Source organism: Octopus bimaculoides, chromosome 14 (assembly GCF_046866305.1).
Source record: "Octopus bimaculoides isolate indiv1 chromosome 14, ASM4686630v1, whole genome shotgun sequence".
NCBI lineage: Eukaryota > Metazoa > Mollusca > Cephalopoda > Octopoda > Octopodidae > Octopus > Octopus bimaculoides.
In genome coordinates this window covers 59,397,557-59,541,735 of record NC_142941.1, presented here as the reverse complement: position 1 = coordinate 59,541,735, position 144,179 = coordinate 59,397,557, and the positions used below count along the sequence as shown (strand labels likewise).

Below are 144,179 nucleotides of genomic sequence, written 5' to 3'. Positions count from 1 at the left end.
AATGGGACTGTTGTTGCTTTATGTCTTAAATTACCATTTAAAATGTGTATCCTTTATAATCCATCTTTAACACCATTCGTTTTGTGTTTGAGTGTCGTGCTTAACTATGGCAAGTGATAGTGTAATTGAAATTTTAATGGAACTAGTTCAAGTGTTGCTCTTCAAATGTGCTTTACTTTGAAGTTAAATGAAATACTTAATTAAAAGGTTTAGCATAATGAAACAGGCTGAAGAGTGTTTTGCTTTCAGAAATTTTAGTAATGGAATGAATTTAAAGCCATAGCTATATCCTTTAACATAAAGGACAATATGAAGATCTAAACATCTAAACACATATAAATCATGGGATGCACATACACATGCATGCACACACAGATGCACGTACACACACACACACAATGTTATAATAAAAACCACAAATCCTGTGAAATATAGCTATCCATATATATGGGAGTGTGAATTTAAATGCACATGTTCACCCCCCCCCCCCCCACACACACACACACACGTTAGGTTGTCTGGAAAGTTCTGAGCATGTTTTACTATGCAAAAACGGATGTAAATAATTGACCTTTCAATAAATTTTATTCGATGAAATAATTTCCATTATTATTAATGACCTTTGCCCATCTATCAGGCAATTTAAATATTCCACCAGAATAAAATTTGACTGGTTTTGAAGAAAATTTTTTTTATCTAGATGCATTTTGACTCCATCTAAATCATTAAATGTGTTTCCTTGCCATGAGTCCTGTAGAGACAAAGACAGGTGGTAGTTGGATGGTGTAATATCAGGAGAATATGATGGATGGTGTAAGAGATCCGGGCCAAGCTCATGTAATATTGTTAGTGAGTGCTGTAAGCTCACACAACATAAATACAAAAGGAGTCATGACAATGTGGCCGGATATGTCCACTGGCTGTTGTGCAGTAAAGTGAACCTCCAGAGAGCCAAACAATGGTATGAACACAAGACAGAGGGAGTAATGGAAACCAAACATTACAAAATACTCTGGGATTTTAATATGCAGTGCAACCAAGTCATAGAGACAAGACAACCAGGTATTGTGCTCATCCATAATGATGAAAAAGAAGTGAAGATAATAGATGTTGCAATACCAGGTGATTTGAGGGTGAAATGTAAGGAAACAGGAAAGATAAAGAAATACCAGCCACAGCAGGACGAGATAAGAAAGTTAGGGGGCATGAGGAAAGTAATGATGATACCAGTGGTAATTGGAGCATTAGGAGCAGTTTCCAGGGGCTTTGAAAAACATATCAAGAATAGTGGAGCTGCTGTCAGGCTTGAGGTGATCCAGAAGACAGCATTGTTGGGTACAGCTTGCATTCTAAGGAGAGTAATGTCTCTTTGAGTCACAGAAGAAGGCACTACTTGAAACCTTTGGTGATTTGTTATTGCCTGCTTTCAAGTAAAGAATAACCAGTAATTAAGAACTATCTGAGAGTCTTTCAGAATAACAACAACGACAACAACAATAATAATAATAATATTGTTTACATTAAAATATTTGCAGTAAATTCATAATCTGATTCACAGGGTTATTTCTCATTGCAAATACTGAAGCAAGGCGCAACATCTCAATGTATTGGACATTTCCAGTCAGCGCTAAGTGACTAACCCATTATCTTGCAGAGATACAAAAGCAGTAACACAAACAGAAAAAATAATATCAGAAAAATAGATAAAAGCACTTCAGCAGGCACCCTCTAGTGTAATTGGTGATGTAGTCTTCTAGTAAGGAATAAATAGCCTTCACGCTACAGAGAACATGTGACAATTTTCATAAAGTCGCTCATATACCCAGCATGCTAACAGTTCTGCTAGCAAATTGCTTAGCAGCATTTCATCAGTCCTTATGTTCTGAGTTCAAATTCTGCCGAGGTCAATTTTGCCTTTCATCTTTTCAGGGTTGATAAACTTGCTTCCCAAATATATGGTCTCAGGTTCAATCCCACTGTACAGTAAATGTCTTCTTCTGTAGCCCTGGGCCAACCAAAGCCTTGTGAGTGGATTTAATATACAGAAACTGAAAGAAGCCCGTCAATACACACACACACACATATACATGATATGCATGTTTGTGTGCACTCTTGTCTTAACATAACATGTTGGTTGTAAATAAGCACCACCGGCATACAAGTGATGCTATTTATTTCCAATCTTCCAAGGAAAACATGTCTGATCATAGAAAACATTCTCTTGCTTGGAGACAGGGGAGGATTGGTGACAGGTAGGGCACCAAGTAATAGAAAATCTGCAACAGATTCAATCTGGTCTATGCAAGCATGAAAAACTGGATTTTAAACGACGACGATGGTGATAATTGCTTATTTCAATTTAATTTTTCCAATAAGCACAAGAAATTTCAGACATGTTTTTGTTTGCTTTATTCTAACTTCTTCAACCAAGCTAGCCCTCATTGTAATAAAGAAATAATAATGAATGAGTAGGTAAATAAATATACACAATTGCACAATTGTTGATACAAATATATAGAATTATTTAGAGATTCCAAAACTTGAGAATAGTATCGAAGTTCAGAACTTGGAAACTGTCTCCCGTATTTGCAAAGTGAAAAAATAGAAGATGCTGGAGGTATTAGACATTAACTGATTTTCTTATTTGCTCGACATTTATTAAATATGCTAACATTAACTGGCTTATTGTTTTTTAACACTAAATATATATATATAGATTCAACTACTTCTGCGTTGAAAACTAGAAAGATTTGAACCAAAATAACGCAATAAATCAGAATAATAACTAATAAAATAGTGAAAACAAAATAAGACAAGCCAGCTGGTGGGATTATAAAAATAGAAGAAAATCATTGAGTAAGGGAAAGCTAAAAATAGCAAAAAGAAATCACTACTCAAGCGAAATAAATTAACATGCAGTGGAGACAATAGTTTAATGTTTGGTGAGAAAAATAGCTTAGACGCAGTGTTTCTCAACCATTTAAAATCTATGGACCCCTTTGATATTTATTTTACTCGGACGGGCATTCATATGTTTAAAAAATTATATTATATTTTTGTAGTTAAATATTATTAGGAATTGTATTGAAAAATTGTTGAAATATTTTGTTTATTGTAGAAGTATAATAAATTTATTGCAGATAAATATTAGCTAGAAAATCTTATATGGACCCCTTAGGATCATGTGGACCCCCCGTTAAGAACCGTTCGGTTAGAATAATAATAGTTAAGGAGAGCGTTCGGTCAAAAAGAAAAAAAGAAAAAGTACAGAACGTTTGACTGAAGTAATAGTTTGGACCATTCAGTCAAGTGTACACCTCAGAGCTTTCACTTTCGTCAGAATAATAGTTTATAGTTAGTTGCTAAATAACAAAGAAAATCTATTATTGAATAAGGAAGCATGAAGTAAAAATAAGAGAAGAAAACTTTATAAGAGAAAGTAAACTGATTATCACGTGACCAAAACAAAAATGGTGTCATAGGAATGTTTTTGTGAGTTGAGCTAGCTTCGGTGTTAGGTTTATTTAGTTTTTTTATAACATATTGTTATTAACATTATTATTATTTCGCCAAGAAAAAGTGTATATGCACGTAGAATATTAGTGCTACGTGAGAAGTAAGAAAACCAAGAGGATAGGTAGAAAAGTACGGGTTGTCGTCAGTCGCACTAACTCTTTCTGTCAAGTCGATCTGCGACTTTACTGAACACAGACACAATGGAAGGTGGGGAAACAGAAGCGTACAAATCACTCGAAGCAAAAATTGTTTTACTCGGATCGCAAGGTAAGTAAATATTGTTTGGTATTTATATGTGTGTATATCTCTTTCTCTTTCTCTTTCTACACACACACTTTTATAAGCACAGGCATACACACACACGCAAACATTCCACTTGCTACTTTCATCTATCTCGCATGGGGTACTTTGATAACTTTGATAAATCGAACAAATTTATATCGGTCGTTGTCACTTTTATTTATAAATTTATTTTGCTTTTGCCAGAAAGGATTAGTGCTCTAAAAAAATCGTTTTTTTTTGACAGAAGACGATGAAGATGACGAGAACAATAAAGAATGTCTGTGTCTAGAAAAAAAAAAACTTGTATTGATTGTCTTTCTTTATATTTGTGTACAAAGTTTCTTTTCGTTGTTCAATACCACAATCGCATATTAACGAGAGAACCTCTACGTTTCACTCGAATCATTAGCCAAATCTACCTCCTAATCATACCCCACCATATTAAAAAAAAGCGTACACGTAATTTTAGATATCCCCAAAGGTGAGATGGTCACGGCTGGAATGCCTTCGATTGTAAACTCAATCAGAGCTGATGTTGAGTTAAACAACAATATAACCATTTCTCTAGAACTTCATTATTTATATAAACATTTGGTTTACTATTTTTCACATAGTAATGCTATCTTTGACAATCAAGTAAATACGTAACTATTGATTTATCTGTGTGTGTGTGTGTGTTTGGTGTTACAAACGTGAGCAAGAACTCTTGTATATATAAAGCAGAGAATATGTAAATGGTTATTTGCTAAAAATACTATAATGGTGTACTCGGGGGCTTACAGATTCGTTCCAAAGCACTTCTCAAACTTTGATATATGTATGTTGTGTGTGTGATTTATATCGGCTGATCCACTTTTATTGCGGAGTTTCTTGACGTTTAGCCAGGTAGAAACGGACTCGAGGATGACAGAGAAAGAGATCGGTCCAAATAAATTATACTCTCTCTCTCTCTCCCATGATATTAAGGCAAGTAATGGGTATGTGTGTGTTTGGAGAGAGAGAGACAGATAGACAGAGAGAACGCGCGCACGCTCATTTCATTGACTGAGATGAAATCAATTAAAGAAAGTTAACTAATACTAGCGAATTGTTTTGAAAACAAAACACGATGTCAAGTATTAGTATTAAAGTAATTACACATTATCAACTTCTTTTCCATTTTGGCATGAGTTGGATGAGGCATTTATGTTCATATTCTCTAAGAATGACTGGCTTCTTAGATGGGACAGGAAATGCATATACTGTTGACGTTCCGATATTTCATTTCATTTCAAAGTTTCAGCTCAGAGCTGCGGCCATGCTGATGCACCACCGTATATATATATATATTATACACACACACACACACACACACACACACACACACACACACACACACAGCTACCCGGCGTTGCTCGGGGCTAAAATGGCATAGTTTTTTTTATTGTTTTATTTGTTTCGGTCATTTGACTGTGGCCATGCCGGAGCACCAACTTTAGTTGAAGAAATCGACCCCAGGATTTATTCTTTGTAAGCCAAGTACTTATTCTATCGGTGTATTTTGCAAAACGGGTAAGTTACGGGGACGTAAATACAGCAACATCGGTTGTCAAGCGATGCTGAGGATTCAAACACAGACCCATACACACACACACACACACACACAAATATACACATATATACGACAGTCTTCTTTCAGTTTCCGTGTACGAAATTCACTCACAAGGCTCTGGTGGGCCTGAGGCTATAGTATATATATATATATATATATGTGTGTGTGTGAAACATGGACCTTGTACAGCAGACAGGAAAGGTGCCTTGGCATTTTCCATCTCAGATGCCTCTGCAAGATCTTAGGCTTAACATGGCACGACAAGGTCACCAATGTTGAAGTGCTGGTGCAGGCAAATCTTCAAAACATGACAGCTATCTTGTATATGCGAAGACTGAGGTGGCTGGGGGAAGTCAAAAGAATGGATGACCATCGAATCCCAAAGTAACTGTTGTATGGAGAACTGACCCAGGGCAAGAGACTAAGAGGAAGACCAAAACTGAGGTATAAGAACACTTGCAAAACTAGTTTGTCCAAGTGCGAGGTGGATGTCGGCACCTGGGAAGAGAGGGCTGAAGACAGAACAACATGGGGGACTGTGGTGAAGGAAGGAACTGCTTCGCTAGAGAGCAGCTACAGAAACAAACAAGTTGAGAAGTGTCAGCAGCGGAAGGAAAACAACAGAAATGCAGAGTGCCAAGCCATCCTCTTGGTATGCAAGTATTGTGACAGAAGCCGCAAGAAAAGGAGCCCCTACATCGGTTTATCGATTTTGATGAAACTTGACACGTGAGTAGAACTCATGTCTGGAAACCTTGTGATGTACTTAGATTGTTGAAAAAAATCAATAATAGGGCCCCTAGAAGGGATCCTTATATCTACTACATATAACTAATATTTTTGGTGGTCGTGGTGGTCACCAAGGAGGAGGCAGCAGCTGCTGTGGTGGCAGTGGTGGTGTATTCGATCTGCACACAAATTGTCTTTCCAGCTTTCAGATGTACAAGTGAGTCTATGACCCAAAGATATCTTCATTTGCAAAAATGCAAAGAGCAATGCATGTTGCTGTTTATATGTATCATAGCAGTGATGTGTGGAAACAGTCAAAATATCAAAACTATAAATACATTAAATTTACTAAGCAAAAATATTTGGAAGAATGCTCAAATTACTAAAATTATTATTAAAAATAGAAATTAACTACAATTAATGAGCGGTTGTAATATTTACATGGATAAATATCTTACAATTAAGTGTTTTTGTTTCTTGCAAATGCTTCCATCATGGGAAAAGGTTAGTAGAAGTTGAAGGAATAGGTGTTTTAGTAAGCGGTATGACAAGTCGTTTGTGGATATAAACAGGGTAACAGTCAATCATTACTTTTGACACAAATTTCATATTTTCAGAACAGAAGCATAAATAAATGTGTGTGTGTGTGGCTGTCAAGATTGTAGAAGATATAGTACAAATACAAATAGAGAACAGAATGGTCTCTTTGTACATCTTTCCTCTTCTTTTGTTTCTCTATAAGGGCCTATAAAATTCAGTGACCTTAATACAAAAAGGTCTCTTGCAACTATGATCAGCCTGCTGAGTTTGTGAAAGAGTTTACAGCTTTTCTCAAATGACATATCTTCAAATTTCACTTGAAAGAATTTTTATGTTATTTCAGTAGTGCTCTAGTAGAATAATTACTGACCATAAAAGACATTAATAGGAATGCATTTGTTTTACATCCATTTGCTATCTCATTTATAATATCAGTGTACCACTGATTTGGCAGCATGATAGGATGTCTATAGTGGATATCATGTCCTTTCACTTGATCTTACAGACTTTGAAGATGAAAACTGTCCTATTGTTCTTAGTGTCTGTAACACAAGGTCCATAACTGTGCACGATACAATAGCATAGTTAGTACCATTACTTTATATTTTTGTATTTTCATTGACAGGAAATATCTAAGTCATTTCAAAGCCAATTGGTCAGTCTGCCAAAACAACACTTGTTTTACTAATCTTCAAGGAGACTGAACATACCACTCTACAAGTAGATAAAATCCTCCACCTATTTTAGTACACTTTTGTTGGCAGTGATTTCTGGATTACTCAGGAAGCAACTAGATCTGAGTTCAGTCCTCTTCATGCCGATTGTAACACCAAAGTTCCTTGCGGCAACCTGTGATTCTTTGAATATCTTCAAGTTTATGGACAAGAGTAGTCATCTGCAAAGAACAGCTTACAAGCATTTCTGATATTTTTTATTTAAGCGCGAATTGTTGCCATCAGTTTGAAATTGAACGTTGCAGTTAATTGTTGTATCTTTGAAACTTGTGTCAAGCATAGCTGAGAAGTAAATGCTGAACAATGTTGTATCCTTGCCCCAACATTGCTTGACACCATTTGTATGAATGAGAATTCAACTATGGTTCCATTTCCAGTAATACTTGCTCATGTCCCATGGTGAAAAGATCCAATGATATCCACAAAATCAGGAGGACAGTCATTCTTGGTGGAAACTTTCCTCAACCCCTCATAATGACACTATCAAATGCCTTAGTAAGATCAATGAAAACCATGAAGAGATCAAGGCTTCACTATCTTACATATTTCTAAAGTTGGCAAAGACTGAAAACCATATCAGTTGTACTTCGTCTGGCACAAAAGCCTCACTAACTTTCTGAGATGGGGACTTGTTTGAAAAATGTTCATTGAGATACTTCTGGAGCATCTTGGCAATAACTTAAGACTTCATTTAGATCAAGGGTGGGGAACCCCCTGCCGCGGGCACAATTGCGTCCATGAGCCCATTTTATTGTACCCGCAGGCTGGTATACTTGTCTGTACAAAATATAGTCAATTTTTCAATTATAAAATTTATACAATACTCGTATGCCTCTTTGCAACATCGGTCACATTTCCACTATGACTTAAAACAGTTAGACTCAAACAGAAAATTGTCCAGCAATTGCCATTTCCATGAAAATTTTGTTTTCACTATAAAACACATATATTTCTCCCCAATGATGTGGTCCCTGTAGTTCACTACCTTGCAATTTAGTACATTTCATGCCCTTGATCTGCATGCTGCAAAACATGTGCAAACCTCTGCTTTCTGCTTTTTTTAATTTTTATTACTAAGTATATCTAACATTTGACTGTTCTAGTTATCTGATATTTCCTCCTTTCTTCAAGTCTTTTCAGACTGACTCATAGATTTGTGACTATATATGGTACTATACCACCATCATGACACCTATCTGACCGAAACCCTGTAGCAGTCACATATCTGGTGCGTAGGTTGTCTGCTGGGAGATTCAGATCAAATATGTGTCTGCTATATCAAACATGTTCCAAAGAAACCGGATTATATAAATAATATGTGTGTGTGTGTGTGTTAATTCTTATGGCTTTTGTTTACTGTTTTGGGGAAGAGAGAAGTAATCTGGTTTGTCTGGCATTGGTTTGATACAGTGCCATTTTGATATTTAAATAGCTAACAGGATGTTATTCAGCTATATGTATATGCCATAACAAACAGGTCTCCCTTCTTCCATTTGTTTCATACTTTGAAGAAGTATTTGACCCAACATTTATCAAAATTAAATAAGGAAAAGCATTTAAATTTTTCTCTGTGTATATGATTAGTATATGAATGTATTTGAAGTTATTTTCAGACTCCTATTATAATCACTAGCATGCATCTGAATGACATTGTGTTTGATTTGTAACTATGCATGTGTGGATATATTTCTTTACGTACATGGTCAGTATTTGATTATATTTTGCACTACTGGCTATTGTCTTTCTCTTACTGTTGTCAGTATGCCAATATGTTTTGGGACTACTAATTATTAGTTCAACATATGTGAGCAGTATTACAATGTAATTATCATAGCCACTAATATCTGAAAAATATTGTATGTCTATGTAACTATATGCTTGTGGTTGTATCTCTGTTGCATGTATGTAAATATGCAGCTATATATATGTATGTATGCATGCATATATATATATATATATATATATATATATATATATATGTATGTATATATAGATGCAGGTGTGGCCGTGTGGTAAGAAGCTTGCTTCCCAACCACATGGTTGTGGATTCAGTTCTATTGTGTAGAACCTTAGACAAATACCTTCTACTGTGGTCTCGGGCCAGCCAAAACCTTGAGTGAATTTGGTAGATGGAAACTGAAAGAAGCTTGTCATGTGTTTGTGTCTTTGTGTCCGTGTTTGTACCCCCCCCCCCCCCCAATCACCGCTAGACAATTGGTGTTGGTGTGTTTACATCCCCATAACTTAGTGGTTCAGCAAAAGAGACCGATGGAATAAGTACCACGTTCTAAAAAATAAGTGTTGGGGGTTGATTCATTCAACTAAAAAATTCTTCAAGGGTGGTGCTTCAGCATGGCCACAATCTAATGATTGAAACAAATAAAAGATGTGTGTGTGTTTATGTGCATATAGATGTGTATGTATATGTGTGCGTGAAAAGGGGAAACATTCTATGTTTGTCAGTTTTGCAGAAAGTAAAGATGTTGAAGAAAACTCAGCAGCAAGTTTTTTGCAGCTGAAGAGTTTGACCTTAAGAAACAGAAGGACAAACTGTCGAAAATCTATGCTGCAAATGATTAACAAATGTAAATACAAAATAGAAAATCATAACATAGAGTAAAAATTGAAGATCATGATTGTGTGTTGTAAGAATCCATTTATCAGTATCAATGGGAACATATATTGTTTAAGGGACTACTGATCATGAAGCCAGTTAAATATTGAAGGTAATCATGTATATTGACAAGGCTTCTTATACAAATTTAAGTCAAAGCATAGTTATAAATATTTAAAGAGTTGTGGTGATATGATATCTACTGATTGATTGTAGAGCAACTGAGAAATTTATTAATGTATTGGCAAACATCATCACTGATAAAAATTTTAATACCAGATGAAGTATACAATGGTGACAAAACATCATTGTTCTGGTGTTATTGTGGCAGGAAAGCATTCACTACAGCTGATACACACATGCATGCACACATTTATATATGTGTGTGTGTGTCTATATATAACGTGGATTGTTTGTATGTCTGCTTTGCATTCAGAAGCTACAAAACTAACACCTACCAGACCATGTATAGTATTTATTATCTTACAAGGAAGATTTGTGTAATGTTTATTTTGAGAAATAGCAGCCAAATCGCTCTCAAACCACACCTGATCTTCAGTGAATAAAGATGGGAAAAGGAAGGACATAGAATTGGAGTTGTATCAGCAATTAGCTAAAACAGATGAAGTTGCAAAAGAGTAAATAAAAATAGATTCAAAAATACATTTCTCTTGATATCAGATTCTGTTTTTCTTCCTACTTTGATCTCTCTTTAATTTTTTCTCTCTTTCTATCATTCTCTCTCTCTCTTCTCTCTTAGTCTCTCTTCCCTCTCTGTCTCACTCTCTCTGGTATAGTAGAATAGAGAGATATAATGAACAAGAACCACATACAAAGAGACAGACATAATTAGAGCGACAGCAGGGAAAATGGTTTTGTTTAGATTTTTATCACTATCTTCTATGGCAGCTTCTGTAAACAATCATTGGGTTTCAACATTTTTTAAGTTCTAGAAATAGTAGCCAAATCCTAATGGTCAATATGTGTTCATAGGTTTGTACAAAGCAATGTTATCTCAGCCTGATGGAAATGGCTGATGAATCTCATTGAAATCTCAGGTATGGCTGTGTGGTAAGCAGTTTGCTTCCCAACCACATGATTCTCAGTTCAGTCCCACTGCTGGGCAAGTGTCTTCTACTATAGCCTCAGGAGTGGATTTGGTAAATGGAAACTGAAAGAAACCTGTCGTGTATATATATGTATGTATGTACTAGACCAGTTGTTCCCAAACTTTTTAGAGACATGACCTACTATTTATGACACCAGTTTATGGCGACTCACTTAACTCTACTGGGTAAAAACATTAATGAAAGAAACAAATTTACTCATATCCCATTCCCAAGAAGTAAAATAGGACACATTACAGCATGTTTCCAAAGATCAAGTATTATCCCTATAAGAGAGAGAGAGAGAGAGAGATATTTTAATTACCAATTATTTTTCTACTTTCAGCTGTAGGAAAAACCAGTCTTATCATTCGTTATGTTGGCGGCATATTCAGCAAGCACGTCAGTCCAACGATAGGGGCCTCATTTTTCACACATAAGTTGTAAGTTATTTTTTGGATTCTCTACTTTTTCACATTTGTTAATGTTTACATTGGTGTTGTTATTTTCTTTTACTTCTTTTCTTACTTTAGTATTGTGGTGTGTGATTAATATTGTAAGAACCAAGTTTTACAAATGAAATGACAATTGTAATATATATATATATATAATTAATTACTAAAAATCAATACCACACTTTCTAATTCATTGTTAATTCATAGAGAGGAAGTTCAGCAAAAACAGCATTTACAGCTGATCAGACAATGAAATGTTGGCTTTCCTGTGTTGCTTACCATCAGCTCTTGTCCTGTGATGCATTTTTTAATGACTTAGTCAGAGGAAGAAAGGAAACACTCTGTGACCTTTTGAAGGACATTTCAGACTGGTGGTGGGAAAAGTGGGGAAGAAACCATGCGATAGGCATTGCTGATTTGTTGAGGATTTCACTTAGCAATCACATGGTTTCGGTTTCAGTCCCACTGCATGGCACCTTGAACAAGTGTCTTCTACTATAGCTCTGGGCCAACCAATACTTTGCCTTGTGAGTGAATTTGATAGACAGAAACTGTGTGGAAGCTTGTCATGTATAAGTGTGTGTTTGTGTCTGTCCAACCTCCTTGTATTGCTTGACTGTTTGGTGTTGGTTTGTTTATGTCCCTGTAACATATAGGTTCAGCAAAAGAGACCAATAGAATAAGTACCACACTTTACAGAATAAATACTGAAATAATTTGAAATTCTTCTTTGGTAATTGATACCTGCCTTGTAGTGATCTGATTCAAAAAGGTTCACTGTCTTATTGTTATGCTGTATTGCTTCTTAAATAGTTTATAGAAATGGCTTCTTGCTTAATGACTTGCCAGATTCCTTTTTTTTTTTCTGCAAAGGGAGTCACTTTTCTTGATATCATCTTATATAGACATATACCACACACACCATAGCTCATCTTCTCTACCTTTGGCACATTGAAGGCAAATCAAGCGCTTTAAGTCTAGCCACACATGTATGCAAGCATTGATCCTGTTTCAGCCTACATCTTTGCAAGGATTACCACATTGTGCAGTTTAGTGAGAAAATTAAGTTTGATTGCAATCTAAACAGAGATAAGGATTCACAGATACAAGTGTGTGCAGATAAACAACTGAATGCTATGTATCCTCAGATGAGAGAGAAATTTTCCTCTGGCCAGAATATAATTCAATCCTTCACTGGCTTCAGTCGTTGGACAAACTTGAAAACTAGTGTTGATTTTATGGACTTCTTTTTTTTTACCTAAAGTCACTGCTTCACTCACATAACACCATCAACTAAACAAATAAAAGGGTTCTGTTATCCTGAGCCAAACAGGTTCTGAACCTTTGTTAAAGTCATCATTTGTCTTTTTTTATATTTCATGTTATATTTTATTCTAATTCCAACAATTTTTTGCTGTATTTTTCTTTGCATTTTTCTTTTATTATTTTTTATTAATTAATTTACTAATTAGTTAATTTTAATTATGCATTTTGTAGGACTCTGGACAAATATAGAATTAAGCTACAAGTTTGGGATACTGCCGGACAGGAACGATTTCGCTCCATGGTAAAATTTTCTTATCCTTATCAATGCATGTGTGTATTGAGTCCTCTTTTCATGTATATCCCTTCCTCACTTCACCACAACACTATACAATTTCAGCTAAATGTACTACGTTCTTTAGCTGTTTAGCGAGTTTTTAGCCCACTAATTTAATATAATGTTCGGTCATCCTTCTTTAGCTGTAGGAATTAATCCAGTGAGGAACAACAGCAACTCGTATGAGTTTTCGAAGACTTCATGTACATGGAGTGTTTATTCCGATCCGGAATGAGAGCATTTTGCACAGCTTGTATATTAACATTCAACAGAACAGAATGGAAGTTGAATAAGAAAAGGCTTTTGCCATGCCGCCTTCCATGAATGGTATAGAGGATTTAACAAAATTCAAATCAACGCAGAGTTGTCCCGTAGCAGGAACAGAGATGTATAAGACGTAGTTAGCTGCAGGCCACGTGGGAGAGGAGAAGAGGATGTTACTTGGCTGTGCGCGTCTTTTTAATGTCTGTCTAAAGAGTGCCATCTAGTTGTTAACGATGTGACAGGGGAGATAACTCTAGATGACTCTCATTAAAACCTGACGACACTGGATTCAAATAAGGTTGCCTACAGCTGCAACCTGCTCCCTCAAAGTATGGGATCTTGTGCATCATCATTATCGTTTAACATCCATTATCCATGCTGGCATGAGTTGGACGGTTTGACCAGAGCTGGCAAGCTAGGGAGCTGCACAAGATTCCAATCTTCCAGTAGATAGATATTCTGGATAGGATGCAGGGATGGCTCCAGACTGGAGATGCAATGTAAGTAAGGTAGTTTGATTGGCATGCCTCGAAAAACATGTAAAAATTATAATAATTCATACAGTTGCTCCTCTTCTCTCTCATCCATATATCATCCCAGTCTCTGTTTCACTTATTTTACGCACCCCTCAATCTATCTACCAACTTTGATTGTGTATCTGCCTATCTGTTTGTCCATCTAACCACCAACCGACTAACCAACTTATTCTCTCCACCCACCAATACCACTCAGCTGGTTTACCAAGCTTTCTATTCATAGAAATAAACTTAGAGTTGACTCATGCTGAACTTAGCTCAAATATTTTCTCCCTTTCCTTCTTTTCTCAAGCAGAGTACCTTAAATTAAACCTTTAATTGCCCTCTTCTTTCACTTGAATCTAAACCATAAGCTAATACTTGCTGTCTCTTGAATTTTTGTTTTTACTAACAACACTTCAACTGATCCTTTTGCAAACTTTTACACAGATTCCTTTAAAACCCTAAAGCTGACTCCTTCCAAGTTACTCTTTGTTTGAACTTTACAGTAACTCCTTTTTTTTTTATCCTGGATTGAACCCCGTGTGTTTAATTTCAAATTAGCTCCTTCCTTGTCTTGGACAGTAAGTTGATTTTTTGTGTTGAACATGAAGACCTGAAGCTAATCTCTTGTATTGAAACTCTTCTTCCACAGGCCCCTATGTATTATAGAAAGGCTAATGCTGCATTACTGATGTATGATATCACATGTAAAGATAGCTATTATGAAATCAAGGACTGGGTCAAAGGTAAGACACAAACCTTTTATAATTTGTGTGTGAGTAGGTGTTTAATTTTAGATTTTAGTTAATTTTGTAAAATTGCATTTTTATCCCTTTGCATTTTAAATTGAAACCTGCCAGTGTTGAATTTGCTTTCATCCATCTTTGTGGGGTGAAGTGAGTTGAGGTTTGGTAAGATAAAAGATTGAACTACCAGTGTTAGATATACTATGTCTGAAAACAAATAAAAAAAGATAAGAGGGGTCCTGACTATAATATGGTTGGTCATAAGCCTGCTTGATCAGAGCTGATCTGTAGCTAAACAACCTGGATAAAAATATGTGCCAACAAAGGAACTGCTATGCAGATGCATGACATATGGGAAATAGCAACCAAATCTCCCTCAGATCACACCATATTATCTTTATGAAGGAAAGACACATTAAGTAATGTTGTTCTTGGTATACAAAGTTTAGAAAGATGGGGTGGTCTGCTGAATAAGGGATGAACTGAGGCTAAAGAGTAAGAATAACCAAAGACTTTTGATAGAAAACATTGTTCCAAAAATGTATATTAAATGTCTAAATTTGTGCAAAGTGGAGAAATGATTTAATGAGATTAATAACAAACAAAGAATAAAGGAATTATAGAAAAAAAACATCTATACAGCTATGTATTAATGGTTTATATTTGATTGTAACTCTTGACTTTTTTTTTTACCTTTTATTTTCAGAGTTGAATAAAAATGTTGATACACCTATAGGTAAGTACTAAGCGTATCGTTGACGCATTCCTTTTATGCTTTTTTGTATAATGTTTTGTTGGAGTATTTAAGATATTGGCAGGCTTATATTGTTAGAAGTTCAGGTATTGACATGTTCATTGATATTCCATTCAGGTGGATTTATTTTAGGTGTAACATACAAAGGGGAGCATTTTGAAATACCTTGCTGGAAAGTGTGGAGTTACAGTGAATGAATGGTTAAGGTGTGTTGATATTGTAATTCCTTTCATTGGACATTACATGGGGATGCATCACAGGTGCTATCCATGGCAAGAAAACATCTTAAGACATGAGTAGAATATCTTATTACATGTGAATTCACCTGTGACATGGGGATTGCTTAGTAGTCCCACAGGTACAACTTGTATGATAAAGACACGCTACATAGTATTGGGAATACCCTGTACCGTTGGAATCCTTATTGCATAAAAATCCATATTTAAACATGCTAATTTCCTTACTTTTCTTCTTCTACCTCTATATATTTCCTTATTACTTTTTCATTCTTCTTCTCCTTGCAGTGCTGTGCCTTCTTGGGAACAAACAGGATCTGGAACACCAAAGAAGAGTATCCTCGGCGGAAGCCCAACAATATGCCAAATCCATTGGAGCATACTTCTTTGAGACATCAGCATTATTTAATACAGGTACACTTGAAGACCTTGTTCAACATTAATATCCAAACTTTTTTACCACTTTTACTGCAGTATCTGTTACATACGCATACAAATAGCAAAGTCCCTAAAGTAATATTTAAGGAAGCCTAAATAGATAAATGGAGGGAAACCCCCTTCTAGTAGTGAGGTCTTAGCTGGGGAGCCCACTAAACCACTACCCTGTTTCTCTTGTGTGATCAGTAAGCTGTATCAGGCCACAGCAGAACAGCAGCTAATTCGCATAGTTGGGGACATCATGGATCTGTTATATGCCCAGTATGTCAGGTAAACCCACAAAACATACGCTGTCTAAACCCATGGTTCTCAACCTTTTTAATATCCAGGCCAGATCTAAAACCTGGATTTTTTTAGGTGCTACACCAAAAAAAGTAAAGCACAAGTCAATTAAAGAAAAATTTATTATATTTTTAGAGGGGAGACCATCGAGGGCTGCCAGTAGGATGCTTGAGGGCCACGTGTGGCCACATGAGGGCCACTTGGGAGCTGCCGTTGGACTTAGCCCACATGGTTGATAATAATTATATGATTGTATTAGTTATTATGTATTTAGTTCTTTAGGAGATTTTTCGGTGAATTAAACAACTGCTAGTTTTTTAAATATTTTTTGTCATTTGTTTAATGCTCTTTTTTTTTTTTTTGTATAGGTATTGATGAAACATTTTTGAAATTAGCTCAAGGCCTCATCGAATTAAGTGAAAAACCAAACTCTGGACTAAAAGTTCATAGTTCTCCCTCTTTTGAAGGATATGAAACAAACAACACAGTGCAATTGGACAAATCAAAACCCGATGATGAGACTAATTGCGCCTGCTGAACTTAAACAATTACCAATTATTACAGTAAATATAATCGAGTCGAGATTGACAGGTGGTAATTGACTAACATATTGACATAGACTAGACACAAATTTGAAGGCAAACGAAACATAAAATACATTGACAAAAAAGATCCTTTTGATGCTGAATCTAACTATACCAAACAATTGTATAGAGGCTTCCTTGGAGTTAATGAAAGAACTGTAAAGTAATCACCAACCTACAGGCAATACCCTACAAGCCTCACAAAGCAAGAACACACTGGATGATGAAGTTCAATGTACACTATACCTGTATAAAAGATGGGCTGATCACATCTGGAATATCTTTAATCACAGGTCTGCTTGATCAGGGTTAAACAACATATGCTAGCATATGCCCCATTAACAAATCATCTGCCTTCACTTTTTTCCTTTTTTTTTTATTACCAAAATGACTCTTTCCAACAAATTGTTGATTGTCACAAATAACTTTGTATCCCTGTGACTATATATTTTAATATGCTGTCAATTTTCCAAGACTAACATATATATATATAAATAATACAAAATGGGACATATATATATATATATATACATACATAGAAGTAATTAATCTCCATGCTGATCAGGCACTTTTGATGTGGTGCAGGGAATATAAATAAACAGACACCCAAACATAAAATACACTCACATACACACATTTGCAGTATCATTACTGTTATACACTTAATTCCATCCACTGCCCTCTCTCACTCACAAAATACATTCACACATGTATATACCTCTGTATTCCTATACACAAATACATATATGCATGCATACAAATACACACATGCATACCCATACATACATTTAAACCTGTAGTTTCCTCCTATCATCTATTTTATTACCTTATTGCTTTTCTATTTAAGTAGAATCTACTGAGCCACTCTATATTTGCGATATGGTAGTATGTGATAGGAACTACTAAGGACAATAATATAGGAACTTAGTTAACCCATATTCATGCCAAAATATCAGTAGATTATACATGTAACGTTTTTGTGTGTCTGTGTGTGTGAGTAAAGAGAAACAAAGGAAGGTTTTTAATTATTATATATTTTATACATATAATTGGTTTCACAAACAGAAGAAAGTTGACTATTTTCTTTTTAGCTGAGAAGCTCCAAGAGATTCTGGAGTTTTATGCCAATGCACTTATCAAAGTTTGATAAGCACATTAGTGTGAAACTCTAGAGGGACCTGGAACCTGTTGGCTACTAGTGGTTAGGGTGTTTGGTTTACAGTTGTAATGTTGTGGGTTCAACCTCTGGATCATGTGGTACTTTGTGTCCTTGTGAGTGGTACTTCATTTCATGTTGCTCCAGTCTACACAGCTGAAAGTGAGTACCAGCCTTGTGCTGGTGCAGTTCCCTCTCTCTCTCTAGTTGTCACATCCTGGGTATGCCCCTGGATGATAGAGAGGGAGAGTTGAGGGGGTATCTATGTGAGCTTGTAAAGAATTTAAAACAATTGGTGGAAGCATGGTACAAACTATTCTATATTTTTAGAATGAGGAATTATGTGCATTACTTACAATGGACAGATAGGAGTCCTCATCTTGTTTGTTAACACAATGTTTCAGCTGATGTACTCTCCAGCCTTCATCAAGTGTTGTGGTGGACCTATCTGCCCATTGTAAATAATGGGCATGGTACATGCTACCAAGCCCTACTCATATATGGGTGACACTTGGCTCTTCATATATATATATATATATATATATATATATATACATGCATACATATACTATATTTTTGTAAGGAAAATATTTGACACAGACATGGCTGTGTGGTAAGAATTTTGCTTCCCAACCACGTGGTTCCAGGTTCAGTCCCACTGTGACACCTCCTACAAGTGTCTTCTTCAGCCAAAGCCTTGTGAATAGATTTGGTTGGCAGAAACTGAAAGAAGCCTGTCATGTGTGTGTGTAGGTGTGTCTGTATTTGTCCCTCACCACTGCTTCGTTACCAGTGTTGGTGTGTTTACATCCCCATAACTAAGCAGTTCGGAAAAAGATACTGATAGTATAAGTACCAGACTTAAAGAAAATAAGCTCATCTAAAAACTCTTTAAGGTGATGCCCCCAAAATGACCTCAGTCTAACGACCGACTGTGTAACCATGATTGGACTTGATCATAATATAATTAAAAGTTGTAAGAGAGCAGTATCCATGAAGTTGGATAAGTTAAGAGGTATATACTGAATATCATACTCAAATTTTTAATTTATTGAAATTCACCGCTGCAACAGACAAGGGAGATAAATTTATTTGGTGGCAACTGTTAAGAGCTCTAAAGCAAGGGGACATAATTTCATGAACTCCAATTCTCCGTTGGAATTGTTTGATGAAGAGAGATAACTAAAACATAGTGTTTCACTTTGACCTCAACTGCATAGTATAGCCTTAATTCTGCTACCAAATCACTTGTAGACAATTTTGTATATACAAAAAGAATCTAGTATATTTTTGTTCAAGGGGGATTTCCATAATTAAAAACTAAAACGAACAAATTCAAAGGAGACAGTGGCATGGATTAGGATAATTAACTTAAAATGGTGATACACTGAATGCTATATTCATCAAATTCTTAATTTCTTGAAATTTTCCTTAAAGACTAAGAAAGAAAACTAAAAACTAGCAGAAATTGTTAGTAACTCTGAAGAAGGAGGGGAGATAATTTCAAGACTATATTTCTGACTCATTTAACATGCTTGGGAAGTCTAAGCTCTCTATAGTGGTTGTGATTGAATCAGCCTTTAAGCCAAGGATTACTTCCCTTTTGTTCCTTATGAAACAAAGAACTTGGGTTGGTAGAAGTGGCTAAAATCCCTTGAACCGAGCTTCAGTTCAATTACTAAAACCAATATAAAAGAGTTTAACTTCAGCTGCAAACTTCATTAAGCTTTTATTCCCATGAGTTAGCTTCAATTGCTTTATTTTAGGGGTCAGAGTGAATGTTTAAATTCATGCTAGCAAAGCTCAGTGTGGTTAACTCAAGTGAGTGAATGTTTAAATGCAGTTCATAAAATTTAATAAGTAAAAGTAAAACAACTACCTAAATATAACTTTAGATTAATAATTCTAACTTCAAATCCACTGCAAGCATTTTGCTGTTTTGTAGGGCTGTACACATGATTCCTAGAACCACAGTTTTCCTACATTAATCTATGGTAGACAGGTTTCCTTTCCTTGAAGACAGTTATCTTACTCATCTCCTTCACATCACAAAACCAAGACCAAAATACTGGTCCTCAAAAATTCTGCTGAAATTTTTACATTTAATTGGCCCAAATACAAACCAACAAGGAAACCTTTAAGTAGTCATTCAATCTGCTAGAAATATCAACTAAATTTCCCTTGAATCACATCCTACCATCTTTAATTAAAGGTGGATACAGTGGATTACTAACTTTATAGGGACATTTATCAATCAACCCTCATGATATTTAGCAGTCATATTCCACTATTAGATAACCAAAATACTTTGTCAACGAGCCAGTCCAGCTGGTTATAAAATAGGTACTGCATGTTAGAATGGCTGGGTCCCACTGATGTAAGCAGTGGCAATAATGTTATATTACCTTTGAATATTATTTTCTTCGGTTCATAGTGCTACAGTGTTCATGTGGTGGTGCATACTGTTAGTCCTAAGGACATGGTTCAAACTTCAGCTCTGCTTCAGAATAGGGACAAAGTGAATAGTCCCTGCTGCCATTTTCTCCCTATTTGCACACAACTCTGTATATTCACTGCTTATTGTGTCACTTTCTCCTATTATGACAAATCCTGTACATTATATAATCAGAAATCAAGGACTGAATTACTTTAGGAATCCATAAATCTTCTACATTCTGAAAATTGCCAAATTCTTTACAAAAAAAAAATTTTTTTTTTTTTTGCATAACTGAAGAAAAAACTTCATTTATGGGGTTTTTTTAAAAGGAAAAAAGAAAGAACAAATATATATATATTGTTTCTATTTTGTCATTTTGTTATTTTTATTTTATCAAAATGGCTGTGAAGTATTGACCTACTAAGTTCAAACTCATTATCTGAATGTCTGAGATGCTAGACTAACAGCCTTAACATCTGATATTTAAATCTACACATTTCAAATAGTTTGATCTTGATCAAGATTAGGTGTCTTATTCTTGGATGTGCACATGGTCTGAAACAAGATTAAAATAAGGATCCTTTATTAGTACCATTACTTTAGAAATAAAGTTTCTTGGATCAAATCCAAACCAGTCCTATGTTTTCTATACCCATATCAAGGAATAAAATAAAAGATAATGATTTGAGGGCTAATCAACCAAGGTGCAGAGTAGCTGTAAGATTTGTTTAAACAGTCAAAAGTATGGCTTTATGGTAAGAAGCTGTGTTACCTTTGGCAAGTGTCTTCTGCTATGGCCTTGAGTTGACCAAAGCCTTTTAAGTGGATTCAGTTGAAACCAATAATAGAGCTATCCTGCAATATGAAGGCTTATGGCCTAGTGGTCAGGATCTTGTACTCAAGATCATAAGATTGTGGTTTTGATTACCGGATTAGATGGCGTGTTGCATTCTTCATTTCATAATGCTCCAGTCCACTTAGCTGGCACAACTGAACCCCACAAATAGCTGGGGAGTTGACCCTACAATGGATCAATATCCCATTCAGCAGAGTGTTGTAATCCCAGTCACTTATATGCCAAGGAAATTGGGTAAAAGCTCCAGCTTTCTGAGTCCTTAGTCTCATGACAGACCTAAATTTATCTTGCAATGCCACTACTGAAATAAAAACCGATACACCCAAGGAAGACACTAATAATAATGGTTTCAAATTTTGGCGCAGGGCCAGCAAGTTCAAAGGGGGTGGGTAAGTCAATTACATTGACTCCAGTGCTGAACTGGTATTTATTTTATCGATCCTCAAAGAACAAAAGGCAAAGTCAACCTCGACAGAATTTGAACTCCGAATTTAAAGATTGATGAAATGCCACAAAGCATTTTGCCTGGCGTACTAACGATTCTGCCAGCCTGCTGCCTTGAAGACTAATAATCCTTTCTATTATAGGTTCAATAGCTGAAATTTGTGGGGAGGGGAACATCAACTCCAGTGTTTCACTGGTACTTAATTTATCGACCCCCGGAAGAATTTAAACTCAGAACATAGCAATAGGTGAAACATCACTAAGCATTTTGCCTGGCATGCTAACAATTCTACCAGCTCACTGCCTTACCTTGAAGACTAATAATAATGACAATTTTTAGCATTCATACAGGATTACAAATTTGGTGGGAAAGTAGCTAGTAATTCAAACCAGTACTCAGAGAATTAACCTCAACAGGATTTTAATTTAGAATATAAAACCATTGCCCATAAATTTTAACAAAAAGTCTTATGTGGACCTATAAGGGCCATACAGACCCCAGTTGAGATCTACTGTCATAGATGAATTGTTCACCTTGTAGATAATGGAGTGCATAACCAAACCAACAGAGGTGCCATTCGAGCAAGTCTCAAACAGCTACGTTTGATAGGAGTTGATGTTTAGCTTGAACTTTTGCTTCTTCAGCCTCAAATAAATAGTGACATCACAGTAAAACTCAAATTATCTGTTAACAAGTCAGCAATGTGGTATATTAAGACTGAATATTGGTTACAAATTTTGGCACAAAGCCATCAATTTCGAGGAAGTGAGTCAATTACATTGACCCCAGTGCTCAACTGGGATTCATTTTAGCGACCCCAAAAGGATGAAAGGCAAAGTTGACCCAGGTGGAAGAACATAAAGGCAGATAAAATACCACCAAGCATTTTGCCCAGCAGGCTAAAAACTCTGCCAGCTCCCCACCTTGTTAATACTGAATTAATACACATTTAAACAGAATCTTTTTATAATAAATTGCGAGCGAGTTCGTTGCCAGTCCGCCGAACTGGCTCCTGTGCAGGTGGCACATAAAATACACCATTTTGAGCGTAGCTGTTGCCAGTACCTCCTGACTGGCCTTCGTGCTGGTGGCATGTAAAAGCACCCACTACACTCTCAGAGTGGTTGGCGTTAGGAAGGGCATCCAGCTGTAGAAACTCTGCCAAATCAGATTGGAGCCTGGTGTAGCCATCTGGTTCACCAGTCCTCAGTCAAATCGTCCAACCCATGCTAGCATGGAAAGCAGACCTTAAACGATGATGATGATGCAATAAAGTGTATATAGAGAAAACATTTATAATCAAAACTTACATTAGCCACTGAGAGATGGCTAACTGCAGAACTGTTTTACCTCTAACAAAGGTTGTTTAGTTTAGACAGTTGGCTTATCTCATTTGCAATATCAGTATGTTCTGGCAGTAAAAGGAAAAGATACTTCTTTAACCTTCAAAGTCTAACTGTAGTTTAATATGGAATAATTCTTTTCTGATATGGGCACAAAGCCTGAAAACTTGTGGGAGTACATTGACCTCAGTATTCAATAGCTACTATTTTATTGATCCCGAAACAAGGAAACAAAGTCAAACTGGGTAGAATTTGAACTTGGAACATGAAGACATGCTACCAATTCTGTCACCTCACTGCCTTGAAAACATGGAATAATAAAATCAAAAGATCCAGTCATTGGTAATGTGAAAAAGCTAGCAATAAAGATCAAGTAGAGAGCATAAGTTTCCTACACTGTCTGGCATGTCATTTAATGAGTTTATGATTTTTCAAACAAGCAAACAAAAACATGTTAGTTTTACAGTGGAGAAACTTTATTTTTTAAAAACATACATTTTATCATGAAATGGTGATGTAGGTGCATGTGTTTTTTAATGCCTGTATATATATATATATATATATATATAATGTACACATATATATATTGATATGCACATATATATGTATACACATACATATTGATATGCATATGCATGTATATATATACATACATAGACACACACATATATATATATACTTACATGTACATACGCACACATGTATATATACTTACATGTACATACACACACATATATATATATATATATATACATATACATATATATATACACACACATACATATACATACACACACATACTTACATATACATACATATAGATACATATACATATATATATATATATATATATATTCATCATCATCATCATCGTTTAACGTCCGCTTTCCATGCTAGCATGGGTTGGACGATTTGACTGAGGACTGGTGAAACCGGATGGCAACACCAGGCTCCAATCTAATATATATATAGATATACATATAGATATACATACTTACATATGCATACATATATAGTCAATCCAAACATGAACAAGCAAGAAAAAACAACAACGCGAGGACGTGGAATAAGTACAGTGTTATTGGACGCTCAGGAAAGGAATATACATACATCTACATACATAAACATACACATACATATATACATGAGAGAGGTTGAGCTTGAAATATATTATATATATATATATATTATATTATAGATAATTATACATGTATTAGGGTAAGGCCCTAAGTGCAGCTATCATGACTGTATCGTGTTAGCTGGACGTTTGTCTGTGAAGAAGCTATGCAGAACTATGATCTGGCCAATTCCAACAACAATCACTGCCACTGTCTCACATATTGACCAAAAAAATACTCTCTCATTCAGGAACTCAGCAAAAGCTCGCCCACTGGACTCCCGCAGCTTGAAGTGAGTCTGATAGTCAGCAATGGTGTTCAGCTGTGCATGTGTATTCACTGAAGTCTGCTCCATCTGAAGATAGAGAAGAAGAAAAAAACGAAAATTATATTTTAGTCTTCAATAAAACAAGTGTTAATGGCATTATTTCAAAGTGTTTAGAAGACACTTAAAATCAGATTTAAAAATGTATATACAAAACTGTGAGTGCAAATGTCTCAATGTGTGTGTGTGTGTGTGTGTGTGTGTGTGTGTGTGTGTGTGTGTGTGTGTGTGTGTGTCACTTAGGTAAAGTGATGCTAATTATTTGGCATTAGTAGTAAACCTATATTAGCTTCAGAATAAAGTGTTGGTTGAGTACAAAGTGTAATATGACAAAGGAACAGGAAATTATGCAATGAATTTCATCAACTTACAACTGTTCTCTGCTAGAAGATGCAGTGCACTCACAAATGAGTTATTTGGGAAGGCATTTACTAGCATTTCATTTTAGAAGCTCTGAGGAAGCTATAAGTTAGTGCACATGCATTCAGCGATGCATCTTGTAGCAGAAACAGCTTTAGGCTAATGAAGTTCATTGCCTAAATTCTTGCTTTGTCATTTAATTTCATATACAATTAGCCGAAAGTGATGAAGACCATTAGAGTGACTTTTGCCATTTATCAAACCAGAGCTCCCTTATTGCATGCCACTTACCAAACTGTGGCTACCTCATTGTCTCATGGCAGTACTATAACCTTTAATAAGCGTCATGCACAAAACTCACAAATCCTTTCTCACTTTCTGCCAAGTAAAAAGATTGACACACATACTCAGTTTACTGAGTTCTGTTTCTGCTGTTCTACCACTCAATATAAGAACATTCTTAAATCAAAAATGAAGGAGACCAGAAATTCAAAGAGTTATATTTTACAGATTCAATGTTTTAGTAAAGACAATCTGTTAGTTGACATGCAATTATATCATGTCACTAGCTATTCAACCTACAAGAAATAGCAACCGATGTTAATTTCCTTTCCTTTTCAGATGGCAGGACATGATTTTGAAGGAGATTTGGCTGTTATTTCTAATAGGTCTAGTGACTGCATAGAGACTCCCTCCCAATCATAACACTTTAAAACACTGTTTTGTTATCTTAAAAATACTGGTTGAACAGTTTTTTTTTTGTTTGTTTTTTTTTGTTACAGTGTACAAAGTTTATAAACACATGGCAAGAAGTCAGACAAATTTAGCAGAGAATTTCATTCAAATTTCTCCAGAATGCAACCCAAAATCTCAATTTTCAGTCATATGATCTCCATTTTAAATTTTGTAGAGGGAAATTTTGCTGCTTCATCGATCTTGCATATCATAGTACAGAATTTAAAGTTAATAAGTTTACTAGAGACTTAGTCACTATATGCAGCAAGTCAAGCAACTACATAACAACTGAAAAGAAACTGATGTTACACTTGGACAAGTCCACCTTGCATGCTTCTCCTTTGCTATAGTCATTCATACCAGCAAGCTAACAAGGGAGATTATGTAGTTACTTGACATGCTAGAAATAACAGCCGAATTTCTTCCAATCAAACCATTTCAAAAAAAGTAGTCACTAACCAATATAGTCCTAGATATACAAAAAAGATTGGCTGATCATAGCTGGAACGCCTTTGGTCATAGGTCTGCTCAACTAGGGCTGACTCAGGGTTAAACATTAATAGCAGTTATTCAAGACTGGACAACAGAAGGAATGCAATACACTCCGACTCATAAACTGCATTCTACACAACAAAATGACTGCATGTTGTATATAATATGGATGCCCTCAACCAGATACAAGTACCATAGGCTATTCCTAGTTATTTGAACAAGTACCTAGGTACCATAAACCTGCTTGAGCAAGGCTGACCTGCATTTCATAGCAACAACTAGAGAAGCTCCTTCACTGATTCATGTGATCCTCCATTTAGTCCCTTTTGATACCAAACTACCAGAGACTGGCTTTGGTTCTATGATACAATCTTCCTATTTTAAAGCGATTTCAGTTAAAACCTCCCATCAAAATTTCGTGTTGATTTTATGTTCCAAACATCAGCTTAATAACGACAAAGTTATTTTACTAAATACTCCATTATTTTCAAAATCAATTGAAACTAATGCAGTGCATTTCAACAGAAATATAATAACAAGAGGGTTACATATACTAAAGAGTTTGATGGTGGAGAAGATTTGGTGGTAACATTGAGCAGGCTGATTTCACAGAAGCTCTCTTGCTGGCTTATGTAAGATCACCTATTTTAAAGACAGTATTGTGTTTAAGGAAAAATTTGGCTGAGACACTGAGCAAGTCAAACTACAACATAGCTCCCTTGTCTGGTTTTTCTTTTATTTTTACTTATTTAGACTGTGGGCACCACCTCAAAGAATTTTAGTTGAACAAATCAATGCCAGTACTAATTTTGTTAAGCCTCGTAGTTATTCTATTAGTCTCTAGGCTTAACAAAATAAGTTTATTGACCCTTCTGATACTTGAAGTTGTCTTCAATCTTATAATACAAAATTGTCTGAATTAAAATCATTTCCATTTAAAATAGAATCTCCCATTGTTATATAAAGTTATGTTCCAAACACCACTTTAATAATGAAAATATTATTTTATCATACCAAAGCCTTTCAAATTCTTGATTATATTCAAAATTAATTTAAACAATTAAGCACAGTAATTTAGTAAAAAATAAAGTCATGAAAAAACTTCAAAGAATTTCTGAAGTGGTATTTTGTTGGCATTAGAAAGGGCATCCAGCCATAGAAACCAAGTCAAAACAGACTGGAGCCTGGTGCAACTCTACAGCTTGCCTGTCCCAGTGAAACTGTCTGACCCATGCCAGCATGGAAAATGGATGCCAAATGATGATGATGCATTTGAATAAATATTTTGTATCTGTTTAATTAAATAAATACAATCTTTAAGACAATTTTATCATTAACGTTTCATTCTAAAATAAATTTAAATAAATACCACTGAAAATAAGATAAGCAAGCAAATAGGGGTAAGCAGAGGAAGGGAGTGTTTTTTAATGCTTTTTTTTTTTTTTTTCGTTAGAAAGCAAGCTGAAACAATTAGAATATATTAAAAGCAGAAAATAAGAGTCATGCTTGATTTTGTTGCTCAATAATCAACTTTTCTTTCTGATACTAATGCATAATTCATCCACAGCAGAGGAATAAAAAAAAAATGATGTTAAAGCCAATCTCTGAAAATTTTGAACTCATTACAGAAAAGTATGATACTAAATGCTATAATCTATTTAATCTAATATTCTACTGGTTCAGTCATGTACACCTTTAATCCTTTCGATACCAACCTGGCTGAAACCGCCTCTGTAGTACAAATGTCTTGTTTTCATAAGTTCTGAATAAAAACCTTCCACCAAACCTTAGTTGCAATTTATGTTCCTAACACCAGCTTAATGATAACTATGTTATTTTACTAAATTCTTAGTTATATTTAAAATTAATTGAAATACGGAGCATCTCAAAATAAATATGGTAACAAAAGGGTTAAGTAACATTAACAATAATGTTGATTTCTCACATTTGAGACAGGGCCATAAATTTCTAGAGAAAGACCTAGCTAACTGAATCAAATTTAGTACATATATGTCAACTGCAATGATGACTGGACAGTTTTCATTACCAGTTATTGCAAGAAGAGTTCATCAGTTTGAGGAAAGGGAAAATGATAGGAGTGTTAAAATTTTTCATAAACATCTTACCAACAGCCCTTGTCCAGCATGACCCCAGTTCTTTACTATACCTTGTTAGTAGAATGAGTTACAAATTTCCAAAAAGCATCACATATGAGAATAAAGAAATTTTAAAAAGACATTTATTGTTCCTACAGTTTAGCCCCTGGCCACATGGTAAGGCTTGACCCAGCAGACCTATAATTAAAGGCATTCAAGCCATGTTTTACTCAGACATACTGTATCTAGAACTACATTATCCAACATGGTCTTTCTTTATCCAAACAACAGGCTGTTGTTTGAGGAAGATTTGACTGCTATTTCTGGCAGGACAAGTAGCTACATAAGCACTCCTTTGTTGGCTCTTGAAAATTACACTATGAGTTATGTGTATGTATGTGTGGAGAGATCAGAGGTTTACTCTTCAGGTTTCAGTATTCTCTGGAAAGTGTAACATGGCTATTTTCCAAAAATCAATACAATTAACCACCTGCTGATAGATGCATTTTATCAAAGCACATAGAAACCTAAAGCAATATTGGTTTATCACATTTTGTTTTTTATTCTTTGATTTTTCTATTTTCCATTTTATTGTTTTCTTCTTTAGTTCCAGATCAGTTCCAATAGAGAAGATAGGTTTTTTAAGAAAGCAATTCCAACTATGACCAACCCCTCATCTTCTTTAAGATATGATACAATATGTCCTTTTCTGTTTGAAAATGTGATTTGCAGAATTAAGATTTGGTTGTTATGTCTAGTAGAGGTTCCATCTCAATTTTGCTTTCATATGTGAGATCCATTATTAGTTGTTTTTGGCCCTTTTATTTATTTATTTACAGATAGATATTCTCCAACTGTGAAAAAGGAAGAAAGTATATCTTATCAGTCAAGAAAACCAAACCATTGTGACAAGTCCCCTTCCCAAATAAAATCTGAGATTAAAACTGCAAGCTAATGAAAAGAAGAAAATACAATCCCTACTGCTTTCAGAAGTGAACTGTAGCTCTCCACCAGTTAATGACAATATAGCGCTTAAGTGGTGTGCATGAGGTTAGTAACCTAATTTAAAACAGCAATAACTGTTTTGTTACTATACTGATTTTGACTACTTTTGTTCTAATTACTCTCTTTTACTTGTTTCAGTCATTTGACTGTGGCCATGCTGGAGCACCACCTTTAGTTGAGCAAATCGACTCCAGAGCTTATTCTTTGTAAGCCTAGTACTTATTCTATCGCTCACTTTTGCCAAACTGCTAAGTTACGGGGACATAAACACACCAGCATCGGTTGTCAAGCAATGTTGGGGGAACAAACACACACACAAACATACACACACACACACACACATTATATATATATATATATATATATATATATATATATATATGACGGGATTCTTTCAGTTTCCGTCTACCAAATCCACTCACAAGGCTTTGGTTAGCCCAAGGCTATACTAGAAGACACTTGCCCAAGGTGCCACACAGTGGAACTGAACCCGCAACCATGAGGTTGGTAAGCAAGTTACTTAGCACACAGCTACTATTTTGGAAAGAATAAATTCATTAGAATAACTTTCATTACTAGGTGATTGGAATATAGATTAACATGAATATAAAGTAAAATTTAGAATATATATTTACAGCTTTTAATTTAAATCCATTTTAAAAGAATTTGTATCACAGAACAAAAGGGTTAAATTCAGTTCTCCACAGAAAAAAAAAAAAATCCCAAAGTACATGGAAATGTGAAAATTTTGAAAAATAGCCAAAGAATATTTATTCTTGTCAATATATCCAGTTTTTCAAGATTTTTATTAACTTACCCATTGTCTTTGGAATTAGACTTGAAGAACATTCTTACAAGAGTACAAAGTCACAAATTTGCTGAAGAGGCTATACTTAAATATGATAGTGACAGTCAGTATATGATACTTTCACCCATAACACCCATTTAAGCAATCCCTACTACCCTAGGCTGAGAGAGAAGGCCAGTTTCACTCACTTCGGAAACCACTGTTTTATAGCACTTTTCTCAGACACCACATGCCTAATTTATTACAGTTCAAATTTTACCTCAATGAATAAGTAAAATAAAAATTCATATTTTGATGATAAAAAAAAAAAAAAACACTAACACTTTCACCAAAAGAGAAACATTTCATTTATTGATTTCTGGACAAAAACAATCAAAATATTTTTTAAATCTTGAAAAATTACAAAAAAAAAATTTCTTAGATTATAAAAAAAATGTTTACAAAATTTACAATGAATTCAAAGAAAATCTTAAAATATGAACAATGCACTAGTCTGCTTATTTAAAAAAAAAAATTACAGATTATTTCCAATTAAAATAATCAAACTAAATGGTAATTTCAGTACAAATTTTTTTTTTTTTAAAGATGTTCTAGTATGAAATATCAAATTGATAAAAACAACATTTTATAAACCAAAAGAGAATCATGTTTGAAAAAAATTTAAACTAAAGCCATATCAAACACAAAATGAAAAATACAGATATGAAATAAAATAAAAAAATATTCAATCTTTAAAGTTTCATTGTTGAATTTTGATTTGAGTTTGAATTACTCTAGCTCCAACTTCCACATTTTCATTTATGAAAACATCCAAGTATTATGGGAACATACAAAAGTTATGGACATTGACATTCTCAGACTAACTCCAGAATGTTTTCAGTTTCAAATATAAAATATGCAAAAAAAAAAAAAAAAAAAAAAAAAAAAAAAAAAAAAGAACTGAAACTCATCTTGTAATAAAACTGTTTACCCAGAGTAATTCAACTAAGGTTGACAAAGTCAGTCTGAAAATGGAACTCACAACAAACTCATTCACTGCTTTGTAATTCAGAGATCATAACACCCTAATTTAGTGGGAGAAGTGTTCATTAAAAATAATTAAAAATTATGAATCAAAGACACACACATACAAAGTAAATTGTTCAGTAAACTAACTCAACCTCAGTTTACGTCTAGTATTTACTGATTGAGTGTATGGAGAATTAAATTCAATGTAGACAGATAAAACTATATAACGAAAGGCATAGCTTGGCTCTACCAATTTACAGTAATTATGATAATTACAAGACTTATGAGAATGAAGATGATAAAGATTTCTTAGTCACAAAGCTAATTTTTGTTACAGAGTTGTTGATATAAATGCACCAACCCCACTATAACATTGGTGTAATTTTATTGGTCATCGCGGAAATAAAAGGTAAAAACAAACAAGACAAGACTTGGATTTAGTAACAAGCAGAATGACACGGAGAAATACTACACATATAATACTGTACATACTACCCAATAATTTCATATAAATAAAAGTAAGTCCAACTTTCACAATGGCGAAGGGATGTAGACAGTTGAATCAACTTTAATGTATTACTACTACAACTCTATTAAACTGAGAGAAAGAGAGAGAGACGAAAAATGAAGTAAACTACAGAGAAATTTAAATTCTGAAAGGAGAGAAATGAAACCAAATACACAAAGACAATGAATGTTGACACACCACTCTCACCTAATAATCATAAAACACTGGAACATTTGAAACTATTATATTTCACTACTTCTCTCCAAACTATATATAGTTATATTACATGACTGAATTTATATCAGTAAATGCAGTCAGTTTTAATACTGAAATAATAAAAAATGATTTGTAACATAGGCATAAGGCCACAAATATTTGGAAAGTATTGTCAATCCAACTGACTCAAATATCTATTTTATCGAGTCCAAAAGATGAAAAGCTGAATCAACCTTAGTAGGGTTTGAACTCAGAATGTAAAGTGATATAACTATACACTGTAAAGCATTCTGTCCAGTGTTTTACTAATTCTGACACTCAACCATCAGCACACAGGCATTGATATACAGTGAGAAGAATATTTGATTTAAATTACCCCAGAACTTGATTCATATTATGAAATATTCATTGATTCTGAAAGTATGAAATGCACAGTCAACTCTAATGGGATTTGAACTCATTATATATGAGAATATGATGGGTTTTATATTGGCACAAGGACAAACTTATAGAGGAGGAGCATAGTTGACTCAATTGAACCAACTATAAAATACTGTTTCTTATATTATTGACTTTAGCAAAATAAACAATAAAATTGCTTTGACAAAATCTGAATTCAAAGAGTAAAAGGAGGCAGCTAAATACAGTGAGGAATTTTGCCTGAAACTCTACCTTTCATTTTCACTCTTTCCAATTGCTGGTCTTTTGTAAATAAAAATAATTTCTGATGTAGACAGAAGGCCAGAAATTCTTTTTATGGACTCCAGAAGGATGAAGGCAAAGTTGACTTTAGCAGGATTTCAAATCAGAGTGTAAAAGAGACCATAACTAACTGCTGCAAGGTATTTTGTTTGATGTTCTGAAGATTTCTGCCAATTCACCAAATGATAATAAAAAATACTGGCTTTCATGCAACATCTCCAAAGACATAAAATACAAACAAACATACAACCACATTGTCCTACGTGATAGATACCAAATTGGTATTCTCCTTACAACCAGATAAGAAATCACCAAAAGCTTGGTGCATTATCATACATTTAACTGTAATGTTTTATGTAATGATGGTTATGATAACGGCATAAGACCATAAATTTTTTAAAAATGTATAGTCAATTGACCTCAGTACATAACTGGTACTTATTTTACCAAGAAAGATGTGACTAATACAGAAACATGAACTCAAATATTGTAAAGCAATTAGAATCAACACCATGTTAATAATGAAGATAATAACAAAAATTAAATCACTCCTTGTACTTGACTGATAAAAAGTACCAGTCAAGTACTAAGTCAATTTAATTAACCAACCACCTTCACACAAATTTCAGACCTTGTACCTAAGCTGGAAACATTTTTAATATCATTAACATTATTAAGCTGGCAGAATCGTTAGCACATTGGATGAAATGCATAGTGGTTCTTCATCTGAGTTTTAATTCCACTGAGGGTGATTTTGGTTTTCATTTTTGGTGGGGTTGATGAAATAAGTACCAGTTGAGTACTGGGACTGATCTCACCAAAATTGCTGGCCTTGAGCCAAAATTTGAAACCACTAATTATCATTAAAATTGCAAAAAAAAAAAAAGGTTAACTGCCAGGCTTAACAGCTTGCTGTATTTAATCACTTTCATTTATGTTTTGAGTTCTCAGGGATCAATAAGTACCAGTCATATACTGAAGTCAATTAAATCAACTATGTTACTCATCCAAAATTTGTGGCCTTATTGTTATTTAACAATAATAAATTAAAATACTAATATTCTGAAAATATAAAAGATATAAAATGAAAGTATTTTTTGTTTTTTATTTTTTTGCAAGTGTGGCATATATTAATACTTCCTTTCAAATATAAAATCTGTTTTAAATAGTTTTATATTTAAACCAACATTAGCTTATAATGTGTAGAAGGGGATTACTGAATTACAAAGAAGTATTACACTTAATGAATGAATGTTAGTGCATTTCTTCAGTAATTAGTGGTTAAATTAGGTTCCAAACAGTTTGACGTTAAATTGCTTCACTTTCACAGACCATGAAAAACAAATCATTCAAAAGTTATCCTTTTTCCTATGGATATTACTATGAGATGCTGAGTAATAAGTAATAAATTAATATACTACTTATTAGTAGAAAATGATAACTTAAATGTAATCAGAGATGACAAATTCAATTATTTTCACTGTTTCAAATTTCAAAATGATAAAACTATCATAGCCATCTTTCTTAATTTGAATTATGAATGAAAAATTTTTTTAAATCAACTGAAAAACAAAAAAAAAACTTAAAAACTGAAATCAAAATTTCAACTCAAATCAAAATTCACTTCTTTTTTTAATCAATAATTTTGTTTTTATGTTAAAATGAATTTCAATTTTAACATTTTAAAATATTTTTAATTCTATTTATTCTTCCCTTTCATTGGCTCATTTATTTAAACATTTTAGTATCATTCATTTGAAATTTTAAACTGAAAACAAAAAAAAAAAAAACTTTTTAAGACCCTAGGTATCAGTCTTGTTGAAAATCTTTTTTCTTTCTCTTATTCTACATAACCAATAATAGACAAATGCCAGAAGAGGTAAAAAGATAAGGAATTGGATGGCTGGATAGATTAGCATTGTTTCACACCCACTTTTAGATGAGCAGGCGACTTCTACAGTTCATTTTGCTATGAGGGGAAAAGCTGGGTAAGTTACATGGGTTTTCAAGGAAATGTGTAAAATTGATAGGAGGATGAGCAGAAAGTGATTATATAACTATTTCATGTACTTCACAGAAATAGCAAAAAAAAAAAACAAAACAATAATAATACTGAACCTTTGAATACTTTTCTCATTAAAAGATTAACTTAAGCATGGGTTGAAAGTCTCGAAGAAAACTTAAAGGAATTTATTATCAAGCAGGGTATAGTAAGACAAAGGGAAAGATGGTGCTGCTGTGTTGGATAAGGGTTGTTAGTTTTCATGGGAGAGGTTATCAATTAGAATTCTAGACAATTTTAAATTACAGCAGTAACTGTAGTTTGCAAATATAAACAAAAGAAATTATTTGCAGCTACTGGTATAATCTATAAGCCAGTGTCTTTCAGTTTGTCTGACAACGAAATATATGGTTGGCTTCATTTATAATTAAAGTTTAAATCTTCTCACAAAAGAAAAAAAAAAAAAATCAATTACAATGTCTGTTTTCTGATTGGATAAAATGTCCAAATTTCTGGTTTTTATTAATTTTTTTTTTAATAATAAACCCCATCCCTACTTTATTATGTTTGTTGTTGTTTATATATATATATATAATTGATGGGGTTTTTTTCTCTTCTTTCCAGTTAAAAAAAAAGGTAAGGTTGTGAAATATACAATGATCCGCATCTCATAACCTCTTTGTAGTTTTTCTTGCTTTCTGCCCTTGCCTTACGTCTTGACCTCTCTTTTATCAGTGAAGAAACTCTTCATGATGAACACCTGCCCAACTGTGATGATTAAGATGACTAAAGACTGACCCACGGACCAGTACAGCACACGCTCATTGAGGTCTTCAGCAAATGATCTAGCCTGGCTCTCTCTAAGTCGGAAATGAGTTTGATAGTCCACTATGTGATTTAAATTTTCATGGTTAACCACAGCTGAGCTCTCCATCTACAAGAGAACAGACAAACACCATTTTCCAGTTGACCGCACACAAACAAAAGTTAAATAAAAATAAGCAATTGATAAATAATTGAAATAAACAAAATCAAAATAAATATAACAAAATGTAGCAAGGAATATTATTGTTGTTGCTGTGTTGTTCATGACTAACATAAGCTAATTATTCTGTTGTGCACAAATAAAAGCCATGGCTACAGTGGATTCGTACAGAGATTATGAGCCAACCAGCCAACCATTTCTTCTTAAGAGCTAATGTTTTGCTATGATTATATTTGGTGTTGATGTTCCACTACCTTAAAGCTAATTTAACAACCTTGAATTAGCTTCTTATTAGTACTATTAGTATTAAATGTGGCAAGCAGGCAGAACTGTTGCCACACCAGACAAAATGCTTAGCTGCATTTTATCTGTCTTTGTTTTGAGTTCAAATTCCACCGAGGGCAACTTTGCCTTTCATCCTTTCAGTGTTGATAAAATAAGTACCAGTCAAGAACTGGGGGTCAATGTAATTGACTAGCCCCTACCTAACCAAAATTTCAGGCACTGTGCCTATAATAGAAAGGATTATTATTATCATTGCTATTATTGTGGCCTAGTGGTTAGGGTATTAAACTCAAAATTGCAATATCGTGATTTCAATTCCTGGACTGGCCAGGGTATTGTGTTCTTGAGCAAACCTCTTCATTTCACCTTGCTCTGCATCTAATGTATGGCACACTGTGCATCTGTACAGGCAATGTCAGTTTGATGAAGGGAGTGAGCTAACAATGTCCAGCACAAACATTTGATTACTATAAACAAATTTGTGCAGCTGGTTCAGCAAGAAATTGTGGAACTCATAATGATGATTATTATTAACAGTAGTAGTTCCTCCACATTTAATTCAATAACTACATTCTACTTGGGTCAGTTTCAACCTAAGGTAAAATAAAACAATATCATATACTGGTAAGATCAACTCAATTGCATATAAAACCTTCCCCAATTAAATATCTATTTAAGATTATCGTTATTATTATTATGGTGGATTTTGTGCAAATGCCAGAAAATATTATCATTAATACAATAGCTAGGTGAGTAAGATATTGAACTATAGGCTCACAGCAATGTTTTATTCTCTGGCAACAACTTGCTTAATTACTTGTCTCAGTATTCCTCTTTTCTAATCATTGTTTCCTTTTAAATAATTACCATTATCTTTATTCTACATCTATTTCATGCTAGAATAGGTTGGATAGTTCAACAAATGCACACATTTTCATGGATAACGTTAATACAACCAAGGAGATAGAGAGCAAAGAAAGCAAGTGCTTAAATATGCATATCCAAATGTCTACGTGAAAACTAAAATGCCAGTGTGCATGCTGTTGCATATTAATAGATGCATTTGCCAATGTGCATATGTCAGTGTGCACAAATATGTAATTATACCTATTCATATTTATACAGGAATAAAAGCCATAGATTTCATACAGGAAAGATATGAGATTGAATAACAATGATGCATTCAAGGACATTAAGCACAAAGGTCTCAATGAGAAATTAAAACAGGTTTATATTAATCATTATCGCTACAAGCAAAACCAAATTTGCTATACAGGCAAGAACCACAAGTATTTGGAGTAAAAGGAAATGCAATTGTCTGATCAATCTAGTTTCAGTTGCACTAAGTGATGCATGATAAGATAAAGAATAAAACATTGAAATAAAACACTCCATATGAAACCTGCACTGCTTTCATGAACAGAGACCTTGAAAACATTCTTCAATGGTGGGGTGAGATATGACAATCTTACATTTTTTTTGACAGCACAAAGTCAATCACTGCAAGCATCAAGGAAACAAGCTTGTATCTCATCCTTTCTACTTCAAGAGAATCATTTTCTTCATGTACCATATCTAAGATAACAATAATCATGAACCTCCATGCCCTCTAGTACCCCAACACAACATAATTGGGATGGTTTTCCTGAAGCCAACAGGTAAAGCCATTAAGTATCTTCTCCCCTATCTGCTTCTTCTTTTCAGTTTCCCAGTTGTCACCAAATGTTCAAGGCTCCTTATGTCACTGAGAAGCTTTCCAATGGTTTTTGCTCATCTAAGGAGCTCATTGCTTATTACTGTCTGCATACGATACCTTCAGCTTTCTTCTAAGGGACCACATCGTTGTAACACAATTTTGCACTTGTTGATGTTCCAACACACAATAACCTCAAATGCTAAACCTGAAAATATGATCTTTCTTGGCAAGATCATCTTTCACATAACAAGATCTGCCTCCCAGCTTTCCGCTCAGGGTCAGCAACAAAGTTTAAGTAGGTCTACATCTAAGACAATTATGCTGCTACACACACAAACATATTCAACTGTATGCAACTGCATTCAACTGATTGCCTTATTCTGTTTAATTCCATTATTGCTGCAAGAAGGGCTCCTGCTTCTCAAAACTAGCTAGATGCATACCTCCTCTACTTAAATCTCTTATCTACCACCTCTTGTCATCCATACTGTGTTATATATATATATATATATCCAAACCCCACACAAATTACTTCCCAATCCTTCAATACCAAAATTCCAAATGCTCGAAATCCCTTTCTATACGTATTTTCCTTGCAGATATTAAAATACAGATGTTTAAACTGAGCATCATTCATATCAATCTCACCAACCAATTTCAGTTTGAAAATCATGGAAGCCTAAACCAAACTACAATATTTGACAGCAACATAGGTGTACATGAATAGCAGTGATGAAGTGAATACACACAAATGGCTTGTATATTGGCCAGGCCAGCCTGAGTTATGGATACATGATGAAATATGATTTTGTCATACAACTATGAAATAAAGGGGAACACATTGTGGGATAAGCAAACAATACAAAAATAGATATATTTTGTTGATACATAATAATAATTGACATGAGTAGAGAGGGTTTATTAATTTGAATGCCACTGAAGCAAGAATGGATAACTTTCCCGATAGCTAACCATGCTATGGGATTACTCTACTTTTGTTAGAGCAAGTTAACTAAGGCCTTTTGATTTATGTGCATTGCTCAGGTTGTGGTAAAAAATTACAACAGATTAATTGTACAGGTAAAATTTAAGCTCTTACCTTACTGTTTGGAGTCAGCAATGTAATTGTACAGTAAGGGAGTGCTGAACATATCTAATTCAATAAAATATCAGCTAACTGAGGGATCAGCAGTTTGTATCCAAAGAGTAACAGTGAGGTGTCCATGATCTAAACAATTTTCAGTTGATTGTGCAGAAGAAACCCAACAAGTTTCAACTGGTAGAAAGGCAATATCCAGCAACATCACCTGGTCGCCTCACTGCATTGCTGATAAAACCCCAATCATCTTGGATGCCATGCTATTGGTCCAGAAAGTAATCAGGGACAAGAGATTGGGGCTAACCATCCAGTGCAGGCCTTATTCACCATCATTTAAGCACAGTGTAAGTCAAGACTCAAACAACTTCAAACCACACACACAGCAAACCTTTCACTGTAAGAAGCAGGGTATTGCAAGAATCTGCAACAATGAAGTGCAGCCACTTCTGTAGTTTCATTGCTTAGAAGGTGTAATTATAGGCAACAACAATCACAAATCTGATTGCCTGTGTAGATGCATCCCCCATTGTTGTGATGTATAGTAGTAAAGTTTTGGTCATTTTCAGAAACAAAGAACAACATCAGCCTATAATGCAGATGTGTTAAGAAGCCAAGACAGAAAAGAACTCATTTGCTAAAGCTTAGAAGTGGTAGTAATATTACAGCTGCGATAGATGTTAGTGTTATTATTTTGATGTTATTGTTATTTGAATTACTTTTGGATTAATAATTGTTTCTTAGATTAGAGAAATGATTGCTTAAACTGTTCTTGTAACATTTATCAATATAGGAGCACAGCCTTATATTGATTCATAACTGAAACTGTTCATAGACCAAGTGTATATGGAGAAAAGATATCATGGGTTTCCATTAATGATAGGTGTATATAATTTGGAAAAACTTTTGTTTGTTCTTGTTCCTCACTACATGTATATGTACATATATATATTTCAAACTAGGAGATATGAAATACTATAGTACTTAGCAACTACTTGCATGTTAAAAAGTTTAAACATACCATCTAATGGAATAGTTTTATCTAAGATAATGTTATACAAAGATACAACAATGGCAACTCAAAGGAGCTGCACAGAGCCACTTAACTTGCAAACAATAACCTATTTAATAAACTTCACTACACACACACCAACCAAAAGAGGAAATTTCAAATTGGAAGCAAAATAAGAACCAAAAGGCCTTTGAATAAATCTAAGATTAAAGTATTAGCATAAAAGAAAACAGGGCTCCATCATCATCCAGGAAATGACCATGCTCGATATGCAGAAAAGAAGTGGGCAGGAATTCCAAATGATGTACTCAAAGTAAACTATGGATGCACAAGAAGTGTAGTGGGATCACAAGCAGTATAGGCAGGCTGACAGGAAAGATAAACTTCATATGTAACAGATATAATTAACAGTAAGAGTATACGTGAAATAAATTCCTTCAAATGCTCAAAAGGTTCCCTCTAAGTAGTTGATAGCTTTTTCTACTTAGGTGATCTAATTAGCAGTGGAGAAGAGTATTCTGAAAGCACAGCTGCCAGAGTAATAACAGTATGCAAAAAATTTGAGGAACTATTGACACTGCTAACAAAGGAATTCTCTCTCAGAGTGAAAGACAGATTGCATGATGCTTTTGTATGACATGCAATGTTGTATAGTAGCAAGACATGGGTATTAGATGCACAGAATATGCAAAGGCTGGAAAGAAATGAGGTGAGCATGCTCTGTTGGATGTGTCATATTAGTGTGCATAGACAGAGCACAAATGGGCTGAGAGAAAAAAAAAAAGATACAAGAGGAATCATAAGTAGCATGCAAAAGAGATGACCGAGTTGGTATAGACATGTGAGGCACCTTAAACACGACTGTTGGGTAAAGCCTGACAATCTAAGTAGAAGGAACCTACAGGAGAGGAAAACCAAGGAAGACACAGGAAGAAATTAGGGAAAATGCAAAGTGTATTGGTTATTTAGTGGGCTACAAATGGCAGATAGCCCAGATTACACTTTGTAGTATGCAACAAACATTAACTATCTCATTTCTTTTTCAAATGTATCAACAGCATCAACATGGCAAATTCCAATTTGACACAAAAAATAAAAAGGCACACTGTGCATGTGGCTCTAGCAATTCAGAGATCACCAGCTTCTTGAATGTAGTGTTCAAGAAAAAACTAGAAGTCTCAAAGTAAGGGACTTGGCATCAATGGCTAAGATCTATTATAAAAATGAGAGCACCAGCAGACCAATGTGAATTATTACCAAGAAGCTTAAAAGATATGTAGTGCAAAACACTAACCACTTGTCTATCCCTAGTTTCCACATTAACCACCAGATAAGGGATCAGGGGACCCTGTCAAAAGCTCTCTCCATGTCAACGAAAGCCAAGTACAGAGGTTTATCTTTGGCTAGGAATTTCTCCTACAGCTGTCTTACCAAAAACAGCATCAGTGGTGCTTCTCCTTGGCACAAACCCAAACTGCATCTCATCTAAACTAACTCTCTCCCTAATTAGTTGGGCTATGACCCTCTCCATGACTTTCATCACCTGATCCAACAATTTGTTACCTCTGTAATTATTCCTATCTAAGGTATCACCTTTACCTTTGTAGCAGTTGACTATGGTGCTGCTACCCCAGTCATTGGGTATGATTCCCTCATGAACCACCTGATTTACAATACGGGTGACTAGACCATAACCAACACCACCAGATATTTTAAGCATCTCAGCAGTGATTCCTGATGAGCTGGGGGCTTTCCCTGTCTTCACATCCTTAATTGCTTTATCTACCAAGGTACTGTCAATTTGAATAGCTGGTTGACATTTGGCAGACTCCCTTTCTCTCATTCATTCTCTTCATTTAGCAACCTTTCATAGTGATGTCTCCAAGTCTCTCTCTCCTTGCAGCCTCATTAAATGCAAGTGAGCCATCATCCATGCGGACACATTTCTCTCCTGTGACATCACTATTCTCTCTCACACACTGTCTTGCAATACAAAACACTTCAAGTCTCTGGTCCTCACAATGCAGAACATTGGCAGATTTTTTTCTTATCTGCTTCCCCTCTGGCTAAGTAAACCTGTCTCCTAGCTTCCCTTCTGGCAATCTGATAGTTCCCTGCTAACACCGCTCTTCCAGTCCTTCCATGCCTGTTTCTTTTCCCTAATGGCCCTGTCAACTACATCGTTCCACCACCACGTTACCCAGTGAGAGAAATAAACAAAAATTATTCACGCTTGTGTGTATATTTGAAATAAAAACAGATGTCACACCTAAAAGCACTAATCATTCACACGAACAAATACACTTGAAACACGCCTAAATATGTTACTGTATGCTTATATACCCGTGTATTATTGACATAAATATCAATAGAACAGGTAGAATAGAAAATAAAATAACTGGATGAGAATACTAGATGAAATTTAGAAATTGTTTAGTTGATGAAATAATGAGAAGGCTGCTAGAGATACAAATAATCTATAGATTAAGACTATAGGGAGAACAGGTGGTAGATTAAATAGATACTTGAGATTAAAATGGAAGAAAAGCCAATAGTAACAAACTAACAAGCTTTCAGAAATAAAAAGGCTTGTAGCAACAGCTGGATTTCTTTCTAATTGAACATGGTAGAACCATTTAAATAATGCAAATTTCTAGTTCGTTAAATATGTATATAGACGATGGGGGGTGGGTAATAAAAGGTACTGAACAATCCAATAATTTTTTAATCCCTTTTAAAAAAATACCATTAACCAAATTAACTTCCCAGAAACAAAAAAAAATGCTGTACTGACTTTAACTATAGAAGATTATTATTAAAATTTATTGATACTCAAAATGCTTAAAACTAATGAGCTGAATAAATAACTAAGAGGGCAGTAAGAAAAAAAAAACATGATATTTCATATAGCTTGAAAATACTGAATTTTCATCATTCTTTCTACTATAGATGCAAGGCCTGAAAAATTTCAAGGAAGACACTAGTCGATTACATTGACCCCAGCGCTCCACTTGGTATTTATTTTATCCACCCTGATAGGATGAATGGCAAAAATCAACCTCGACAGAATTTGAATTGACTGTAAAGTCAGAAGAAATGCCACTGAGCAGTTTGTTTGATGCAGAAATTATTTTGCCAGCTCAACAGCTTCACCATTCCTGTAATACCATAAAACTTATATTTTACCACAGACAACTGTACGGTCACATGAATTCAATAATTGAATGAAGCCAGGCCAGCTCCTGTCAAACCATCCAACCCATGCCAGCATGGAAAACAGACATTAAATGATGAATGAATGATTGCTTAGAGGAAAATTTCAATAAACTACAAATTCATGTACAGGATTCAGTACATGTCACATCATCTTATCCCACTTCATACCAGTGGCTCCTTTAAGATATTTCTTTGCTCCTTTTAATTATATAACATGAACCACATGCATACACATTCATTTGCTTGGAAGAAGTCACCATTGCCATTTATTACACATACCACATACTTTATCATAGTTGCTATTCAATTTCATTGCTTCCCTGATAGGCACAGACATGGCTTTGTGATGAAGAACTTTGCTTCCCAACTACATAGTTTCAGGTTCAGTCCCACTGCATGACATTTTGGGCTATCTTTTACTATAGACCCAGAGCAATCAAAGTTGTGCAAGTAGATTTGATAGATGCTGTAGGAAGCCTGTTGTGTGTGTGTGTGTGTGTGTGTGTGTGTGTGTGTGTGTGTGTGTGTGTGTGTGTGTGTGTGTGTGTGCATGCATGAGCACGTATTTATCCCGACATCATAACTGAGAGTAACTGTCACAAGTGGTGCTGCTCCAATCTTCCATAGAAACATGTCCAGCCATGGGGAAGAAAAATACAGAGGAGATTTGGCAACAGTAAAGGCATCTGGCTATAGAAAATCTGCCTCAATGAAATTTGTCCAACCCAAGCAAGCATGTGAAAGTGGGTGTTAAAATGATAATGATGATGTCTACAGGTATGAAAGTCTTGCAACTTCTCTAATCGTACCTGCAAAACCAGTTCTCTGTCAGTTCTGAAATGCCGTTATTATTTATTTATTTACATATTCATATATTTTTTATTTCTGCCACTGGAAAAAAATAACTTCCAAAACAACATTTGTTTTAATACTATTTTAAGACCAAAACTCCTGTCAAACAATATTCACAAGAAACAAAAACATGTGAGTATGTGTACCTAAAAATTGAGCATATATTTTTCACATGAACATTTGAGCAATAACTGCTGGTCAAATACATGTACACCATACGAAAAAGTTGTCTAAATTACTTTTATAATTCTCAACATGTATTTTGATAGAACAGATGATTCAAATTTTGTTTCTTTTTTTTTTTTTTTAATTAAAATCTCAAATTTATAAAACAGATGCTTGCATAAAACCAAAAGTAGAGAAACAAGAAGTCAAATCAAGCAAAGAAGATTTTGATTCATGAAACTTGAATACCAGTTTATATGAAAAGAAGTAACTCAATTTTTCATAGATAAATGTATTTCAAAATATAGTACATGGAAAGTACTGGGAGGCTTAAGAGCTTATTAAGTAATTATATTCTAGCTTATTAAGGAATATATATTCTACTTTACTGATATGGTCAACTGGTCTAGTTAGTATTTGCAAAGTCTTGATAGTCTGACATTAATTGCAGCTAAACAAAGATTGGTGAAGGAAATTCATAGATATTATTGCCAAGGTTGTGATACAAGCAACTTCAAAGACAGGTATCAGTGATACATCAATGCTAAGAGTATTTCTGAAAGTTGAATCAGGAGGAAAGTTAACACTAATTAACTTAGCAGGGTTTCTAAGACTTGTGGAGGGAAAGGGAAGAGAAACCACATCTAATCAGGTACTGTCCAACAAACAAGCTTCTCCACAGGTTGGATTGACCAGGAGCATTGGTAGGTGAAACTTGCCTAAGCTGCCATGTGGTCGCATCAAAGCTGGAACCACATAATTGCAAAGCAAGTTTCTTAATAACACAGCCATGCCTGAGCCTGCATTACCAGAAGGCTACAAATTTTGTAGGTGGATACATAAACCCTAGGAAGGCAAAGTCAACCTCTGTAGGAGTTGTACTTGGAAGCAAGACATCACAGAGCATTTAGTCTATTGTTTGAATATTTGTCACTCACCACCCTTATCAGTGCAAACTGTATTAATTCACTCAATATAAATCGAAGTGGGGGGGAGTCTATAAAATAGAAAAACAAAACAAATATTTCAACACTAAAAGCAGGAGATATTTTACTCAAACTAGAAAATCCTCTCATATTTCTTTTAAAATAAACTTTCAACACCTGTAAACAATCTATACTCTTCTTTTTTAAAACTCCATATGGTGTTGTGTCAACGAAATGTCAAAGAGACTAAGCCAATGCACACAAACTGATTGCTCTAACCATTTGCATGTACAGGTTGGAGGTAGATTTTTATTTCTTTCTAAATATTTAACTTATTGAAAGAAATGGGATTGTACACGTTGTTTGACAAAAATAATCAATAAAGACACTATCACTCAATGTTCGGAAAACATTTACATTAAATATTTACTTTTGTTCAGCAGCAACAACAAAAAAAAAAATGTTAATTACTATGCACCACCAGGTGTCATAGTTTATAGTTAGATTAGTCAAAACCCTCTCTTGATGTTTTAATGCATTTCTGATCAAGATATTATTTACATCACTACCATTTTACATTACCTCTATTAATGATAATGGGTGGAGGCTAGCAAAGTAGCAGTGAAAGGGGCATGTAGAAGACTAGCAGCTTTTTCTAATTAAAGATTCATCATCAACTAATGCTACGGAAATGCATGGAGCACTGATGCTAAATACATGTATCATTTATATAACAATCATAAAAATTTTAAACAATACAACATGGATTAAGAATAATTATGTAGGTTCCATTGGAGCAGCATTTCAGCATGGAAATATATTCCAAATGGAATGTAAATTGCTCCGGCAAACTTGCTTGAGGCACAGTCTTTATGACCAAGTTAACTGTAGAAGTTACAAATCTCAAATTAATTGAAGCTACTCTACTGCATAAACTCAAAATGCAACAATGAACTTTTACTAGGACAACAACAACAATATGCTTAATAAATATATATAAGAATCGTGTGTGTGTGTGTGAGAGAGAGAGAGAGAGAGAATCAGGCACTATGGTTCTATTACAGGGCCTTCAGCAACTTGGAATGAGGATTGAACATACTAGTTTCATCTTTATAATCCACACTATGTCAGTATTCAAGCTTTTAATGCTTGGGAATTAGCCTTGTTTTATTATTTTATTATGTAAATGATATTGAGCCACTCATCACAAACTGGTTTACATTTTTAACAAGTAGTCCTATGCAACTTGCTTTCAGATGTTTGATAAATAAAGGTAACTAATCCCTGATGAGTCTTAAAATATAAAAAAAAACATCCAACAATCTTTGCCCTAAGCTGCCAAAAGTACTGTAGTTTAATCATAAGGCCTAGCTTCATAGAATGTCTTTAAAATTATGACTGTATATGTATTCATATATATCAATCACAATAAATCAATATTTTTAAGTAGTTTACAATTAGATAATTAGATAAAAAGTAACAGCTAGCAAAGTCCTACTCACAAAGTAGCCATAATTTGTATCCAATAAAATGATATTGTGCTATACATATTTGAATCAGTGTGCTTTGGTGCAGATGGGTCCAGCATGGAAGTTTAATTTAATGCTGTAAGTAGCAAGCAAGGACAATGTATTACTAGCAAGTGATTTGTCAACTTAGAGTGATGCATACTCACCAACACATTACATTTACTGACCAACAAAGGTGCTGCTTTTTATTATTTTCTGCCTCTTCTAACCATGACTACAATCACTTCTCCTCTTGAAGGTGGCAAGCTACATATCTCCTACCTCGGTCTACTGAATGCACTTGTCCCATTCAAACTCTGTACTAAACATTTTGCAGAGTCAATTCTCAAAACTAGAACTCTCCTTGCTCGTGTTATTTTGCTAGTGGTATATCGCCAACATACTAGAAGCAGAAGTCTGAAAATTTCCATAAGATGCTCTTTTCAGGACACTTGAAGTGGATGCATTCTTCTTTGAGATAGAGAAAAGTCCAGAGTCTTCCCAATAGAACAGACAGATGTGAAAAGTAAACTCCTCATATAAAATATAAATAGTGGATTTTAAATGAATGTCTTGGAACTGGTAAACTAATTCTGGTGACCACACATTTTACTTGAACAGGAGTTCCACCCATGTATGTGCACTGAATGAGGCAATACTTTAGGAGTTCCAGTAGTATCTTATTTAAACCCTGTGAGAATATCTTCTACATATCTAACAATCAGACATAGTTGGGTGTGATATAAAGGAAATTAGGCTGATATTTCTAAAGATCCATGCCGAGTCATATTGAATAACTTATTCCTAGATACACTATCTGAAAAAAGACTGGATGGTCACGGCTGGAATTCTTTTAATTAGAGCTGTCTGGGATTAAAGAAACAACAAAAGTTTCTCAAGCCATTATTTTTATTGACAAGTGGCTCCAACAGTACTTTTAGCTCAGTCCTATTTATACACCTTGTCACTACATCAAACAGTCACTGTACCAAATCTTTAAGAAAGACTTTCACTCTAATCAACTATTCGATTACTTTCATTCTATTGAGCCATAAGAGAAACCACATAAACAGTTTCTATAGTATTTGCTCTACAGAATCATAGTTTCCAAAGTTCTATTTTGAACCAACAATTCATTAGAATTTCATTCTTTCTCTTTTGTTTATCTTTAACTGTAATCATCAACGTTGGATAGATCTTTAACACTGTCTCATTACTTGTTGCATTCCAGCATCCCAAAATCAAACCTTACTACTTACTTTCTCATGGGCTTCTTGGCATTTCACTTATCATCCTTATCTTTTATATATACTTTTATATATAGGTGTAGGAGTGGCTGTGTGGTAAGTAGCTTGCTTACGAACCACATGGTTCCGGGTTCAGTCCCACTGCATGGCACCTTGGGCAAGTGTCTTCTACTGTAGCCTCGGGCCAACCAAAGCCTTGTGAGTGGAGTTGGTAGACGGAAACTGAAAGAAGCTAGTCATATATGTGTGTGTGTTTCCCCAACATCGCTTGACAACCAATGCTGGTGTGTTTATGTCCCCGTAACTTAGCAGTTCAGCAAAAGAGACCGATGGAATAAGTACTAGGCTTACAAAGAATAAGTCCTGGGGGTCGATTTGCTTGGCTAAAGGCAGTGCTCCAGCATGGCCACAGTCAAATGACTGAAACAAGTAAAAGAGTACCTAAATCTCATCTTTCACCTAATGATAGCTAAAGTAGTTTACCACAAATTACTCAAACTTTTGGGAAAATAATTTTTGTTTCAATGATCTGGAGTGCAGTTTTATAAGAAAAAAAATAAGATATCTGATGACATTGATAGTACTATTTGAGTTATTATTTTTTTTGACTCTAATAAAGTTGAACCTGAAAAGATTTGAACTCAGAATAGTAGAGTAACAAACTTTCATGAAAGCTGTAAAGTATGTAAAGTACTATGAACTGTATCATAACAATGCATATATATATAAGAATAAAAAAATTATTAATCAAAAGAAGATAATGCTTATGTAAATTGTGCTTATGACAAAAATACATATTTAAAAACAAAAATTAGAAAAGTAAAATATGGGTATAAACCAAGTGTTTGTCTTTAAAACCTCAAAAAATAATTTACACAATTTAATTGTTAACTCTCAGTAAAACTCATTTATTTAAAAATAATTAAATTGGATAAGTGAATGAAAGTGCGTTGATAAATAATTTGAAGGTAGTGAGTTCCAATCTGACTTCTGAAGTTCATAATCTTTAAGACAACGAATATTAGTTACTAATAAAATAACCTATTGCACTATAAAGATCTCACTGAAATAATCAAGTATTGTTTCTGATTTGTGTCAATATTCATAAGTAGTTCACTCAAGAGCTTAAAAATCTAGCACAGTAGCTGCAGACCACTACTACAAAGCAAGCCTGTATGCATTCGTGTTTAACTGAAAGAAAATAGTCTACGTCTCCACTTCATGGTTGTCTGCTTAGTTTACTGTAGCAAAAGTAAAAATGAAATTTTAAAAAATATCTGTGTTTTTAAATGTAGGACGACTCCACTCAAGCATGAATAAATAATGTACGTGATTCTTACTTTAACTTATATTTTTAATATATGTACAATTATATTTTAAAATCTGTTTTTTTTTTTTTTAACTATTTTAAGCTCATTATTCCATATTAGTATAGATTTGATCATTCTATAAATTCAAGTTCCAGAACGTGATTTACTGGAAAAGCCTTTTGTATATTTTCTCCAGGTGGTTGGCTGTCTCTCTAAACAGTAAAGTTACACTTTTTCTTAACTAATGGTTGCTCAAGTAATTGCTTAAGCAAACCTATGATCAAAAATATTCTAGCCATTACTACCCAAAGTTTTTTTTGTCTTTTCAGGCAGTATGCAATTCAGGACTACATTAATTTATTTGAAACTACACAATCTAATATGATCTTTTTCCTCACAATTTAGGAAATCTTTTGGGGACAATTAGCAGAAGGAACATACAATATAATATCCATAAAGTTTAAACACAAACAATCATAGCCACTGGTTGGTTCACTAGATCAGTGCAAACTTGATCACTCCTTGAATAACAAGTCTTTCAGTCAAAGACTGATAACATGTCAACAGCAAAATTTGAATACTTTATATTCCCATTAATTATATTTTCATTTCCCCAGGAAAATGTCATGCAACTCAAGACTGATACTAATTTACACATATTGGTGAACATATGTTCTTTATGTGCATTTACACCAGGTTAAAAGTATATATAAGCATGCACGTAAACATGTATAGACACACGTTTATATTTGCCAATGTAACTATGTAATTATAATAATTATTCTACTTCTACTGAAATAATTATTGCATTGTGTATATCATGTCATAAGAATTTAATGGATATGTATTGTTACTTTTCTATTTTTATAGTTATTATTGTTTCTGCAAATTGACTCAGTCTTCTCTTCATTGTAAACAATATCAAACAGAAACTGATCTGAGTAAACACCCAGTTATGTGTAACTATGGTATGTAGAATATATATCATCATCATTTTTGTGCTTGTTCTTTCATACTCATAAGGGTTGGGTGGAAGTTTTTGATATAGTGAAGCTTATAAAATTTACATTTTTTTTTTTTAAATTTTATTTTGCTGATCACGTTTTCAGACAAGTTTCAGCAAGAAATATACACTAAATAGCAACAAATATTCAACCAATGAGAAAGCTTGTATGTAGTTGCTCAACCTGCTAGAATAGACAAATCACTAAAATCACACGCAACTAGTTTAAAATAAAAAAGTTATTTAAAGACAAGAAAGGCATGTTGGAAAATGTAGTTGGAGATAACTGTGTTTGAAAAGAGTTACAAATGGAATGTTCTTGATCATAGGTCTGCTGAATCAGAGATGATTTAAGCTAATTAACAGATATGTGTAACCATAAAAAAAATAAAATAAGAACAGTAAAAGATAAATAATGACTCATAAGTACAGGGAGAAATGAAAGGGGGAGTTGTGATGATTACTCTTTTTCCAAGAGCATAAATAACTAAAATGGAAAAGATTCCAATTGAGAAGTAAAATCAGAGTAAAATTAATAAATTTAGACATAACAGAAATTTTTTTAATATATTTTCTAATTACATTATAATGAATTACGTTAGACATTGTGTCTAATACCTGTAAAAGTCCCTTCTCAAATTGCTGAACCAAATGGGGAGTGTTTGATTTCTCAATATGCTAGAAATAGCAGCTAAATTTCCTTCAAATTACATCCAACCATGCAACATTTTAAGCTAAACTATAATCATACAGCTTCATCCAGTTATTGTTAATCCTAGGAAAGATAGAGACAACTGGACATTTCTTAACTCACTAGGATAATCCAACAGCAATTTAATAGTTTTCATCTTGGTAGTTGAGTAGAAACAACCATGAGATTGACGGTTGTGCAAGGTTTTATAACAGGAAAGGAATGTTATAAGAGCAACTGGAACAAAAACAGTGCAGGCCCATAGAGATTGAAACTTTATATCTACTACATTTGATAGTCACATAAGTTCAAGTCCCACCAGTGGACCTGTTGCTCTTTATATATCAAACAGTTATAATATCTAATAACATTTACATTAAAATTTCAAGACGAGGTAAACCTGGTCCAAAAGCACCACAGAGACTTTTCAATGTAAAATCAATTTTGCTTAAATGTTGTAAAGAAGGAAGAGATTTGGGAGCTAAATTTAGCAGGTTAAATGGCTAAACAGAATCCTTCTTGCAGGATTTTACATAGTCACTCAAATTCATCAAACAACCAGGATTAAGTACCAGATCAGATGGGTAATGTTAGCAGTTTTAGACCAGCATCCCATGAAGAGTAGTATTAATCTCTAACCTGCTTCTCAACATAGAAACGAAGATAAGCAGTGGCCATTTAGTACACAGACAAGGTGGTATCAAAAAGTCCCAGGACTAGTTATGTTTAATAAAAAATAACTTATTTTACCTAAGTCTTATCATCTCCTTCAAGATAGTCACCTTGCACAGCAGTACACCAGTCCCAGCATTCCTGCCACTTTTGGAATTTGGCCTGAAATTTGTTTTCTGTAAGTGAGTTGAGGACCTTCTGCACTGGATTTCAACAACAGTGTTAGAACAGCAACTTTGGACTGCATTTTCATTTGAGGAAAAAACATGGAAGTCTGCAGGTGCTAAATCTTGGTGAACAGGGCAGGTACAGAAGCGATACCATGTTGTTTTTGGCAAGAAACTCACGGGGGAGGAGAGCTCAGTGACAGAGTGCATTGTCGTCATGAAGAATCCAGTTCTTCGTGTTCCACAGATCCGGTTGGTTTCACTGAATGTCCTCCCTCAAACACTTCAAAACATCACAGTAGAACTCTTGATTGAAGGTCTGGCCCTACAGGATGAATTCTCAATGCACAATACCACATTTCTGGGGATGATGCTTATGGCAGATCTTTCAAGGATGTTCTACTTTTGAAGTGCCTTTGCCACTTGAGAAACATTGCATACAACCCATTGCCTTGTTGCCGTAAGCTTGCCGAAGCATGCTCAATGTCTCTGTAGCAGACTTCCGAAGTTTAATGCAAAATTTAACATTAGCTCTTTGTTCCTGTCCATGACAAAATTACAGACTACAGTATGTGATTGCAAAAACACAAATTTCACAACTAGCGAAGTAAACACAGCGATATCACTGCTAGCTCTCACTGCAGACGCAACCAAGTGCTGTCATCTGTTGGCACACTACAGAACTAGGCTGGGAACTTTTTTTGATAGCACCTCATAAATTTACAAGGTACTCAACAAATTTTAATCTGGGTCTAAAAGAATGGGTGTATAATCCTCAGTGAAAATGATATATAGATAAAAACATTTCACAGAAGTAAAGCTAAGTCCTTCTGCAGGCTTATTGCTCTTTCGATCTTAAACAGTGAAACAGTTACAGACAAACCTTGTTCCTAGCATTTTATTCTTGAAATTATACTCTGCAATAGTTACTGTCAATTTTATTAGCTGGCATAAAATTAATTCCTCCCACTCACAAAAACAATAAAAGTAAAAAGTATCCAATATGAAAGTATATGCAATGAGATATATTACTGGTATTAAATGACAATCAAGAGTGCAGGAAAAAAATAAGCATGCGACAGTGTTAAAACGTAGACAAGTAAATGAAGAGAAGTTAAATGTTGAAGTGTCAATGAACCGGTGACACTCCAACAGAATAAAGCAAGCAACACATAATACGAGACAGGTTTCCTGTTTCAATGACTGAAACCTATAATGCGATTAATAGTTGTAAAGGTATAATATACTCACCAAAGTCAGTGCCGTGGCATGTGAGTCAATTTCAGCAGTCAGAGGAGGCTTGTCGCCTACCTGGAAGTCAAAGTAGACAACCTTGTGGGAGAATGTGGAGAACTCATTACTAAAGCAGAATTTATACACGCCAGTCTGGTCAGCTGTCCACGTGAAGGTATCATACTGTTTCTTAGTGTCTTTGTATAATATCTGACCACTTGGTGCTGAAAGTTCCATATCAACGTCATAACTACCACCAGTTATTACCTGCAACAGAAACAAAACACTGTGTATTTTCTGATTATAAATAATAAACACCCAGTTTTAAAGCCATTATTGCCAATAATTAGTCTGGAGAAGCAAGAAAGTGGCCCTGATTTTTCCAAGCTCTTTGAAACTGCAGTATATGGATAGTTGGATGTGATTATTACAGTTAATATTCACATTAATACTCTTGATGTATATTAAGAAAATTATGGAAAGAGGCAACAGAACCAAGCAGTGTTTATAATGCAGCAATTTGGTTAGAAGACAACATAGAATAGTCAATGCTTGTATCAAATGGTTTTAAGATGGAAGTGGTATATTGTTAGCAAGACCTAGATAGTAGTGGAAAAGATATAGTGATGAACATAATTCATGAATGGGCAAGAAAAGATACTGTTATTGATGGTTTACACAAGAAAAGATTGGATATGGCTAGCCACCAGATTGAGAGAAATGGTCAGAATTTCATATCATATCATTTGCCGGATTCTCAAACTTTCACTTTAAAAATTAGAATGAATGAAACCTATTGATTATTTTTAAGGTAGTTCTGGGGTGAGACAATAATAGCTGTGAACTAGTGCATCCTTCTCATACTTTTACCCCTCGTTACCGTGGATAAAGCTGGCTCCTGAAAGTTTGTAGTTTTGCAAACTGTATAGCAGCTTAGTCCCATAATGGTTCATGTGATGCTGATCGTCTCCAAGCAAAATATGAGGGACTTTCTAACACAGATCAACACAAAGGCTGGTGATTACTTGATATGAAAAATAAAAAGAAGTGTTAGAACATGATTACAGAAACCTTAAGCACTTCATAAGGTTCCTCTATAAAAACGATTAACTTTGACACAACAGAAGAGTATAGTTGAATAAATTAACCCCACTACTTGATTGGTATATACTTTATCAACCCTAAAGACGAAAACAAATTAGACTACAGTGGAATTTGAACTTGATGTTAAAAAAGAGATGTAACTTAATGCCAAATTGCTTAACTGCTATAAGTTAAAATGGTCATGAAACTTAAACTCTAATAATCAAAATTCTAAGTGTGTGTGTGTGTGTTACAACATGGATAAGGTTTGATAAGAAGAATACCCAGCTGTAAAAGCCTGCCTCAAATAAGTACTTGCCCAACACATGCTGACATGGAAAAATGGATATTAAATGAATAAGTGTGTGTGTGTGTGTGTGTGTGTGTGTGTGTAATTCAGCTAACTATAGACATTTAGGTCTACTTAACAGAAATTAGAAAAGAGTGCTCCTTAAAAATAAGAATGATTTCTAACATTGGCACAAACCCACAAATTTTGGGGGAGAAGTGACTGTGACTAGTCCGATTCCAGCACATGCCCGCTTTTTATTTTTGTCAACTTCAATTGAATAGAAGGCAAAGTCAACGCCTTAAGAATGTGAATTCTGATAGTGAGAAATAGGATAACATTCTCAGAAACTCCAAGATCTGTGCCGCAGACACGCTCTCTCCACACTGCCCTTTCTACCATGCTACAATGACCCCTGCTCCTCAAATGTGACTGCTCTCGTGTCACTTTCGCGCAAGAACCCTCGATTCACTCTTTTCTCCGACTCTCAACACTGTTCACCACTACTCCACATATACACCACTTCCAAGACAGACACACTAACCACTACAATCAATCCTTTCGTCCCAGAATATCGACACTTGGGGATTCCCTCCCGGCACATATCCTTCAAGTATCGATCTCACCGGTCTCGGAGGGCCAGTGAAGGTCGTAGACACCTCTTCCTCCAGACTAAACTATTTAAAAAAAAATTTTTTTTTTAAATCAATCCTGTCCCCTACCATTTTCGCCATTCCATCAGCTTGATTTTTATTATACATAAAACATACTCATACGGGATTAATAATAGATATTAAACTAAGCGTAAACAACCAGTCCAATTTAATGCATGAGTGCGTATAAAACTGTCAAATTGCATTTTGTGTCAAATGATAATCTCCATATTTACAGATAAATACTGTTTGATTTTTATTTTTGATGTTTTCCTAGGTAATATTTAAATCTGTAAAATTTAGCCATTTGTACACCCAAATGTTTAGTCACTAAACCTTATTTTTATTATTATTATTTAAATTCTTGGTTAAAATACACAACTTTCACACCTAATATGTATCATAATAACGTTGGTACGCTCCTAGTTAACGTGGCAGTATAAGCAACCCAATGGAGCCATCCATTCATTAAACCTTACATGAATTCATATAAATTATCTGTTAATATACGAAAAGATGGTCAGTAAATAACCTGAAGGGAGGAAGTACGTTCTACCAGGTTAAATTGACCTTGACCAGATACACGATGACAAAGTTTCTATGTGGTACCCCAAACTGAGAGACGAACCTTCCCCCGCATAAATAGGGGAACGGAAGTTTTGAAGCATTCAGGGTCCTGCATAAGGCACAATGGACAGGATGTCAGCTCACGACACGTGAACTGGTGTTCAAATACGTTATACCCGAGGATATTTCATACATACACATGCACACGCAGCCGTGGTTTCATAGAGAAGGTTTACTGACACCTCCCGCTTGTAATTATTTTATAATCCCCCCCCCCCCCTTTTTTTTAAAACTCAACATGCAGAGGTCCAGACTGGAATTAAAAGGATCTGCTATAATAACAGATGTGATCGCTATGGAATGGCGAACAAGCCAACCTAAAGACCTCGTCTTCGGTGTTACAGTCGTAATAACTAACACCTGTATCTGTGTTCATACCTATGTGGTGGTTATGTGAATTAGCATTTATAAAACAAGGAAATTGAGACAACTATTTGTGAGATCGAGACAAGCATTTCCTTTCTACACATACATACATCACAGATGATGATGTGTATGTGTAACATATATTTAAATTAGTCTAAGAGGTTATCGGGTTTCTCTCCAACCATTTGCTAAAAACTATCTTCCACTTGTATCTCTAACTCATGTGTGAAAACCCTTTGAGAAAAATCTACAGTAGCTTTTATCGACCTCAGTACTTGAGTGGCACTTTCATTTATAGACCTGGAGAGGATCAAAGACAAAGTTGTTCCAGACGAAAATTGAATTCAGAACAGAAAAAGATATAAATGGAGATTTTTAACATTGGCACACATTTTTAGGGGAAAGGGTGAAACCGGTTATCCACTGGTACCTATTTTACTGATATCAGAGGAATGAAAGACATAACGAATTACGATGTTATTTGAACTCAGAACGTTAAGGGATGACAGTAAATAAAACAATGGTAATAATTTAAATGTGTTTTAACTCACCTGGAACTCCAGTGTGCTTTTGAGGCCTTCTTTAATACTCTCGAAGAAACACATACGTTCGTTATCCGGTAACTCAAACGTAAGTTCCCCGGACAGTACGGTATGCACATTGAAAAGACATAGCAGTCCTGTCACAAACACGAACATTGAAGTCGACGAAGTACTCGCAAGACACTCCATTTATAACTATTTAATTATAATAACAGTAACTAGAAAAGGAAAATTTAAATATTCAACAAGCACCCACCTAAAAAAAATTAATTCCCCCCAAAAAACAAGTAGTTATAATAATTAAAAATCACAGTAACAAACAAGTGCAGGAAGTCAGTCACTACACGACAACAAACACTGGCGAGGCTTCGATTTGAAACCGGCTGGGATTATGTTATTGTCGTATCGTTCAAAGAAACAGCGATTGATAATTAAATATGTTTATATATATAATTTATACTACTCATGTGTAAATGTGTTGTATTATGTATATATATATATATATATATATACACATATGCTTGTACGTGCGTATAAATATGCTTTATGGTAATATTTATATAAACACTGTCAGAAGATGCAGACGAATATATTGTTTTTCCAAAGAAACAGACGACAGTCCAGAGAAGGAAATTGTTAGAAAAGAAAAAAAGAGAAAAGAAAAAAAATCAAGAAGGAAGAAAGACAATATGGATCAAACAAAATCCTCTCCTTTCTTTTTTCAACTCGAGGGGCGTGTGAGTGGTATCGGAGCCGGCCAGGTTTTATATGCTTAGTGATGGCAATGGCGACAGTGATGGCGGACCGAGTGACGTGGCTTTTCCGCTCGCCAGACGGCGTTTCGGTAGAATTTCGTGCTTCCGCTTTGATGCGTTTATATTTTGCCCCGTGTTTCTATATAAACGTGTATATCCGCAATGAATAAAAAAAATAAAATAAAACTTTAAAATATATGCTAAATTATTGAAGATAGAATAATATAATAGTTATTAATTGTAAGTACTTCTAATGAAAGGGGAAAGAAAAATTCGTACGCAATAAAATTCAATTTAAAAAAATATATAGTGAGTTTGTACCCATCTGAATAATCATGTGGGCGAGCCAAAACATCGATTAAATAAAAAATATATACTCTGGACGTCATTCAAAACTGAAGTTGATGGGAATGAAACAAGTAATCAACTGCATATGTATCGATGGTACACCTGTGGTTAGAAATCAATAAGTTATTGATCACCAATAAATGTAATAAAGTACTTATAAGACAGACTGACAATAGAGAATGGTAACAGTATCGAAACTTATAATATTGACTTGATCCTTTTATATGCTGTCAGAATCACAAGCATCCAGCATAGGATGCTGGTCTACAACAAGTAGTTTTCCTCCAGCATTGGATGCGGAGAAAAAGCTTGTTAGTTTACAATACTTGCAGAGATGAATTCCACCAACACCTTTCATGATACCTATTTATGGCTGAGAGTTAAATTTCTCGACCATGGACAAAGAAGCACAGTGGTAGAATAGATAACTTTCTGGTAATCTCATACTCTCACAACTGGACCATCTGTAATTCAAACCTAATATATTACTTGTAATTATTTTATCAATTCACAGAGAATGTAAACTCAAGATTTTGAAAATATCATCATCATGATGATGCTCTACATACCAACCTCTGCTACTCCATGTTATGACTCTATTTAAAGTTATTTGTCCTAAGCCTCAAGTGATAACTTAATCACTTACCCAAATCTATCCGAAATACCAGGTGTTGTGAGATTGATTATTCAACTGCTCCTCTTCTACAAACTTATAGAGAAAACTGCCTCAGCTCAAATAAACAGTACTATCTATATTTATACAATGAAAACGTGAGACCTTTTCAGCTCATATCTTAGTGTGAAAAGCACACCTCCTAGCATCAACAACAGCATCTTTTTCTTTTGTTTATTTCTTTGTTGTTTTTTGTTTTGACTTTGTTTTCAGCCAGTAGGGAAGACAATGTTCATGGCACTTTACAGGGGCTCTGAGAGTTGTTGGAAGAAGAGATCTTTAACCCCTTAGTATTCAGATTACTCTGTCAAATGTAACGCTTATTGATTCACACCATTTTGAATTAATCAAGGAGGATCATGTAGCTTTGAGATTTTGATGAAGTGATTGTTTATTTTTAAAATGACATTGTAGGATAAGCATAAGGGACCAGATTTAGCCAGTTTGAACATAAAAGAAGGTATTTGGACCTGATATGGCTGGTTTAAATGCTAAAGGGTTAAACTGGCTGAAATGCTTGTATAAGATTGGACTCTACTAAATCATGTGATAGAGTAGGTCAACTACCCAGGCAGGCCATAACAGGATTTGAATTCAGAATTCAAAGAAGCTGGAACAAACACTGCAAGAATCCAGTTTGACATTCTTACAGTTCCACTAATCCACCTTACTGGATAGGTATTTTATACATATCAAATAAAATAACCTGATTTTATGGTGCACGTTACCAATTTTTAAATTTTTTAAATTTTATCTAGTTTCAGCTCATGAGCTGTGGCCATGCTGGTGCACCACCATTTGGTGTTGCTACATAATTTTACTTCACGAATGCTTTTTTGGAATTGACATTTGGTGCATGAGAGAGTTTGATGCAGCTGCCCTCATCTGCACCACCTGCCGTGAAGTTGGTTCATCTGTTCATCTGGGACACTTGACAGGAAGAGGTTCAGTTTTATTTTGAAGACACCTACATCCACCCCATGCAGGTCTCTCAGGTCCTTCAAGAGGATATTGAAGAGCTGTGGACCTCTGAAGCCCAGGCTATTGCAGTATCTTGTCCTACATCATGATGGCAAATTTGGAGTCCTTGGCACTGTGCAGGTTTTGTGTTTGCATAAAGAGACTAGTTCAGAGTTTTGGTTCAGCATTTGGCCCATGAATATTAGAAGATGCCACGCATTGGGACTGAACCCAGAACCATGTGGTTGGTAAGCAAGCTACTTACTACACAGCCACTCCTAAAAATAATTAATGCCAAAAAGTAATCCTGATCTCCAACTTAATGTGGAGGTTGTATTAGAACACAGAAACTGTATTATTTACCTTGAAAGGACCTCTCATAAGGACTTGTAATGCATTAAAAGCACTCAACATTATAGTAAAGAAGCATCTGCTTCTGCTGGTATGGATTCCTCAGTGACAGATGTTCAGCAGCAATGTAACAGCTGAATCTCCCATCAATGACACAATAGGATCATAGTGTTTTTGCTGAAATAGCCGGCGGGTTTATTAAAAATAGGACATAAGCAGTATTAATACTTAAAAGAAATCTTCATCTCCAACCTAGCATGGAAGTTGTGTTGGAACACATTGTCTTTCTGAGCAAAACACTTGCTCTGTGATCATTTCGACATCTAATATGTGGCACTTCATGCACCTGTACAGGTTATGTTGATTTGGTGGGGAGAGTGGACACAAGAATTTGATCACAATAAACAAATCTTCTGTGGAGGTTGCCCAGCAAGAAAATGCAGAACCGTCATCTTTTTTACTCTGAGCACAAGGACTGAAATTTTTGGGGAGGGGGCCAGTCGATTAGATCAACCCTAGTACGCAACTGGTACTTAATTCATTGACCCCGAAAGGATGAAAGGCAAAGTCAACCTCGGCAGAATTTGAACTCAGAACCCAAAGACAGATGAAATACCACTAAGCATTTTGCCCCGCCATCTCTCTTTTACAACAGATAAGTCCAGAATATTTGAGTATCTACATATATATAGGAGTGGCTGTGTGGCAAGTAGCTTGCATATTAGCTACATTGTTCCAGGTTCAATCCCACTGCATTGCACTGAAAGAAGCCTGTCATATATGTGTGTATGCTTGCATGTGTTTGTCCCCCCACCATTGCTTGACAACCGATGTTGGTGTGTTTACGCCCCCATAACTTAAGCAGTTCGGCAAAAGAGACTGATAGAATAACTACTAGGCTTACAAAGAATAAGTCCTGGAGTTGATTTGTTCGACTAAAGGCAGTGCTCCAGCATGGCCACAGTCAAATGACTTTCAGTTTCTGTCTACCAAAACTTTGGCCAGCCCGAAGCTATAGTACAAGACACATGCCCAAAGTGCCATGCAGTGGGACCGAACCTGGAACCATATGGCTGATAAGCAAGCTACTTACTACACCGCCACTCCAGCACATATATATATATATATAAAAACCACATGAATTGTTGGAGACTTTCTGTTTCTGAAGAAGAGTATTGCTCAAAACATTAAACAAGCTTTCTTTCCTTCCCTGAGCATATCCTAATACTTTACATGCACCACTTTTTTTTGGGGGGGGGGGGGGGTTACTATATATAACGCTTTTATGGCATTTAACAAAATCAAGAAACCACATGTAAGTCTTTTTTTATTCGTTCAACAATTCATTTGTTGACAACAGTATTACTGACACCTATCATTGCAACTGCCTTCTGCATTATATTATCCATATGACAAACTGAAGATCATAAAATTATTTCCATATGTACTTTATACTGATATCCCAGTTTTCTGTCAGTAATGGCATGTTCTACATAGCTTCTGTACCGCAAGTGCACATTATCAAATTCAAAGCTGCCCTATTCTAATTTCCTTTCTCTTCATAATCTTTTTTGTTATGGTTTGCTTAAAATAATATATTGTGTGCTGTATGTGTTTACTAAATTATTCTTTCAATTAGTTACGTGGTCCAAATTATGCTTGCTATGCACACTAACCCAACTTGTTGTACCTTCAAGCCATTCAGCTACTTCTGGTTCTCTTAGCATCAAAGCCCTTTTCCAGGCCTACAAATGTACAGTGGTATTTTTTTTAGCTTAGAATAGGTATGGCCATCCTTTTTGAAGTAGGCTGTATAATACATAGCTCATCAGGCAGGACTGCATTACTAAAAAAAAATCCAAGGTGATTTTTCATTAGGTGTGTTACAACTTGCTGACAATATCAAACTAATGTCCTCTGAAAAAAAATAAACATGGTCACTGAGGGAGTCAGTAAGGAAATTTATTGTGTTGTTAGCATAGTGATGTATAGCCTGGTAGCTAAGAGGGAAATAACACGACAATGAAGACCCTAGCGCTACTTGGAGACTCAACCTGTTAGAAATAGCAGCTAAATCCAAATTACACCCTATCATTTTAATGTGTCCTTGAAAAAAAAAAAAAAAAGACAATCTCTATGAAGAGCATCATTGTCAACACTCATTTTCCATGCTAACATGGGTTGGATGGCTTGACAGGAACTGGCAAGGCCAGTGTCTAAAGCAAGTACCATGGTGTTTTGGCTGGATGCCTTTTACATGGCACATTGGTTTCAGGATCTCAACTCTGTAGTGGTGGGCATGTCTTCTCGAGTACAGCAATGTCTGAAAGCCAGGATATTCCTGGCCAATGTGCCTTTGATTATAGACCTACCTGATTAATCCTTTTGATACCAGCTCACCTGAGACCACCCCTCACTCTATCATATAAACTTCCTATTTTGAAGTGACATAAATTAAAGTTTCCCATCAAAATTTCGTGTTAATTTATGATCCAATCACTGGATCCATCATCCATTGTCATTTACCATCCGTCTTCTATGCTGGCATGGGTTGGACAGTTTGACAGGAACCCATAAGCCAGGGAATTACTGTAACAAGCTCTATCGGTTTTGGCATGGTATTTATGGCTGGATGCCAACTATATCACAGAGTGGATAAATGTCAAAGATATTATATTAATTGAAACAAAGACAGTAAGTTTCAACAGAAATATGGTAATGAAAAGTTTAAGCTGCAACAATTTCTAATGGACAGAATTCAATCAATTGATTGCAAATCCCTTCAGGTAGGAGGCCCTGCTCGATTTGTAAGAAACTCCATAAGATGCACCTGATATAAACTTTGGACACATAAATGGCGCAGCAATGTCAGAGGAAGGTTAACAGGGAAACTGACTTTTCTATGTGGAAAATGCACAGACACAACATTGAAAATGTGCAGATAACAGACAGCTTCCGTTATCTAGGTGACCAAGTTAGTGGAAGTGGATGCTCCGAGAGCATAGCTGTGAGAATAAGATTAGGCTGGGCTAACTTCAGAGAACTCCAACCTCTGCTGGCAACAAAGGGCCTCTCTTTCAGCGAAAGGCAGATTGTATGATGCCTGTGTGTGAACAGCCATGCTACATGGCAGTGAAACATGGATTGTGACAGTCGAGGATATGCGTAGGCTTATAAGAAATGAAGGCAGCATGCTTCATGGGATGTGCAATGTCTGTGCATGTTCGACACAGTGTAAGCATCTTGAGAGAAAAGTTAGGCATAAGGTGCGGTGTGCAAGAGATAACTGTGCTGGTATGGTCATGTGATGCATATGGACAAGGACAGCTGTGTAAAGAAATGCCGATCACTAACTGTGGAAGGAACCTGTGGTAGCGGTAGATCTAGGAAAACATGGGATGAAGTGGTGAAGCATAATCTTCAAACTTTGAGCCTCACAAAGGAAATGACCAGTGACCGAGACCTTTGGCAATATCCTGTACGTGAGAAGACCTGTCAAGCGAAGTGAAATCGTAGTCATAGCTTATGTTGGCTTCACTTAACTGGCACCTGTAGCATGTGAAGAGCACTGTTTGATTGAGCATTGGACCTCACAGAGGCAATGACCAAGACCTTTGGCATTATGATATGCTTAAGAAGACCCACCAAGCCGAACAAAATTGCATCATGCAAATAGCACCCATTACACTGTCGGAGTGGTTGGCACCAAGAAGGGCATCCAGCTGTAGAAAACCATGCCAAATCAGACAGGAGTCTGGTGCAGCCTTCCAGCATGGACAGAGACATTAAATGATGATCACTGTTTCAAATTTTGGCAGAAATCCAGCAATTTTAAGTCAATTACATCCAACACCCTGATTGCTACCTTATTCACCCTAAAACGATGAATATGAGTTGGGAGAAATGTTACTAAGCAGTTTGTTCAATGTGCTGATTCAGCCAGCTTGTCAAAACAATCAATGATAGCTGATCCTTAATAAAGTCGCTTACCATAACCTACTGTTTAGACCCTCTAAATCAGTGGTTCCAAAACTTTTTGGGCTGCACCCAGGCCACCACCACCCATCACAAATCCCTACCATTTTCTGCAGCAAATTAAAGACAGTATTTCACAAATAACCCATCCTTTCCTTCAAAGTTCCCCGCCACTGGATCTTTTCACTGCCCACTTTGGGAACCACTGCTGGAAATGTTAAAAACAAACCCTATGTAATGTGACATACAGAGAAGGAAAATTACAGCCAAGAGCCCACCATTAGACATGTGAAACAGGTATAGGTATGTGGAGCAAAAAAACAGGTAGAAGAAATTACGCCTCTGTTTATATATTATGGTCAATGAACTGTTCACAATCAATTGACTGGCCTTTCAGATGACACAGCAGCATTGTTTGATTTATTTGCAGAATCAACAATGAATTCAAGCTTAGTGATCTTGAAACCTAGTCATTGGGATGCACCTTTGACAATGGTTAAATACCAGAGATGCTTAAGTTACACACAAGCAGTGCAAGTATTTTTTTTTTTTTTTGAGTACTTGATGTTGCTGAAAGAAACTAGAGTGTATGTACCTATTGAAAATTTCTGTTCAAAGTACTGCATCTTAGGGGACACCACTACAGCTAAAAATAATAATGGTTGTATGAACAACTTTTGTATGATCCCCACAATGTCAGGAACTTCAGACCTACTTTCAGCGGACTGCAAGCAAACAACAATATGTCTCTATGAACCAAATGCAGAAAGACAAACTTGTCCACAAGTACGTTAACACACAAGCTTCTGCAGTTTCTTTCTAATAATTTCACAAGGCATTGGTAAACTTGTGACTACAGTAGGACACCAGCCAATAGTGTCCTCACAATGGGATGGAATGCATAATCATGTTTTCAGGAATAAATTTCTTAACCAAACAGCTATGCCTTTGTCAAAATAACCCAATTCAAAATTTGATATATACACGAAAATAAAGAAAACAAACAAATCAGTTGTGTGTCTGATAAAAGAAATACAAGAATAATAATCACCTCCCTCGAGGTAGTTTATTATTTAAACCGAGTCTAGTACAGGTGGTTCATAACCCTCTGGTCTGGAAACCTTCTCCCCAGTTTCTGTGCCAGATGCACCAGTTGTGCTCTTGCCTTCACCATGCAGCTCCATCAATTTACCAAGATCAAATTTAGGTTTCTTCAAAACTTTCACTTTCCTGATGAAGACATCGTGGAGAGGGTAGATACCTTGACAAGCCTTTTCAATATCCTTGCCAATACTATCAGGGATGAGTTTGTTGACCACCTCTTTCATGTCATTAGCAGTGACCTCCCGGGTGATGATCTCAACCATCTTTTTCCTGATTAGTTTTACCTATAAAATACAAAATGTAAATATATAACATACAAGCAAAACATGCATATAATAAAGATGACAGGATACAGGATCACAAGCTCCTTGCATCTTACTGCCAATATACTAAGCAAACTCTCAAACAGCCTCTGTGAAATGGGGTGAATACAGTTCATTTGAATGCAGGAAACTAACAACAAACATTTTGCTTCCCATGGATTACTTTCTAAATCATTCATGTTTATTACTGGCCTGAAATGGATGATGCGATTGTTGTATTATCACTATTCAACTTAACTATGCAAACCTTTCCCAGTCAATAGGAATACTGAAGTGTTTAATTTTTTTGTGGTCCTGAAGCAAGTATTTGGTATAGTATACTATCCACACCAACTATTCAGTGGATACAAGAGTATAATCTAAGTACAATAGCCCTAGTTTTATTTTAATTAAGTCATATCACTTTGGTGTTGATGAGATTTCTTCATGAGACAACACAACACTGCCAGAAAACTTCCGTATTTGTAATTAGCAAACACAAAAGAAACTCGAGGCTCCAATCACAAGCTGATGCATGGTCAAGATGAATACAAATTTGTTTTGTTGTAGAATATATTCAAAATTTGCCATGCTACCTGGCCCAGCTGTAAACCAGTAGTGGTGAAATATGCACAAACTTACATAATCTCTTCAATTCTTTCTCAGCTCTAGGATTGAAAGCATCTCAACATTGACCAACTCGTCTTTTTACAGGCTGCAAGTTACACAGCCTCTCCGCTTTTTGTGCAAGTACGAGTGAAATGAAAGGATGGTTGACAACAGAGAATCAGTGCAACGCCAGCAATTATCTGCCACAGGGGAATTGTATCTCTTATAAATTGACGATTAAGTTGTTTCTTATTTTTAAAAAACACATGTGAGGTAGAGTAATCGAATGTGAACGTAAACAACGACTTCCTGTACGAAACTGAAGGGACCACACGAAGCGACATCGAAAGCTACACATAAAATTAAGTTGAAGATTTTCGAAATTCAGGCTGTAAGAAACTACCTAAACGTTTCAAATTATTGGATATTTTTGGCGAGAATATTTTCGAGGTCATCTACAACACCCCTCCCCCATGAAATCAACAATCTGAATGTATTCGGTCGGAAAACAATTAGACTACCTATCAAAAAGTCATCCGTAAATTATATTCTGATATTGTAAAAAAAAGCCTAACTTCACATGTTATTTTCAATCTAGTTACATCAATAGAAGTCACTGAAAGTGCCATCGATTCTTAGACATAAATGAAACATTTTTATTTAGCCCCCAAATCTAAATTAAACTGTAACATTTATTAAATACTCAACCGACTTATTAACTACAGCAAAACGCAAGCAATTCGGTGAAAATGGGATTAGAATTCTCTATATCCATTCTTAATTTTTATTTGATCGATTGTAGACGATATAGAAAGGAAAAATAAATTTCAACTTTAGAATAACATGGATTAGCAAAAATTAGGCCTCACGCCGTCCACATTCCCTTAGTATTTTTTTTTACTCGTATGAAAGTGCTGTTACACTATCATCTGCTTTACAGTGTCCTGCATACATGAATTTAAAATTTATTTTCGATAATCACTAATATTAAAGAGTAATAATAAAAATGCAGATATACACATGTTTCGTCCACAGTCGAAGTTATTTTTAGGATAATCGTAAAAATACTTCAATATGCGTTGAAAGATTACTTTTTATTTTAACAATTTGCATTGCATTAGCAGCATTGTTACTTAAACATTAACCAAACTAATTCTACCGCATTGAAACGGTAATAAAATTAGTAAATACATCAATACCAGAAGCCGGCCGGTTGTCCTGTAATTTTAACATGCTATGTAAAATTTCGTGGGTAATCTAATCATTACTATCTAAATAAGAAAATCAGATCTCCAGTAATTATTTCCAAAAACACTGGTTATTTAGCAATGGAAATTCCATTTCCTAGGTCCTTCTTTCACCTATGAACGAATTTTGAAAATCTCCTACCACACTGATAATGTAAATTGTGACAAAAAGAGCATGTCAATCGTAATTAGTATAAAGTTTTGTCCGATAATTCTAAGGTTTTTAAAAGAAAATCATTTACAGGCGGAGGTATTGCACCGAACAATTAATATTCCCAATGATTTTGTAAAAAAAAAAAAATGCTTTTCATACATAACTCTTTTCAAATCGTTGCCTCGTCGAAGATTTACCCCTCAGATAAGCAACAACGATATTAGATCGCATAAATTACAATAATTATAACAAAAACATGGATTTAAGTGCAACAATTTTCATAACAATCACAGAAAAAAAACAACAACTTACTTGAGCATGTTGAGCATAACATGTCTTCTTGTTTTGGTTGGGCTTCTTTTTGGTGAAACCGATACAGAACATTCTCAACAGATATCCATCAGTGGTTCGTACATCGACATGTGCCTGAATCAGAGTCTGCCATTTCTTCACCATGGAACACAATTTATCTCTGGTCAGGTCCATGCCGTGGAAATTGGTAAGAACGTTTTTGCCTTGAACTTCTTCGGCGATCAGCTTCATCTTGCGGAAGGCAATTTCGTCGTTTTGAAGGTCTGCTAGAGATACTTCAAACACGCGGCCTTTCAGGCCTTCGGAGGCAATTTTAGTACCTTGTGTTCTAGTTACTAAGGTTTTGCCGACTTGCCTAATATTAAACATACTAGGGGCTTTGACATCATACCAATCTTTTTTCGTGAAAGGGTCTACTGCTTTCTTTTTTTGACCCTTTTTGCCACCTTTTGTAAGCCTCTTATTTTTACCAACCGCCATGGCTAATATTCAGAAGTGAGAAAGGAAGAGCGATTAGAGGCCACGTGGTACGTGAACTCACATTCGTGTTCGTTAATTCTAAGCGTGAATGTAGGGGAGTAGTCGTTATTTGCTAACTAGTTCCGGAATACAGTGAAAAGAGAGAGAGTGAGAGGAGAATTGACAAACGCTTATTCTGACGGAATAAATTTCTTAATTACCTCCCTTTAACAATTAATTTTCTCCTATTGTAAAATATATCCTACGCATGTACGGAACGGCGTTTTTTTTTTTTTACTAAACAAGAATGTATATTGCAATATAGATTCTTCCTCTAAAAATATAAAAATCTTATTTTTTAATTTACTAATCTTAAAAATGAATATATTCAGGTTTGGTTGAACAAACGAGAGAATTTAATATATGAGTATATACTTTATTTTTTAGTCGGTAAAAAGTCACACAAATGACTCAAGGTCCGAGAGGCTTCGTGTATGGCAATAATCAAACTTAGGGAATCTTTCGTAAACGTACACGAAAAATGAAACTATTTCTTCGACAATTTCCGTGAAAAAATTTCTTCAATTTTTTTAAAGCTGAATCGTTTATATTTATGCATGTTTTGTGGCTGTATGTAAATACACAAATATACATGCGAATACACATAAGTACGCAAATATACATATAAACATATATTTACATACAAAAATATACATACGTACACACTCTTCAAAACATAAAGAAATTTAAAAATTTTTTATGGAAATTAAACAATCATATGATCCCATACATGTCAAGTTGACAACTTTGCTTCTTCAAACGAAAAAATGCCATAAAATAACTTCCTTTGGCACACACACACACACACTAGCTAACACTTCTGTGCCAATTATGTTATTTCTTGCAGTATGCACGCACAAATTTAAAGCTCAAATCCAATTGAACTAGAGAAGTTTCAGGTATGGAAGCAAGGTCTAGAATTGAAGAGCCTTTGAATTACCTAGCAAAAACCAAAGTCTTAGTAAGTAGGAAGGCAGACAAATCACAAATCCCTTCAGGTAGATGACTCTGCTCAATCTGTAGAAAAGGCATAGGTAGAAACTCCATAAGATGTACCTGGTGTAAGCTAGGACACATAAGAAGTGTAGCAGTATCAGAGGAAGGTTAGCAGGAAAAATAGCTTTTGTGTGTGGAAGATGCACAGGTGCAATAAACACCAAAAATGTACAGAAAATAGACATCAATTACCAGCAGGGTAAGCTAGAGGTAATAGATAGCTTCCATTATCAAAGTGACCAAGTTAGTAGCAGAGGTGAATGCTCCAAGAGCAAAGCTGTGAGAATAAGATTAGTCCGGGCAAAGTTCAGAGAGCTCCTACCTCTGCTGGCAACAATGGGCTTCTCTCTCAAAGTGAAAGGCAGATTGTATGATGCCTGTGTGCGAACAGCTATACTACACGGTAGTGAAACATGAGCTGTGACAGCCAAGGACATGAGTAGGCTTGAAAAAAATAAAGCCAGTATGCTTTGCTGGATGTGTAATGTCAGTGTACATGCTTGACAGATTGTAAGCATCTTGAGAGAAAAGTTGGGCATAAGAGGCATCAGATGTGGTGTGCAAGAGAGATGACTGCACAGGTGTCGCCATGTAGTGCATATGGATGGGGACAGCTATGTAAAGAAGTACCAATCTCTAACTGTGGAGGGAACCTGTGGTAGAGGTAGATGCAAGAAGACACGGGACAAGGTGGTGAAACATGATCTTTGAACTTTGGGCCACACAGAAGAAATGACCAATGCCTGAGACCTTTGGCATTATGCTGTGCTTGAGCAGACCTGTCAAGCCAAGTAAAATCATAGTCGTGGCTAATGCTGGTGTCATGTAACTGGCACCTATGCTGGTGGTAGGTAAAGAGCACCTTTTGCTTGTTGGGCCTCACTGAAGCACAGCGGCTGATGCTGGTGGCATGTGAAAAGTTCCTTTTGAGTGTTGGGCCTCACAGAGGTAATGACCAAGATCTTTGACATTATGTTATGCTTGAGAAGAAGATCCAACAAGCCAAGTAAAATTGGCTTCATTTTCTCTATAGATTCTATTGTTCTTTTTCAAAATATCACAAGTTCATCATGATAATTAATGAATGGGTCATCTTCTGTTTCTACTTTACCTGGTTATGAGTTTAAAATTTACCTGATGATGGTGGATTTTTGCAATGATGTAACCTAAGAATGTATCAATAAAATTCTGCTGAAGCAGCTGCTGCAAATTTTAAATCCCACTTGTGTTCTTTTACTTACATGCATGCATGCATACACACATACACATTCAAATATGAAATAGAAGCAACACTAGTGTAATAAACATTAGCAACTACATAAACCCATCTTATTTGCTCTGTGTATGTATGCATTAGAGGACGTGTTTGCTTCACCTTGTCTTGGAATACGGTGCTCCAGCATGGCTGCAGTCAAATGACTGAAACAAGTAAAAGAGTATTGGTTATACAAACTAATGAAGCTGCAAACATTTTGATGCAACTGTAGCTAACTTTTTGCCAATGTTGGAAAGAACATTATATGAGAGGATTTCACCATATACTATTTCATTTTCTAATTTTACATGTTTGAGTATTTCATGTAGGTTTAATGAAACAAACAAGGGAAATAGGATTCAATACAGGAGTATATGTGCTTTTCTTTTTAATTGGCAAAAAGTTAGTTACACAAGTTATTCATAGGCTGAGTTTCATGAAATTTTCAGCTCTTAAGTTACTTTTCTAACTTCCTGGGGATTAAAAAAGTACCCAACACACACGCGCGCGCACACGCACAGAACACAAGTGTTCAAAATTCACAACAGCTGTTTCAGCGGCATTTTATTGATGCATTCTCAGATAACATAATGGCAAAACTCCACCATCTGTAGGTAAATTTCAAACATATAAACAGGTAAGGCAGAAATAGAGGTAACTAGTTCACCAACAATCGTGGCAGACATTTCCCATTATGATTGTTGGTGAACTCGTGTCAATGCAGAATGTGCCACATGTCTTTGACTGAACTAGAGAATACTGCTGTCTTAGCTGGAGGTGACAGATCGGCATTTCCTTCCAAGTTGATCCAGTTGTTTAAATATAATATCAAAAAAAGGAAATAAAAAGAAGTTACACCCTCCGTCCCATATAACTTCTGTCAGAATGTTAGCTTAACTGAGTACAACTTTTATTGTATTTGGTGAGTCATAATGACATATATATATTTGTGCGGTTACAAAGTTAGCTACACAACTACATGGTTTCAGGTTTAATCCCATTACATAACACGACCACAGTAAAATTTAATAGGCAGAGAACATTGAGTGTAACATATTTGGAGCGGTAGACTAATGGGCCATTCGGTTTAATATGACTATCTAACACCTCAATGTATAAAGTATGTTGCCGATAGATATAAGACACTCCCACCTCTCAGCAGGGTCCACTCAGCTGCAAGAATTCGGTCAACTCTTCGGTATGAGGACAACTCACACTTACTAGTTTCGGAAGCTCTGAACATGGGCGCTGCACTTCCTCCTCTTGACTAAATAGTATAAACAAATATATAAATAAAAAAAAGCTCCTTTGAAAAAGTTACGGGATGAATAAAAAAGAAAGTAAAGAAAAAGGCCCTCCATTAAATCTCATATCTGTCAATAAATGTTATGTATAAAGTTTACAGAAACGAATAATCATGCCAGCAGTCTCACTTTTCTGAAATTTATTAACATACTTTTGCTGACGCACATCTCTAAGTTTAGCCGGGTTGGAGATTTTCTTTTCTGTTATGTAATTGTAATTGAGAGAAATTGGTTTAGAATTTAATATCACTTTTTACTTTAAACTAAATTAAATGTCATATTCAATAAATATACTTCATCTGCTTCCAACTGATTTTCTCTCAGAAAAGAGAGAAAAAAGAAATAAAAACAAATAATTTTCGGTTCATACGAATTACAGTTTTACAGAATTGAGAAAAAGAAACATGCCATCATTCTCAGAATCTTTCCTCAGTCAAGTTAACGCTTGTTTTACCCAAAATGCAACAGGCATCCGGCTGATTATAATATTTGTCCGAAAAAAAAATTGATAAATATTAATTATTCACGAATATAATTATCATATTTTATTAATATTAATACTTTCAGTCGTAAAGGAGTATGGATTTAATTTAATTTATGCGAATAAATATACTCTAATGTCTGTCCTATTTTTATTTACTTCCTACCCACTTATCGATTCTACGAAAAAAAAAAAAAAACTTAAAGCAATCATTTTTATTTGAGATATATTTAATCTACATTTATCACCATTAATAAAAAAAGAAACACTTTCAGAACTTCCGTTCCAGCTTCCATTTGTATATATATATATATATATATATATATATATATATATATATATATATATATATATATATATATATATATATATATATATACATAATACATTTCAGTGACTAATCATTAAAAATAATGTCTCCTGTTTCATTCCTTTTTATAACCTAATTAGACTATGTTGATATTTATCGTCAAATCAGAGTGTATGGAAATATAATCCTTTGAACAAACCCAGATTACTTATTACCTAAATTAACGTTGTCATTTGTTAGAATAGAAATTATGAGTGAAATAAGAGATAGAGAGAAGGGACGAAGAGGAGGTTAAACTCCGCAGTTGATCCTGTCTCCTCCCGTTTCTGCGCGTCTACTTTTCTACTACCGTGCATGCGCTGTCCGTTCATCTCGGAGCTCCATTATTGTTCTGCTGCTGTTGTAGCGAGCGAAGAGGACAGCTAGCTTGTTCTCTTTCTTTATTCTTTCAGACAAATATTTTCATTGCTTCTGGTACTGATTTTGTCAGTCAGCAAATCTTCCACTGAGTCTCATGCAGAAACTTGCCGTAGCAGGAAATATGCTGTCGTGCCTTTCTCGGCACTGCCTCATACTTCGACCATGGATGTTGACGAAGGACCCAGCAACATATACATAACAGCCCTGTTGGCAGAGAGACCCACCAACTCTTTTTGTAATTATAATAATAATTACTATTATAATCTTTGTTGTCAACGCCAACGCCCCTTGCCTCAACAACTTCATTACTGTTACTATTACAGCTACTGTTATTATTACTATTACCACTCTCGTCATCTTCGCCAACTCATCGGAGTCTCTTCTTACTCTACTGCGACCAACAATACCAATATCATTGCCGCCGCCCTCGCTGCTGCTACCTCTATAACCACCATTTACATAGCCTTATTTGCTGTTGTTGACAGTTTTCTATTTCTTCTGTTTTTATCAGCGCATCAAAACACCAATAGCACCAACATAGACAGCAACAACACAAATACTGACATTAAAACCACCTCCTCTATTACAAATAACATAACCAACATAAACTCCAGTAGAAACACCATTAACAGTAACACGAACATTACCACAGTTGTCTCCACGACTAACAACAACAACAACAGAAAGTATTTAACTAATACTGAAAGCACTTTTCTCTCTTTACCCGTCTCCTCTTACTTCTACCCCGTCAGTAACAAGTACACGACCACCGACATAGACCAGGGTGACATCGACAACATTGTCGGCATCAACCTCAGCAGCAAAAGGAAACGACGTTCGAACAGAAGTGACGGCGCACAACAGTCAACACAATGGCTCGGAAGTGATTGCGAATGGGACTGTCTCGATGAGAAAAGCTTGTTTGCAACGATCAATTTCCTATCATTCAACCCGCTCACATCATCATTTGTAGATTTAATTAAATAGAACTGATAGCCATAGAGAGAGAGAGAGTAACAACGATATTACAACTAATAATAATGATAGTAGCATAGCTGTATTAAGTAAATTATTCGCAACTATACATACAAAACAAACATACACATTATACATTTAATATGTAAACAATATTGTATATTTATTTTGTATACGTAACTCTTATAGCAACATGTATTTAGACATAAGTTAACAGTGAAATTTCAGATGGGAGGGAATAAGGTTCGATCTTAAAACTCAGTATTTAAGCTTTTTTTCTCCCCCTTTTTTGTTTTTTTTTTATATGCACTCATGGTTTCTCAGAGTCCCGAATTAGATTTATGTAATAATTATTTTTATTACAACACATCTATTTCTTAGCTAAGCCAAACACTAGTCTGCTTGTTGACTGAAAACAAATTTTTTTCAATATGCTTGCAAGTTGAAAGTGAATTTTTTTTTTCTTTTTGTTTTTGGTGTTACTATCTGCTGTAAAATCATTTTTCAGCATGAAGTGGCTAGCAACGGGTATGAACGGGGTAGTTTCTGCCACCATTTGTGATAAACCTTGTTGTTCTTTGCCTCTGTCGATTCAGCTGCCTCCTCTACCACACTCTGTCGCCTCTATTACCACCACCACCACCACTGTTCCTCCGTTAATAGCTTTCGCCGCTGCCACCATTGCGTCCATCAGTCTCAGTAATACAAGCCACATCAGCATGCCACCAGCGATAACAACCGCTGCTGTTGCCCCTTGTTTGCAGACCCTGTTGTTTTGATTAAGCATTTCAACAACAAACCCTCCATAATATATACTGGGCACTTGCCATTCCCTACCTTCCTTATTTTCTTTCTAAACCTCTATTTTCTCCTTTCTTTTATGGGGGTGTGTGTTATCATGTGAAATGAGTTATATAAATATGTATAAATAAATGAATATAATTTATCTATATATATTTTAGTATATATTGAACAGTTTTCTTCAGAATGACATCATAAAAGGAATTGGGATTTGTGTTCGAAAAAAAAAAAAAAAAATCTGTAGGAAAAATGACGAAGTCGCATTTTGAAGCAGACCTTTCAGTGGGTCTGTCTATTTTGCGAAGAACTCATTATATTGTCCATGGGCTTGTTGATGATTTCGGTGTCCCATCTCCACCACCATCACATTCGTCAGTCCTAATAGCATCACTAATTACTTCTCTTTTCTTTCCTTTAGAATCTTGTTGAGTAATATATATATATATATATATATAATTTTTTTTCATGATAGAGTGTACAATAGACGTGTACATGTATAATAGAAATGTGTGAGCATGAAATAGTTGTGTGAATAGGTTGGAAGTTCATAAATGATTTGAAGTTTCTTTGGGAAAGATATATTTTTGAAAAGAAAGAAAAAAAAAAGTGGGTTAAAGAAAAAAAAATTAAAATGTATTTTTTGTTAATGTCATTTTATTAATATTTTACTATTGTGAAAAAAATCTACAAAAAAAAATGTATTAGTGATGCAAAATATAGATTTTGTTGTGTTCGTGAAGGTGAGAATTTTTTTTTAAACCTCACAAAAATCCAATTAAATATATATATATATATATTTAAAGATGTAGATTTATAATATTAAAAAAAAACCCACATAAATATTTGTATGTTAGTTTGTAAAAACTAAAAAAAAAAAATATATATAAATATAAATCTACACAATCCCATATTCCCTTTTTCCATTCCTTTTCTCTGCTGAGAAAACCAGTATGTTTAAGTCTACATGTATATAATACTAAATGACTTGACTATTGGGCAAAAAGAGTTATATAAAATATATCTGCGGTATGGATATAATAAGGGCTGAAAATCTTGTTCTAAACTAAAACAGGTGACAACTATGGCAAATACTTAGGAAATATTGAAAGAGAAAAGGGAGGAAAAAAAAAAGCACCAGCACAGCTTTTTTTTCCTGAAAAATTTGGTTCAAACCAAAAAGTTTTCAATAATTACAAAAATAAAAAAAATTCTTTAGGTTTTTAGATGCTTTGATGAAGGGACAGGAGGAGTTAAAAGGAAAGAAGAAAACCCAGAATTAAAAATATACAAATCACTGGTAGTGTTAACATAGTTTGTCAAATAAGATGGAAGAATGAATAAAAGAAATTAAGATAATTTTTGAGGTGATATTGGGCACGAGAATTAAGTCTTCAATTGGTACAAGCACGACTACAACAAGTCAATATTGTACAAGTTAAAAGTTTTTGTAGTCTTGGAGTGAAATTCCATTGGCTATATATGATTATCTTCTCCCAAGTAAGGTTCTATTTGAAACTACTTCCCAATATTTCATAGTTTTGCGAACTTTTTTTTTCAAAGATTGTTGTTGACTCCTTGTAGCACAACAATTGAAATTTTTTTCTTTGGTTCTCATTTTTTTTGTTTTCAATTGTCAGCAAATTCAAGATATACTCTTCTTTTTTTTTATAAGTTTTCATGAAGTAAATCCCCTACATAAAGAGAAGGAAAACTAATTACTTTTAATGATTTTTTTTTCACAGTGTGTATAAGTTAATCTACAGTTAATTTATTTGATCTCATTCTATTCCCATTCCTTTTGTCATCAACAGTTTGTTAATCATCTTAGGTGTCTATAGTTATAAGTTTTCAAGCTCATCTCTCCTTAGTGCTATAATAGGTTTCATCCTGTTGTTGAGGAATCATATAGTTTAAATAAAAAGAAAAGAGAAAATCTGTAGGATGGGGGATTCCTATACACGCAAGCAGACGGCTGTGAACCGGCTGAGGCATCGACTGAGAAAGAAACGAGAATCTTTGGCAGATCATTTTGACTTCAAAATGTACATTTTGTTCCATTTCAAAGACAAGGTATGTATCAGTTTAAAAAATTTTTTTTATTTCTTAAACATTTTTATAATTGTAATCACTGATTTGATGTTTTTAGAGCCCAAACATGATTGCAACAGTTAAATTTGTTTTTTATATTCCAGAATTGTTGTGTTCATTATGAGTTACCGTTGTCTCCACTAAACACCATTTGAGCGTTGAGGCTCATGGCGGCAGTGACAGGTGACTGAGACCTTTGGTGATATATACTGTGCTTGTGTAAACCTGTCATGCCAAGTGAGACTGTAGTCGTGGCCGATGTCGGTGTCAGGTCAATGGCATCTGTTTTCCTTCAGTTGCACCAGGGTCTCTGGTTTGTTGATGTAAACCCTCCCTTTCAGGTATTCCCACAAGAAAAAATCTGGGCTAGTCAAGTCTGGGGAACGTGAAGGCCATTCAAAGTAGACCTCACACATGGTTCCAGCAAGATTGGGCAACTGCTCATACCGCAAGAGAAACAATGCTATTGCTCTGGCAGTGCTTTGGAGAGAGAAGAATCTTCCGCTACGGCAATGTCAACTGGCCTTCACGTTCCCCAGACTTGACTAGCCCAGGTTTTTTCTTGTGGGGACACCTGAAAAAGAGGGTTTATGTGAACAAACCGAAGACCCTGATACAACTGAAGGAGAACATCAATAGAGAAATCAGAGAAGTGGGGTCTGAAACTCTTGAGGGTGTTATGGTGAAAGTTTTGGGACTTTTGGGATGCCCTGTACATGAGTAAATATAGTATATCATTTGTGTCTGTTTTTCCATGCTGAGTTAGCATGGAAACCATTTGTTGTTATATGTGTGTGTGTAGGCATGTGGCCTGATGGTTAGAGTGTTGGGCTTACGATCATAAGGTTGTGGGTTTGGTTTCTGAATTGGGTAGCATGCATCCTTGAGCACTGTCCCAGCCTACTCAGTTAAAAATGTGTACCAGCAAAGTACACTCTCTCTCATCCTTCAGCTGTCGCATCCTTAAAATTTTGTTGGATCAGAGGGTGTCTGATCTTTATTGCATTGACATCTGAAACAATTAGTGAAAGAATTGTCATATTTACGAGTGACTGCTTAGTATATATGTATATGGCTTTGTGGTTAGTGTAATCAGCTTTCGATCATGAGTACGCGACATAATATAGGTAAGTGGAGGTGCGTGGTTTAGTGTTTAGGGTGTTGGACTCAAAATTGTAAGATTGTAGTTTTGATTCTTGGACAGGATGATGTGTTGTGTTGTTGAACAGAAAACTTCATTTCATGTTGTTCCAGTCCACTCAGCTGACAAAAGTGAGTAATCCTTTGAGGGACTGGCATCCTGTCCAGGTAGGGAATATATACACCATGGAAACTGGGAAATTGGCCCTATGAATCTATATGACTCTGGAAAGAGCTTTACTTTTTTTTACTACTAGTATAGGTTAATGAACAGCCCCATTTCCCCTGGCTTATTCATTCCAAAATACCTATATATATATTTTCTCTTTCTCACTTAAGTGATAAATGGTACTTTGCTTGAGGAAAGCTGTAAAAATCTCAGGATGGTCAAATGATTTGATCTGGCTCTTCTATTGCAATGTGTATAAAGTTTTTGTTTTTACTGACCTACATTGATTTTGAGCTGATCTGATACCAAACAGAAAGTGGAATATTTTGTGATATTTGTACTTCATATAATATGTTCACAAACACTAATAAACTGATAACAAAATCTAGTCAAAAGATATGCTGACAAAATTCAGTTTCACTGAATCTGTTATTTTCAAGTTAGGTGTAACTTAAAGATCAGAACCAGTTGTTGACTGTTTGCAAATAATGATATTAACCTGTAGCACAGTGTGTTAATATATGAACAACAGCTATACTGGCAGTAGTGGTGGTTGTTTAGATCCAGGTCACTTCTTATCATAAACACACTTATGATCAAATTTGTTCCAGCTGTGACCATTTTTATTCCAGAGACATAGTGTACTCATGAGTGTATTATTTATATATTTCCTATCTTTTAAAGATGATAATGTTATTTGAGTGAGGTTTGGCTATTATTTCAGGCAAGGTGATTGATCATATTAGAAACTTCATTGGTCTATGCTACTTCGGTGCACGTCAAAGGATGGTGCATCTTTTGTTGAAAAGAAAGTGCCTATATATTTTATGATAAAGTGTACTTTTAAGACAAGGTAGTTTGCACTTCATTCTTATTAGAATGAAGAAAGGTTCTACAATCAGATACCTTTCCTGTTGCTAACCCTTGTTTTTCAAGTAAGAGTTCACTTTTTCCATGTGTCTTCAAAGGTACAAAAGCCAGCAGATGATTTGTTGGCCGGGGAAATGACAACAATGTCACTCGGTAGCTCAGCAGTTTTCAGAGAACTACAAATATAAAGAGGCACATATACATCCGTACACATATATAATGGGTTTCTTTCACTTTTTTGTCTACCAAAACTATTTACAAGGCTTTGGTCAGTCTCGGGCTGTAGAAGCAGATGTTTGTTCCTGATGCCACACAGTGGAACTGAACTTGAAACCACATGATTACAAAGCAAACTTCTTAATCGTACAGCCAGGCTTGTGCCTCTTGTGCACACTCACACACACTTGCATGTACATTATACATATGCATGTATAGATACACATACATGCATACATAAATGCATTTATCCAAATCATTCTTATTTTCTTCATTTATTTTTCAGAAAAAAGCATCTGCTCTCTTTGAAGTTGCAGAAGTTTTCCCTGTCATGACAAACAACTATGAAGACAGTATTTTACGAGGTGTTAGGGTAAGTTTTTTTTTTTTTTCTTTTGGTTGGTTTGTTTGTGGTGGTAAGAGTGCCTATCATTATTATTGCTACGATGGTGTAGTGTTTGGCATAATTTGTTGAGCGAAATACAAATTACCTTGCAGTATTGGTCTTCACAGGTTCAGATTTGAAATCTTTCAGAGGTAGTCCTTATCCATCCTCCTTTCAAGGTTGATAGAATAAGCTCCAGGCAAGTAATGATGTCAATTTAATTGTGCCTAGCCACAGACTTATCTTCATAATTATCATTAAGGCATAGGGGTGAATTAGAAGAATCACTAAAGTACTGGGGAAATGTTTTAATGGTCATGCTTGAAGTGGCATTGACTCCTGGGAGAAGGGGTACTGTGTAGTGTGTGATTGTATGGTGGACAGTTGCAGCGAGTTAAAAGCTGGAACACTTTATAGGTACAGACACAGTTAGGTAGAGGTAAGAAAGAAATCAAGAAGTGTGTTTTGGAGTTTCCTGTGTTGATCTGAATGACTGCGAATGGATGAAATAAGATAGTATAAAGAGATGACAATAGCAAAGGATTTTTGGTTTCTGCACTGACAGCATCAGTATGGAATGACTGTCAACGTCATGAGGAGTTGTAAACATTGAAGTAAATGGGAGATGATGATTTCAGAGAGGGAAGAGTGAGAGATATGTTCTTGATGCAGGAGTAGATATGGTCTAAGAGTTGCTAGTGGTTTGAGGAATGCAGAGAGTAATAGATTTATTTGAGGAAATAAGAGAGGAAGATTTTAAGACAAAGAAATTGTAAGTTATTGCTGATGTTCAAGTAAGTGACAAAGGAGAGTGGAGTCTATATATTTACAGACACCATCTTTTGGAGTGAAATCTGTGTAGAGAGTGTAACCTGAACAGAGGAGATGGGTTGTAGGTCTGGGTTGAGGAGTTTCAGTCTCCAAAAGAAATAGGATGTGCAGTATATGTGTAAGAGGTGGGATCTAGGTTGGAGAGAAATTCTCAGGTGTTTGAAAAGAGGAGAGGTAATTGGCCAATGATCTCCATAAACCATTGGGCTGGTGCTTGTCCCTGGCATTAAGACGGTGGGATGAAAGGTAAATCTCTCCTGGGTAGCCTATTGCATGTGAAATTGTTCCTGCAAGAAAATATTGAACCTGTCTTTATAGCAAGCCATTAAATTGTTAATGTTTACAGTGTTGCCATGGATTTCCAAGTCAATATTATTACAATGCAGTACCTACCTACTGATGGAAATAAATGTTGCAAGGATACAAACCTCTTGGCTGGTTGTCTTTTATCTTATTGAATTGGTCATCTGCATTTTCTTAATTATTTATTGAATTTTACTTGATTTCCATTTCTAGGAAGAAGCTTATTCCTATGAGAGTACAAAGGAACTGTTGGATAAAGATGTTGTCCAACTTCATGCCACTCGCTGGCAATCAATGAGGAAGGTAAGTTTGTAAATTCTTCACCTCAAATATTCTCTTCTTTAGCCCTTTCACATTTTCTACCATTAATTTTTTGACTTGTCATAATTATTGCACTCCTTTGTCACTTCTTTTCTCTTAAGTTTAACATCTGACTCTGTAATGTTGTTGATATTTAAATTATAGTGACGGAGCTTTGTTTCTTAAACAGAAACAATGCCCTTCTTTATAGAATGAATTCAAAGAATTAAAAAAAAAATATCAGCTATACATGTATTTGGCTTATCTTTTGTTCCATGTCACTCCATTGTATCCCATTGTTCCAGTCTTGACTTAGTTTCACAGTGAAGAAAAATTCTTCAATTAATGAGAAACAAGGGATTCTCAGTACGGTTGCTCACCCTGGCAGAATTAGCAACAAAACAGTTCACAGACTACTCTCGTTTTCAAAAGGGAACAGTATATTAGAAACAAAACTTCATGTCTTAAATATGACATACCACAAAGATGGCATGGTCATAATCAAAATACCAGTTACATGATAAAATGTCAGTAAAAAAATGTCTGTGAAAATAATTTTTCGAAAGTGAAAAATATGTCTTGTATATGACATGCTGCACGTATATCTAAATACCCTTGTCTCATCATTGTAAGACATATGTTGTATGTGGATGATGTCAATCACATCCTTCCACCATCCTTAACAAGCTCTGCATCTATTCTGGCTTTACATTGGCTACCTACAAACCACTTTCTAAGTTGACTTACTTAGACTTCCCAAAATTCACTGAATCTTCATCATAGCAGCAGCAGCATCAAATGCAACCAAAAAATTTGCCCTGAACAACATAAACCCTCTATGCTTTTACACCATTCATATTTCACTCAAAACATATATACAAAGGGTTATACATAGAGGCACATGTATTGTGGTACAATATGGACAGATTTCTGAATACCAATGAACTTTTTTGTAAATATAACAATTTAATGAATAAGCATATTACTATGGATTATACCAAGTGGACTTTCCCTTTTTCTCTCTCCTGTTTCTCTCTCCTTTTCTTTTTTCTTTGTGATGTAATCTTGGGACGGAATATATTTGCGGCTGAAGATAGCTTTAAACCATCCTGTATATCAATTATATACTCATATAATGATGCAATGACTGTTTGTGTATAAAGCTTGAAACACGTGTACCGCGGAATCCTTTGTGTATTGTTTTAATTTTACATTTTGACATAGTTGCATACATAGAGCTACATGCATGTGTGTATGTTTGCTTTTCCAAATTTTGTTGCAGTGTTTTTTATGTCTTCTATTTATCTACACATCAGGATGTGCTGGGTTGTGCTTCAGACATGGATTTCATGTTGTGGCCCCGTAAGGACATTGATAAGATTGAATGCTTACTTTTTTCAAGATGGAAAGGAGACAATGGCAAGTTTAAGCCTCTGCAGGTAAAGTAAATTACTGTATATTGTGTGTGTATGGATGAGTGTAGATTGTGGAAATTTTAGTAATGTTGTCACTTTACATGAAACTAATTTGGTTGAATCATTCAGACATGGAATCTGCTATACAAATGACTTATGCATAATATCTTCTATACATGGAAAGTGCTCTACCTGTTTAAATAGTAGGAGCTTAATGTGTATATTGCTGAATATATTTCTCATGATATTTGTAACACATAGTATTCAATATTCTAAAGTACAGCTAAAATAACCTAACCTAATAAACATGCAAGGATATATATGTGTAAAATACACTACAAAGTACAAATATAAATAATAAAAGATTAGCAATTTATGTCAAACATACTTCTGTCATGATAATTTCATTTCGTCAGTGGAGGAAGAGTTTTTGTGTGTGTGTATGTAATATATATATATATATATATATATATATATATATATATATACATGCATACATACTCTCCACTTCTACTTCTCTTGAACCTTGAGAGTCCACTCAAACACATCTTCACTGCTATATTTATCTCTTCCCAGTTCCATCCCAATCATTGTGAGTAACCTTGTAGTTCCTCTACAGCAAGAAACATGTTCTGCTCTGGCTCTTCTCTGATGTTTCATCAACTCATCTCCAGCATACAGCTGCCTCAGAGTTTGTAGTCTTGCAGGCTGCATAGTGATCTCACTAGTGCTGGCTGCATAGTGATCTCACTAGTGCTGGCTGCATGAGAAAAAGCACCCAGTGCATACTACAAAATGGTTGGTTTTAGGAAGGATATTGACTAGAAACCAAGCCAAAGTAGACAATGGAGCATGATATAGTCTTCTATCTTTTTAAACCATCCAACCCAGGGGAATACAGTGTGTGTGTGTACCTATATATATATATATATATATATATATATATATATATATATATATATATAAAATGAAGATATTAATAATCTATATATATAAAAATGAGAATGTCTGTCTGTCTGTCTGTCTGTCTGTGTGTGTGTGTGTGTGTGAATCCCTAAAACTCTAGAACTACGCAACCAATTTCATTCAAATTTTACACATGCCTTACTTAGGGTTCCAGTTGTGTTTTAGTCAAAAAAAATTATTAACTTCTTGCAGAGTTCGAGCACACGGCAACATAATATCTCCTCCACTATTTAAGTATTGCGTGTCAAAAGTGAAACAAAAACACTCATGTCAAATACTTTCACTTTAAAAATGAAACTATTCCACTAACTGAAACAATCACATTTCGATACTGTAGTGACAGATACTTTCACAGAGAGAGAAAGAGAGAGACAGAAAGAGAGAAAGAGAGACAGAAAGAGAGAGAGAGAGATGTATATGTACACCATTTCGATACTGTAATGACAGATACTTTCAGAGAGAGAGAGAGAAAGAGAGAGAGAGATGTATATGTATACATATAGATGTACACGTATATGTATATATATATATATATAGATCTATACATACATGTATATGTATACATATGTGTAGATGTATATATATATATATAGATGTACATGTAATATGTACACATATATACATATATACATGCATACAGATATCTATACATATATACACCCATCGCACACACATACACATGCACACATTAGTCATTTGTTTTCTTATCCAAAACTACGTCAAAAGTACTGAATGGATCTTTATGAAATTTGGAAATTATATTCTTTGCATAATGGCCATAACTCCCATGAAAATTCATATATTTTTGATGTTGATGAAATTTTAACCCGAACATAACAGATGAGCATTATTTAGAAAATGATGTCACACGTTATCGAGGCTACCATTCTTTCTGGATGTGCAAAAGGGGATGACGTCTTTATTCCAAGAATTCCTCTTACTCCATCAGGAGCAGACATTCCTTTTACATTCAGAAGACTACAATTCCCCCTTCGTGTGATTTTTGCCATGTCCATAAACAAATATCAGGGTCAAACACTGTCTGTAGCTGGTCTTCTCTTGGAAGAGCCCTGCTTCTCACATAGACAACTGTATGTTGGCTGCTCAAGAGTGGGCAGCAACAAAAAACCTATTTGTATATGCTCTACAAGGGAAAACAAGGAACATAGTTTACAATGAGGTGTTATAATCACAACAGCAAGAAAGTATGTACATGATCATGTTCTTTTACGAAACTTCATTGACTTCCATATATTTATATTGATATACATATATATACGTGTGTTTGGGTGCGTGTGTGTATATACATCTCTATATATAAAGATGATGCGTAGTCTAGATGGCGTTTTTAGATTTCATTATTCTCTTTAACCCGGGCAACGCCGGGTATTTCTGCTAGTATATAATAATACAGGTAGTTAGTGAGCCAAAAAACCAGAAGGCAAATATATAAACAAGGGTACTAGAGGGCACTAGTTTCACTAAAAATAGTAGTCAAAAGTGACTCAGTAAGCTACAAGCACTGGAAGTTAACAGGCTGACAAAATTGGAGGAGTGAGGAAATAGCCAACATACCAAAGTGAGGTACAATCGCAAAAGAAATTGCAGATTTACCCATATCATGTGATTTCGAACTCTGAGATAATTCTCATAGTCCTCCTCAGTGGGTCGTGCTGCCTGGGGCTAAATGGTTACTTGCCTTGTATAAGCTTGTTGAAACCATTGAGATAGGCACACACATGCACTTACATTTAAGTTTAGCAAAGAATGTGTAAAAAGAAGAATTTAATGTTGAGTAATTGGTTCAATAATAATACATTTAATGAAGGGATGCAGAAATATTAATTGAACTTTAAAGTTAATTTTGGTTATGTTGCCCCCCCCTCCCCTCTTGTGTTTGGTAATTGATCTATTTGGTATATTAAAAAGACATTAAAAAAAAAAGTCAAATGTCCGATTGTTTGAAATTTTCAGACTGTCTTTGAATTTTCACATCATGAATATGAGAAACAGTTGCTCCATCTAGTGGCAATTCGCAACCAGAAGTCTGCATTGATCATCAGTAATGCTGAGCAGTCAATGTTCCTGTTTGTGGATAGACATGTTATTCAAGTATGTATTGCACAAGTTTATTTCCTTTCTCTTTTATATATCTCCAGCTACTTAACTCTTAGTATTCACCTGTTGTAAAATGACTTCATTTCAGAAGGTTTTTATGCAGGTCATTCATATTGTGTTATTCTGGTGTGGTGGTAGTGGATGAGAGAGATTTTTTTTATTTGTAACAAAGGCTACAGTGTGACCAAGATTTCCGAGTTGACACTGTTGGCTGAAGAAATATTTTAGTTTGATTGTCTCAATATATGAGAAGTTATTTTTAATAAGATTATGATGTTTTGAACTCTTAAGAAATTTTTCAATATTTATATATTTATATCTGCTTTTCAATTGTTTTCATCTCCACTTGTCATCAGGTGTCTTAGTCCTAAATATATATTGTACTGAATAAAGATATAAAAATATAAATCTCCTTCCTAAGACTCAGGGCTGGTTTTCTGGATTCCCCCACTGAATGGGATGCCAGTCTGTTGCAGGAATACTACTTTTTGCCAGCTTAGTGGACTGGAGCAATGTGAAATGAAGTATTTTGCTCAAGAACACAGTGCATCAACCAGTCCAGCAATCAAAGCCACAATCTTAGGATTAGGAATCCATCACCCTAATCAAGCCATGTTGTTCTGTAATGGAATTCCAAATTAGAGAGAACTACTATAAAGCTAGCAAATCAGAGAAGCAATACATATAATAACTCATAATGCATACAGTTTAGTAAGCTCAACAGTGATACCTGTTCAGAATGGCTCTCATTACTGTTTGATGAATATGATTAACTTAAAATGGCCTTTCTTCTTTTTCCAGTTTACTAAAAGAAGTCCTGATCAAGCACTAGTGTTGATATAATTAACTATACCCTTATCACTAACGTTGCATCCTTGTATCTAAGTTACGAGTCACTTGCATATTGCTTGATTTAATTAGTAGTTTTCTGCACCCCTGCCAATTTAACTTGAATCTGTTAGATATCACTGTTAGAATAAAGTATTATTATTGCATTTCCTTTTCCTCTTTACGTTTTGAGTTCAAATTTTGATGAGGCTGACTTTGCCTTTCATCCTTTTGAAGTTGATAAAATAAGTTGAGCACTGGGGTTGATGTAATTGACTAGCCTCATCCCCCAAAATTTCAGGCCTTGTACCTTTAGTAGAAAGAATTATTAATATTATAAGGTTAGGGGATCGGCAGACTTGTTAGAGTTAGACAAAATATCTTGCAATATTTTTACCTTTTTAGTTAAAATCCTGCTGAGGTCAACTTTATTTTTCATTCCTCTGGGGTACCAGTTAAGTATTGGGGTTGATGTTATTGACTAAAATTGCTAGCCTCGCGCCTAAATTAAGATCAGTAAGGGCAGTGAAATAATTAGCGTTGGACAAATTGTTTTGCAGTGATAGATCTTTATATCCCAAATTCCAATTCCACTAGAGTCGGTAAAACACTGTTCATGTATCGGGGGTGATTTAATCAACTGACCTATTGCTTGCTTGTGTCAAAAACAGACAAATTGCTTAGAATCATTTCTTCTGGCTTTACGTTCTGAGTTCAAATCCTGCTGAGGTCATCTTTGCTTTTCGTCCTTTTGGCGTCAAAAAAAAAAATACTACCAGCCAAGTACTAGGGTTGATGCAATCTACTAACCTCTACCTCTGAAATTGTTTATTATTATTATAATTATTATTATTATTATTATTTTTTTCTTTTTTTTAGACCAGCAGCACCCAAGTAGTAATTTTCAAACTATGTAGCCTCTGTCTCTACATACCACAAGTAAGTGACTATATTTGCTTCTTTGCTTTTATTTTGTTGATAGTTCCATTCTTGAGTTGAAGACATTTTAACTGCTTTCAATATCCACCCCATATTCTTCATGTCAAAGGATAGAAGACAAATAGTCTATTACTCCCTTGTTCATTCTTCCATTACTCTTTTGCATCGGGTCCCTCTTTGTCCAGCACTATGGACGTAGAGGGACAACACAGGGAAAACAAGTCTCTCTTTAGCTAAGCTGTGGATGAGACAATTCAGTGGTACTGGGTGAAGGACAGAGACACTGTATGGTAGAAAGGATACTCTGGACTTTGAAGACACAACTAATACTGGTGCCATGCTAAAATGTATCCACTTTACAATGTAAAATAATTGATAACAGCTATAGGAACCATGCCAGAGATGAAGCAAAAGAATATGGTTTCCAACCCATCCATGAAAGCAGTAACTCCAAACTTGGAATAAGACAACTCATGTCAGTAGGGAAAAGAGTGATGATAATTTGTCTACATTTGTGCATACTCACACAAATGTGTGTGTATATCAGAGTGTATGTATGTATGTGCACATGTATATATGTGTGGGCTATTATGCATGTTTGTAGCAATTGCTCATGTTTTGCACCTATAAAGCAGCAGTATTACACATGTAGGGTTGAAGAGATTGAGTTATGTGTTGATTGGAAGGATAGGATTTTCCCATGCATGTTTCAATTTCCAGAATGTACACGACCAGGCTAGTGCTCTTCATACATTTCCTCTCATTGAATGTCAGTGTACATCCAAGATATCTGAATTCATTGATCTTCATTTCTTCATAATCGATTAACAGTGGAAGGTGCAGTTCAGACGATTGTTTACTGCAGGAGGCATTCTTGATAATTGTTCTTGAGTACAATCTCCTTTTGACTCTTGGAGATTGATGTCATCAGTAAATGTTAGGTCATTCAGCTGTATATGTGTGTGTGTGTGTGTGTATGTGTGTGTGTGTGTGTCATCATTTAATGTCCATTTTCTATGCTGGTGTGAGTTGGACAGTTTGACAGGAGCTGGCAAACCAGAAGACTGCACCAAGCTCCACTGCCTCTTTTGGTGTAGTTTTTACAGCTGGATACCCTTCCTAACACCAACCACTTTACAGAGTGGACTGGGTGCTTTTTACATGTGTGTGTGTGTGTGTGTGTGTGTGTGTATACACGCGCGCACACACACACACACACACATACACACGCAGGCACGCAAGAGCGAAAAAGAATATAGTCGTAACTTGCTGAAGACCCAGTGTACTCACAGAATTCATAGTAGTAAGAGATTGACTTGACCAAAATAAAATATTAATCTCTACTATGGTATCAATATATATATATATTTTTTACAACAGTCAGTACTAAATATATATATATAAGCCTTTATATATTTATATATTTGATCCTTTATATAGAACACTCAATATTTCATCTACATTCAATACTTTATTTCATGGTGCCATCCATTTTTATTTTATTTTATTTTATTTTATATTATATATTGTATATTATATTGTATATTCCATATTCTATATCCCACATTGGTTCTGCAGGAATATAAATAAAACATAAAAAACAGTGTTGGAACTCTTTTAAACAAAATATATTCCTCTATATACAATCATACAAACCCCCCCCCTATTTTGTATTTATTTTTACTCGCATATATATAAATATATATATATATATATATATAGATATAGATGTGTGTGAGAGAGGTTTGTGTATCATTACCATTTTTCTGTGCCAGTCAGAGTAGGATGGGCCTGGCTACCCATAATGATTATTCATCTGGTACATATAACAGGAATAACCAGTCATTTTGTTTTTTTTTTTATTCAAATTCCATTGTGAGGCTAAACTGTAAAGTTTACCTTGGATATTAAATTATGTACATTTGCATGTGTGTGTGTGTGTGTCAGATTTTTAAATTTTAAAATGTTTAAACTTCTTGTCATAGATTGGCTAGAGCAAAACTGACTTGTCAAAATCCTTGGATATACTCAAGTGTCTTCCTTTGGCAGACATTCACTCAACGCTTAAAACTAGACTTAATTGCTTCAGTAATGACCTGTCACCACAATGATAGAATAGATTATCTGAATATATTGTTAACTAGACATTGGCTTGTCTTGTCTAATAGTCACTGTCTCTCTGTTTCTCATATATATATATAAATATATATATATATATATATATATATATATATATATATAAATTTATTTGCACCTACACATTGTGTGTATCCTAGATTTTAGAATAGGTATGCCATATTCATGGTATGCCATATTCATGTCAGGAAGGGTACCTGGCCATAAAACACTGCCTCAGGCCTGTAAAACCCATGCCAGCATGGAAAAGTAGGCATAAAAATGACAGTAGTGATGCACCCACATTGTCTAAGGGTGTTTGGTTTTTAATATAAAGTTTTTAAATTCTGTACTATGCACATGCATAGACAAAATTTTGTTGTAATTTTAAAACTATATTTATATTTGGATATTATTAAATCCATACAAACACCCACACATTTTAATCATATATATGTATGTACATTTTTAATACATTCTTGTGTTGGTTTAACCAAGTTTTATATTTTCTGCTTTTGTCTTATTTTTCTTCAGGACCAACTGATGCACTGGGGTCCGGGAGCAGTTGATGAGGTTCTGGCATGTCGCCAGTCATAGACTGAAGTGTTTCATCGCCACCGTGTCTTGTCAGCACTATAAACTGGCTCCCGCTTCACATACAAAGAATAAAAAACAATTAACAACAACACCAACAACAACCCCCAGTTCATCTTAAACCTCTCTGCTACTGTACTCCTTTCTGATCATTCAGTTGTCTCTTTTTCTCTGTGTCATCTTAATCTGATGAGATGTGCTGATTTGATATGGTGGTGTGGTGCAGTAAGGTACGGTGTATAGTGCAGTGACATAAAGAAGTACAAAAAAAGAGCAAAAACAACTATATTAACTAAAACAACATACAAAAAAAAAGACCATATGAAACTTTTTTCATTTCATTGGCTAAAAAAAAAAATGAAAAAAATGAAACAAATGAAAAAAAAAAAGACTGTTGGACTTTGAAAAAAAATGAAACACTTGAAAATTTCATTAATTTTTTCTGTTTTTTTCTTGGAGTTACATGTTTATAAAAGAATTATTTTTTTTTTTCCATTTTGATTTTTCAATTTTTTTCATTTTTAAAACTTTTTTTTGTTTTTTTTAATTTCAAAATGATTGAAGAAGGAAATGATTGAATATCAATTGGCAGTTAGATTGGTATTGTTTTGTTGTAGACCTAGTTTTCTGAACTTTTCCTATTTTATAATTATTATTACTTTTATTAGAGATTAGTATTAATAGTAATAACTTATTGGTGGCTTTTTGTCAACATAAGAAATTATTATTATGAGCTCTTGGTTAAATTCTATTAAAGCAATTTTACATTTAAACTGCTTAATTTCCATTGAATAGATACAGATGTATAGAATATTATTTTTATTAAGGCAGTGAGCTGGCAGAATTGTTAGTGTGTCAGACAAATGCTTAGTAGCATTTCTTCTGGCTGTTTATGTTCTTAGTTCAAATCCTGCCGAGGTCAACTTTGCCTTTTATCCTTTCAAGGTTGATAAAGTACCAGTTAAGTACTGGGGTTAATGTAATCGACTAATCCCCTTCCCTCTAAAATTGCTGGCCTTGTGCCCAAATCAAAAAGAATTATTATTGTTATAATTTACGACTGCTATATAGTAAAATGCCATACAGAAAGTTTCGAGTTTCAGTTTCACATCTTAGTTGAAGCGATTCACCACTTAAGCTGCTACTGCTCTTTGAGATTTGCATGGGTGTCACAGAGTCTCTCATTTCATTTCACTTAGAAGTTATTGAGGCCTTCTGCTTAATTAAGAAATCATTGTTAGAAGTTATATTGTGAAATTAATAATTATGAGTTAAGTATTAAGTCTTTGTCAGTTGTTTTCAGACCAATAACATTAAATGAAGATAGTCTGAATCCATTGAGAGCCTTCTGCAAATATTGTCTGTATCCTTCTGTTGATGAAGAACAGTTATTACACTAAGGAAGGATCATGGGTTGGCAGTCAGTTGCTGCTTTGCTTAGTGTTAAAATCCCTCCAAGGTTATCTTTAAGCATTATTTCTCTGGAGTTGTGATATTTGTATCAGAAATATGCAGGCTTACCTTCAATTCTAGAACTCTCATAGAACACATTGGTGATATATACACACATACATTATGTATGTAATACATATGTATAGAATATATGTATATATTGTGTGTGTATATATATATATATATATATATATATATATATATATATATATATACACACACACACACACACACGTGTTTATATATAAATACATGTGTATGTATGTATACTGTATACTCATATGTATATATGTATGTTTGTATATATATATATAAATTTAAAAAATCACTTCTTTAACTTTATAAATAAATAAATAGATATATAGCTATGTCTCAATAAATTTCTTGTTTAAATTCTTCAATGATTTTGAAAAACAAACTTTTTCTTTTTTCCAATATAATTTAATTTCTTTTTGTTTTATATTGCAAATTTTATTTACCTTTATGACGCATAATTGAACATCTTGAATAGAAAACAAAAAATTCATAACATAAATGAATACTTGTGATTTTTTTTTTTTTTTTTTTTTTTTTTTTTTTGTGGGCATTCACAGTTCTTTCAATATTTATGTTTATAATTTTTTTTTTGTGTCAAATAATAATTTAAAACATTTGTTTTGTTTATATAAGGCATAAACAAACCAAGACAATATATAGTTATGAAAATTTTGAGTTATTCTTCAGAAAAAGAAAACCTAAGTAAATTATGTTTGTGCTCCAGTACTTAGGGTACAAGCACATTCATATTTTTAAGGATAAACACTAAATCAACAAATCCTGGGCAGCCTCATTCTTTAATTGAAATAAATGATTAAAAACTTTATCAAAATGAAAAGAGTAAATTCAGTGATATTTTTTAGGAAAACTTTTACACATACACACACATCTCTCTTCAATATATATATATATATATATATATAATGTATTATTTTGTTATTGGTAGGATCAGCAAAAAATGTTTGATCCAGTGGGAGATAAATATCATTTAAATTACATAGGATTTAAATTTGAGCTACTATTAGTTTCATGCTGTGAAAAGGCATGTTGGTTGGGCAAGCTTGTATAGCATGCTGTGTGCTTCCAAGCAATCTTTCAGACTTAAATATACAACATGGCTGTTGCATACGTTGAGTCTGAATGAATGCTTGGAAACACATGGCATGCTATACAAACCTGTCTAACCATTGTGTTTTCTTAGCAGAATAGTAGCTCATTTAAATCTTGTGTTTATTAAATGAGATGTGTGTGTGTACACACCCATATATATAGATGCATGTATTTAAGATATGGAATTTCATTTAAAACTCATTTCTTGCTTCTTTCTCCCTTCTAACAACCTGTGTTATTTCTCACACTCTTAATTGCTACATTTGCTCTCTCTTTCTCTCTCTCTCTCTCTCTCATATGTACTACACACATAGACAGCAAATTTAAAATATTAGTCAAACATTAAGCTAATAATTTTGCTAACGAAAGAAATGAGAGATATGTTCTCAGAATTTCCTGTTTGAGTTTGGTGTCGTTTTTATTTTGTCTCTGTTTACCCTCTTTCTTTTCTATAAAGTTAAGAAGTGCCCCTTTATATTAGAATATATATTATCAAGAATTAATTGCCTGCTTTTTTTTTAAAAATATATCTTAATTTGAATTAAATATGATATTAAATATGATATTAAATAAGGTTTCAGACTACCTGTTTATAGGTGGAGCATGTTCAAAATCTGCAAATTTTCTCTTAGTGTCTTTATTGGCGGTTGGTTTGGCATGTAATTTGACTTTGCCCCTCAGTTCATCTACTTGTCGTTTGGGGGGAGGGAAGGAGGGAATAGGTAATGTGCTTTTATTGGGAGGAAAAACTTAGCTGTGATACACTTGCACCCTATCCCAAGTGGTGGCGGCGGCAATGGGTGAGAGAATTTTTTTCTTCTTTCGTTTGCCTAAAAATCATAAAAATCAGGGCTAATTAATTGCCCAGCAGCCATTAATAAACTGGTTTTGGACACAATATCAATACAGGTCACTACTAGTATCATCCTAACTTGCGGGTGGAAGGGGACAGGGGCCATGATTAATGCCAAGGTAACCAGAGCTAAACACACTCATCTCAGAAACACAATCATTTTTGTGATTTTAAAAAGGATTAAGTTCTTCTTTTAATTAAAATTATTTTTTTTAACTACTGTCTGTATAGTTAAATAAAACTTCAAACATGAGAACAACAAAAAAAAATGCTAAAATCATTATAACCGACTTTCTCTTTGTTTTTTTTGTTTTAATTTAAAAAAAAAAATATTGTTTTTGTTTCTTTTTCTTTTCTCTTCTCTCTGGAAGTTAAAATAGGTTTGGTCAGATTCCATCCTTAATTTTCTTCCTTGCCATAAATGAAAAAAAAAAAACAATACATATATAAAGGGAAAAAAAAATTCTAAGGTCGTTGTAGCGTACAAAAAAAAAGTTACAGTTTCAGATGGTGCATAACTTCTGCAAGCTGCTCTGTTTCTTTGGCACCATGGAATGCTACTTTGGAACATGACTGAGGAAGTGTACATCCAGTTATCTATCTATCTATATATCTATCTATCTACCTATCTATCATTATATATATATATATATATATATATATATATATATATATATATATATATATATATATATATATATATATAGTTGAAATGTTCAGAAAAGCAAAAGATGAAGACAGGTGTATGAACACACACACACACACACACACACACACACACACACACACACACACACACACACACACACACACACACACACACACACACACATATATTTCATATATTTCTCTATAGCTGTCTCTCTCTCTCATATATATATATATATATATATATATATATATATATATATATATATTATGTTTGACATTTTCTGTACTGGACTGAAATACACAGTTGAAATATTGTGTATTGCAGACCTATCCAACCCATGCCAGCATGGCTGGAGTGTAGAAAATAGGTTGCAAACTCATGGTATTTTTCAGTTGTAATTTCATTCTCCGTCTTCTTTTTTTTTTTCTTTGTTTTGTTTTTTTGTCCTGTCTTGTCTCATTTTTTCTTTCTCTCTTACACTGCTTAGTCTCATGTCTCTAACTGGCCTTTCTCTCTACTCACTTAAACTTCCTTGTTTCTCTCTCTCTCTCTCTTTCTCTCAAGTGGATAATGTACTGTACTACCAGCCAGTTAGTCTTGTCTTTCATAACTAATACAGGTGAGTACATTTCATTGTACATATTGTATGTGTCTGGTCTTCTGTGTCTCTCTGGGGTAAAACACTCCAAAACTTAAGTTCTTATTTCATTATTTAATGTTTTCCCTCTTGCTGTTTTTGTTGTATGATTTTTAAAAAAAATGTCTTATTCATTCAGTTTGTTGACTGCTCAAATTTGTGGCCCAACAAAAATTATTATAATCATTATTATTACTTGTGTTAGCATCACCACAAACCTGTTTTTGCCATTTTTTGGGCAATGCCTATTAAATGTCATTCATGTCTTTTTATTTTATTTTCTCTGACAGTTCTTATAATTGAGTAGAAACAAGTTATTTCTTTATAATATGAAGACATTGGAAGAGTTGTCAACATGTTAAATATCAATTTTTAAGTATCATTTGCATATCAACAAAATTACTTTTGTGATAATTTCTTCAGGCTATTAACTTCATTTTTAATAGTCTAAAGAGTCCTTATCTTCTTAAAAACTGTTAAAATTACTGCTGTGGTATTTTCAATTTTTAGTTTCAACCAAGCTATCATTTGACTACTTTTGCAAAGAAATTTAAATGTTAGAGAATTTCTTTTATCTGATGATTATAAGTTTATGCACAATGCTAAGAAGATAAAAAATATCTGAACTGATATTGCTACTAAGACTGTGTTGCTAATGACAAAGATTTTTCAATGTGGCAGGTAATATTTTTTCTTCAGAGAAGCTTTCTAGTTTGTTGACTTGACGTCTAGTGTATTACTGGTACTTTATTGACCTCAAAAGGGATATAGCTCCTGAGTGATGGAAAATATGTAGCAATGATTTTATTATTATATAGCTACATCTTGATAAGTTTTCTTAATTTCTTACATTGAAACTAAGACTCATTTGCTGCTAAATTTATATAACAATATTTATGGTTTTCCCTATGATTAAACGTTTTAGTAATATTTTCTTAACATCAGACATATATTCTTTAAAGGTTGTCAATCCTCTCTTAATTACACGTTGTCATTTGTACCAATACCAACAGGCTGAAATTTAATGTCTGGCAACTTACATTTATTGTAAAACATCTTTATTGACTGCTGTTACTGTTGGTTGCCATAAAAGATAAGATTGTGTTATGGCATTTTAATGCACAAATGAACATAGCATGATATTTTGCTTTTTTATATAGGCAATCCCTGGGTTACAAATGAATTCCATTCTTGCCTCCATTAATCAAATGCTTGTCTTGGTATGTAATATTTTACCATAACATCTTAGGCATAATAATTCAGTAATAATAATAATAATAGTAGTATCATAATAAATAAATGTAACTATGGTATTTGTAATTGAGAGATTTTAGCTATAGAAACTAAAGAACTTAGCTTAAACAGTTTATATAGGGTGGGAAAAAGCTTGTAGCTTTCAGAGCCTTCCATGTGCTTTGTTATTCTAACTTAGTCCTTTAGAATTATCCCAATCATTGACCAACTATAGCTTCATGCTTTTCTAATGTTTCTTGGTTTTTCACCTCTCTCAAATCACTTTACTCTTCTCACTTTTATTTCTTTAATGATTGTTTGAGTTTTCCATGATGCATCATCATTGCTTGCAGTATTTACGTGATCTGGTAGCACTGGCATAACAATGTCTTTCCTTAACTTTAGGGATTGTTGAGAATGCTCAGTGTTTTGATAAATTTTCAAAAATAGTCCACTTGTTTTTGTTATTACCAGCCATTGTATGTAACTTGAATTTTTAATATAGCAGGTATTAAAAATGTCAGATCATAATTGTTCATAATCCAGAGACTGCCTGTATATATGTGTGTCTTATTGCAAAGTTTATATACTTTTTGAGGGGGATTGACTTAATGTTTAAAATTTTGAGTGGCTGTGATAAGTTTGCATTCGATACTTTTGTCATAGTTAGGCATTAGACCATAGGCAAGACTCTTTCTACTTGTTTCAGTCATTCTGCTTGACTGAAACACTAGTTAATTAAAAAATTGTAAAACAGAAAATCCAAACATTCCTGCTTCAACCCAGTTCACTCACATTCCATTTGTGAAACCCGTGAAAATTCTCAAAAACATTTAGAGCTTTTGTATCCCTTTGTCATGGTTTACCTCAGGTAAACTTGTTCAATCTTTCGCTGGCCTAATTGTGCCATGGAATCCTTTGAAAGTTTTTTTTTTTTAACCATCGTAGGTGTTGCAGGGAGATTTGAGCTTCTTGGCAGTCCTTTTCAAGATCTCTTGGGAAGGATGTATTGGAGTGAGTCTTATACGGTTTACTCCAACTCCAATTGAAATACTTCAGCTTGACTCAGTACTGCAAGTTAGTAAGATGTGAAGAAGTTGTTTAGTATATAGTGCTCCTGCTGTTTGCAGTTATTGGCTGCCTTCACTGATAGTATCTATTGCAACTAGGTGGCAAGCAGTCATATAACTGTAGGAACACTACTGAATACTTTATTTCCATGTTATTTATCTCAAGCCAACTCAGCCTAGTGGCTTGTATGTATATTCATGTACACAGAAGGAAGAGACCTTGGTGCTGTTCAGTAATAAAATATTAATTGCACTTAAGCAGTAAGTTTGCTTTTATGTGATGGTGCCTAGTTTCAAGTAGGCAATCTGGTTCATTGACTTACGTACCTTGGACACACACATTGCAGTGCTGGTAATTAATCACAATACATATCTTTATCCTTACTTTAATCTTTACTGATGTACTTATTAACTTGGCCATCTGTAAACCTTAACATGAAAGGCCATTTTATTGAGTAGAAATGGTTCCTTTGTGTGTGACCCCTAACTTTTAATGGTTCCTAGAGAACAGTGGTTTTTGGGTTTTTCTATGATTGACTATGGAAATATTTTGTATATTGTTGGAGTAGAATGCAATGGATTGAAGAATCATTAGAGCATTGGAAAAATACCTTGCAGTATTTACTCTGGCTCTTTAGTTTCTGAGTTCAACTCCTGCTGAGGTTAACTTAGCCTTTCATCCTTCCAGGGTTATTAAAATAAAGTATCTATCAAGTAATGGGGTTAATGTATCAACCCCTCCTCTCAAAAGTATTGGTCTTGTGCCTAAACTAGAAACTATTAGTAGAGCAGTTGGCAGAGGCAGGAGCATTCTGTACAAAATGCCTTGTGGTTTGTAATGTCCTTTGATGTTAAGATCAAATCTTTTCAGGGTTGTTTGCTTTTCATCCTTTGATTTTGATAAACTAAGTACCAGTCAAGTACTGGGCTTGAAGTCATCATCATTGTTATGGTCTAATACTATGACATTCACTGAATGATATCATACATCTGGGAAGAATCAACAGGGTACTTGTTTATTGATGGGCTTTTTGACATTATTACTGCTACTGGTGGTGGTGTGTATCCCTCTCACCAGTAGAATTGTGGGTGTATTGAACCCAGCACTGCAAGCATAACGAAACATTTGTCAATAAATTATTGTTCCCGTGCCTTCCCAGAGTACTGACCTAGAGATAGGTCTACTGAATTAGTGAAAGTTAAGTGTGTTTGCCATATAAACTGTACAGCACCAGTGATGGGATACAAACTGGTCAACACTTAGCTCAAGCAACTTTGCCAGCTGCAACTGTCTTTATGTGTTTATATATTCACTGTGTGTATATATGTGTGTGTATGCAAAAGACATATCAGTTATTTTGAATCACTTTTTATTAGCTTGTATTTTCTTTTAAAGAATTATTTGGGCAGTCAGTTGGTAGAAGTAGTAATGAACGAAACACATTGCAGTATTTAGTTGTGTACTTTGATATTTTGAGTTCAAATTCTGCTGAAATTGAATTTGACTCACATTTTTATGGGATCAATCAAAGAAGTAACACTTGAGTACTGGGTTAGGGTACTCTTACTCTATGTGTTTGAGTGATTAGATCTCCTTAGTATTACTTGGGCAGTGAGTTGGCTGAATCGACATCTTAGTAGAAAAAAAGAAAGGTGTTTAATGGTATTCACTGTTGTCTTCCTTGAGTTTAGAATTCAAATTGAGTTGGGATTGATTTTGTCTTTCATCTCTGAAATCCATAAACTAGTTTTAGTTATACCTCTTTGCTACAAATTCATGACTTCACGACTGAGAAAATCTTATTACAGAAGGCGGTGGATTGGCAGGGGTTGATATATTCGACTCTTAACTCCCAATTTCAAGCCTCTTATGTTAGAAACAGTTATGATACTATTGTGTGGTGCTAAGATTTTGTCTAATCGATGGATTAACTGAATGACTACTCATAATTCTGGGAGGAACCATTGGGACACTGTTAACGTACCTTTGATAATTCTACTGTCATTAGCACTAGCTTTGTTCTTCTCTTTGGTAGAAGCACAGGTGTAGTATTGAACTTAGTACTAAAATGTAAAGGAAACATTTAGTTAATAACATGTAATTCCTGTTTCCTGGAGTACTTATCCAAAGGTAGGTGTTTTGTCATGTAATCAATACAGCACCAGTCATAAGATACAGACTGTTGACTTGGCAACCGTTTGCCCAAATCACTTGGCCAGCTCTGAGCTCAAATGCTGCCAAGGTTGACTTTGCCCGTCTTCCTTTTGGTGTTGGTAAAATAAGCACCAGTTGAGCATTGGTGGGCATTGATATACTTGACTTATTCCACTCCCCCAAAATTTCTGGCCTTGTGCCTATAGTAGAAAGAATTATTATGGTAGATAAGCAGGATCATTAGAGTGTTGGAGAAAATGCTTGAGGTATTTGTTCTTAGTCTTTATATTCTAGTATCAAACCGCACCAAGGTCCTTTTCAGAGTCAGTAAAATGAAGCACCAGTCAAGAACAAGAGTAAATGATGTCAACTAAAATTTACTAGTCTTGTACCTATATTAAGAAACAACTACTAATTTTATTACTGAAGGAAAATTTTTTAGATTTATTGATAAAGTAGCTTGCAGTATTTAGCTTAATCCCATTATATTCAGAGATCATAAATTCTGCCAAGGTCAACTTTGCCTTTCTTTCACCCTTCCCTGGGTTAATAAAATAAAGTATCTGTTAAGTATTGACGTTGCTTAATAAATACTTTCCCTTTTCATATTGTATCTTCTTGACTGTCAGAAATCATTTCTTTAAAAATATTTTTACCTCTCCATATGTTATTTTTTTCAAGGACATTTAGCAGTGTCAAAAAATCCGGTGTCTTTTTTTAATTTAAAAAAAAAACTTTTTTAAAATATAGGGCATTATGATAATTGAAAAGCATATTTATTATTATTAATATTAAGGTGATGAGCTGGCAGAATCGATAGAACATGGGACAAAAGGCCTTGCAGCATTTGTTTTTGAACCTTTACATTCTGAGTTCAAAACCTATCAAAGTCAACTTTGCCTTTCATCCTTGCAGGGTCAATAAAAATAAAGTACCAGTGATGTACTGGGGTTGATGGTATTAGCTAATACCTCTCTTCTCCAAATTACTGGCTTTTTCCCTAAATTAGAAAGAAATTATTGTTCCTGCAAAGGATTGGTAGAATCATTAGAACAGCAGAAGGTGGTGGACTGGCAGAATTGTTAGTGTTGGGGAAAATGCTTTGGTTATTCACTTTCTGAGTTCAAATCCTGCTGACATCAATTTTTCCTTTTAATCGTTCAGGAGGTGCTGGGAATCAATAAAATGAAGCACCGGTCATGTCCTGAGTATGACTCAATAGACTAACCCCTGTCCACCAAATTTTCTGGCCATATGCGTCTTAAGAATTATTATTGAATTTGCTTCAGCAGTAAATATACTAAGGTTATTTTTTTATTAATAAGACACAGTCCATTGGTAGAAGCCATACTGGACTAAAATACATAGAGGTATACAGTTAGGAATCTCATCAAGGTTAATTTTTTTGCCTTTCATCCTTCAGTTGATGAAATATGTACCAAGTGCTGGTGTATTGGAGCATCACTTCCTTGTCACCTTTACAAATTTGTTGCCTTGTGCAAATGTAAGAAATAATTGTTTTTGTTATTTTTACTTTTTTTTTTTTTTTCTTTAATTGATTTTCTGCTCATCTCATCCCTCAACTTCCACTGCCTTGTAAGGTTCAGTCTGTTCCCAAGTGGTCTTAATTATGCCATGGTAAGATATAAGTTGTAAATCAACCTGAACTGTACAAGTTAATATAACAAAACATTCAATAAATGTTATTGAAATAACTACAACAATCTTGTTTTTGTTTTCTTTATCTCTCTCTCTCTCTCTTCTCTCTTCTTATAGCTTAAGCTCTTGGTCTTATGACTGATATCCTGGATTAAGAAGTGTACAAAGGTCTATGAAAGACATCTTTTTACTTTATTCTGAGGTCATTTGCTGCTCAATGGTAATTACCTCAGATGCACTGCACAACGAATCAAGCTGTCAATTGTTTTTTTTATCCAAAATTTAGTCCAATGTTTTGATTCACTAAAACTTATTGAACATTTCTTAACATAAAGCTCTGCTCAGAAACCACTGAACCTGTCTGGTGTGATAAAAAAAAAATCCTAGAAAATATTCCTGTTTCTTGTTGCTGGCACCTGATTGAGTCCATGTCACAAAGTCATTGAGAGAAAAAGAGAAAAAGCTGGCTATTGACCAGTGAATACATGTTGTTCAATAAGAACCCATTGATTGTGTTAACAATTAGTATTCTAATTTTTGGTTCTTAATATATAATGCTGAGTGTAAGGTAGAAGTGTTTGTATGCTGGGCAAAATGCTTAGTAGCGTTTAATCTGTCTTTATCTTCTGAATTTAAATTCTGCTGAAGTTCATTTTGCCTTTCATCCTTTTGGAATTGATAAAATAAAGTACCAGTTGAACATGAACACTGGGGTCAATGGAAGTGACTTACTGCCTCCCCCCAAATTGCTGGCTTTGTGCCAAAATTTGAAACCATTATATAATGTGAATTCAATGTGCAGATTAAAAATTGATGCACATTATTTAAGATTTTTCAGCATCTAATAGTTCTTTTTTGGATACTATTTGATGAAAAATAAAAATAATACAGAATTACTTCATCCTTTCACTTATCAAAGCATAAAATTATGGAAACAAAAAATCTGCTCAATATTTTAAAAAATTATAGCAACTGCTGTATAGTAGAAAGAAAGAGAGATATTTGATTTATTTCAGCTGTGTCATCAATGAATAGAAAACAATGAAAATAGTGATTCCAAAGAAGACTGAATTTTTATTTCAAAAACAATGATCCTTTCTATAGGCACAAAGCCAGAAATTTTTGGTGGAAGGAGGCAAGTTGATTACATCAACCCAGAGCTCAACTGGTACTTATTTTATCTATCTCACAAGAATAAAATATCAACCACAGCTGCATTTGAACTCAGAACATAAAGAGCATGGAAGACGGATGTTAAATGACGATGATGATGATATCAGTGTATGTGTGTTTAAAATTGGGACAACAGGGCTATCCAGCTTATAACTGAGACTGTCTAGACATCTATATACTTCATTAGTTGGTCATTTATTTCAGTTGCGTTTCTTGAGCTGTTTTTTCTTTGCTTCCCCGCTGATTTCTAATACTAGTGACAGAATACTGTCTGTTAGTTTGAAAGACAGGGCACGTCTTAAGAATATCACTGAAATTTTTCCTGCCATGTGAATGAGATTCCATATGTCTGGCACTCCAACGTCAGTATTTGAAGATGTCTTTGCTACAGTCTAAAAGAATATCTAAAGTTTTTGTTTTAAAATAAAAAAAATAAAAGGATGAAATCTCACACGCCAGATTTGCTGACAAATATGGCATACAGCTTTTATTAAATTAAAAAAATATCGAGTAATCTTATTACAAATATAAATTAAAAAAACTTTAAAATTCATTAAACATTGAATAGATCGAAAACTCTGGGCTTTTTTCGTAGTTTGTTGTAAAAATAATTTATCGGAAATAATAAACTTTTAGTATAGTAACTTTAGATACTGCAAACTGAATTAACTTGTATTTTAAGACGTCTTTAGGGTTTATGCCCCAGCCCCACACATAGGAACCGGCATAAAATGCAGCACTTGAAGATCTTGATATGGTTCAAACAGAATTGTTAGCTGTTTAGAATCGGAATAATACTGTTCTTTCCAGACTGTGAAAATGAAGAAAAAAAAAAAAGCAACAACAAAAACTATAGTATGTCACACAACCGGTTTGTTGTGTACTTTCGAATCAGACCAGATCGACAGACTTATATTCAAAAGTATTCCAGCCATGACCAGCTTATCTGTTTGTTCAGACATACAGAATCTCGGACAATGTTATCAATGTATAATTTTTTCAAGATGACATTAGGTTGGGGGTTGAGAAAGATTTGGCTACTATTTCTAGTAGGTCGACTCTGACAACTGAGTTAGTTTGCTAAGGGGAGAACACTCTAGCTTTGTTTGTGTTTGTTTTCGTTTCCCATCCTTTTATCACAGTCACTACATGACGTAATCATCTGTCTCGTTACATGTCGGAGAGAAAAAACAAACGCGATAACAAAATAGTGCCAACTATTTTATCAATTTTATATTGTTAATTCGAGTCAATTATCATGCAAAAATTTACCTTGTTGTTTTCTTTCTCATGAACAGGTAGTATGTTGAATTGTTAAATAGTCTGCTTGCAAGAAGACGTTTCAAAAATAAACAAGCTTCGTATGTGTGTATATATCTATATAGTTCCTGTTTTGGCTTAGTAAAAGTACGCCATTATACAACTTGGACTAGCTGTAACGTCTCTTCCTTCATATACGAACAGCAAAAACCCTTTTTTTTTATTGTCGCTTTGGCAAATAATTCTTCGAGTTCTCCTCTTTTCACTCGTCTCCATCCAATTTATTTGGAGAATACGTCTATAAAAATCTTGGCGGCTACTTGTTATTTGCTATGAAAATGCGACTGAAATTCGACAACGAAGAACCGAATGCTTACCGCTGTTGTTTTTGCTGTCACGTAAGAACTGGGACCATAATATTGGGACTATGGCATTTGGTAAGTAAATAAAGAAGAAACGAACGATTAATTGTTTTAGTGATATCGAGAGAAATACATGTGTATTAACATTTTTGCTTGTTTGCAAGTTTGAATAATCATTTTAAAGTTTTTTTGCTTACAAAAATGTTAAATGCAACCAGCTTGCTCTTGAACAAGCTTCATAGAAAGACGTTTCAGTCCCTCTTTTAGATTATTATTGTTCTGTCGTTTTTAGCTGCAGTCATCGAGCAATCCTAACATTAATTCATCTTCTAGGCCTATTAGTGTGAGGAGAAAAACGAATTATTACCACAATCATTTGAGTAGATAAAATAAGAGAAAAATCCTCGATCTTAAATCTTTATTTTTTCGGGGTTCGCTTGAACGCAAAACATAATTCTGAAGAAAATTAATTAATAATTCGTCGTATTTGTGGTTAATCAATTTAACTTCTATTTTTTAAAAATATTTAAGGCAATCCTTCGAAAATGGTACCGAAATTATTGCCAATATTTAATGCATTGTAGTTAATTTCTTCTGATAAATTTACACTCTTTCAAATATTTCTAGAACTAATTTGCTTATTATTCCTTATAAGTTTTATCCATGCTGTGGAGATACTAGAGACTCAAGTGTCGAACCAGTTTCTCTAGTGGTAGTACTTCCTCCTATTATGCTTCAATGTGAGAAAATACGTATCTTATTTGCCACAATTCTCTGTTAGGCCAAATCACTGAGAGCGATTAAACAGGCTGTGAATAAAAAAACTGGTTAGGATTTCATATATTTAGCACATGATTACAAACTTGGACAAAAAGTACAAGTGGGTTAATGTAGTAACTGGTCAATGTATATGAAATGGTGGTAGAGAAGAATAACGACGGTTGATAACTATAAAGTTGTTAGAATGGCTGTTTTTTAAGATGTATTTACAGAAATGATAAAGTGACTCAAATGTTTTTTTTATAGTGAAATGTGTGAACTGTTAATGGATTTCGATAAACATTTTCCTAACCATTCGGCGGGTATTGTTGAAAGTTACTTGGTACATCAAAAGCTTTTCTTGAGTCTTTTGGCAAAATAACATTTTTTTCTTACCTTTCAAGTTTTGTACGCAAAACCTAAGGATTTCCAAACAATTTATTTAGTTTCGAAAATAATTTTTTAATCTCTCGGCTCTGTAAAAGGCTAACCCTTAATATTGCCCTGTAAAAAGTCACTACCTTTTCTCTTTTTACGTTTTGTAGACATAGCTTTGTTTACATTTGTCATTTGTTTATTTGATGTCATTTAGTCAGGAAATATCACAGGTTTTTATATATAATAAACACCTTCCGTTGTAAACATTTTTCGATCGCAATAAAGGGCTGTGGACAATATAAGCTTAAAACCACTAATACGAGTTGGGGTGGAGGAAAAACAAAACAACCTCTGGTCTTTCAGCTGAAATATATCGGAAAGCGAATTTTTATATGTCGGTAATCGGTAGCAAATTGGTTTGCCTATTCGTTCGCATGTGTATATACTCATTCACTGACATTTTACCATTTCCGCTATTCAAGTACAATAGGGACATTTAACTCGTCAGGAATTTAATCAAAAAATGACATCAGTCACATCAACTGGTTGAAACTGTTTGACAGATCTTCGCAATTTCTGGGCGAACATTTCTTTTGTATTATTTCTATTTAAGCCGACGAGATTCATTTAGGTCGATACGTAATTAACAAGATTTTATGGTCATGAATACAACAAGCTAATTCAAATATTCTGTCTTCTTTTTTTTTTTTTTTTTAAATGATGCTGCATTGCTAACACGATAAATTCATGCACCCACACAATCACGAGTTGTGTGTTGTGGTGTTATATATATATATATACACTTTATTAAAAAGCAGCAAAAATATCACAAAAGCTGTTACTCGGAGTTTCGCGTTCCCGTTCTTCGGACTGTTTTGTTACTTTCATTTTAATTGTCGCACATATATTTTATTGCACATCTCCACCATTGTTAAACTGTCTTTAGGTCTTTGTTTTGAATATCCGGGATTCAGAATTTGTCAAATACTTTTAGTAGCGACAAGAATGATACTACTACTAATGATAAGAAAAAAAACAAAAACAATAAGAATGATAATGATAATAAATTAATTTTTAAAATTGATATTTTAAAATCACAAACTAATTTTATTTCGTTTGCATGCGACGATTGAAAGCACTAGTTTGTTTCTTGAAATCGAAAATGCTGTTCCACTTTCATTTTCTTCAAAACATTGTAATTACGCAAAGCAAATATATATACATACGCTTCAAATACGTACGAAATATTTATATACACCCAAAGGCGTATCTACACAATTGTGCCCCCTCTCCGACTTTGTTTCTTCATAACTTTCAGAAAATTGATATTTTTTAATGAAATTTTCAACAAATACCATTCATATCGGAATTTAATGTGAAAAAATGGTGGGGGCGCGCACATATATACACACACACCACGATTTTTTTTTCAAAATTTCAAATTTCATTGTATGCGTGTGTGTGTGAGTGAGAGAGATGTAATTCTGTATGTATGTATGTATGTGTGCGTGCCCATAATTTTTTTTATTCCACATTAAATTCTTATATAATTGTAATCTACACCGTCCGAAGTGTATGTGTAGATTTCATTTAACAATTTCCGTTTTTCTTAAAGCCAAGAGGAAGCAAATTCGGGGAGGCACATTAAATACTGCAGCTATAAATCTTCTGGTCCTGACCAGTTTCTCATTAAAATAATATTTTTTTAAATTCTGAAGCCTCTTAATATCCGATGTTCAAAATCTGTATTTTCTCTTTAATGTGTGTGTGTGTGTGTATATATATATATATATATGTATGTATGTATAGAATCGTTCGCTTTATTTTTTGCATTTAATTTACAACATACTTAACTAAATGAATATGCCACGTTAAAATTCAAATCCCGAACCGAAAACACATTTATGTGCGAAGGAAGAAAAAAATCAATTCAACACATCCATCGGCCGTACACCATAAGGTTCAGCGGAACTTATTGAAGCAAGCCAACACGTTCGCGGCATTACTGTGGGCGATGGCGTGGCTAAGGCGTTGCAACAGCTAAGCACCACCACAGGCATCACCTGACACCTCGATAAGGATGACTTCGCTGTCAGCGGCCCAGTTAAAAAAAAAGTGTTAAAATTATCCACTTATATAGAATAGACAGGGCAAGAGGAGACACGAGGCACAGAATGTCACCGAAGAGATCACAGAACGTTTGACAAAAGAACTCGGTGCGTGTGTTTATTGGCAAAAGATGACCACCTCCAAATATGGTTCAACACTCGATTTCACATCAAGAATCTTGCAAAACAAATACACAAACGTGTGTGAAAATACAAGGCAATAATAGAGCTGCTTGCATTCAACTTTACAATTCAGTCAAGCTTATTTTTTTGTAAATGTTAGCCCTAATAATTATTAACATTAATTGTAAAAGCAATGCAAGATTATGGACACATACAATGAGCGCAATATATATTTTCACTACAGTCATGTGTTTATAAAGATAACCTTGTCTGATTCCTCATTTCAGTCTCACGTTATTAGGTTTCTTAGTTGAAGAGAGCGGTGGTGGTGGTGGTGAAAGGGCAACAAATACCTTTTCAAGCTTTATATTTACTATTATTATTGAGAGCTCCAGCTCTCAATATCAAAATTGCCATTATACGATAAATACTCTAGAAAGACGTAATCGTTTAAATTCAAGGCTGGTGTCAACATTTGACGACAACAAATGTTGATTACCTTGTAACACCTGTATTGTCATGTTGCCAGAAGCTAATTATTTATTCATTTGTGACACATCTCTAAGAATGAAATATACGGATTTCCACTAATTTTTGTTCGTTTTCTAGAGTGAAATATTTTATATATATATATATATATATATATATATATATATATATATATATAATATATACACGCTTCACACACACACACATCTTTTACAGTCGTTAGACTGTGGCCATGCTGGTGCATCACCTTGAATCTTTTAGTCAAATGAATCGACCCCAGTACTTATTTTTTAAGCCTGGTACTTATTCCATCGGTCTCTTTTGTTGAACTGCTAAGTTACGGAGACTTAAATACAACACTGATTGTCAAATGGTGATGGACTAACACACACACACATACACACACACACATATACATACATACAGGTGCAGGAGTGGTAAGAAGTTTGCTTCTCAACCACATGATTCCATGTTCAGTCCCACTGCGTGGAACCTAGGGCAAGTGTCTTCTACTATAGCCTTGGGCCAACAAAAGCCTTGCGAGTGGATTTGATAGATAGAAAATATATATACAACAGAATTCTTTCAGTTTCTGTCTATCAAATCCACTCATATACACACAGGAGGAATTTCAACCATGTTTTGTGGTCTGCTACCACAACAGCTCCTTTATAGGATCCAGTTAGCTCAAGACATCATCAGGAGGAACCACGTCCGGTTTCGGCCCCTATTCCTCTACCGTTTTGACGTGGCGGGGCCCCTCCTTTCGGAGGTGTCTTCAGCTCTGGTGTTGGGTGCATGTCTTTTTTCTTCTATTCCCTGGCCTCTTCGATGCAGCATCAACGAGTGTCAGCGTCCGACTGATCGTCATGTCAAGTTCCCCTTTTTATATCTGCTGCTAGGCTCCAGCAGGCAGCCCCAGCTAGTTGTCACGTGACACTGTCTAAATTTCCCGCTTCTAGGGTCCAGTAGGCAGCACCAGCAAGTTGTCACATGACACTGTCTAAACTTCCTGCTGCTAGGCTCCAGCAAGTAGCTCCAGCAAGTTGTCACATGACACTGTCTGAACTTTAACTGACAATGGAGGGCGTGAAGCCACTTCAGTGTCAGCCTGTCTTACCTAGACATGTTATGACTTTCAAGCCATTTTCGGTCTTCCCGCTTCAGCCATATATAGAAGCTGGCTTTTTCGACCGCCTCCTGTATCCTCCTTATCAGTTTTCTCAGTTCCGAGTTTGAAAACGCAAATCTTCTCTTGAATAGCGTTGTCATTTTTCTTTCAATGAAGCCTCTAGCCCCCACTGCCAGATGGTAGTACTCGACAGTCCATCCCTGTTCTCTGCACTCTTCGATTAGTTTTTCATATCTCTTCTTTCGTTTCTCTGCATTGTCGATGTTTTCTTCCCATGGTACTGTCAGTTCTAGCAAGATTCCTATTCTCTGTTCTGTGTTCCATATGACTAAGTCTGGTCTTTTTTTATAAGTGGAAAATTGCTAGACTTCCCAAATCCGTGGCCAGCTCCCAGTATCCCTTCCATCTATCTCATATTTTATTTGGAGGCCTGATCTTATGTCCTTTTCCCTCCTTCTGGAAGTATATTTTCCTGCGCTTTTCCACTTCGGGGTACTCTCCTCTGTTGTATCCCTCGATCTTCTCCTTGAGTGCTGCACTTATGATGCCAAGGACTTGATTATGGCGCCATGTATACCTTTCCAGTGCTCGTCTGCAGCTTGACAGAACGTGTCTCACCGTCGCTTTCTCCCCGCATCCACATTCATCGGTTGTTTTTATGTTCCTTCGAACTAAGTTCGCCGGTGAGGGTAGAACGTCGAAGGTAGACTTGATCAGGAAGGCTGTTCTTGCTTGTTCCCAAGCCCAAAGTTCCTTCCATGAGATTCTGCGACTGACCACGTTTTCATCCCATCTCAGGCACTGCATATTGATAATTAATGTTCACTATGCACCTTTGTATATACTTATGATTATCAAAGTCTGCATATTTCTGGTGGTAACTCATCTCCCTTAAATTGTATAAATGTGTTGGCTTTTGTCTTTCCCTTGGACAACATCGGTGGTGTGGAGAGGGGGAGGCTGGTATGCATTGATGATTGTTGGTCTTCTGCAAACAACCTTGCCTAGACTTGTGCCTAGGAGGGCAACATTCTAGGTGCAATCTCATGGTCATTTGTGACCAAAAGAGGTCTTTACTCCTTTACATGAACTGAGTTGCAATCCACTCTAACATCCTTTTACCCCTTATGTTACCTTTGCAATCTTCAAAAGTTGAAGCTGAATATCAATCACATTGCTTTCAACAGTTTTTCAGCTAGTGCCTGCGAGTATGATGGACACTGCCCCTCCTCCAATGGCATAACCTTACCCCCTCCCTTGAAATTGCTGGCCTTGTACCAACATTTGAAACCAATATCATTACAAAAGGAAGAGACACAGCCCCAAATCAATTACCCAGTCAGGCTTCATCATGGTGTTTGAGTTAATTCTAAAATTAGAATAACGAGCCTTATCCTATGAATATTGTTTATTTTTGTATTTGTATTTATCTCAGCAATTTTGTAAATAAAGTCATCCATGATAAGCATTGTTTAGAGATATGTTGGTGGGCAAATGTTGATAATGCATTTTTAATACAATTAGCGTTATTCTTTTTTTTATATTGTGAAATCATTTTTCCAGTAAGTTCAAAGAGATAGAAAGCACGTGTTTGGTGGGGAGTGTGTGAGAGATTTTTTTATGTATGCAATTTCTTTGAATCTTTCACTACATTCTAACATGTGTGTGTGTCTGTCTGTCTGCCTCTCTGTCTCTGTCTCTCTCTCTGTGTCTCTCTCTCTGTCTCTCTCTCTCCTTGTCTCTCTGTCTCTCTCCTTGTCTGTCAGTCTCTCTCTCCCTGTCTGTCTGTCTGTCTCTCTCTCTCTATATATACACACACACACACACACACACACACACACACACACACACACACACAATGTAAATTCTCTGTAAATTTTTCTGTGTGTATGACTTGAATATCTGACCTTTCAGTTAGAAAGTTGCTCTCCTCTGTCTTCCTTACATCAGTATATATAAATTGATTTTTCTTTCTTTTTTTGCAGTGTGATGTGGCAGGTCACACAACCTTTTAATGACAAGTAACTGCTGTTTCATGTTATAATTTAATACTGGTATTAGTTCATTCAACTTGAGGCATATGCTGATGATGCAGCCCTCATTGGATTGCACCTAGAACAATCATCATGCAATTAATGATTTGTGACTTTAGCAGAAGATGCATAACTCCTTCGATTTCAAGTTTGTTTGAAGATCTGTGGTCAACAAAGTGTACCTTTCAATACCCAACCATGTATAACAGTCTAGTTGAAATCTGGGATAGGCTAAAATTCAAAATCCAAGGAAACTGGCAATTGTGCAAAGGAGAACTTGATAAAGTTCGATCATTTGATTTCCTCTAAGAAGTACAAAAGCCGATGATTTGGTACATTCCCCCCCCCCCCCCCCCCAACTTCTCTCTAGATCTCTCACTCTCATATGAAGGGTAAAGTCTAAAGAATATACTTTATGCCCCTCATAGCAAATTAGCTTGTTGAACAACCATGGTACATAATGACTTGGTTCATCATTGATGAATACCTCATATAATCTGGAACTATATTGTAAAAGTCTTTCAGCTTCTGTCTGAATATCAAAGGTCAGATGCTGTTTGAGACGTCTTTTGTCCAATAACACACACTATATTGTTGTTTATACCTGTCCCCAGAGTGTATGCCATTGTGCTTATGGGGATACTGAAGTGGAAGCAATAATGGGTTGCCAGATTAAGTCTTCTTTGGTATTTAGCTACAACCCTTTTCATTCTGAGTTCAAATGTTTGCTGGATTTAATTTTGCTTCTTAAACATTCTGGATTGATAAAATAACAGTGATATAATGGGTCATAGCCTCCCACAAAGTTTGTCCTTGTGTCTCAGAAATCATTATTCTTATCGTTTGGATTGTAGAGTGACAGGAGTAGTATGTTAGGCCAAAAGCACTGCAGTTCTGCAAGTTCAAATGCCATTGGATTTTACTTTACCATTTGATCTGCTAAGTTGATAAAATAGTTACTGTTTATGTTTTGGAAATTGATTTGAACCAGTATACTTTCCACACTCAATGCATTGTTAATCATTTGTAAAACCAAAGCAAGTGTCTACTTCTAGACAAAACAAGTGTCTACTTCTAGATGTTTAATCTCTGGCCAATCCTAATTGAATAGATCAGACATTCCTGCGTGATCATCCTATCTTTTTAAGGAGTATATTGAGCTTCATTGTCTCTTTTTTTTGTTGTTATTAATTGTTGTTTTGCTTCAAGTCCAGCAGATATGATCAGTCATTCTAGCCCTGGCCATCCTGTCTTTTTTCCTTTCATTTCTGATATAGTGTATCTGGGATTTACTTATCTAATGTGCCTTTCCCTCTTTAAAATGTTAGGGTGTAAATTTGAGAGATGTGACTGCCATTTCTTGCAGGTTGAGCAGTGCCATAGAGGCTCTCTTCCACTGACAAATGACAGAGCCTCTTCATTAAGACAGGATGGTCAAGGACAGAATACTTTTGATCATGTCTGCTCATAGCTGACTTGGGTCGAAACATCATCAACAACAATTTGTCTTTAAGGCAAGTTGTTAAGCCTGGACATAAATTTCCAGTAAAATAGGTACCACCTATATTCTGGGAACTGTTTTGATTGACTACACTCTTGCATATTTATGACTTGTCCTAATATAAAGATAACTTTGTATTTTGGTTGCTGTTGGCTTTTAGATAACGGTTTCTTTTAAAGCTGTATAAGTAAGTGTGCAAGCCTGAATGTTGTATTTGCTCAATGCCAAAAGGAAATTAAATCAAAGTGTTTTTAAACAGTTGCATGTTTCATAAGCTCACAGTGTTGTTAAATGACCTAATTTGGCAGCTACATTTGCTACGTCACAACCTTGAGATTAAGAACAGTATGTAAATTTTTTATCACCTCATTAGAAATATGTGCTTTTGATGATTTCTGAGTTATAATGATTACTTTGAAAATACAGTATTCTTTCATTCTTTTACTGGTTTCAGTATTTGGACTGGGGCCTCATTTCCAAAAGTATAGTCAATAATATCAATCCCAGTACTTGATTGGAATTTATTTTATTAATCTTAGAAGGACTAAGAGAAAAGTTGACATAGCTGGGAAGCAAACTCAAGATGTAAAAGTACATAAATAAATATCAAAAGATATATTGTCTGATATCTTACTAATTCTTCCATTCTCTGACTTGTGGACTTCATTTTCTTTACTTGTCACTGGTGTTGGTAATGGTAGAGTCTGTTTGTCATGATGTATTTGCATGTGACAAGAATATTGCTGTCATACTACCTCTTTCCTGTCATTTTTGCTCCTTGTGTATATTTCCTTGCACAGCTGTCATTTTCTCTACAGTGGTTTCCTTGCACAGCTGTTGCCTGTAATTGGCATCTGTTTCGAATGATGGTTCTATGCTGTTGTGCTTACATATTCATTACCTTTACTTTATCCCTTCCCCATTGCTTATCCTCAGTCAGTGTATTTTTGAATCTCCAGTAAATTGATATTGCCGGGACAGCCTGAACTACTCAAATGGAATATTTGTGTGTTGTGACACAGGCTTGCACACACAAAATGCTCTAGATAAATATGTACGTAATAGGCTTATATCCCAGACTAAAGATATTATAGTGAGATCAGGACAGAGAAACTATTGGAGCAAAGCAGCTTTATAACTCTGTGTGTGTTTTAAGCTAACAGTTAAGTTTTTAACAGCAAAAAAAAAAGAAACAAAGCCTATCAAAGAAATTCATTATATATTGTTTCTCATATTATTGTTTAACACAAACACACACACTATGCATTGATATAAAATGAAAGAGTGTGGAAGTTATGTAGACAAAATGTATGTATATATATATATATATGATAGCTTGGGATTGTTAATCCAAATTTTGGTTTCACACAACTCTTTTTCATTGGCAAACAAAGCTTGTCTTTGTTCAAACCAATTTGTAAAACCTGAACATAGATTAAGTCTCCGGTTTAATCTATAAAGATATATTTAAAATAATGAAACAATAAAAAAATCATATGGAGATATAAGCACTCGTTTTTGCTGAATTGTCAAACTTCGACTATAAATAGTGCTTTCATGTTGCTGTTAATTGAAGAAATAAACAAAAGGGTGTTGGACCAAGTAAGATTTTACATGGTCACTCAACCTGTGAGAAATAACTGCCAAATCTTATTCAAAGCCCAACTCTATCATCTTAAAAAGAAATGGACAGTGGATTAGGAAGTCTTATATACGTTATCCTTATGAAGGAGATGACAAAGCACTGAGATGTCTGATTCTTTGCTGTTCTCAAGAAGACCCGTTCATCATAGCAGAATTGATACCAGCGCTTGTGCTATGTAAAAAGCACTGGTACCACATAAAAAGCAATCAGGCTGGTGCCATGTTAAAAGCACTGATGCATAAAAAGCATCCAGTACACTCTGTAAAGTGGTTGGCATTAGGAAGGGCATCCAGCCACAGGAACTATGCCAGAACAGACAATGGAGTCTGGTGAGGTCCCTGGCCCTACCAGCTCCTGCCAAACTGCTGCCATAAACCTTGTGCTTTTATTAGAAACCATTTTCATTAGTAGAAGCAGCAGTAGAGCACTAGTGTACAGTATTTGTTTCTTTCATTTAGTATTCCGGATTCACATTTGCGATGGGTGATTTTGTCCTTCCTCTCTCTCTTGTTGATAAAATATACTTAGTGATGTACTGAGTTGAGTTCTATTATTCACACCAACTCCTCTCCATATTTTTAGAATTGTGCTAATAGTAAGAAGTAATTATAATTATTTTTTGTATTTCTTATTTGATGTATTATTTTTATGTTTCTGTTTAATTTTATAATTTTTTTTTTATCCTCCAGCTTGCCAATCTCTTTGTTATGTGCTTACTGGTCATTGCCACTGTACATCCAGAACTCCTGAAAGTTTTCCGATCATCCTCTCCTATTGAGTTTGATAGATATTTACTGAAAGAGGACCAGAACAATTGGGAACCCTACAAGAATGGACTGTTTGATTCAATATGGAGGAGCAAAGGTAACTTGAATATTCTTGAATGTTGTTGTTGTTGATTAACTCCATCCCAACCCTGATTCAAAAGACTTCTGGTGAAAGATATTCCTCTTGCAATTGTCCCATCTTTTTTCTTTCTTATATTTTACTTCAGGTTTTTTTTTCTTATATTATATATAAGAAATGTGCCCTGAAGAATGGGTTCTCTATGGAAATGTCAAGTGCTGAAGACAGTGGGTAGGGAAAGGAGAAACACTGGCACCCAGGCTAAAGAAGGTCTTCAACCACATAAGGTGTTTTCTGTTTGATGGGATATGGAAGGTTTAGTCCACATTGAACTTTTAAAGCCAAACCAAAGGATAACAAAAACTACTGCAAGCAGCTTGAGCAGCTTAAGTCAGTGCCAGAAGAAAAAGGACCATCTTTGGTTTCAAGGCAAAAGGTGTTCCTCCATCAGGATAATGCTCAGCCACATACAGTGAGGATGATATTCCAAAGGCTGGAGCAGTTTGAATGGGAAATGATGCCCCACCTGCCATATTTGCCGGACATTCCCCCCTCTTATTATCATTTATTCTGCAGTCTTCAAAATCATTTGGACAGAAAATATATGAATTCTGTAGATGAGGTCAGAGTATTGGAAGAGTATTTTTGGTCATGGACAAGTGAATTTTGGAAGAGGGGCCTTGCAAGTCTACCAGAGAGATGGAAGAGCATTGTAGAAAATGAAGGAGAGTATATTTTAGATTAAAAAACAACTTTATCTTAATTTTGAAAAATAAAAGTAGTATAAAAAAAAACCCACATTTATGGGATGACCCAATATATTTATGTTTATGTATGTCTCCTTGTCATGATGTCACTTGATACTTGTAAATGTGTGTCACCATCATACAAATAGTGTCATTTGTTTCTAATCTGCTGTGAAAATATGTCCAGCCAAGTGGAAATATTACCTTGCTTGGAAACAAGTGAGGGTTGGCAACAGGAAGGGTATCTGGCTCTAGAAAATTTGCCTCAATGAATTCCATCCTCGCAAGCATGGAAGAGTGGAAATTAAAATGGTGATGCTCACACACAAACACACACACACATTACTAAATGGGAAGAGTAATGAATACATGGTGCAGAGTATAATTACTTGTACATGGCTGGGGATTCACTCTGCTCTGAAATGTTGCCAGAAGGATTGGATTAAGTGAGAGACTTTGAGTAATGACAGAATAAATATCTTTGCACAAATATGTTTGTACAATGTTCCTGTTATAGACGTACATATGTGAAATGCATGGATCTGTGTGTCTTTCAGTGTTAGTGTCTTTTTCTTTTATTTTATGCTGCTTTTTGTCCCATTTTGTTGCATATTGTTTGGTTTTATGTGTGTGTGTGTGTGCATGCGCAATGTAATAATGTTTACTCAAATCTTATCTTTTATAGAAGATCTGTGTGTTGTCTATGCCATCACCCTCTGCTCTACAACAATGTGTGTCCTCCTCATCTATGGTGCTGTTAAGGTATTTACTATTTTGTTCTTCCATGTTTAAGCAACAACAAACATAACAGTTTACCTCTAGACTTTTCTCTCTGTTTCTCTGAACCCCACCTTTCTGACCCTCCTCTCTCTGATCCCCCTTCTCTCTGATCCCCCCTCTCTCTTTCTCTCACTCTAGCCCTCATCTCTTTCTGACTTTTCCTTTGCCTTCTCTGATCCTGTCTATTCTGTCCCTCTCTTTTCTCTTTTGAAACATTCCTCACAGTGTGAAATAGAGGTCCAGTGTATATAGTCTATGCTTTGTATCATTACATGATGTCAAAAGCCACTTGTGTTGTGTGTCATTTCAATCTTCACACAAATATATGAAAAATGTTTCAACATTTAAATACACACAAAGAAAAGAAGCTGTTTTACACCTGCTTCATCTCAGTTCCCATTTCTCTATTGTAGCTGGTATCATAATAATGACTATTCATTAGTCAGAGGAGGAAAGGCAGCTCCCATGATGTTTTTCAGACTCCAAGACTGGTGGAAGGAAGGTAGGAAGCTTTCCTTCAAACTGGAGGCCTGATCTGAATACCAGTATATCACTGGTACCTATTTTATTTACTCTATCAAGTACAAAAAAAAGTGGGGACCAAAGTTGACCTCAGTGGAATTTGAACTCATTACACAAAATGCCTTAACTAAATACTCTAAGGCATTAAAAATTTTTAATACTTTTGCTGCTCTGCCAAATCTGTCATCTACTGCAAAAGAAGGATATTGACAGTTTACCTAAAATTTCATTATAATAAAACATTTTTCAAAAATAATAAATTCTTATTTTGGCATAGGGCCAGAAATAGAGGAGGGAACAGTAAATTCTATCAACCTTCAGTTCTTCACTGATATTTTATTTTATCAACCAAAGTTAACCTTTTCTGGATTTGAACTCAGAGTCTAAATGATGGGATCACGTACTGCAAGGAATTTTGTCTCATATTCTAATGATTTAGCAAAATGCTACACATTTTGTAGGCAATTTAGTCAACTAGCAATATTTAATTGGTATGGTGTGTTTACTCTGGAAAGATGAAAGGCAAAGACCATTTCAGCAGGATTATTTTGTAAAGGAGAAATATAATCAATTGAACTGATCTCAATATTTGGTGAGTAATCACCTTTCGTTTCCCTACAAAAATAGGCCAGAAAAATTGGTTTCTGTCGGATTTGAACTTGGAATTTAGATGGCTAGAACTCATTGCAGTAAAGCATTTAATCTGAGCACTTCATTAAGACACTTATACCACTTCATAGTAAACAATAAAAGAGAAAGATTGTTTGTGTAGTGAGAATAGTAAGATAAAGCTATGAAAATTTACATTTATCTGAATCTCTTTTTTTTTTTCTGTCTGTCCAAATTTCCCTTTTTGTCTAACTGAATCTTTTTGCCTGTCCTGTCTGTTTGAATCTCCCTTTTTTTGTCTGTTTGAAACCCCATTTATTCTGTCTGTCTGAATCTCCCTTTTTTTTCTGTCTGTCTGTCTGAATCACCCATTTTTTCTGTCTGTCTGAATCTCCCTTTTTTTCTGTCTGTCTCTTTGAATCTTCCTTTTTTCCTGTCTGTCCGAATCTCTATTTTTTCTTGTCTGTCTGTCCGAATCTTTCTTTTATTCCCATCTGTCTTCCCGAATCTTCCTTTTTTCTCTGTCTGTCTGTTCAAATCTCCCTTTTTTCCCATCTGTCTGTCTGAATCTCCCTTTTTCTCTGTCTGTCTGAATCTCCCTTTTTCTCTGTCATCTGTCCAAATCTTCCTTTTTCCTGTCTGCCTGTCTGACTGAATCTACCTCTTTTTTTGTGTCTGTCCAAATCTCCCTTTTTACCTGTCTGGAACCCTAGTCTGTTTAGAATCTGTTTCAGCATTTTCACCCATACATTCATATGAAATTACACAAATGTCATAAAGACACCTACTGACAGAAATACTCATATAGACACTTATGCACATATCCCAGCAGCTGAGTACATGCATCTACAGGCAAACGTGATGAAGAGGCATCAGCATAAATGTATACACAGACATATACACTTATGTATAGATGAACAGATATACAACTATACTGACACACACATACACACACTGTTGATGTAGTGTTTCTTCATTGTTGTATAACTACTAACCATTTTTGTCTCTTGTCTGTTACAGAATCGACCTGGATACCTGATTCCTTTCTTTGGTCTTCAGGTCTTTGACTTCTGTCTTAGCTGTCTGACTATTGTTGGATCTTCCCTCTTTACAACAAACATTAAAGTGTGGCTCAAGGAACAAAGACTGGTGAGTATAGACGTGTGTGTGTGTGTGTGTGTGTGTGCATGTTTTTTACAAATGAATGACTAATTATTGTTTAACTTTTAAGGTTCTATACTGGAAATATCTGCAACTGTTGCTAAATCCTAAACTTCATGAAACTGCAATTCATATGTTGTTTCTGAGCAAAAAAAAACTGGAGCTAGGCACTCTTTAGCATAAGGAACACATTTTAGAATTTCTTGTCAAAAGACTTTCTGTTTGCACCGTGTGTGTTTATTTGTTGTATTTTATTGGATGAATTTCTTGGTAATTTTACTCTGGAATTTTTCTTTGTTCAGTTTTCAAGCCTAATATTTGTTAAAAAATCTGAAGCAGTGAGTTAGAATTTGGTGATATTATGTATTAATGATTTATTTATTATTAATGATTTGGAGAAAGGAAGCTTGGACTTGGCTAAAATAGATATCGATATTTACTGGATATCAATTCCAAACAGGAATGGAGTTACTGCATTAATTTTTTCTTAGTAAATGGTAAAAATTATAAAAAAAAGAAAAATAATAATTTTAGGCAAACCATCTAAGGGAAATAATTTCTAACACTATTGTCTTGAATTATGTCCCATATAACATTTTTACTTGTTTGTAATACTGGAAACGCCATATGCTTAACCATTATGACAGATTAAAAAAAAAATAAAAGTTTTGAATTCAGTTATCTAATGAGTATTACTCAAAAGGTACTTCTTTTGGTTTCGTCACACATTCTTGTCTGTGATGCATTTGCTCCAGAGTGGTTGATTGGATTATGATGTGAATTTGTTGGTAGAGGCTGGTTCAACTCATCTTGAGTGAATGCCAACACAAGTACAATGCATTTTTGTCAATAGAATGTATACACATGACACTAACATATTGGCATCGTTCATGTCACATGCTACCCTTCCATTACAAAATTTAACAATGTGCCTAGTTTAGATAAGGAAACTGTTTTTTGTCACTTTCTTTTCAGGTTTTGCCTAAGAATATTTTTCCAAAGTGACTCTTCCTGGAATTATGTGATTTTTTTTTTTTATATCTTATTCAGGATAACTGTCCTGGCTTCCAACGCCTAATGGAGATGGACAGTGATCTTCAGATGTTATTGATTGTCATCTTCATTGTGGTATTCCTGCTTATCAGGGTGAGTGTATAAAATGCATATTTCTCTACTTTTTTTCTTGTTTGCCATGTCTCTCTCTTTTTCCACTGTTTCTCCCCACTCCCAAGTGTCTGTCTTTGTTCTTCTCTCCCTTTCTTCCTCCTAGTTGCAGATATTCAACTTAATTTACTTATACTAGCGGGACCTGTGAATATTTCACGGAATTAATGGTAAACTTATTGGGTTATTTCTGAAAACTTTATCCAAAAGACCTGAAAGTATAGCCTGTGTTGTGTCTGTATCAAAATATAATCTCTCATCTGCTGCTCTTTGAAAAGTGAAGGAAATTGGAATATGATGATTATTTAATGTATTTATATATACACTTTATATACTCTGTACACAATTCTATAGACTTAATACACAGCACTCTCCCTCTTTCTCTCTCACTTTTTGCCTTACCCATTTTTTCCTCTCTCCTTTTTCTTTCGCTCTTCAAATTTCCCTTCAACTAATCATGTAAAGGTGTTGTAGACTGGCTAAGTAACAGAGGAAAAAATCTTAGTTCAGAAAAAAAGATTACACACTTCACGCACCACCATCTCCCCCTCTCTCCTCTGATTCCCTCCCCTCCCCTCCCCTCCCCAGGAATTGAAATCACAATCTTATGAGCATGACCCTAACTACTAAATCACATACCTCCACTCTCTTTTTCTCTCTGTTGATACATTATTATATATATAATGTATGTATATGATTCTTCTTTTTCAGGCTTACTGTTTGGGAGTCATCTGGTCTTGCTATAAGTATGCCCAGCTGGTATCTGCAGGAAGGAACCTTATTCGGGAATACAGAGTGGACCCTGATACTGAGGTAAGCTTTTAATTAATCTAAGCCAGTGTTGTTAGCGAAGACATTGTCGCAATAAATATGTAATGTTCAGTGGCTGTTTTTGTTTTGATCAGCCCTGATTGAGCAGATTTATTGTGGGGAGTTGAACGACTGGATGTGATCCACAATTTCACTAATCCAGATATGGAGAAAAAAAAAATGAACTGCAAAGAAGATAATGTTACATACTGATTTCTCTTGATCGTGTATTGTATGGTAGTAGAAGAATGTTGATTTTTTTTTTTCCGCCCTTACTGAATACTTGTTGGTAGGGTGTGATTTGGAAGAAGTTTGCAATTTTTAACAATGACAACAGAAGCTCCCTGTCTCTTGTATACCTGTGGGTTAGATGGTAGCAGCAGTTGCTGTTTTTTTAAAATTGTTCTTTACACTTTTATTGGGTGTCTCTCTCTGCTTCCAACCTGTTTCCAGTACAATGATGTTATTGCAACTGCTGCTAATTTTGCTGTGCTGTTGCTATTGTTCAGCTTTATATCAGCATTGACTGAGTTGACTCATGATCAAAAGCATTCCATCTACGACCATCCAGTCTTTTTTTTTTCCAGCTGTTCTCTTTTATTCTCTGTTTGTTGTTTAGCTGCATATTGTTGTGTTGTTGTTGTTGTTGTTGGCACTCCGTCGCTTCCGGCGTCGAGGGTTCCAGTTGATCCGATCAACGGAACAGCCTGCTCGTGAAATTAACGTGCAAGTGGCTGAGCACTCCACAGACACGTGTACCCTTAACGTAGTTCTCGGGGATATTCAGCATGACACAGTGTGACAAGGCTGACCCTTTGAATTACAGGCACAACAGAAACCGGAAGTAAGAGTGAGAGAAAGTTGTGGTGAAAGAGTACAGCAGGGTTCACCACCATCCCCTGCCGGAGCCTTGTGGAGCTTTAGGTGTTTTCGATCAATAAACACTCACAACGCCCGGTCTGGGAATCGAAACCACGATCCTATGACCGCGAGTCCGCTTCCCTAACCACTGGGCCATTGCGCCTCCACTTAGCTGCATATTAAGCATAGCTTTATTTGCGTTTGGTCTTTCTTTTTCAGATGCTTCTGCCACCAAGCTATGAAGATGCCATTAAGGTCCCGTTGTCAGAGCTGGCAGCCATGTCACATTCATCTCAGCAGATCCCACCTCCTCCTTATATGATGTCTCTTGCTCCAGTTGTTGATGCCTCTACAACCACCTCTGATGCTAGTAGTAGTAGTAGTACACCAACAACCACCACTACTACTACTACAAACAGTGATAATGGTAATTAGGGAGGTTGATGAGTGTTCCAGAACATGTGCATACACACATTCTTACACGCATTTGCACATACATGCAAACACATAACCACTGTATATAAAGAATACAAGCACTACATATAGTATATAAAATGCTCTCTCTCTCTTTCTTCCCGTAATATGCACCTATTAAATATAGTATATGTATACAAACATGGTCGTACACACAGACGCACACGGTTTACACATGCACACATGTACATATTATGTATGTAAGCACATGCACAGACAAGCACATGTATATACATTGATTACACATACACACACACACACACACACACAACACACACACACGTATATGCCTGTGTATGAGCGTGTATGAGCCACATGTATAGCGACACACCCATCCACACATGTATATGCGTATGTGTGATCTACATGTATAGCTATACACACACCTACATACAAACATACACAGCAGTTACAAGTATATATATATATATATATGTGATCTCTCTCTCTCTAATATATTTCTCTGTATAAATAGACTTTCAAAAGCTCAAAGATGTGCTGGTCTCCTTAATTACCAAAATTACCTATTCCCTTTTAACCATTTGATGACTGGTGTAATTAGTTCATCCACACCAAACCCTCTCTACAAGTTCTCATTTTTGAAATTTTCTCTTCTGTGTCTTGTTACTGCGTCTTTGTGGTGGTGGTTTGTGTTGGGGTAGAGGGATGGGTGAGGGAGTATGTAGCAGGTAGTTTGTAATGGCGTCCAAACAATTTCAAGTGCATCTACATATATTGTGTGTGCAGTTCTGCTTGAATAAAGCTGTCCTTAGCTAAGGTACTGCATAAATTTAACTGCATATTTTTTACTGCATCCTCTTGTTTTGTTTTCTTAAATTCAATTTGTGTGTGTGTGTGTGTGTGTGTGTTTTTTTTTTTTTGTGTGTTATTCCTTTTTTCTATTCCCTGTTTTTATGGATTGACGAGAAGCAGTGTTGGTGGTGGTGGTCTTGTAAATCCATGTCAGAAAAATAAAATGGCTGATTGCATAAATTTGTCAATATTCAGTTTTCGTTTTTAGCTATGCTCCCCACCATCTCGTCATCTTTATTGCGGAGTGAACTGCCCTAAAAGTTTTGACTTTGCGGTTCTTTTATTTTAGAAGATGGTGTCATGTTAGAATAAATTTGGTTGCTTCATTGCAAAGGGCAAGAGCCAATATAGAAGCTAACTGCCTTTTGGCTCTTTTTTTTCTCCTCATTTTAAATATGGTAGGTCGATATATTGAGAAGGATTTGATTTCGGCTTTGAGCTGGTTAATGTTACTAGATAGAAGCTGCTTTGAAAGCTAGTATAGTGCCTGCTTTAAAGAAACTTTGAAAGTTTGTGGAGATGTGACTGTTATAATTGAATAGGCTTAGCAACTGCAGAGAAGGGGCCTTGCTGTTTCATGGTGGTGTTGTGATGAAGGTAATAATAATTGAGGCAGTAATGTTAATGTTGCTGATGATTGTGATAATGAGGTGGTGTTGGCCATAGCAGTGATGTGTTTTATTATGAAAGACAGGGCACTGGAAGAAATAGTAGAGCATCAGACTAAATGACTTATAATATTTAGTCTAATTTCTCCACATCAATGATAATAAATTTTTTTCAGATTCTAATTCTTTGGCTCTGCACAACATTCCCAATGTCCTTCATCTTGTAACATTATTCTGAAGATTGGCTCCAAGCAACACGTGTAATTTCAAAAAGGGTAGCAGTAAGCCCATTGCTCCTGCTTTCCTAGAAAACTCATAATCTTCCCTGAAGCAATCCTATAAACTTTAGTCATAGTGGCAAGAACTGCTTATAATGTTTACTGAAACTTAAGCCTGTATTTGTAGTCTTAAGTGAAAATAGATTAGCCTATGCCTTTTATCTGTGGCTGAAGGGTGGCTGAGGCATTAAAAGAAGCACCCATAATATAATGAGGTTTGTTTAATCATGCTTACCACTGAATTCTTTTTCAGTAGAGGTATTGAAGTAAAGCCCAGTAGGATACTGATGTTGGTTCAGACACCTAAATGAAAATATACCCTGTGCCTGATGAAAAGAAATCTCTGCACAACTGGACTCCCACATCACCCGTAGCATCTATCAGTAAACAATAGCATCACCTCCCATAGTTAGTTGTTGCTTGGTTTCTTTGTTTGTTTGGTGATGGTTTTTCTTTTCAATGTTACTGTAGTTAGAATTTTAGGAAGTGACAATAAGTTTTTTTATTTTTTTTTTTTTTATTCTTTTGTATATGTTCTCTGTTCTTTAATGTTTCATCTCCTTCTGTTCCTCTTCTACTATCGTCTCCCCATCTCTTCAGCTATTCACATTCCTTGGGTTATATTTTGTAATGTGTGGTCATTGCTCTACTGGCCATTGCCTCTCATTCTTTAGCTTATGTTTTATAGTTCATGGCCCTTGCTGCTCTGACCACACACACACACACACACACACACACACACACACACACACACACACACACACACACACACACACACACTATATTCTTCAGATAACTTTCTTTGCAGCTGAGTAATTTGCTTCTTTTGGGGAGTAATTCTTGTTTCTGTATCATGTTTTATTATTGACTGTATCCTGTTCTTTAAGGGGTTCTTTTGTAATAGTGGCCTGAGTTGTACTGACCACATCTTATTCCTTGAGTCATCTTTGTGATGTAGTCTTTACTTCACTGACCATTATGATCACTATGATGTGGTCCTTGCTACATTGGTGACACATTCTTCCTTTTGTGGGTTTATTCTTAATTGGCTTTATTTGTGAATACTATGACTCGGTAGAAATACTGGTATGTTCAACTAAATACATCACAATATTTGGTTACATCCCCTCTTTCATTCTGAGTTCAAATCCCTACAATGACTGGTTTTGTTTTCATCTCTTTGTCTTTCATCTCCTAAATAAAATAAGTACTAATCATATATAGGGGATCAACTCATCTGTATACATTTTCTTTCTTTCTTTCTTCAATGTGATCCTTATTGCACTAATTAGTTCAGCAAATTTCTGAAATGAATATCTTGTGAAGTTCATATAGTTTTATATATATATATATATATATATATATATATATATATATATATAAGGATCTGTAATTTTTTTATATATTTTTTTCTATTTATATTTTTTACCCCTTGGTTTCTTAAAAATGATTTTTTTTCTTATATTCCATTGTCAGGAAACAATTTGCATAAATTTTAATCTGATAAGGCTTCTACTGATTGCCCGTCTTGAGAATATTAAATAAAATGAAAATGCGTGTGGACTTAAGTAACCACAATGGTGTTTGAAAAAACAAAAACAAAAAAAAAAAAGGAAAAGAAAAAAAATGGTATACTGTGCATACATGAAATTGAGAGCTATAACATGGCATCACAGTGCTTGTAGTGTAAGTGGGGTTGTCTTCGTCTTCATTCATACATCGGCTGTATCTAAAATGATATAGCTTCAATTCTGACAAGAGGGATATTGGCTTGTTTAAAATTTTTTCCTTCTCCTTTATACCTATATATGTATTTGTATACATTATCTGTGTGTATATATATATATATATATATATATGTATATTGTGTATAAATATATATATATTGTGTATATATATATGTATATTGTGTGTATATATATATATATATATATATATATATATGTATATTGTGTATAAATATATATATATTGTGTATATATATATATATATATATATATATATATATGTATATTGTGTATAAATATATATATATTGTGTGTATATATATATATATATATATATATATATATGTATATATTTATTTGCTTGTTCTTTTCCTTTCTAATCTTCATTTATGAACATTAATAAATTAAAAGTAAAGAATTGGATTAGCTTTTTGCCCCTCTTTTTTTTTCTTTTTAATTGTTATTGTGATTGAAAGACCGATTAAATGCTTTGCGGTATTTAGTTACCTTCCTTACATTCTGATTTTCAACTTCTCCCTTCATTCTTTTGCTGTTTATAGAAAGTGCTAATCAACTACTCTGTCCCTCAAATTTGTGGCCTTGTGCCTATGTCAGAAATCATTTTTGCTGTTGCTATAGAGTGGCAGAAATGGTTGAATGTTGGACTACATGACTTGCAGTATTTAGTTATATTTAGTTCAAATCTTGTCATGGTTGATTTTTGTCAGACATCTTTCAAAAGTTGATAAAAAATTTGTAAAATATTGGAGTGGTGGTTTGATTTCAATGGACTTGTCCCTACCTCAAATTTCTTGTTTCTGCCTATGCTAGAAATGATTAGAGGAAATATAAAATAATCAGGCACAAGGCCTGAAATGTTGGGGTAAGGGGCCAGTCGATTGCATTGACCTCAATATGTAATTGGTACTTAATTTATTGATCCCTAAAGGTAAAGTCAACCTTGGCGGAATTTGAATTCAGAATGTAACGACAGACAAAATACTGCTATGCATTTCGTCTCGTGTGCTAATGATTCTGCCAACTCACTGCCTTAAGGTGAAATATAAAAGAATGAATCTTCCCTGGTGTCAACAATGAGTACCCAATCAACTGAATTACATGCTTATTGAATTAGCATATATGTGGCTGTGCATTCTACAAACACATGATGTATTCTTAATGTTATTCTCAACGAAATTAGTGTCATTCATTCATTCCTATTCTGTGTAAACATGTCTAGCCATGGGAAAATATTACTTTGGTTGGAAACAAGTGACGGTTGTTGACAGGAATGCCTTGCATATAGCTGTAGAAAACCTGCCTCAGCAAATTCCATCTGTCCCGTGGAACTAAATGTACCTTGTGGTTTTAATTTTGCCCATATTGTACTCGTATCCCCTCGTTTCTTTCACAATTGGAAACTGATAACCCATGACATTATCATTCACTAAATGCATAATACAAAATAAAAGTGAAATGACTAGCCCTGGGAAAAACATTACTTCTGAAATTATTATAATACATGGAAACCCTAGAAAATCTTTTCATGAAGACTAAATCAGTAGGTTGTATTCTCCCCAAGACAATGTGGGCAAAAGACCCCCCCCCCCCCCGAATAGCACCAGCCAAAATAATCACAATAAATGTTGAACAACATTGTTGATAGCCTGTGTATTGTTAAGCATCGTATTTACTATGAGAGATTAACTTGTGTGAAGCTGGACATTGTTTCTACCCAGTGAAGTTAACCTGTTGTAAGTTGAGTATTGTTGCTAGTCAGAGAAACTGGCCTTTGGGCATTGTGGGGTACATAAAATAGCCTGTGCCGAGTTGAGCACTGTTGCTACTTGGAGAGGCTAAATTGGGGGAAAGGAACATCTATTAGGTTCACCAGTTACGGTTTTAGGAAACAGTAACTTTTCTTTCATAATAGTTGCTTTATCAAACTTTCAACTCCCATGCCATTTATTACCAGTTCATTTGATGTAGAATGATGCATAAATCACCTGAAAGAAGTCACCTACCACCGATTTTGTGAGACAGCAGACAAGAGAGTAAAGTATGCTTCTTACTGTCTGCAGTCTCTAACTTTCCAAAGAAATTCAAACTGAACAGCGACCATATCTATATCGCCATTCTCCGAGAGTCTGCCATGGAACTGTCCTGTCTTCTCTAATTAATTAAAGTAAAATATTGCTGCAAAATTGGTAGTGGAAAGAATGGCTGTCGACTATTTCTTCAACTCTAAGGACAAGATTTGTGTGCTGGATTAAGCATATATGAGGACATGAAAGCCATTTGCTGGGATGATATGTGAGTTGGAAACGACATCATGACTAGATTCTTGTGACAAACCAGGATAAATAAGTGGCAACTGTTCTCAAACAGATTTGTAAAATCTATCGGAGACACTTCATCCAAATATTTAGGGAAGAGGAATGGATCGGAGATGGTAGAATTTAAGCTGTACCTTTATTAGTTTTGAATTTAGAAAGATGTTTTTGGTAAATGTTAGGCCTTAATATCATTTGTCAGGAGACCACTGCATTACTGATTATATTACAGAGCATCTGCCATTCCATCATAAAGAACACATAATTTAGTGTGAGAAAAATAAATGGTTATCACTCTGTAATATAACTGCTAACGCTGTTGCCTGACAAGCTATAGATACGAGATTTGAATCCTACCATTGAATTTGTTTCTTTTTCTTTTTCTTTTGATCAAATTGGTGTAATGTGTATTATTTTCTGTATTGATAGTTTTCTACAACTTTCAGCGCAAGTGAAGTAGTATGAAATGGTCTACAACACAATCGGAGATGTAGGAAGTATTGAACTGCTGTATAGGGAGAATATCTCCAAGACATTAAGATTGGTGTTCAGAACTGTATTTGAACATACATAATTTGTTTACTGTTGTTTCGGTACTAGATGTGTACTGCAACTGCTAGAGTGCAGTAATTCCCAATTAGGTGATCTAGGGAATAATGGTGTTTTTTAACAAACACATGGGTAGGGGACAATATTGTGTTTAAATTTAGGTGCATAACATTTCTAAATGCAGAGTCAAAGATTTAAGCCAAGGTGTTAGCTAATTGGCTAACAAACTAAACTAATTGACTATTTTGTTTTTGTAAGTCGGATGTCACTAGCTAATTGACATATCTATGCAAGTCATCTTGCATATTGTAGAAAGCAGGTGGAGTGAGGATAGCAAATTTAGCCTCGATTGGACCCCCAGGTCCATTTAGATTAGCAGAGCATTTGCCATGCTGTTCAGAGATGATATCAATTTAAGGATTGTAACTTGGTTTTCACTATGAAAACATAGTCTAAAGATATCATGGCTGATAATGTATATGCATACTGTGAGGCTGCTGGGGAAATCGAAGTCGTGATGGTACCTGTACCAGTAGATCACTAAGAGCACCGTCCGAGCGTGATCGTTGCCAGAGCACCAGCTGTCTGGCTTCTGTGCCGGTGGCACGTAAATAGCACCATTTGAGCGTGACCGTTACCAATGTCGCCTTCCTGGCACGTGAAAAGACATTCGAGCGAGTTCGTTGCTGGTACCGCTGGACTGGCTCCTGTGCAGGTGGCACGTAAAATACACCATTTCGTGCGTGGCCGTTGCCAGTACCTTCTGACTGGCCTTCGTGCCGGTGGCACGTAAAAGCACCCACTACACTCTCGGAGTGGTTGGCATTAGGAAGGGCATCCAGCTGTAGAAACTCTGCCAAATCAGATTGGAGCCTGGTGTAGCCACCTGGTTCACCAGTCCTCAGTCAAATCGTCCAACCCATGCTAGCATGGAAGGCGGACACCTGTGGCTGTGTGGTAAGAAGCTCTCTTACTGATCACATGGTTTGAGGTTCAGTCCCACTGTGTGGTACCTTGGGCAAGTGTCTTCTGCTATAGCCTCTGGCTGACCAAAACTTTGTGAGTGGATTTGGTAGGCAGAAACTAAAAGAAGCCTCTTGTGTGTGTCTTTGTGTCTGTGTTTGTCTCCATCACTGCTTGACAATCGGTGTTGGTGTGTTTATGTCCCCATAACTTAGTGGCTCGGCAAAAGAAACCGATAGAATAAATACTAGGCTTAAGAAATAAGTCCTGGGGTCAAGGTGGTCACCCAGCATGGCTGCAGTCAAATGACTGAAACAAATAAAGGAATAAAAAAATAAAAGAACAATAGAAATATTATTACAATGTTGCCTTTATTCATGTCTCTCCTCTTTATTGACTGTAGCGTTGTTCTTGGCTTTATTTTGATGGTTGCTGTAGCCATTGCAGTATCAGTAATAATTGTGGCAGTATTTAACCGATGACACTTTTTGATGGAGGGAATAAGACTGTGTCGATGGTATGAATGACACCATTGTTGGCAGAGATGTCACGGTTGATGATTTGGGCATTTTGAACTGTGACATGAAAATCTGGAGGCAGTAATTATTCATGGTGGTGGTGGTGGCAGTGATGATCATCATTGGAATAAGAAAGAAAAAGGGGAAAAAAAAGGACTCTGAGTTAAATGAGTTGAAGTGAATGAAGTGAGTGTGGCTGAGAATAATTCTTTTCTTCATTTTTAGTGAATCAATCAGCAACCCTGCCCATCGCCAAAAAAAAAATTTAGGATTTGGTGAAGTTGAAGAAGTGATTAAATGTGTATGTGCTGTGTATATGTATCTGTGAATTTGAGTGTGTGTGTGTGTGTGTGTGTAAGAGACGAGAAAGAAGATGTTTAAGGAGAATAGGAATAGATGTGTGGGTCTGGGTGATCTTTGGTCTAAGACATATAACTATGATTACTAACGAAACTAAAACAATCCAGGATTTCCAGAGTGAGCAAAACGAATATGTAGATGTGATGTCATTATTACAGATTTCTTTGTTAAATTGTCTAATTTATATTACACTCACATACACACAATGAGCAAAAAAGGAAGTCCTAAAAGGAGCAAGTTTTAACTGTATTTGTTAAATGTTTAAAAGGAAGGGAAAGGGTTTTGACATTTCGGACGCTAATCCTTCATCGCCCACCCAAAATAAAAGAATGGAAAAATATAAAGAAGGAGGAAGGTGGTAGCAAAGAAAGAAAATGTGATTCTATGGGGAGGAGCTAGGAAGGGAGGAGGCAAGGCTGTATATAGGAAGATATCTATGTATAGAGGCGGACATAGGGGAGGTGTGCGAGTGTAAGAGTGAAGTGGATTGGGGTAGGGGGATGTGGGAGGAAGGTTCAGTAAGGCTTCTCAGATTCTCCCTTCTGTACATTAGTGATGTACTTACAATCACTTCTAATAACACACGCTCCAGTTTATATCATTCTTTACTCCTTAATCTTTCACAAACATCTGTCTCCGTAACGAATCCAAGGAAATGGTCTCAACGTTATCACTCGACCTATTAGAAAGAACAGCCAAATCTCCATCGATTCACACCTCATTCTCTTAAAAAAAAAACGGTACATTGGATAATGTACTCCTCTTCGGTTCCCTGTACAGAAGAAAGTACAGGACGGTCAAGGATGGAATGCTTTTGACCAAGAGTCTGCTCGATCACGGAAGACTTTGGAGTTAAAGCACATCAACCGAATTCATAAACTGTAAATCCACGTACTTTGCTTCCATTAAAAAAAAAACAAAAAAAACTATGAGAGAGCATCCTTCAATGGCAAAATGATTTCCATTGACCTCTGCAACAGTACAAATACCCAATCGCATACGTCACATCTTTTCCACACATGAACATCGCACAGTACTTGAAAAGCACTTGAAATTTTAGGCATCACAACCTCTGTGTGTGTGTGTGTGTGTGTGTGTGCACTGTTAAAAGTTATTGAGCAGTTACTCACGTTTCAGTTTGACAGTTAGTAGGTCTGAAGCGTCATCGGACAGTGTTCTCAGCTTACCAGTGCGCATGCCTGGAGTCCACAATATTCCGCGCACAGTATGATATTTTATTATTGCTAGAGACGAAAGAGACAAAAGGAAAATTTGTTACTTTGAGATAAGAATTTTCTAAAATTGTCGCACCAAACAAGGCCCGTGCTAAAATTTAAAGTCAATAGCAGCTTGTAGAACATGCGAAGACTCTCAACCAGTTCAGAAACAAGCAAGAGCAAGATCTCCGGCTTCGCAATGAGGTGGGTTGCTATTTCGGAATTTTCTTCTCCTACAGAGATGTCTAAACAAAGTCTAGGGATCTCTCACTCCCATCTGTATGATGGCCGTTGACACTACTGAGTTTATCCTCCTTTGGCAGGTCTTGTTTGTCATCGTACAGGATGATCCAACGAAAACCACTCTCCTTATTAAGCAAGCTCGGTAGGGTTACCGGTTTTGTTGCTGACGGCCCGATCATGCGACAAATTGTACTGTGTTACATTTAACCAGTAGCACTAAAAGTGATCTGACATATACATACATACGCACATACATACATACATACAAACAAGCAAAAATGCATACACATATTTTTTAACGTATCTTGTTGGCACTCCGTCGCTTACGACGTCGAGGGTTCCAGCTGATCCAATCAACGGAACAGCCTGCTCGTGAAATTAACGTGCAAGTGGCTGAGCACTCCACAGACACGTGTACCCTTAACGTAGTTCTCTGGGATATTCAGCGTGACACAGTGTGACAAGGCTAGCTCTGTGAAATACAGGTACAACAGAAACAGGAAGAAAGAGTGAGAGAAAGTTGTGGTGGAAGAGTACAGCAAGGTTCGTCACCATCCCCTGCTGGAGCCTCGTAGGAGCTTTAGGTGTTTTCGCTCAATAAACACTCACAACGCCCGGTCTGGGAATCGAAACCGCGATCCTATGACCGCGAGTCCGCTGCCCTAACCACTGGGCCATTGCGCCTCCTTAACGTATCTATATACGTTAAAAAATATATACAGGCACATATATATGTGTGTGTCTACGCTTGTAAAAGAAGGTAAATTAGTCTGCCATGAGAATTAATCATTAATGTCTTGCACAGAGCATATCTCAACTTTCACCCTTACACACAAATCGCATATTTCAGTACCCGATAGAAAGGAGCATAGTATATTCCTTTCTACCATTGGCACAAGGTCTGAAATTTCTTCCGGGAAGAGCTGGTCGATTACATCAACCCCAGTGCTTAACTGGTACTTATTTTATCTGCCCCGAAAGGATGAAAAGCAAAGTCGATCTCGGTGCAATTTGAATTCAGAACGTAAAGTGCCGGAAGAAATACCACTAAACATTTCGTCCGATGCGCTAACGATTCAGCTAGCTCGTCGCTTTAAAGAAGCGTCATATAATATACTTCAAACACACACACACACACACACACACACACACACACACACACACACACACACACACACACAAGTAACAGAGAAAGCCTAATATAGATTCGTAAAGATTTGCAGAACAAATATTCAATATACAAGTAACAGGATTTCTCAGATCTTAAAAAATAGTTTCGATGGAATTAACGATATTTATACGCGAGACGAAATAACATTTAATGATAAACTATTCAAATATTCAAGAGGCTTCTGTTAGATGTTACTATTCAATTTGTAAAAAAAAAAAAAAAAAAAAAATAAAATAAAGGCAAAACACTTGTAAAACAGAAAAATATCTGCAAGAGTGTTTGATGTTTTTATGGTATTTAGCGAACATCAAATATCAAAGCGTCTTGAATATTTGAATATTTTAGTATTAGATGTTATTTCGCTTGTCTAATGAGATTGCTAATTCAGTCGAAATCGTCTAAAGTCTGAGCATAACTACTTGTATGTTGGATAGTTTGTAAATCTTTACGGAAAAACGTAGAAGTTTCTCTCTCTCTCTCTCCCTCTGTTGTTTTTGCGTGTGAATGTGTGTGTTTATGCATATGTATATATATATGTGTGTGTGTGTGTGTGAGTATAAAATTTATATAATGTGTATACACACACACACACATATGTAATCTCATAACAGCCAATTTATGCTACCGAACGGTTTCATGCTGAGCCATGCCCGATAATTTTTTTTTCTTATGAAAACTTATTGGAGAACTACACGCCTCTCGCATACGTACAAACACACACACATACATAGTACCCTTAACTCAGTTGGACATATAGCAAGAATATTTAGAGCTTCACTTACCGTCCTTTAAGGCTGGATCAGCTTGAATCTGGGGAATGGTACTGGAGGGTTGATTCTGAAAAGCAGCGTTATTTGGTGCGAACAGCGTCAGTAAATTATCTAAAACGAGATATATATAAATGTATATACAGACATACATATACATGGATACATACGAAGATCTCTCTCTCTCTTTATCTTTGAACAGCTTTCTTTCAAACATGTATTTAAGAAACCACTATTATTTTTGAGTTTTCATATTTCCTCATTAGTTCCACTCTGTTCAGTTTAGAACAATAGCGTCCCTAAATTCATTAGTTCATTAATTTCGAAGTTACCTCAGCTCCATCCTAAGCATGAAATGATTGCACAACGTCGTGTTCTCGCGCGTTTTGCTTTGGGTCGCAATGAATATATAATCAACCAGCCTGATGGGATCAATTTTGCTTTTTCACGTTAGACATATAGAATTCCGTGAATGTAGATCTGAGAGAGAACCCTACAACCACTCCATTTTTCTTGATGTATAGATTGTCTTGCGTCAACGTAAAGAGAACTCAGTTGTGCAGGTCACTAAAAACTTTCCAAGTTTGTTAATTAGTGTCGGATGCCAAAATAGCTTGTGTGGGATTGTGCTGATAGTTTCCGTTACTTGGACGTTTGTAAAGAAACTTTCAACGTTCGTGGCAGAAATATTCCAAAATTCATCTGTTTCATGTTGAATTTTGAGAAATTCTCTACACGATTTTAATTTGAAGCGCTCCGATAAGTATTTCTTTATGATACTCTCTGACTCTTTTGCAATTTTGCTTGCGTTTGTACTTTTTTTTTATAGCTAGTTTACAACATTCAATCTGTAGATGGTTAATACTATTAATAAATATCAAATGGATTAATAAATATCAAATGGATTAATAAATATCAAATAGACCCTGCTTTAGAATTTTATCAATTTGAATTTGTTAAATACCATTTAACTTTTTACTTTTCGTAGTTTATTTTATATTCTAAGTTCATATTGAGACTGCCTCCAGAAAACCGGCATATCCAGAAATCCGGGACACTGCCGGTCCCAAGCTTGCCGGATAATTGATCCGGAACTGTATAAAGAATAAATTTCTGAGAGAAATTATTGAGGGATGAAATCAGCATGAGAAATAACAAAATGCCTTTCTAGAATTTGTGTGACTTGGGAGGACAAGCAAGAAAACTACAAATACACATATACACACTCACACATGTACACGCACGCACACGCATGCACATGCACGCGCACACACACACACACACACACACACACACACACACACACACACACACGTTCAACTCCACCTGTTCGCTTTCTTATACTATGCGTAGATTGAAAGCATAAGAAAAAAAAAAAAACGCCCACCATTCAGAAGATCTATAAATTTGGTGCCGTTTATCAGAGAGTAGAAAATAGAGAATTCTGGATCTATAGCCAAGATGTCAGCAATTTTGCCATCAGGTGGCAGCATCACCTCGTTAATAACATGAATGACACCATTGCTGGCAATGTTGTCAAAATTGACGATTTGGCAGCCTTCAGCTGTGGTAGCCTGAAAAAAAAAAAAGTAAAAGAGAAAAAAAAAAAAATGAGAGAAGTAACAAAAAGGAAAAAAAAAAAAAAGAAAAAGAAATCCAGAAATGTTTGTGATTTCTTTCCTTCCTTCGGCTACGCTCCCACCTAAAAAAAAAACAAAAAAACAAACAAACAAGAAAAACCCACTCAAAATTGAGGAGCCAATGAGTCTCTACTGCGAAAAAGTACGTGTTGACAAATATATCGAAACCATTTGCTGACGCTGTGTTCTACTGTTTTATCCACCGAAATGCATATCGAATGCTTATATGTTTTTTTTTTAAATATCTAATTTGTAATGCACTGTTTATCGCATTAAATGCATATTGAATGCTTAAAACTACAAAAGACGTGTTGTTTACTCATTTTCCGCGTGTAGAATACAAATATTGACAACACATGCTATTTTCAGGATGTTGACAAAATGTGTTGTCACGCACAAAATGAAAGCTTCCCAATCCTGTTTCGTGACTAGATGAAAATGATCAAATTCTATAACTTTTAAAATATTTTTCTGGAAAAAGTGAAATAACTCCAGCAATTCAGCTTGGAAAACTACATTAATGTACTAAATTTTAAAATTTTCGATATACTTTAAATTTTGAAACTATGACAGCCAAACGGAAAAGATCCCGTAACTGTCTCTCATTGGATAAAGCAGTACTAGATACACTGTGTCAGATAAAATACAACATGGTCACGAATGCAATGCTTTTGATCATAGATCTACACGATTAGGGCTGTACTAGAACTAGCCAAGAACGACAACAATGACTACAAGTGGAACAACAACAACAAGTATAGTAAGAGCAGTTACTCACATGTTGAAATTTATATACATTTATTCTGATTTCATCGTCTTGCAAAGACCTCAGCGTCTTATCATTGATGAGGTCAGAATGCTTGTAAACTCCCAACGCAATATGGTATTTGATGATCTCCTCAAGGCGAGCTGTGTCGTTATTCAAGGCTTCGACTGTAGCAGCACTCAATTCAGATATAGCTCGGTTGTTCGGGGCGAAGATTGTGTACGTTCCTACAGAAAAGTGTCAGCGAGTGACGGTGAGATGGGAAAATAAAATATAAATAAATTCAAGCGATGCGAAACTAAATAAGATATTTTAGACATATGATATATTCTAATATATGTTATCTTTGCTTACCCTATATGTCTTCCTCTCTCTGTCTCCATATATGCATGTACACATACACATTAGGCGGTGGTTCAGTTTAAGTAGAGACAAAAAGTATGAAAGCTATTAAAACAAAAACTATTTCGATTTCTTTTCGACATCCTCTAACACATAGAATATGAAAAAGGGTTGACTATATATATATATATATATATATATATATATATATATATATATATATATATATATATATATATATATATGCAGTCGGTGGGGGGGTCACTAATACTATCTCAATTTTGTTTTCGGGAAGTACAGGAGATAACTCCGTATATGCTTCCGTGTCATTCTGCTTTCATCAGCGAAGAGTAGCTTCCACCGCACATACTGAGATAGTGATAAACGAATCACTAGGTTGATGTACAAGATTGCTCATCAGCTGACGAAGGAAAATATTATGGTTTGAAGATTAAATAATTCAGACATCATTCGAAGAAAAAAAAAAAGCCACAGAAGAAGTATGTACAATAGTCACCTGACCCATTAGTCAATTCTCCATCAACTGATACCGTACAGTCTCGAAAAAGGAAGGACACATTGAATAAAAGATTCTTAGAAACTTCTAAAAGAGGCTTGGGACACAATTGAAATGCCTTTCACCGCAGTTATTCTCGATTAGTGTTTGTTCTGACGCTAAACAATAGTTAAGTAAGGCAGTTAATATAAAGTGTGTTAAAAGAGCATTCTATAAAATTTTTAGTCAGAATTTCACATAGTGTCTGCAGTGACTGACAAGTTCTGATTTTTTTATATTCAATCCATTCCAAACTTGGAACTACACACACACACACACACACACACACATACTGGTGGCGCCCAAGCATAGCCACAGCCTTAGGGCTGAAACATATAAATGAGTAAAAAAATATGTATGTATGCGTGTTTACGCGCGTGCATGTGTATATACACATGTATGTGTGTCCGTGTGTGTGTGTGGTATAAGTCAAAAGAAAAGCAAGATTTATAGAAAACCGGAAAATGATTGATATTAATTAGCTTCCAGCAACTACATATCACACGCACACATTCTTACATACTCATGTATAAGTTTTAAAAATTAGAAATATAATCTAAACAACTAAAGGACCAACATAGTACTCTGGCGGAGTAAAATACAAGAACAAATCCCCCTTTCCTACAATAAATAATCAATCCCGTTGTGGTGGTGGGTTTTACAGGTTACGAACCAGCAATCTCTTGTTCGGCCACGTTCTCAAATCCAAATAGACTAAATCAAACAATATATGTAAAAAACAAATAGAAACAGAGTCGGAGGGAAACGGTGGCCGTCTGCTTCAGCAAAGACTATGGATTTAAATTCGCAAATTTGAATAAATTTGTATACTATAATGCAGACCCAAGAGGCCCGACATGCGAATGGGGACCTGTAAACATCTGACAGGCCCCTCTCAAACCCCCACCCTAAAAGAACTTACAGCACCCATGAATTTTGCATTCATACCCGAAACGGACCAAGACTGCTTCGGGGATAAGAGGAGGAGAATAGCATTTCCTTCCTCTTATCCTCGAAGCAGTCTCGTTCCGCCTTGCAAAATTTCTCCAGAAGGAATTTCCGTGGGAGCGTGAATACTGATGCTTCAGACGAAGCGTTCCTTCGGTAAAACAATTTAAACCGAACATTTTTTTCCTCTGAAGAAAATTTTGCCCGAAACCCTAATATTCACGTCTTCGTCCCTTCCCACCACGGATTACATAGTCGTAAAAAAATTGGCAAATTTCACTTAATACATGTACCTGTTTGATACGCACAAACGCAAAACACATTCAAACATTTAGAACGTACAACAGAAAGCAAAGCTCTTACAAAATGTAGAAAACAAATATAAATTATATTCACCGGACCAGGGCAAATTATCAAGAATGGAAGTTTCGTTCAAAAATGATACGATTTGTGATAAACCGTGCATATTAAACATAGCTTCCTTTAATGTTCCGTTAAAAACCTTCGTTGCTTGGGTACATAGGAGACATGACAAAAACAGAAGCAGCTTCATGACTTTTTTTTTCTGATTTTCTTTGCCCTGCGTTTCTGTTTTTATTTTTTTTTTGTTATTGGTTTATTTCTAACATCTAGCAGGCGATCGTAATTGAATAATTTTATAAGTCTGTAGGAGTATATATATATATATATATATATATACATACACATACATATGTATATATATAAATATGTGTGTGTGTGCATGTGCGTGTACATGCGTGTGTCTGTGTGTATACACATATACATGTATACATATATGCACACACACACACATACGGACACACATTTATACACACACACGCGCACAAATATGTGTATATATGTATATATATATATGCGTATCTATGCATATGTATGTGCGTACATATGTATGCATATATATATATATATATATATATATATATGAATTTATATGTGTATATGTATATGGGTATATATGTACATGTATATATTGAAATAATTGTAATATTTTTTTGTTAGTGTCGTTGTTTTCCTGCTGTAGTTAATCTTATTACGAGATATTAACAGATACAAACACACACACACACACACACACACACACACACACACACACACATGCATGAATATATGCATACATACATACATACATACGTGTGTATGCGTATATGTATACATATATGCATATATATATATATATATATATATATATATATATATATATATATATATATATATATATGTATATATGTACACACACATATATATGCACACACGCACTCAATCACTCTTTCACACACACACACACACACACACACACACACACAGACTTATGGGTATAGGTGTACTCACGCCAGTACAACCTATATTTTTATTGACCTATTTATTCCCGAACTATCTATGTCAACCTGATAAGTGATGTGAGATTTCCAGGTGGTTAGCAAAACTTTTCACTTCAATTTGTAATTGCGTTTCATAACAGTTTCTTCTCTCAAGCATCGCAGCCCGTTGTAAATCCCCCCCCCTAAAAACTACGTGAGCAAGTCTATATTCAAAACACCTTGAAGAATTCTGTTAAAAAAGATGGAATTCTTCACGATATCCCTCACCATGATCTCGACCTCGGCACCCCGATGTGATTACGTCCGCTTATTGGATTGGGTTGCCTGTGTTCAGTTCACTGCTGAACGAAGGCCTCAACATGTTCTCCCCACCAAACACGGTCTGATATGGAGGCCGTGAATTTAAGCTTGAAATCATACTGGTCTGATGAATCTATTCTGCCTCACTGCTTCGACATGACTTAGCATAAAAATTCTATATAATTTTGAATGTTATTAAGTCTCCATAATAGTTTATGAAGTAAGCTGTTCCGCTAAACACATGTTGGTTCGGGTTAAATACTTATTGTATTAATATCTGTCTATTTATTCTTGTTGGTGAAGATAACAGGTAGTAGAATTAATCATAGGACGAGACGAATCGTGTGTTTGCAACACGTTTTCAGTTTATCTTTGAAGCCACTTCATGAATCACATCCTCATAGCTCCTTTTAATGCAACGTTGATAGCTCCCTCTGTAGCGAGGCTCTCTCTGAGTTTTGAACCATCGCGTTCAGTCTCTCCTCAGTTCAGAAATACAGCCTATCGTTACGGCCATAAAAATTATGGCCAGTTATGAAAAATTAATTTTGTGGTCATAAAATACATTAACGCCTACGCGAAGATGGCTAATCAGAGCGGTTGGTGTGGAATTTCGCAAACCAGTTTTGTGAACCTTCGAGAAAAACTCCTCTGGATAATAAAAAAAGTTGGCGAACTGAAATCCCAGTCAGAGCTATCCAGTAGCTCACATGGAACCCTTGTGACCCTCCTCTTCGAAGTTTCATTACAGAACAACCCCTGGCGTTAGACGGGACTATGTCACTCAGTTCCATGACCGGTATTCTTTTTCTACTTGTTCTGCTTATCATTATGACCTGAAACAGTTTGATTCGGCTCCATGCAGCTTAAAGTTTCGTAGGGTCGTCACAGGACCCAAGCTCGTCGGGCTCAGACGGTCCTCTGAGCCTGACGAGCTAGGTACCTGTGACGACCCTACGAAACTTTAAGTTGCATGGAGCCGAATCGAATTCTTTTAAGTAATAATATATATAACTCCTACTAAATATGTTGAGTGCCTCTTTGTTTCATTTGTCCATTCACTCACGCGCGCACACACACACATATACACACTGTTGAAAGCCTTCTAAACTGTTGTATTTGTCTCGAGAAAGCTTCTCTTGTAGCCCTGTAGTGTTAAATACAGAGAAATATATCAGCAGCAGTCGAAAATAGCCCAGCACCGGAGGTGGTATTACTAGATCCGTATTTTTGCTTTTTAAAAGCTTTATCAATCGTAAATATCTACTGGAAACCGCATGTCAAACGAACATCAGCTGCCAGCTGAAATAGTTAAGCAGTAAATAAAAGGTCACTGATGCCGCATTCATTTGGCAGGCCGAAAAATACTATTATTATCGACGGAAGCAGCATATGCTCAATATTTGCGATCTGTATATCAACTTAATGCATATATGCTGTTGAAAGCCTTCTAAACAATGGTATTCGTCTCTAGAAAACATCTCTTATAACAAGTATAGTGTTAAAATACGCAGAAATATATCAGTAGCAGGTGAAGACTGCCCCTGCTATATCAGCATGTCTCCAAGCTCGTTTCTTTCACAGCAGTCACATCTTTATACTTCAGCAAAAGTTGGCTGACCTTGGTTCACATATCCTGACATAGATTTATGAAACGATGGCAAGTTGCAGTGATCCATTGTTCAGTCAGCTCTTCTTTCTCTATGTCATTGCTGTTGTTTCTGCAAAAACAAGAAAATATTTCCAAATCCAGGCGAAATGTATCCATCAATTTCACTGTTGTGAACAAATGCAACAGTGAATGGATGGATTTGGTGAGGGGTATAGTCAATTATATCACTCGAAGTACTTGAGTGGTGTGTCATTTTATCGACTCTCGGAAGAGTGAAAGGCACAGTTGATCACGACGGGGTTTGAACTTAGAACGTAGAGAACTTGTACAAATACCGCAAGGTATTTATTCCCGGCGCTCTAATGATTCTGCCAACCCACCAGTTTCCACGCTACGCTAAAGACTTCAAATATATGAGAACGTGACATGGTGATATGGAGGACTCACTGACTGACGATTAAACAAGTACTATTGCGTATTGTTGTTGTTTAGCCTCCAGGGTGGTCAATGAATGAGCATACCCATGATTTAAGCCAATGCAGCCGTGACCATTCAGTCCTTTTGTCTATTTAGGACAACTATGTCCCAGAGAGCAGAATGTGATTTGAGGGAATTTGGCAGCTACTTTTAGCAGCAGATCGAGGGTGCGTGTAGGTGCTCCGTCTTTGGCTAAAATACGATTAGTGATAACCTTCTGTGCTGTCCCACGTTGAATTATTGCTTACTTGTGTTATTTTGAAACTGCACTTAAAGAGATATTCAGATTTAGATAACATCGTCGTTACAATACAGACAAAACAGATGGTGTTTTTGTTGTTTTTTCGTATTTCGGTGCGTGTGATATTATTCTTTTTTTTTCTTTTTTTTTTTTAAAGCAGTGACCAGAGGAGGAAGAGAACAAGCAGTGCACATGTCCCGTAGATTCCTAAAACTAATGAGAATAATGAGGTTGGCGTTCAGTTCCAACTTCTGTTAGTATTTGCTTTTATCTTTATTTGTTTCAGTCCTTGGACTGCGGCCATGCTGGGGCACCACCTTGAAGGGTTTTTGTTGAGCGAATCGACCCGAGTACCTTTTTATTAAAAAAAAAAAAATCGGTATTTATTCTGTCGGTATTTTTTTTGCCGAACCACTAAATTACAGGGACGTACACAAACCAACATCGGTTGTCAAGTGGTAGTGAGAGACAAACGCAAACACAAAACTGGTCGAAATGAGCTGACAATGTAAACAAAACTATATCGACGAGCTACCTGACCCAATAGATCTGGATGGTACTCAACTGTCAGTATTAGTGGAAAGTAGAAAGCCAAAATGTCACATATGTGGATCTATGGCTCACTTAAAGGCTTTCTGCCCTCAAACAAGGAAAACAAAACTCCCACCGCTGCCAACACTACAAACACCACAAACACAGAATCATGAGGGCGTGCTTAAGCCTGTTACACCTACACCCAAATCAAGAAAACGAAGGAGTTTACTCCCAGCTTCCACGGAAAAGCAAGCTTCTTCTGAACGCCCCACTCCGCAAACCAACAACAACAGCAATGGCACGGAGAAAGAAGAGCAGACCGAACAACGATCACTGCGGTAAAGGGGGTTGGCAAAAGAGGAGGAGAGTACATAGTCCTACTCCAAAAACACAGCAAAAAGATACACAAAAACCACAACTGCAGCTCAATTCACAACCACTCCAACAACAACAACAACTACAAAAACAGCAACATCATCAACGACAGCATGAAAACTCAGAAACACAGAAGCAACCAATAATGGAACTGCAAAAACAAGAAAATACTTCCAACTACAAGCGAAATGTATCCATCAATTTCACTGTTGTGAATAAATGCAACAGTGAATTGATGGATTTTGGGGAAGGAAGATGGGTGAACGACGGTAGCAAACTTTAGTTAGTACCTGGACGAACGCGAGATGCCGTGAGAAGTCGATGACGGTCACTGAAATAGGGAGGCGATGAGCGATTGCAAGTCGCAAATCACCCTCTTTGGATAGTCTGCCTCATGAATTCTATGTATTCATATCAGATTTGATTGGCAGTTTCTTGGCAGACGTCAACCATGACTGGCAGCAGAACGGAAGAATTCTTAGTGCTGTTAGCCGGAGTGCTGAGAAAGGGCACCGACAATGGGGACGTGCTAGAAAATTTTCGGCCCATAACCCTGCTAAACACAGAATTTAAGGTTTTGGCTAAGGTGTTGGCAAAAAAGTTGGCGCTTGTTGTCGGTAGTCTGGTTGGAGAGGCGCAAACGTGCGCAATCCTGAATAGGTCTATCCACGACAACCTCCACCTTATGTGATACATCGTAGATAGGGCTGGGACTAAAGCTGGCTACGGTGGGGTCCTGATCAAAGTAGTTCAGTTAAAAGCATTCGATAGGGTCAACGATTGCTACTTGGACGTCCTTAAAGCGGCCGGTTACGGACCCGTTTTCAGGGGTTGGAGTGCTGCAATGTACAGTGGTACCTGATCGGTGGTAAAAGTAAACGGCCACCTACTGGAACCGTTTCGTATCGCACGTTCGGTCCGTTAGAACTGCCTGCTGTCACCTCTCCTGTACGTGCTGGCCCTCGAGCCACTGCTGCGGAAGTTGGAACAGTTAAGGAGCATCCCTTTCGAAATTGGACTAGTGAGAGCAGTGTTAGCGTACACGTACAATGTCACCATCATGGTTTCAGATACCTCAGAAGTGGAGACGGTCGGCTTCATTGTAAAGGAATATGAGTCGGTTGCAGGGGCCAAAATAAAAGTCAACAAGTCGGTGGGATTGCGACTGGGTACCTGGAGAGGCAGATCGATGCCGTCGAATGGTGTCGTCGGACGCTGGACTGACAGACCAGCTAAACTGCTCGGAGTCTGGCTCGGTCCCAACCTCCAGGTGGATAAGAATTGGGACGAGGTGGCGAACAGGGTGGCAAGACTTATCCAGAAATGGAGAGACAAGCTGTTCTTGAAAGGTCGGGCAGAAGTGATGAATGCCTACATCGCTGCCGTCATCATTCATCACCTGAACGTTGTTCCTTGCCCCAGTTACTGCTTGATTATGTTGGAGTGTTTCTTGTTCATTTTCTAATGATCAGGCGGACAATCTGCTGCCAGATTCCTCTGCATGGCGGTTTAGACATGCCATGGCTTTTGATGCGCAGATACGCACTCTGCTTGTGCTACCTGCAATGATTTCTAGACGGTGAACGCGTATGGGATCCCATTGTGAGACACGTCTTTCTGCAGCTTGTTTCTTTGACGGAGCTGCAGTCCTGGATGAAGGATAGACTGAGACTGGGTGCTTGGCACCTAGAATGTCGTCAGGCACTCACTGCCCTCTACCAGTCGGGTCATAGGATTATTAGATGTTCCACTTTAGCCATATATAGAAGATTAGTAGCGGAGAAGTGCGACGACATTCTCAGAGAGATCCTGGTTGTCGACGAAAACGCACTGGCTACTCTGTTCCCGAAGGTTTTCCAGCCGGGGACAACTATGGATAATCTCCAGATGTCTTTGACCTGGCAGTTCTACCAGGGGGCAGTACTGGTTCGAGATAAACTCTACAGGCACGGATGTGCTGTCAGATGGGTTTGTCCAAAGTGTGTACAGAGCGACGGAACCGTTCTGCATGCACTCGTTCAGTGTTCTGGCATTGCTGACTTGTGGAGTTATGTCGAACAGCTGCTATCATGTGTGGGAGACGGATCCGTCTGTCGGCCGAGTCCACAGTAATGATTGCCTCTCCGCCCTCCTTTAATCGGGCAGGCAACGCTGTTTTCCTTTGCCTGATGGCTGTGGAAAAGATGGTTGTCTGGTGGACGAAACTGAACGGAAAGTGAGGGTGGAGAGGGAGTGGGTGAAAGTTGCGAAAATGGCAAGAGTGGATGGTCCTACTCTAAGTGTAGACCTGTGAGTCGGAGGGAAAGAGTCGGTATTCCTTGTCCTTGGTATTCAGGTAGACTTGGATGGTGGGGT

The 144,179-nt window shown here is 35.5% G+C and overlaps 6 protein-coding genes across 7 annotated transcripts; 3 read left to right on the top strand and 3 right to left on the bottom strand.

Moving 5' to 3' along the window:
• The first annotated feature begins 3,456 nt into the window (after positions 1 to 3,456).
• On the top strand, positions 3,457 to 20,948 carry LOC106876397 (uncharacterized). Its single transcript, XM_014924926.3, has 7 exons — positions 3,457 to 3,783; positions 11,459 to 11,555; positions 13,065 to 13,134; positions 14,602 to 14,695; positions 15,402 to 15,431; positions 15,974 to 16,099; positions 16,774 to 20,948. The coding sequence occupies exons 1-7, from the start codon at positions 3,717 to 3,719 to the stop codon at positions 16,941 to 16,943; spliced, it is 654 nt and encodes a 217-aa protein (XP_014780412.1). The 5' UTR covers positions 3,457 to 3,716; the 3' UTR covers positions 16,944 to 20,948.
• A 2,732-nt stretch (positions 20,949 to 23,680) lies between these two features.
• On the bottom strand, positions 23,681 to 57,049 carry LOC106876388 (transmembrane emp24 domain-containing protein 7). 2 transcript variants are annotated; one of them, XM_089363062.1, is made up of 3 exons: positions 56,235 to 56,658; positions 52,684 to 52,932; positions 23,681 to 24,699 (listed from the first exon to the last, which is right to left on the bottom strand). In XM_089363062.1, exons 1-3 carry the CDS (start codon positions 56,412 to 56,414, stop codon positions 24,466 to 24,468), a joined length of 663 nt encoding a protein of 220 aa, XP_089219188.1. In that variant the 5' UTR covers positions 56,415 to 56,658; the 3' UTR covers positions 23,681 to 24,465. The 2 variants fall into 2 exon arrangements, with proteins under 2 accessions (XP_089219188.1, XP_014780391.1); XM_014924905.3 differs by lacking the exon at positions 23,681 to 24,699 and adding an exon at positions 30,496 to 35,535 and having other exon boundaries at positions 56,235 to 57,049.
• A 7,250-nt stretch (positions 57,050 to 64,299) lies between these two features.
• On the bottom strand, positions 64,300 to 71,545 carry LOC106876399 (small ribosomal subunit protein eS1). The gene is made up of 2 exons (XM_014924928.3): positions 67,016 to 71,545; positions 64,300 to 64,675 (listed from the first exon to the last, which is right to left on the bottom strand). The coding sequence occupies exons 1-2, from the start codon at positions 67,493 to 67,495 to the stop codon at positions 64,361 to 64,363; spliced, it is 795 nt and encodes a 264-aa protein (XP_014780414.1). The 5' UTR covers positions 67,496 to 71,545; the 3' UTR covers positions 64,300 to 64,360.
• A 3,388-nt stretch (positions 71,546 to 74,933) lies between these two features.
• Positions 74,934 to 89,673, top strand: LOC106876372 (uncharacterized protein C6orf62 homolog). Its single transcript, XM_089363060.1, has 7 exons — positions 74,934 to 76,146; positions 78,846 to 78,932; positions 80,292 to 80,381; positions 81,695 to 81,817; positions 84,734 to 84,871; positions 86,585 to 86,644; positions 89,294 to 89,673. The coding sequence occupies exons 1-7, from the start codon at positions 76,018 to 76,020 to the stop codon at positions 89,354 to 89,356; spliced, it is 690 nt and encodes a 229-aa protein (XP_089219186.1). The 5' UTR covers positions 74,934 to 76,017; the 3' UTR covers positions 89,357 to 89,673.
• A 12,845-nt stretch (positions 89,674 to 102,518) lies between these two features.
• LOC106876378 (lysosomal-associated transmembrane protein 4A) lies at positions 102,519 to 124,064 on the top strand. The gene is made up of 7 exons (XM_014924891.3): positions 102,519 to 103,080; positions 113,863 to 114,037; positions 115,451 to 115,527; positions 117,697 to 117,825; positions 118,888 to 118,983; positions 119,713 to 119,814; positions 120,892 to 124,064. Exons 1-7 carry the CDS (start codon positions 102,976 to 102,978, stop codon positions 121,105 to 121,107), a joined length of 900 nt encoding a protein of 299 aa, XP_014780377.1. The 5' UTR covers positions 102,519 to 102,975; the 3' UTR covers positions 121,108 to 124,064.
• Positions 124,065 to 128,769: 4,705 nt separating this feature from the next.
• LOC149132789 (periostin-like) lies at positions 128,770 to 137,639 on the bottom strand. The gene is made up of 6 exons (XM_089363059.1): positions 137,342 to 137,639; positions 135,112 to 135,326; positions 134,081 to 134,267; positions 132,709 to 132,807; positions 130,426 to 130,539; positions 128,770 to 129,007 (listed from the first exon to the last, which is right to left on the bottom strand). The coding sequence occupies exons 1-6, from the start codon at positions 137,496 to 137,498 to the stop codon at positions 128,889 to 128,891; spliced, it is 891 nt and encodes a 296-aa protein (XP_089219185.1). The 5' UTR covers positions 137,499 to 137,639; the 3' UTR covers positions 128,770 to 128,888.
• Positions 137,640 to 144,179: the final 6,540 nt, after the last annotated feature.

What these genes read in the sequence shown, in the direction of transcription:
- LOC149132789 (XM_089363059.1), bottom strand. Translation starts at nt 137,498, where the DNA reads ATGAAGCTGCTTCTGTTTTTGTCATGTCTCCTATGTACCCAAGCAACG. An exon ending in TGATAATTTGCCCTGGTCCG is followed by an intron (nt 135,327 to 137,341) that starts GTGAATATAATT and finishes ACTTTTCTGTAG; the next exon opens with GAACGTACACAATCTTCGCC. An exon ending in ATGTATATAAATTTCAACAT is followed by an intron (nt 134,268 to 135,111) that starts GTGAGTAACTGC and finishes TTTTTTTTTCAG; the next exon opens with GCTACCACAGCTGAAGGCTG.
- LOC106876378 (XM_014924891.3), top strand. Translation starts at nt 102,976, where the DNA reads ATGAAAATGCGACTGAAATTCGACAACGAAGAACCGAATGCTTACCGC. An exon ending in TCATCTATGGTGCTGTTAAG is followed by an intron (nt 115,528 to 117,696) that starts GTATTTACTATT and finishes TGTCTGTTACAG; the next exon opens with AATCGACCTGGATACCTGAT. An exon ending in GAGTGGACCCTGATACTGAG is followed by an intron (nt 119,815 to 120,891) that starts GTAAGCTTTTAA and finishes TTTCTTTTTCAG; the next exon opens with ATGCTTCTGCCACCAAGCTA.
- LOC106876372 (XM_089363060.1), top strand. Translation starts at nt 76,018, where the DNA reads ATGGGGGATTCCTATACACGCAAGCAGACGGCTGTGAACCGGCTGAGG. An exon ending in GTATTTTACGAGGTGTTAGG is followed by an intron (nt 78,933 to 80,291) that starts GTAAGTTTTTTT and finishes TTCCATTTCTAG; the next exon opens with GAAGAAGCTTATTCCTATGA. An exon ending in GCTGGCAATCAATGAGGAAG is followed by an intron (nt 80,382 to 81,694) that starts GTAAGTTTGTAA and finishes TCTACACATCAG; the next exon opens with GATGTGCTGGGTTGTGCTTC.
- LOC106876397 (XM_014924926.3), top strand. Translation starts at nt 3,717, where the DNA reads ATGGAAGGTGGGGAAACAGAAGCGTACAAATCACTCGAAGCAAAAATT. An exon ending in TCATTTTTCACACATAAGTT is followed by an intron (nt 11,556 to 13,064) that starts GTAAGTTATTTT and finishes TGCATTTTGTAG; the next exon opens with GACTCTGGACAAATATAGAA. An exon ending in AATCAAGGACTGGGTCAAAG is followed by an intron (nt 14,696 to 15,401) that starts GTAAGACACAAA and finishes TTTTATTTTCAG; the next exon opens with AGTTGAATAAAAATGTTGAT.
- LOC106876399 (XM_014924928.3), bottom strand. Translation starts at nt 67,495, where the DNA reads ATGGCGGTTGGTAAAAATAAGAGGCTTACAAAAGGTGGCAAAAAGGGT. An exon ending in GTTATGCTCAACATGCTCAA is followed by an intron (nt 64,676 to 67,015) that starts GTAAGTTGTTGT and finishes TGTATTTTATAG; the next exon opens with GTAAAACTAATCAGGAAAAA.
- LOC106876388 (XM_089363062.1), bottom strand. Translation starts at nt 56,414, where the DNA reads ATGGAGTGTCTTGCGAGTACTTCGTCGACTTCAATGTTCGTGTTTGTG. An exon ending in AAAGCACACTGGAGTTCCAG is followed by an intron (nt 52,933 to 56,234) that starts GTGAGTTAAAAC and finishes TTTCTGTTGCAG; the next exon opens with GTAATAACTGGTGGTAGTTA. An exon ending in ATGCCACGGCACTGACTTTG is followed by an intron (nt 24,700 to 52,683) that starts GTGAGTATATTA and finishes CTCTATCTTCAG; the next exon opens with ATGGAGCAGACTTCAGTGAA.